At 43.0% G+C, this 144179-nt stretch overlaps 1 protein-coding gene across 2 annotated transcripts; it reads left to right on the forward strand.

Annotated features, from left to right (window-relative positions):
* Window positions 1-42834: 42834 nt before the first annotated feature.
* LOC122924622 (alcohol dehydrogenase 1-like) lies at window positions 42835-118096 on the forward strand. 2 transcript variants are annotated; one of them, XM_044275912.1, is made up of 9 exons: window positions 42835-42864; window positions 49396-49497; window positions 51297-51438; window positions 53386-53473; window positions 80881-81100; window positions 93081-93341; window positions 93513-93648; window positions 116177-116315; window positions 116896-118096. In XM_044275912.1, exons 1-9 carry the CDS (start codon window positions 42847-42849, stop codon window positions 116993-116995), a joined length of 1206 nt encoding a protein of 401 aa, XP_044131847.1. In that variant the 5' UTR covers window positions 42835-42846; the 3' UTR covers window positions 116996-118096. The 2 variants fall into 2 exon arrangements, with proteins under 2 accessions (XP_044131847.1, XP_044131838.1); XM_044275903.1 differs by lacking the exon at window positions 80881-81100 and having other exon boundaries at window positions 53386-53438.
* The last annotated feature ends 26083 nt before the right edge of the window (window positions 118097-144179 follow it).

A 144179-nucleotide genomic window follows, 5' to 3' on the forward strand; every position in this document is an offset into this window, starting at 1 on the left:
TGCTTATAGAGGGGCCCTTACTCCAATCCCAGGGGGAATTGTGCCCAACTATCCCATCTATTATAAGGCGCATATCCTCCTGAGTCAGACATCTCCCTTTACAAGCTCTCTTCAAATAATGAAATGTCCCATATGAAGATGAAGAGGGTTCAGGGCAGTGTTTAACAATCTTATTAATATAATCTACTTCAATAGATTTCTTTAACAAGGTGTCCCCTACAGTCATAAAAGGGAACTATTCCTCAAGGTCACTGTCCACATCAGGATGAGGTATATGTTCAGGTTTGGGAAAAGACTTTTGTGATCTAAGGCGCCTGGGAGATATGACATACCCAGCACCAACAGCACCAGCCGCTGGATCCTGACCACTCTGATCAGGCATAGGTTGGAGCAACTGCGGAGGTGGCTGCGGGAGCTGGGGAGCTGTAGGTGGTTGGATGTTGGTAGCAGTATATCCAGCCAGTAAATCTAAGTCATCTTTTGAAAGGGATGGATATATTTGTGGGATATTTCCTAAATAGGGAGGAGGGGCTTCTGAAGTGAACCCCTTGTCAATTATTTTTCTAACTCATGTTTGTTTTTATATCCCTCCTGGTTCTCTGCCTTCGGTTTCTTAACCTTTTTATTTGGTTTGTCATACCAATATGGTGCATAAGTAAGCCAATTGTCCCCTCCCAACTTCATATACTGCATGTCCCACTGGGGGTCTGGACCATAATATGGGTAAGCTTCAGTGTCACCCAAACATAACCCTTTTACCATGTCCATATGGAAGGTGTCACTAGCCCCTTCCCGAGGGAACAAATTTATACTCTTCATCCCGTCTGTCCATCCTGCCATATTATCCACCCAGAGAGTAACTAAATAATAATCAGTCCCACAAACCCGGGCTACATAATCCTTACATGTTTCTCCTACATACGGAGGGGGTGGAGAGACCTTTTCTTGCTTTGCACCCATTTCTTATAACCTAATTGAGACAGAGGCAAAGCAGAACTCTCCCCAGGACTGGCTGTACTGAACCGTAAAGGCTCCAACAATTCCTGTCAACTGGGTAGAGATGACTTATGTCTATGCTCAACTTCCTTCTTAACTGTGAGTGGTGGGGCGTCTTACGGTTCTCCAGGACACACACAATAAATTTAGTACAGTTTTCACAATTTCATTTGCTGCTTACCTTCAGCATAAAATAAAATTACTTAATGCTTCATAACATCATAACATAAAAGAGGGCATAAAGAAAGTGACAGATAAGAAGCAATAGAAATTGGCTGACAATAGAAACCAGGGTGCAGTCAATATATTCTTCCCAAAATAATTCCTCTTTTAAATCCTTCCCTAAAGAATGTATCTTTTAGACTTGGCCAGTACTCTATTTAAAGTCTATCTTGCCTAAAGATAGCTACTATTCCTTTCAGTGTGTCTGAAGTGGATTTAAGATAGAAACAACATAGTGTTTTCGGAAAGCATCGGAATTTCCCCAGTCCTAAAGGCAGGAAATTTCCGTACTTACCGAATTCCTGTGTGTTCTATCCCGGACACAGCCCCCAGCTGAAAGGGTTCTGCTTCTGTATGCACCCTGATTCCTCCTTCATCCCCAATGACAGGCGCCTGGAGAGCTGTCAATGACACACACACAGACAGTATGGTCTCTGAAACAGCTCTGATTTTATCTGGACAATTACGGCTTCTTATACATACATCAATATAGGAAAAATATGTGGTTCACATTACAATGGTGCTGAGTAGAAACAATTCCTTATATGGAAATAAGGCTAATGTAAATACATGTTCACAGGATGGGGTGGCTCTACCAATCAGTAGGATAGAAAGGTGCTCAATATCTAAGTGTTAACTCCAAAACACCAGAGGGTTAGTAAAATTGTAGTAATAATGTGGGTGTGTATGTGGATCGGATATTGGCCCCCTTTGTCAGAGCGCTGCCGTCCTACACAAGAGACACCAGCGACCTTCTGGGTAGACTAGAGGGAATCGCTTTGGAGGACGACTGCCTCCTAGGTTCTATTGATGTGGAGGTCTTATATTCGTCCATCCCGCATGACCTAGGTATGAGGGCAGTGTCAGAATTTCTGGCTACGAGAGGTTGTCAGTTCACCAAGCATAATGCCTTTGTTATGAAATTGTTGCAGTTCACCTTAACTTGCAACTATTTCATCTTTGATGGGTCCTTTTACCACCAGCTCAGGGGCACCGCGATGGGGAGTCCCTGTGCCCCATTGTATGTGAATCTGTTCCTGGGCTGGTGGGAAAGGGAAATGGTGTTCACCGACCCCCCTAGCCCACTCACCATACCAGTGGTGATGTGGGCCAGATATATTGATGATATCTTTATTATCTGGCGGGGGTCGGTGGGCACCTTCCGAGACCTGGTGGACATTCTCAATGTGAACCAATTGGGACTTCGGTTCACACATGAGATGTCCGCCAGTTCCCTGCCTTTCCTTGACATCCGGATTGATAAGGGACCGGAGGGTGAACTCCTCACACAGACTTATAGAAAACCGACAGCCACAAACTCTTTGTTGGAGTGGGAGAGTTTTCACCCCGGCCCTTTAAAACGAGGAATTCCTACAGGTCAGTACCTGAGGATGAGAAGGAATTGCTCCTCCATCCATCAGTTCAAGGAACAGGCGGGGGACCTCCGCCAAAGATTTCTGGAAAAGGGGTTTCCAGACTATGTCCTGAGAAAAGCTTATCAGAGGGCACTTGCCTCTGATCGTACAGGGCTGTTACATCCACAGAGATCCCGAAGTGAGGAAAGAGTGATACGTCTGATAGGCACTTTTGACATGGGGGCTGAAGAGGTAAAGGAGATTCTGAAGAAAAACTGGGGAACTCTCCTGCTCTATCCAGACATTGAAAAAATGGTGGCCCCGTATGCCCAAGTCACGTATCGAAGGGGGCGTAACATTAAAGATCATGTGGTGCATAGCCATTACTCAGGTGCTGGCACCGCGTCGACTGCATGGCTGAGAGCACCACATGGCTCCTACCACTGCAGTGGGTGCGTTGCCTGCCCCTACATCAAACAGGGGCATAGCTTCACTGGTCGTGTGACAAATCACACATATACCATCAAACAGTCTATAAATTGTCGCAGCAGAGGTGTGATTTATCGTGCACAATGTATATGCGGCCTTGAATATATTGGCAAAACCAAGCGGGACCTACGTCATCATAAGGATACCCCCCTGGCACGCCATGTGACAATGTTCCATGGCGGGGATTACTCACAAGTCCGATTTATGGGTATTGAGGCTGTCCCACCCCCAAATAGGGGAGGCAATTGGGACCAAAAGATCCTACAAAGAGAGACCTGGTGGATCTTCCAATTAAAAACTGTTCACCCACAGGGACTAAATGAACAGCTCTCATTTAGCTGTTTTATCTGATTATATCCCCTACCTCCTGCGCAGCTACATACCCTTGGTTATAATTAGGGTCAGGTATTGCCATAATGTGACCTGTCTGATATAACGTCACACACTTCAGGGACATTGCTGTGAATCATTGCATAGGTGACTGAAGTGCATAGGTGACTAAATCTAAGGATGCATCTCTTGCTGTTTTTTTCCCCTGATCTCTACCGGCCAAAATACCCTAATAGGTGACGCTGCGCCACTTGGTTTGTGGTTGACAGCGGCGCACCATCCAGTTGAATGAATATGGAATTTCATTCATCCTATTACGGTGTGGGGCTCCCTTATCCCTGTAGGGCATCCCCACACAATATCTCCGCTCCCGTCCCATGGGGACTCAATATTGTAGTTACCCCAATGAGACCTCAGTATAGGGGGCTAGCGGCTGTGACTGATATATTGTAAGCACACCCGTTTACCACAATAACCCCCTGTCAACTTCTCCCCATCTTACTATGGTCGCATGACGCCCCACGTGACCATGACGTTGTGGTCATGTGATGGGTCACCTGATGGGGATGATGGGCGGAGCACAGATGACGCAGACGGCTTAAATGGTGCAGCGGTGCCGGCGTCTCTTGCTGTACTGCCACACGCGGGATCCAGCATACAGACTGGGGAGGAACTGGAACCAGTCTGCATCGTAGGAACAGGTCCACTGACCAGTCACTCCTGACGAGCTAAGTAGTATTCCTTCCACCCCCACTTGTGATTGCGGCTTATGTTATACTGCCACACTATGGGAGATGCATGAAGGAGATAAGATACATATCAGCTGTTGTTATGAACCATTGCTGAGTACAGTTTAGTTGTAATCTGGTGACCTGTCCCAACCAGAGGGCAGGCCGTCGCCACTGTTGCTGATATCCATTCCTTTGGGCCCCTGACGAACTGTAACATAACAGAGAAACGCGTTGGGCCATCCTATGGATACTGAGCATTTCAGCACAATTATTGTATAAGTGTGGGGTGATCAACCCTTGACACCCACACACACCATTCTCTCAGGACACTGATCCTTCACAGGTCTAGTGTACCAATTACAGTCGCTACCAGGGATCTGGGAGCGGATCTGTAGGTGGTGTACCTCAATTGCTTCTAGGGAATCCCTCCCCCCCTCACCTGTCCTCCCTTCAGGTCGAAGCTGGGCAGTCAGACCACTGTTTAGGGACAACTGAGGGCTTCTGTTAGGAGGTTGCGGAGTGCAGGAATAGGGCCCTTTCATCAGGGTAACAATAGGGGCTGAGACCCAGCACCCCCTTTCCTCCCTCCCTCCCTAGAGATATTGTACATTAACCACGAGTAGGGTGATTCCCTGCCCTTCTCTTTTGTTTCTCTGCACCTTATCTTAGGGCAACTATTTTATTATAAATATTATTAAAAGTTAATTATTAAAGGTGACCATTATTCCAAATTTTGCTTTACTTAATCACTAGGTACCTCATACCCCAACGGCTCATTAAATTGTCTAGTCTAGTCCGTTAATAAAGATATGGCACTCATATATCTGGAGGGCTGCTCAAAACAAATTCCTTTATTTAAATTCTACTGTTGCAGTTCTCAATATTAAAATAATCACAATATTAAAATGTCATACAAGATACGCAAATTGTACAGAAATTAAAAAACAAAAGGATAAAACATCACAAATGACGGTAAGGTAAAAAAATCACTCGAGGTATAGATTATCATATAAGTCAGACAGCATATAGGTGCTTAATTGATTCCTGATAGATTCACCACAGAAAGATCTGATTATCGATAATTTACCACAGGAAAATCTGGTTATCGATAATTCACTGAAGTTCTCGGTTAAATAGTCACCAAATCTTCGGTTAATATAATCGTCGATTCTTGGTACTATAATGCACTTATACACTTTTCGATTTGATTATGAATTCTTGGTTCGAATTATTGAAAGGGTCACATTAGTTCTTATGTAACAGTTCATAGACTTATTGAAATTTTGAAATTCGGGAGTTATTAGCTCTAGGTGGCGTACCTCCAACCTCTGAATGCGGCTTGTTCGTTTGATCGCCGTTCCTTCAGCGTCCCACGTGCTCGACTTCTCACTAGCTCCGATCAAGCTGAAAATGGAACTGTGTTGCTCCAGGAAGTTTGCGAGCATAGATTCTTGTATAGGATGAGTCAGTCACTTAAGAGGTTGTTAATAAGGAGGTAAAATTGCAGATGCTTTTGCGTACGCCAAAGTAGTGGTAGTGTGGGGTCCAGATTCCTCCCAAATACATTCACCCTCTAGTATGATGTCACCCAACATCCTGTCATTCATACAGATCATATAGCTTATTCTATTTAACCCTTCAGCAACCAAACAGAACAGAATGCATTCTGGTGCATTCTGTTCTGTTCAGTTACATTTTGTCCCCATTGACAATGAATGGGGACAAAATGGAAGCATTTTTCTCTGGTATTGAGACCCTATGATGGATTTCAATACCGTAAAATAGAAATGCTAGTGTGAAAGGAGCGTTAGCTAGGAGAAAAGGGAGTAAGACTTGTTTAGCTGGGATCAGTTAAGGTAAATCTTCAAAGTTTTTGGGAACTTGTCAAACAGTTTGTCTGTAAAAGATTAACTCAAAATCGGAAAGGATGCCTACATTTATTTAGTCTTGCTCAAGGCAAACATGTGAAAAGATAAAAACACTGATAAACGAATACACTTAGCTGCTAAAAGCCAATTCATTTTCCATACTGAATGTTCTATTATACAGTCTGCTAGGAAATGTGTAAAGGGACAATCTGCCAGAGTGGGAACACCTTTTCGGTGCAGAGCAGCACTAGTACATAGAAAGGGGTCATGAGAAGACACTGGGGAGAGTTATCAGTGTACAGCGTTTTACAAGACACATGCCTCGGACTCGTCATAAATTAGGTGCATCCTCCAGGAATTCATGTGCCAGAATAAAATCTAGAATCTAGATTTCTGCCTTCATTTGCACCTGAAAGACGGCTTAAATGAAAATAAATATAGCGGACCAGCTGGCCTACGCCCATGCGCCCATACTACACCTTCTTTTCAGAAAGCGATGAGGGTGGTGCAGAAATGTCCCTTGCGACATAATTTGTCACAAGTAACATTTAACCGCTTTAAGTCCGCCCATAGGATATAAACGTCCTATGGGTGGACCTCTATTTCTGAAAGCACGTTTTAAAACGTCCTTTCAGAAATAGCAGCTGCACGCTAATCGTGCAGCTGCTGATCGGGTTGCCCGCTGTCAGTGACAGCAGGGCAACCCAGAGATAAGGCAGGGACAGTTCCCAGGTGTCCCTGCCTTCCGGATCGCTGCAGACACAGCGCTCACCGAGCGCTGTGTCTGCAAAGCAGGAAGCGCTGTGCGCTTCCTGTTCCGGCCCGGCGGTCATGTGACCGCCGGGACCGGAGAGAGCAGGAGCTGTGTGAGGTCTTACAGAGACCTCGATCAGCCCTGCTCTGAGGCTGTACAGCGCAGAATCACGCTGTACAGCCTCTCTGGGGGGTGCATTTCTTCTGTAACTGGGGCTACTATGTCAGCCCCAGTTACAGGAGAAATCAACAGTGAAAAAAAAAAAGAAAAAGTGAAGCAAATGTCCCCCAGAGGTCTTGTATGACCTTATGGGGGACGAAAAGTGTAAAATAAAATAAAAAAAAATAAAGGGTTGAAAAAAATAAAATAAAATAAACTTTCACATGTAAAAAAAAAAAAGGTCCCCAAGTAAGGAATAAAAAAAAAAAATTAAAAATAGAAAAAAATAAAATAAAATAGACATATTTGGTATTGCCACGTCTGTAAAAACCAGCTCTATAAAAATATCACATGAGCTAACCCCTCGGGTGAACACCGTAAAAAAAAAACCAAAAAAAGGTGTCAAAACAAGCAATTTTTGTCACCTTGCATCACAAAAGGTGCAACACCAAGTGATCAAAAATGCGTATGTCCCACAAAATGGTACCAATAAAACTGTCACCTCATCCCGCAAAAAATGAGCCCCTACATAAGAAAATCTCTTAAAAAATAAAAAAACTATAGCTCTTAGAACATGGAGACACTAAAACATCATTTTTTGGTTTCAAAAATGCTATTATTGTGTTAAAGTGAAACAAATAAAAAAAAGTATACATATTAGGTATTGCCGCGTCCGTAAAAACCAGCTCTATAACAATATCACATGACTGAACCCCTCAGGTGAACGCTGTAAAAATAAATAAATAGAAACTGTGCTAAAACAACCAATTTTTTGGTCACCTTGCCCCATAAAGTGTTATAATGAATAATCAAAAAATCATATGTACCCAAAAATAGTACTAATAAAACTGGCACCTTATCCCCTAATTTCCAAAATGGGGTCACTTCTTGGGAGTTTCTACTGTAAGGGTGCATCAGGGGGCTTCAAATGGGACATGGCATCTAAAAACCATGTGGAGTTCCTTTTCTTCTGCGCCCTACCGTGTGCCCATACAGCAGTTTATGACCACATGTGGGGTGTTTCTGTAAACCGCAGAATCTGGGTAATAAATATTGAGTTTTGTTTGGCTGTTAACCATCGATGTGTTAAAGAAAAAATTGGATTAAAATGGAAAATCTGCCCAAAAAGTGAAATTTAAAAATTTGATCTCCATTTTCCTTTAATTCTTGTGGAACGCATAAAGGGTTAACAAAGTTTGTAAAATCAGTTTTGAGTAACTTGAGGGGTGTAGTTTCTACAATGGGGTCATTTATGGGGGTATCCACTATGTAGGCCCCACAAAGTGACTTCAGACCTGAACTGGTCCTTATAAAGTGGGTTTTGGCAATTTTCTTAAAAATTTGAAGAATTTCTTCTAAACTTCTAAGCCTTCTAACGTCCTAAAAAATAAAATGACATTTCCAAAATGATGCCAACATAAAGTAGACATATGGGGAATGTTAAATAATAAATATTTTATGAGGTATCACTTTCTGTTTTAAAAGCAGAGAAATTAAAATTTAGAAAATTGCGAATTTTTTAAATTTTTGGGTAAATTTGGGATGTTTTCATAAATAAAGGTGAAATATTTTGACTCAAATTTATGACTATCATGAAGTACAATGTGTCACGAGAAAACAATCTCTGAATTACTTGGATAAATAAAGGCGTTCCAAAGTTATTACCACATGAAGTGAGATATGTCAGTTTTGCAAAATTAGGCCTGGTCAGGAAGGGGGCAAATGGCCCAGATGGGAAGTGGTTAACATGTTGTGAACAAATTGGCACTTTTTTTTCACCAAAAAGAGGGATGGGGAGATAATAAATCCCCCTCACCCAAAATGTCTTGATATCGAATATAGGCAGGGCTTCAAGTTGAGAGACAACCTATTTTGGTATTTGTTGTGCTGGTATATGTCACATACCTTTTTAAAACTACATAGAAATGGGGTTAATACGCCGGCATCAGTGTCTTCACTAATGCCGGCGTATGCAGCAGGGGCTCAACTGTCAGTGACTGCCGGGTCCGTGCTGCTGATTTGGCAGGTGCAGCTCCTGCACCCACCCGATCATCCTGCTGTACATGTACGGGGCTGGTCTTTAACCCCTTAGGGATGCATGAGGTACCGGTACGGGGGTTAATCAGAACAGGTTGCCTGCTGAAATCATTCAGCAGGCATCCTGTCACAATGCCGGGGGGTCATATAACCCCCCCGTATCAGCGATCTCAGCGCTTTCTGCAGTTTCTGATCCGAAACTTTAAAATGGCCAAAATAAAGATTTTCACCCCCCCCCCCTGCACCCCTGAATGATTTTATGCTGGCGGGTGGTGCAGGGGGGGTGTTGCTCCTCTTGAATATTCATTAGTGTTATACCAGAGTGTCAGCACATTACGTTACGGACCGCTGTATGGAAAGGGTTAACAGTCAGGGAGCTTCCTCTCCCATCGGGGGGCTACTGTGCCTTTGCAGCCCCCAGACAGGATGGATCTTCATGAAACAAGTGGGTCTGGGTCAAAAAAATGTAAAAAAAAAGTGAAAAAAGTAAAGATTAAAAAAAAAACATTTATCACTGAATAAAAATAAAAAATAAAATGCACTACACATATTAGGTATCGCCGGGTCCGTAACGACCTGATATATAAAAGGGTCATGTTACTTTCCCCGCACGGTGAACGCCATAAAAAAATAAAAAACTATTAGGAAATTGAAATTTTGCCCACCTTACTTCCCAAAAAAGGTAATAAAAGTGATAAAAAAGTCGCATGTACGCCAAAATAGTACCAATCAAACTGTCATCTCATCCCGCAAAAATCATACCCTACCCAAGATAATCGCCCGAAAACTGAAAAAACTATGGCTCTTAGACTATGGAAACACTAAAACAAGATTTTTTTTGTTTCAAAAATGAAATCATTGATTAAAACTTACATAAATAAAAAAAAGTAATCATATTGGGTATTTCCGCATCCGTATCGACCGGCTCTATAAAAATATCACATGACCTAACCCTTCAGGTGAACACCGCAAAAAATATAAAAATTCAAACGGTGTAAAAAAAGCAATTTTTTGTCATCTTACGTCACAAAAAGTGTAATAGCAAGCGATAAAAAAGTCATATGCACCCCAAAATAGTGCGAATCAAACCGTCATCTCATCCCACAAAAAATGAGACCCTACCTAAGATAATCGCCCAAAAACTGAAAAAACTATGGCTCTCAGACTATGGAGACACTAAAACATGATTGAAATCATTGTGTAAAACTTACATAAATAAAAAAAAGATATACATATTAGGTATCGCCGCGTCCGTGACAACCTGCTCTATAAAAATACCACATGATCTAACCTGTCAGATGAATTTTGTAAATAACAAAAAAAAGGTGCCAAAAAAGCTATTTCTTGTTACCTTGCCTCACAAAAAGTGTAATATAGAGCAACCAAAAATCATATTTACCCTAAACTAGTACCAACAATACAGCCACCCTATCCCATAGTTTCTAAAATGGGGCCACTTTTTTGGAGTTTCTACTCTAGGGGTGCATCAGGGGGGCTTCAAATGGGACATGGTGTCCAAAAAAACTGTCTAGCAAAATCTGCCTTCCAAAAACCATATGGCATTCCTTTCCTTCTGCGCCCTGCCGTGTGCCCGTACAGCAGTTTACGACCACAAATGGGGTGTTTCTGTAAACTACAGAATCAGGGCCATAAATAATGAGTTTTGTTTGGCTGTTAACCCTTGCTTTGTAACTGGAAAAAAAATATTAAAATGGAAAATCTGCCCAAAAAGTGAAATTTTGAAATTGTATCTCTATTTTCCATTAAATCTTGTGCAACACATAAAGGATTAACAACGTTTCTAAAATCAGTTTTGAATACCTTGAGGGTCGGGGAAATACATTTAGCATTTTGTTTGGCTGTTAACCCTTGCTTTGTTACTGGAAAAAAATGATTAAAATGGAAAATTTGCCAAAAAATTGAAATTCTCTAATTTCATCTCCATTTGCCAATAACTTTTGTGCAACACCTAAATGGTTAACAAAGTTAGCAACATCAGGGGGGCTTCAAATGGGACATGGTGTAAATAAACCAGTCCAGCAAAATCTGCCTTCCAAAAACTATATGGCTCACCTTTCCCTCTACACCCTACTGTGTGCATGTACAGTAGTTTACGGCCACATATGGGGTGTTTCTGCAAACTACAGAATCGAGGCAATAAATATAGCATTTTGTTTGGCTGTTAACCCTTGCTTTGTTACTGGAAAAAAATTATTAAAATTGAAAATTTGCCATTAACTTTTGTGGAACACCTAAAGGGTTAACAACGTTTGTAAAATCAGTTTTGAATACCTTGAGGGGTGTAGTTTCAATACATTTTTGGGTGGTTTCTATTATGCTAGCCTCACAAAGTGACTTCAGACCTGAACTGGTCCCTAAAAAGTGGGTTTTTGAAAATGTCTGAAAAATTTCAAGATTTTCTTCTAAACTTCTAAGCCTTGTAACATCCCCCAAAAATAAAATATCATTCCCAAATTGATCCAAACATGAAGTAGACATATGGAGAATGTAAAGTAATAACTATTTTTGTAGGTATTACTATGTATTAAAGAAGTAAAAAATAAAAAATAATTTTTTTGACTTCATTTTACCAGTGTCATGAAGTACAATATGTGATGAAAAAACAGTCTCAGAATGGCCTGGATAAGTCAAAGCGTTTTAAAGTTATCAGCACTTAAATTGACACTGGTCAGATTTGCAAAATATGGCCAAGTCCTTAAGGTGAAATAGGGCTGAGTCCTTAAGGGGTTAAGTCACGTCCACCAGCACCGTACATGTACAGCGCGGGTCCTTAAGGGCTTAAACTACCATACAAACTTGTTTAGGCTACTTTCACACTAGCGTTTTTGCTGGAGCCGGCAGGGCTCAGCAAAAACGCTCCCGTTACTGATAATACAAACGTCTGCATCTGTTATGAACAAATCTGGTTGTATTATCTTTAACATAGCAATGACGGATCCATCATAAACACCATTGAAAGTCAATGGGGGACGGATCTGTTTTCTATTGTGTCAGATAGTGTCAGAGTTAAAACGGATCTGTCCCCATTGACTTGCATTGTGGGTCATGACGAATCCGTCTTGCTCCGCATCCCATGACGGAAAGAAAACCGCAGCATGTTGTGGTTTGCTCTCCGGTATGGGAACGCAACCAAAACTGAATGGAATGCATTTTGGCGCATTCTGTTCTGTTCAGTTACGTTTTGTCCATGACGGATCTCAATACTGGAAAATAGAAATGCTAGTGTGAAAGGAGCCTTAGCTAGGAGAAAATGGAATAAGACTTGCTTAGCTGGGATCAGTTAAGGTAAATCTTCAAAGTTTTATGGAACCTGTCAGAACAGTTTGTCTGTAAAATGTTAACTCAAAGTTGGAAAGGCTGCCTACATTTATTTAGTCTTGCTCAAGGCAAACATGTGAAAAGATAAAAACACTGATAAAGGAATACACTTTGGCCTCTTTCATACTTGCGTTGTCCGGATCCGTCGTGTACTCCATTTGCCGGAATTACACGCCGGATCCGGAAAAACGCAAGTGAAATGAAAGCATTTGAAGACGGATCCGTCTTCAAAATGCGTTCAGTGTTACTATGGCAGCCAGGACGCTATTAAAGTCCTGGTTGCCATAGTAGTAGTGGGGAGCGGGGGAGCAGTATACTTACCGTCCGTGCAGCTCCCGAGGCGCTCCAGAATGACGTCAGAGCGCCCCATGCGCATGGATCACGTGTCCATGCGATCACGTCATCCATGCGCATGGGGCGCCCTGACGTCACTCTGGAGCGCCCGGGGAGCCGCACGGACGGTAAGTATACTGCTCCCCCGCTCCCCATTACACTTTACCATGGCTGCCAGGACTTTAGCGTCCTGGCAGCCATGGTAACCATTCAGAAAAAGCTAAACGTTGGATCCGGCAATGCGCCGAAACGACGTTTAGCTTAAGGACGGATCCGGATTAATGCCTTTCAATGGGCATTAATTCCGGATCCGGCCTTGCGGCAAGTGTTCAGGATTTTTGGCCGGAGCAAAAAGCGCAGCATGCTGCGGTATTTTCTCAGGCCAAAAAACGTTCCGGTCCTGAACTGAAGACATCCTGATGCATCCTGAACAGATTTCTCTCCATTCAGAATGCATGGGGATATTCCTGATCAGGATTCTTCCGGCATAGAGCCCCGACGACGGAACTCTATGCCGGAACAAAAGAACGCAAGTGTGAAAGAGCCCTTAGTTGCCAAAAGCCATTTTCCATACTGAATGTTCTTTTATACAGTCTGCTAGGAAATGTGTAAAGGGACAATCTGCCAGAGTGGGAACCCCTTTTCGGTGGAGGGCAGCACTGGTACATAGAAAGGGGTCCTGAGAAGACACTGGGGAGAGTTATCAGTGTGCAGTGTTTTATAAGACACATGCCTCGTCATAAATTAGGTGCATCCTCCAGGAATTCATGTACCAGAATAAAATCTAGAATCTAGATTTCTGCCTTCATTTGCACCTGAAAGAAGGCATAAATAAAAATAAATTTTGCGGACCAACTGGCCTACGCCCATACTACACCTCCTTTTCAGAAAGTGATGGGGGTGGTGCAGAAATGCCCCTTGCGACATAATTTGTCACAAGTGACATTTAAAAAGTTGTGAACATATTTGCAACTTTTTTTCACCCAAAAAAAGGACGGGGAGATAATAAATCCACTCCCCCTATATATCTTGATATTGAATATTGACAGGGTTTCAAGTTGAGAGGCATCCTATTTTGGCATTTGTTGTGCTGGTATATGTCACATACCTTTTTAAAACTACATAGAAATGGGGCTGTGGCTAGCTAATGTCAGAGTAATCAGCGTGGTTTGAGCTCCCGTCTGCCGCAGCATTTAACAGCAGATACAGACAACTCTGATTTGGCATTAACCAATTCCCAACCGTCCATTGACTATAAAAGTCCTGAGAGGTCAGGCTTATCTCTGAATAGACGTTTTAGAATGTTGACTCTGAGATTGCAGCTGAATGCTAACCGTGCAGCTGCTGTGCTGGGGACCCATTGTCAGTGACAGCAGGCACCCCATAGATCACTGCACAGAGCTGAACGAGCTCTGTGTATACAGCTAAGGAAGTGATGTCCACTTCCTGTCCCGGCCCGGTGGTCATGTCAGTGCAGATGCTGTCAGGTCTTCCATAGACCTCGATCAGCCCTGCAGTGAGGCTGTACAGTGCGGTATAGTGCTATACAGGCTCTATGGCAGCTGTATTTCCCTGTAACTGGGGCTACTATGTGAGCCCAGTTACAGGAAAAATCTATAGTAAAAAAATAAAAAAATAAAAAATTTAAGTGAAATGTCCCCCAGAGATCTTGTAGCAATGGGGGACAGAAAGTGTAAAATTTAAAAATAAATAAATGAAAAAGTGTTACAAAAATAAATAAAAGTTTCACATGTAATTAAACTCTTTTCCCCAATGAAGTAATTTCAAAATAGAAAAAAATAGACATATTTGGTATCGCCGAGTCCATAATGACCAGCTTTATAAAAATATCATATAATCTACCCCATCAGGTGAACACCATAAAAAACTAAAAATTATGCCAAACCAGCTTTTTTTAGTCATCTCACCTCTCAAAAAACATAATATCAATCAATCAAAAAGTTGTATGTACCCCTAAATGGTAGCAATAAAAATGTCACCTCATCCCGCATAAAAACGAGCCCTCAAGACCATTGCCAGAAAAACCCAAGTATGATTTTTTTTAAATGCTCTTACTGTGTAAAACTTAAAAAATATAAACAAATTGACATATTTGGTATTGCCGTGTCCGTAACGTCCGGATCTATAAAAATATCACATGATCTACCCCATCAAGTGAACGGCTTAAAAAGAAAAATACGCCAAACAGCAATAAAAAGCAATCAGAAAGCCAACTATACCCCAAAATGGTGCTAATAAAAACTAGAGCTTGTCCCACACAAAAATAAGCCCTCACACAGCTCTGTCAACAAAAATAATTAAAAAGTTATTGCTCTTAAAAAACATTTAAGCTAATTCCATATTAGAAAATTCTTCACATCTGAGCCCTGGTGTATAGCAGTTTATGACCACAATTGGAGTGTAACTGTATTCAGAAAAAAATGTGTAGCAAATTGTGGGGAGATAGTCTCCTGTCATCCTTTGTGAAAAAGAAAGTTTGGGCCTAAAGCACCATTTTCTTGTAAAAAATATAAATGTAATTTTTCATTTTCACAACCAAGTGTTATAAATTCTATGAAATGCCTGATGGATGAAAGTGCTCACTACATCTCTTAAAAATTTCTTAGGTGTTGTAGTTTCCAAAATGTGGTCACTTTTTGTGGTTTTCCACTGTAGGGGTACCTCAAGGTCTCTTCAAATTTAACACGATTTCCAGTAACCTTTCCAGGAAAATGTACCATCCAAAAACCATATGTTGCTCCATGCCTTCTGAGCCCTGCCGTGTACTTATACAGCAGTTTAAGACCATGTATTGAGTGTTTCTGCAAAATGCAGAATCAGGGTAAAAAAAAAAACATTGTGGCTTGTTTTGTTGTTAACCCTTGATGTGTTACAGGAAAAAATTTATTAAAATGGAAAATCTGGAAAAAAAAATGAAATTTGAAATTTCACCTTCATTTTGCTTTAGTTCCTGTGGAATACTTAAAGGGTTGGCAGCATTTCTAAAACCATTTTTGAATAATTTGAACTGAATTTGGAAATTTGTTTGAAAAATTCTAAACCTTCCAACATCCTGAAAAAATAAAATTATATTACCAAAATTATGCTAACATAAGGTAGACATATGGTGAATGTTAATTAATAACTATTTTATGAGGTATCACTATCTGTCTTGTAAGCAGAGAGATTAAAATGTTTAAAATAGTGAATTTACTATCTACTGTACTGTACAGAGTCCCAAGGCTAATGTCTGCGATCAGTCATAAAGTTGATCTGAGACATATCAAATGTGACCACCACGGCATGAGATGGGGAAGCCATTATATGCCAGTGATAGCCCGAACCCTCAAGCAGGCTCCGATACCTATCACTGGTATATTCCAACACAGGCTTGCAGTTGGCAGCAACGTATTGGAATACAGTGAATGGTGTGTTCTGAGATGGATAAATATGCATCCCAGTAATACAATTGGCAATCTAAAGATTGCTGATTATAGTCACCTAGGGTGATTTAAAAAAAAACAAAGTAAAAAAAAAGTTTTAAAAAATATGGGAAAAAAAGCTGTAATCACCACCTTTTCCATAAATTAAAATAAATAATAAAAAATGTCATAGGCATCGCCATGTCCGAAAATGGCTGTATAATTAAAAAATAACTATATTTGTCCCATACAGGGAATGATGTAATGGAAAAAAATCAAATAAAATGGGACTCATATCTCTCTTCTGTATCATTTATTCTTCTCAACCTCACAAATTGTCCATATGGGACAGATCTATAACTTAAAAAAGGGATATCCAGAGACAGTTGTAGATGAAGCCATGAAAAAAATTCAGGCTTCATCCAGGAGGATCTACTGGGTGTCGGACCCCCACTGATCAGATGCTGATGATCTATCCAGAGGATAGATCATCAGTTTAAAAAAAGCTGCAGAATCCCTTTAAATATATAAACATTATAAGGGGTTAGAATATGGCAATAAAAAGTGCATTTTTTGCACACTTTTTTTCAATATTAAAACACAAGAAAAAGTATACAAGTGTGGTATTGTTGTAATTTGACTGAATGAAGGTAACAGGCCAATTTTATAATATATATTTTAATGCGTTTTTTTTTTTTCAATTTTACCCCATTTGGAAACGTGAATAGAAAAATAAAAAAGTTATGGCTCTGGGAAGGCTGGGAGTAAAAAATTGCAGGGTCCTTAAGGGTTAAACTTCTTTAAAAGATTATTCCAGTTCCAATAGGTAAAAGAGCACTTATCTACCTAGTCATAAATCACATTCAAAAAAATTTACAAACCCAGGGAGCATCTTTACAAACCCAGGGAGTATATTGGCTTAGAGGAATAGCTACAGCTAAAATGGTGATACTTCCTGAAATGTGTAAATGTTTCTATTCCATTTATATGGCGCAAGATAAAACCTAAGATTGGAGCCGATATGCTACACTCACCTATTTCAGTACAAGGCCTTAAAGGGATTCTGTCGCCTCGTTTTAGTTTATAGAGATTAGTGATGAGCGGCAGGGGTCATATTCGAATTCGCAATATTTCGCGAATATTTTGTAGAATATTTGCTGAATTTTAGCGAATTCGAAAATTCGTTACATTCTACGATTTTTTTACTCGAAAAATAGACAAGGGAATGATCATGTAATATGCGAATTTTCGCAATGCAGATTTTTATCGCAAATTTTTAAATTGCCGAGCAAAAACATGATTCCTCCCTGCTTCTTGCTTGTGGGCCAATGAGTCATAGCACTATATCGAATATATTAGTTTTTTCAAATATTCGTAATATTCTAAAACAAGAATATATAGCAATATAGCGAATAAAAAATAAACTAATATAGAGAAATTTAGCTAATATAGTGCCATAATCTTTTTTTTCAATAGTTGAAATTTTTTTCCAATCTGAACTTAAGATGAGAAAAAAATTACGATTATTAGACAAAGAAGTTTATAGCACTATATTAGCTAAATTGCACTGTATTCGTTTTTTTTTTTAATATTCGCTAAATTGCTATATATTCTTGTTTTCGAATATTACGAATATTCGAAAAAATTTATATATTCGATATAGTGCTATATATTAGTTAGAATACTCATCATTTGTCCCATTTAAAGTCATGATTCCTCCCTGCTTCTTGCTTGTGGGCCAATGAGTCATTGGCCCACAAGCAAGAAGCAGGGAGGAATCATGTTTTTACTCGGCAATTGAAAAATTTGCTATAAAAATTTGCATTATGAAAATTCGCATTATGAAGATTTGCAATAGAAAAATCTTGAATATTCGAAATTACGAATATATATCACTATATTCTAAATATTCGCAAATTTTCGAAGTACCTATATTCGCGATAGGGGGGCTCAGGGAAGGAACTGCGCATGCGAGAGCTCACGCATCGCGAGATTACGGCGATCTAACTGCGAGCTAGGAGGAGATTTGGAGGACGCAGGCAGTGCTAGGCTCCTTCACAGGGGGGCGTAGCTGGGCTCCAAGAAAGTTAGTACAGCCCCTTGGGCTCCTTACCAGGGTCATTTACATATCTATAAAATCATTTTTTAAACACAATAAAAGTACACAGCCCTATAGGACAGGTATATTGCGGACATGCTAGTGGCGATCTAGCTGTGCATGTCCACATCTCTATAAGCTAAAATGAGGTGACAGAATGCCTTTAACTGTCATTCCTCACTCCTTCCAATAATTGAGGTAAGTCATCTTGTTTTAGCTAAAATCTCTTTGGATTGCTGATACATCTAAAGACATGGGTAAAATAGAAAATTCTTACTTCATAAACCACAGTATCCAACAATATTTATACTCTTTTTCCTTTTTCTCTAAGAGCTTTAATTAATACTCCCCCTATTACAAACCGGATTCCCAAAAAGTTGGGACACTATACAAATCGTGAATAAAAACTGAATGCAATGATGTAGAGGTGCCAACTTCTAATATTTTATTCAGAATAGAACATAAATCACGGAACAAAAGTTTAAACTGAGAAAATGTACCATTTTAAGGGAAAAATATGTTGAATCAGAATTTCATGGTGTCAACAAATCCCCAAAAAGTTGGGACAAGGCCATTTTCACCACTGTGTGGCATCTCCCCTTCTTCTTACAACACTCAACAGGCGTCTGGGGACCGAGGAGACCAGTTTCTCAAGTTTAGAAATAGGAATGCTCTCCCATTCTTGTCTAATACAGGCCTCTAACTGTTCAATCGTCTTGGGCCTTCTTTGTTGCACCTTCCTCTTTATGATGCGCCAAATGTTCTCTATAGGTTAAAGATCTGGACTGCAGACTGGCCATTTCAGTACCCGGATCCTTCTCCTACGCAGCCATGATGTTGTGATTGATGCAGAATGTGGTCTGGCATTATCTTGTTGAAAAATGCAGGGTCTTCCCTGAAAGAGATGATGTCTGGATGGGAGCATATGTTGTTCTAGAACCTGAATATATTTTTCTGCATTGATGGTGCCTTTCCAGACATGCAAGCTGCCCATGCCACACGCACTCATGCAACCCCATACCATCAGAGATGCAGGCTTCTGAACTGAGTGTTGATAACAACTTGGGTTGTCCTTGTCCTCTTTGGTCCGGATGACATAGCGTCCCAGATTTCCAAAAAGAACTTTGAATCGTGACTCGTCTGACCACAGAACAGTCTTCCATTTTGCCACACTCCATGTTGTTGTGTATTAGTGGCAAAAAAAGATATATTATTTGCTATTCAGCGGTGCAGTTATATGTTCTAAAGCTTTTTGTGGTGTGTATAAGTGGCAAAAAATATAAATTATTTGCCATTCTGCGGTGCAGTTTTATGTTCTAAAGCCTTTTGCGGCATGTATAAGTGGAAAAAAGTAACGGCCTATTTGCCGCTCAGTGGTGCAGTTATATGTTCTAAATCCCTTTTTGGCATGTATTAGTGGCTAAAAATATATATTTGGCGTTCAGCAGTGCAGTTATATGTTCTAAAGCCCTTTTTGGCATATAGTAGTGGCACAAAAAAAAAGTGTTTGCCGTTGTGTGGTGAAGTAAGAAAATTACAGCCCTTTTTTGCATGTATTAGTGGCAAAAAATATATATTATTTGCGTTGCAGTTATATGTTCAAAAGCCTTTTGTGGCGTGTATAAGTGGAAAAAAGTAAGGGCCTATTTGTCGATCTGCGGTGCAGGTATATGTTCTAATGCCCTTTTTGGCGTGTATTAGTGGCACAAAAAAATATTTGCCTTTGTGTGGTGAAGTGAGAAAATTACAGCCCTTTTTGGTGTAAATATTTGCCGTTCAGCGGTGCAGTTATATGTTCTAAAGTATTTGAATGATAAGCAAATTTAAAAAAAAATTGATTCAGCCGGTTCGCTGAATTTTTTGGTTCAATCCAAAGTTATTTGCGGCAAATCGTGTTAAAAAGCGGCTATTTCCTGGCTGCAGAGAGACTTTATAGTGTTATAGAACACTGTGCCTTGCAGTAACATGCATAGGGAGTCAGCTGTGGTAGTGAAATAATACTGTGAGTCAGTATGACATCCAGATGACAGGCGTCGCTCTTAGAATCACTGCACATTTCATTTATTTGGGTAGTCACAGGACCAAAATTGACCAAATAACTCAAGTATGAACTCAGCCTTACAGGTCGATGTTAGCGCCAAGAAGAAGCGCACTTCTTTTACACCATCGTCAGCTGATTCCACATAGATGTCTGCAGAACCTGTTATATTAAACACTTATACAAGTAGAGCACCCCGACAGAATGGAGAGGGTGTCAGTAGCAAGTTTGTGTTGAGGTCACTGATTATTTTGTCATTCCTCTGATCCGTCAGAACAATAACCCCCCCCCCCCCCCCAAAAAAAAAACGGATCCTGTCTGTGGAGCATGTCTTCTGTGTTTTGTACCCTCTCCTACTTTTGGCTAACAAATCACAAGCATATTCTGATGGGACCATACAGGCTTAACAGCTGCTACTCTGACAGGATCCGTTGTGCGTCTCATTTTTCCTTCCTTCTGACAGATCAGAAGAAGGGTCAAATAAATGATGGTGTCAGCCAGGCCGAAAAGCAAAAAAGTGGCCCAGTCATGAAGTAAGGAGGATGTGAACAGCATAAGAAGTCCACAGAGTAGTCCTATGACATAGTGGTGAGGTGGAAGCAGCATGAGGAGACCATAGAGTGGCCCAAAGACATAGTCTGGAGGTGTCGGCAGCATCAGGAGGAGGACACAGAGTGGCACAATGACAGTGTCGAGGTGGCGGCAGTATCATGAGGCCACAGAGTGGCACAATGACAGAGTGTGGAGGTGGCGGCAGCATCAGCAGGCCACAGAGTGGAACAATGACAGAGTGTGGTGGTGGTGGCAGCATCAGGAGGCCACAGAGTGGCACAATGACAGAGTGTGGAGGTGGCGGCAGCAGCAGCATCAGCAGAAGGCCCCAGAGTGGCACAATGATAGTGTGGAGGTGGCAGCAGCAGGATCAGGAGACCACAGAGGGGCAAGGTGACATAGTGTGGAGGTAACAGCAGCATCAGGAGGCCACAGAGTGTCCCAGTGACAGAGTGGGGAGGTGGCAGCAGCATCAGGAGACCACAGATTGGTAAGGTCACATAGTCTGGAGGTGGCAGCAGCATCAGGAGACCACAGAGTGTCAAGTAAGCATAGAGTGGAGGTGGCAGCAGAATCAGGAGATCACAGAGTGACCCGGTGACAGCAGCATCAGGAGACCACAGATTGGTAAGGGCACATAGTCTGGAGGTGGCAGCAGCATCAGGAGACCACAGAGTGTCAAGGTAGCATAGTGTGGAGGTGGCAGCAGAATCAGGAGATCACAGAGTGACCCGGTGACAGAGTGGGGAGGTGACAGCAGCATCAGGAGACCACAGAGTGGCAAGGAGACATAGTAAGGAGGTGGCAGCAGCATCAGGAGACCACAGAGTGACCCGGTGACAGTGTGTGGAGGTGGGTGGCAATACGAGTACCAGCTGAAGATGGTGGGTGAAAGAAGGAGCACTTGGCATCAGATCTGTGGCATCAGGTGGGTGGCAGCATCAGAATAGTAGCTGAGGAAGGTAGCCAGAAGAAACCGGTCTCTTGCATCATACATTGGTGGGTGGAAATCATGGCTGATCGACGCTTGATTCATGTTGACAAAGGTCAGTCTCTCCACATTTTGGATGGACAGGCGAGTTCTTCTTGAGGTAATTATTGCCCCCGCCGCACTAAACATCCGCTCTGATGCCACACTACTGGCCGGGCAGGACAGCTTTTCCAGGGCAAACTTTGCCAGTTGCGGCCACAAATCCAGTTTGGCTGCCCATTAGTCCAGCAGATCTTCAATGTGGGGTGGCAGGGTGCTGTCCAAGTACCTGCTGGTACACATCCTGCTCCAGGTATAGCTGCTGCTGCTGGTGAGTAGTTTCTCCACTAGGCGGGTGAAGAAAGCTGCTCATCAACGATTCTAGACTCAAGTTGCTGCTGATGGAGCTGGAACTGCTCCTACCCCCCACCCTGTCACAGCAGCCATGGCAGAGGAACGTGAGCACAGAGGGCCCCCCCCCCCCCCGGTCAAACCTGCGAGAGAATGGACGATGGTGCAGTTAGGCAGCGGGTGTCTCTATAGCAGTTCAGTTTGTCCTCCCTCACAGCGGGTGTAAAAAAAGCCCACATGTTGGACTGGTAGTGAGGGTCCAACAAGGTGGAGAGCCAGAAGTCATACCTCTGCCGAATGGTGACAATTCAGCTGTCACTACCCAAGCAAGTGAGCATGCATCTGGCCATTTGTGCAGGTGACTCGGAGGGACTCCATCTCCACTGCATACTGCCATTGTGTGTCTGGGTCCTCTGCATCGTCTTCCTCATCACCCTGTAGCTCCTCCTGATGTTCTGCCCCAACAGGGCTCATGTGGCTGTGAGATCTAGGCTTCAAGTCTCCAGTCCCCTTACCAGCCAGATTTACCAGCATCTGTTCCAAGACATGTAGCAGGGGAATGACATTGTTCATCCCGTAGTCCTAGTGACTAACAAATAACGTGGACTCCTCAAAGGACCTGAACAAATGGCAGGTGTCTCGCATGAGCTGCCACTGGCTGACATCGAAGTTACACAAGGGGGTACTCCTGTCTGCTTGGATCATCAACAAATCGTTTATGGCCTTTCTCTGTTTGTATAGTTGGTCCAACATATGGAGGGTGGAATTCTAACAGGTGGAAACGTTGCATATCAGCTTATGTTGGGGGATGCCATTCTGCCACTGCAGCTCAAAGAGGGTTTGCTTTGCGGTGTACGAGTGGCTGATTTGCAGATGGGTGGAAGACTTTAGGAACCACTTGATCAACAGATTGAACATGTGTGCTCTGCAGGGCGCATGGCTCAGCTCTCCTTGACGCAGCACCGACACAATGTTCTTCCCGTTGTCGATCACCATGCTTCTGATTTTGAGTTGTCGCAAGGAAATCCAGAATTTGATTTCTTGATAAAGGACATGGAGAAGTTCCTCCCCTGTGTGACTCCGTTCGCCCAGGCAAATGAGGTGCAGAACAGTGTGACACCACCGTGCCCTGCACGTGTGGTATGCTGGAGGGGCACTGTGAATTGTCCCTGCAGTGGAGGATGAGGACACGGTGGAGGATGAGGAGGCGGACATTGTCGCAGGACCAATGCCGTGACAATGTGGAGGCGGAAGCGGCGTGACCTAGCCAAGTTGCTGGTGTGCTGTGCAGAAACCACATTCACCCAGTGGGACTAAAGGATATGTATTGTCCGTGACTGTAGTTATAGCTCCACACTTTGGCGCTGCGGTGCACTTTGGCAGACACTGACAGGCTCAAGAACTGGCCCACCTTATGTTCTACATGTGTGTGCAGTGCAGGAACTGCCTTTTTGGCAAAGAAATGATGGCTTGGGACTTTCCACCTCGGCTCGGCACAAGCCATCAGTTCTCTGAAAGGTGCAAAGTCCACCACTTAGAAAAGGGATGGACTGCAGCACCAGCAACTTGGACAGGAGCACATTCGTGCCATTGGATGAATGCACGCATACTGTTGTCTCTTGGCAATCACTTTGGGGATCGATTGCTGATGGAATGACTGATGAGGAGGAGGAGGAGCAGGAGCATCAGGACCAGCAGATGATGGGAAGGACAGACAGCTCCCTTCGGCTGAGGTTGTGGAGCCTAGACTGCATGAAATTGGGTGCATGCCACTGGGTGATGCAGCGGTTGCTGCGGCAGGCTGGACCACCACATCGGAGCGACGGTTCTTCCAGGCCACTTTATGGTAACGCTGCATATGTTAACTCAGGGCTCTGGTGCCAACATTGGCAGCCTGGCCACTCTTTACCTTCTGCCCACAGATTCAAACATATGGCCACGTTCACCTCCTCCGGCGGCTTAACAAAAAACTGAACCCGTGCACCACTACTTTCTGGGCAGTTAGGCTTCTGTGAAGCGGGTGGTCTACTCCGGGCGCATTTGGCTACCGACCTCCCACTGCTGCCACCCTGCTGACTCCTGGCCATGCTAGCGACTTGCTGGCTTCGCCGCTGCCTCATGGGCAAGCTGCCATCCTCTTTTTTCGATGTTGATGAAGCCCCTAATTCACCCAGCTCCCAAGTGTGATCAGCTACATCATCATCATTGAGTACTGTCTGAACGTCACTGATGTCCTCCTCAACGGTCTCTGGGTCAGGACACACAACACCAGCACCACTTACAACACCAATCACAACACCAGCTCCCACACCACTCTCCTCATCATTACTTGCCCGCCTAGCGGAGGAAGCGGCGGATGTCTCCTCCACATCTTCGCTAGCCAGTAGCTGCTGACTGTTCCCTAGTAGCTTGTCCTTGCTGTATAGTGGTGCTGAGCCCACAGCATATAATACTTCTCTGGCTGAGGGAACAGAAAAGGACAGAGGCAGGTTGAGGACAGTTGAGGGCACAGGGCCTGCTCCGGACCATGACAACTAAGGGTTGTGTCTGACGAACCCACTGACTCTTGGCTGGGGGTGTCTGATTTCACTTGGGATGAAATGAATGACTGAGTCAACCATTCAAGAACCACTGGGTTTCTGGTCCAGACACGACCGCTAGATGACACAGGGAGCTGAGGCCTCTTTCTGCAACTCCTGCTGCCACACCCCCTTACTGTGCTGCGACCTGTGCCTGCGGCAGAAATATTTAGGCCTCTGCCACTCCCCTGTGCAGGGCCTGGCACTTCTCTGTCTGCCATACTGTTAGATCAAATTAATGAAAAGGAAATTAAAACACCCTAAAAAAGTCTATAATTTTCTCACTTCACCACACGGCTAATAAGCCCCTTTTTTCCCACTAATACACGCCAAAAAGGGCTGTAATTTTCTCACTTCACCACACAACGGCAAATACTTTTTTTGTGCCACTAATACGCCCAAAAAAGGGCTTTAAAAAATATAACTGCAATGCTGGACGGCAAATATATTTTTCTTTTTTCCACTTATACACTCCACAAAAAGGCTTTAGAACATATAACTGCACCGCTGAACAGCTGAAGAGGGGATTTTTGCTTCTTGGGAAATGGAGATTTATGTATATCTCCTATTCCTAGCAGGTTGCCCGTGTTTCCCATACAACCCGAATATCCTGTGTATAATTACACCTCCTCCAGTCCTTCATATACCCCAAGAGCAACACACAACCCTCGCAGATACTTATATATACTGTAAAAATAGTTTACTGATAACATAGAGTTGACAAAGCAATGGACATTATACATAAAGATACAGATAACACAATACATAGAGGACACCACCACACACAGCCACCTCCGTTCCTGTGCACCCTGGATGCTACGCAAATGTGGCTAATAATGTGTATGTATATACAGTATATCCAGAGTCCACCAATATACAGTCTACTGGATCTACTCTTCTAACCAACTCACATCCAGTACCTGACCATTAGTATATGTACATATAGAGAGTCCTGCATAAACAGATCGCCGACTACAAATATCTATATGTACACATATAAAGTCTACTGGGATATTATACTTATATACATACCCACATATGCACACATATAACTTAGCTTGCTCCTGAAGTGCTTATGTTCCAGTGGGTGGCAGGAAGAGAGCCCCAGCCTGACTCCCAACTTTCACCTATATCTTGCTGTGTCCCAGCCCCCCACCATAGACTCCACCCTGTGACCACCCAAATATCTTCCCCCATCTCTTGGTTAAGAGGATGATGTTCAACTGCCTTAGATATGCTAACAAGGGGCACAATGCGACTGGCCATACTGAATGGGTGAATACCACTGGGTCCAATTATTAGGCATATTTGTGTGGTCATCAGGATGAGGTTCTGGCTGGAAGCCATATTTCCATTAACAACAGCAAAAATATTTTTATTTACCCACTAATACATGACAAAAAGGGCTTTAGAACATATAACTGCACTGCTGAACGGCAAATATATTTTTCTTTTGCCACTAATACACAACAAAAAGGGCTTTAGAACACATAACTGCACCGCTGAATGGCAAATAAACATTTTTTTTGTGCCACTAATGCACACCAAAAAGGGCTGTAATTTTTGCACTTCACCACACAACGTCTAATAAGCCCTTTTTTTCCTACTAATCCAAGCCAAGAAAAGCTTTAGAACATATAACTGCACCGCACAAGGGCAAATAAGACTTAGAAATATTTCCTTGTAATAAACCCTGTTAATGGATGTATCAAACAGCACTTGCACCCTAATAACAAGTACGGTTTGCTGGAATTACAGAGCTGTATAATGGCAATTTGGATCCCCAGTCAGTGCAGCAAGGTGTAATAGGATTGTTCCTATTACCTAGGCTGTAACCTCCTGTACTGAACCCTATTCTACATAAATGCTGTGGAATGATTCCTCCTTATCCTTTCCCTACACCTTGAATAATCTTTCCCTGAACTTGTAATTTTTTTTTTAACACAATTAAGTCTTTCTTAGCACTGTCCCTAGCGCCTGCTAACATATCTCCCTGCATTAAGTACACTGGAAAATGACAGCATTCAAGATGGCTGAGGCTATTTATAGGGCTGTGCCATCACAGGGCTGGCTGGATACTGATTGGCTGCATGCATGGCATTATGGGTGATCCTGGAATCCCAGAGTTCCTTGCTCCATGTCCTCTCACATGCAGCAGCCATTTTAGGAAAAAATGTGATTCGTTACCACGAAGTGTGAGGAAATTCAGATTTGGTGCGAATCAAATTTTTCCTGAAAGTCGGATCAAATTCCACTTCGTCAACATCGATTCGCTCAACTCTACCAGTCACCAACCTGATAGCTCCTGCCTTAATACCCAGGTTCAGGCCTAACTGCACACTGGCCAGTCTCTAGTGCATACCCTGTTCCCTGATCCCATGGATTTCTGGGCAGGCAGACTGATACAGTGGCTCGAACTGGCACAACACACTCTCTTCTTTGTCTCCAGTGTCATCTCAGAGAGGGTTTTTAGCACTGCAGGGGAGTGGTGACAACCAAACAGACCAAGCTGTCCCCCGCCAGTGTCCAAAATATCACTTTTGTAAAAATGAACCAAGCCTGGAATGAAGAGGATCTTCACACTCTTCCATCTAAGGCCGATGATCTGGCCTTTCTGACAGTGCCTCATCTTGCCACTTTTGCTGTCTGCCCTTCTGCCTACATCATGACTTTGCCGCCATCATGTCCCTTCTGCTGCCTGCCAATTATCATGTTCTATGCACTACCCATATCTGTGGATTTTTAATAATTGTTTTAATATTTCTATGATTGTTCTTTCTAAGGAAACCTATTAATTTACTTTTATTTCTCTGGGACGTCCTATAGCAATTCGTTTTGTAGCCTACGACTGCATGGGATATTTTTTGATGCTCTGTTATTTATTTTAACTAGTCTATATAACACAGTCAAAATTATCAGTTATGCTATTACTCTCAATTACTTCTCAAAATGTGCTATTTTCTACTGTTGAGGTACGGTATTTATTTAGTATTTTAAAAGATTTTTGCATATAGACTAGGGATGTTGTTTAATTAGCAAACGTTCTTCATAGTCGCAGATAGTCGCAGGGGGCGTGCACGGCATGACGTAGTGACGTAGACGTGCCGTGGTCTCCTCCCTTCTCCTCACCTACCTCGCTCCGGCCTCCGGGTATGGCTGGCCTGTCCCCCCCGCTTGTGAGTGAGTCCGGGTTGCCGGCTGCCCGCTGTCTCCCGTCCGATGGAGGCGGGACTCTGGGGTGTTGGAAGCTGAGGCCGAGGAGGGCCCTGGATTACCTGCAGCTAAAGCCTGTGAGTCGATTGCAAGTGAGTCGATCTAGACCTTAATGGTGGCACCGGACGGGCAGATGTGTGTGGATATGACCCGGCATATGAAATTGCTCTATCTGCGCTTTCAATAGCGCTGGGTATATGTGGCTATAGATGACCCGATCTGCTTCCCTGAAACTCTCACTTTCACTCACGTGTGCGGCGCTGCAGCGTCCTTCTTGTGGTTGGTCTGAGCCTGTGTGGGGGATCCCTTGGTTGGGGTCTGGTTTGAGATGGACAGGTTCCCCTCCTACTGTTGGCTAAATGACTGCACGGAGTCCTGTCTGTCAATATAGTTAATTACAACTAACTATTGATTTAACCAATATACCACCAGATGTAAATGCTCCCACTGAAAACCTGTGGAGTTTGTTGGGGCCTTGGATGGATGCTCTCACAAGCCGGAAAAATTACAGGAATTCATCTCGTCAAGATGCATGAAGCACCGTGAGTAATCAACACCAGTTTATCCGGACACTAGAACATTAACTCCTTAAACTCTACCATCTACTAACCCTGTTAACTACTATTCTAACAATACCCATGAATCCATATGTTTGGAATCCTTCGTTGGAACTATAATGCATGAAGCATCGTGAGTAATCAATACCCTGTTATCTGGACACTAGAGCATTAATTCCTTAAACTTTACCATCTTTTGATCATCTACTAACTCTGTTAACTACTATTCTAACAATATTCATGAGTTTATATGTTTGGATTTCTTCTTGGAACTGTAATGTGAGGGGCTTTTTTACTGATATTGCTATTTGGGTCCTACTTTCAGACTCGCATAAAACAGCTAAGCATACCGGTGGATAGAAAGAACGTTTGTCTCTAAAATAAATTGTGCAGTTGCTTAAGAAGACACGACGGAGCAACTTTGGAAAGACAGGACAGCGATATTAAAAAAATAAAATTCACTGCCCGGATTAGTCTATTGTATGGAACTTACTCTCCCTAGCAGGAGAATATGAGATTAGCTCCTGTGGTCTTCTTTTATCCAGGGATCTGTTGCTGGTTTTGATATAATCAGCTTTCCTTTTCCTCTTTTTTTTTTTTTTTCTTCTCTTCCCATTTGGGGGAGGGAGAAGGGGGAAAGGGGGAAAAATTTTAAATACCTTACTAATATTAACTCTACTAATTGTAACTAATATCTGATGAAGTGGCATCCTAATAACTAACTTTGTTCTTAGTATTTATAGTAAGCACGATTTCTTCCTCTATCCTCCCTATCTTCTTTTAGAGGAGGAGGAGGTGGAATATTGCGACTAAGACTGTTATTTGTGTTATACATCTTAATTGTGATAAGTTTTGAATTTTTGACATTCTTAAGGGAAAAATGCGTCCTAAGTCTGTTAATAGGAAATCTATTGGGTTGTCATTTCCCAAAAGCTCGGGCCCGAGTAGTCCCTCAGCAAAAATAGATAGATTTCTAAAAAAATCTTCCCCGCCCAAGACAAGACAGGCCCAGAAAACACAGTTACCTCAGGAAACTTCTGATATTTCTGATAAAACAGAGTTGGTGAGTGAAACTGTGGGGACTACGGGGGGAGAAAATAGGATGGAATTGATTGATAATAAACTAGCTGATATATTGGCCGCGGTTCATCTATCCAATCAATCACTGAAGGAGCTTTCTTCAAAGGTGGCCTCTGTACAATCTGATATTTCCCTTATAAAAGATGAAATGAATAAGATACGTGATAAAGTTAAGGAACTGCAGGGATTTACCAAGGAAATGAAAATAGAGTTGGACGTAACCTCTGGGAAAGCCAAGACTCTAGAATATGAGAATAATTTATTAAAAGACAAACTGGCTTCCCTGGAGGATACGTCCAGAAGATTTAACTTGAGGTTGATAGGATTTCCAGAGGGGGTTGAGGGTGATGCAGTAGAAGAGTTTGTGCAAAGCTGGATGGTAAACAATATTGGGATAGAATCCCTTTTGCCTTCTTTTAGTGTGGAAAGGGCGCATAGGATCCCAGCTAAAAAAAAAAATCTGGGTGCCCCCCCAAGGACAATGTTACTTAGACTGCTGTCCCATAAAGATAGGGTAAGATCCTGAGGGAAAAGCGGGATATTAAAGATCTATTGTTTAATGACAGCAGGATTGAGATGTATCCGGATTTTTCTAAAAATACCCAAGATAAACGCAGGGAATTTTGAGAGGTCAAAAAGAAGCTTGCGTCCGTAAAAATTAAATATTCCATGATGTATCCAGCAACCCTTAGACTAATATATGAAGGGAAGACTTTATTCTTCCCCAAATTGGAAGGATTAATATCGTGGATGGAGCTGGAGGGTATTGATAATTAAAAATTATGGAGCGGGCATGGGTGGCGAGGGCTGGGAGGGGGGAATGCAAATAGGAAGAGGCTATCAGGGAGGGATGCCACTCTCTGGTGACCAGGAAGGGGGGTTAGGGGGGTGGATAGGGGGAGGGTACTCGCGGTCTCGGGGTAGATAGGTTCTGGAGGTTTGGGCCTCCAATGGTTGACCTAGACACAGGATAGTCATAATCTAATGACAGAAAGACTTTTTGTATGGAATGTCCGTGGTTTGGCTAATAGAACTAAAAGAGTGATTGTTTTTGATATAATTAGTAAACACCTTCCCGCGATAGTGAGCTTAGTTGAAACTCACCTGACCCCCGAGAAAGTCTCCTGCATGAAACACAAGTGGAGTATCACTCTTGTTTTTCTTCTTATTCTCGGGGGGTCAGTGTGTATATTCATAATAAAGTACAGTATGAACCCATTGGACAAAGAATAGATAAAGAGGGCAGGTTTGTGTTTCTTCACTGTAAGTGGTTTCAGACAATTTGTATACTGGTGTTTGTTTACATCCCTCCCCCTTTTTCTCTGAACGTTATTTCTCAGCTCTTTGACTTTGTAAGCCAAAGAGATGAATGCCCAATTATATTGCTGGGAGATTTTAATGATGTCATGGACCGTGAATTGGACAGGATCTCTTGGGGATGCCAGAGCAGTCCGGGAACAGGAGGAATTTTGTTATTATCCAATATATGCCAAGAAATGGCGCTAATAGATATTTGGATGGCAATATAAAAGTATACTCCTGCTATAGCCGTTCCTGTACTGCCCTATCTTGCCTTTACAACGGCTAATTTTATTAAGAGGATTGTTCGTATGAAATATGAGCCCCATACGATCTCGGACCACTCTCCAATTCTCCTAGCAATAAAAAAAATGGGAAGATGTTAAGAGATCTCGCATTTTTAGACTTAACCCTTTTTGGCTTAATATAATTCAAGAGCAGGGAGAAATAAGGAGTGAGCTTGAAGAATTTTGGAAACATAACTCTAATTCTGCTCATATACATTATATTTGGGATGCTTTAAAAGCCTTTACTCAAGGCATTCTCTACTCCAGAATTCAAAAAGCTAAAGCTTAGTATGCTGAAAAGGAGACTACTCTGGAACATCGAGTCCATTCTTTGCAGGGGACAATAGCTGCGGACCAAAGTGTAAACATACAACAGAGCCTACTCAAAGCTAGGGAGGAATATAATTGTTACCTTCAAGATAAATGCCAACAAAAGGTTTTCTTTTCAGGTCAAAAACTGTTCTGTGAGGCAGGAAAGCCAGGGAGATTACTAGCCTCCCTGATTCAAAATCAGCAAACTACTGCAACACGCCAGACCTGCAGGGCATAGCGACAGCGAGGTCACGGTATGGGCAATCAAGGGTTACTCACTTTCTGGAGGACCCTGGGCAGGCATGTAGCAGTGAATGAGAGGTAGACACGGTTCCTCTGGGGCACACTCTGTATGTAGGGACCAGGCCTGATGGTGGATGAGGTGCCCTGGATGTTACGGGTATTTTGAGTGCCTGGGGCAAGGTCCCTTTAAGGTTCGTGACGCCAGTGCCTGTGACGGTGGCACACCGGTTTATAGTTGGAATAAGTGAGGTACACAGGTGGTATAGTGAACCAAACGTTGCTTTACTTAACAGTCCAACTTTGTACATACAGATAGTAACACAGTCTTTTAGATCACAGCTTTACAAGCAGGCTTATTTCCACAAGATGGCAGGTATTGATTATGCAAGATACTCAGAGGGTAAATCCACAATGCACTCAGAATCAGGTTGTACCTTTCCTCAGAAATAGTGTACACTGTTCTTTCTAGAACTCCTGTCTGGCTTTCTATCCCAAGGCCCGGATGCCTAAATGGTGGCTTAAATCCTTGGTATATCTATATATCTTCCTCTGGTATTAGATCCTTGCTTTACTTCCTAAAGCATCTGCCCATCAGTGTTACTTATCTTTACTTGTGATATCCTGACTTGTCTGGTGAATGACCGTGGGTTTCTCCCAGGAGGTTCTGTCCTGCTACTGGGGTGACTTCAGAGCTAACTAAGGCTCTCTTGGCTTCAGGCAGGCTAGATCTTCTCACTAGCCTCCTGGTCATAGCTAGCAGCCGGGGCTATCAAGCTGCATGTCAGGAGGAGGCCCTCTAACCTCTGTCTTCTCAGACTCCTGACTCTGCACACCCTCTCCCTGTCTGAACCTGGACATTTATACTAGGGGCTCCCTATCTCCCTCTAGTGTCTGGGATGTCTAACTACACCCAACTAGGCCTGCTATTGCATCATACAGGGGAACATTGCATATAAAAACACATTAGAAAATACATTGAATGCACAATTAAATATACACTACCACTATAATTAAAAGTATCAGGTCTCCTAAGGGAAAGATACGTACAGATATGGCAGATATTGAACAAGAATTTGTCAGTTATTTCGCTACTTTATACAGATCGGATCTAAATGGGCGACATGTTAATAATAAACTATACCTGGATAAAATCAATCTCCCCTCTCTCTCTCAGGAAGATAGAACTGCGCTAGAGATTCCTATCCAACTCTTGGAATTGGAAGAAGCACTGAGATCAACTAGAGGTAATTCTGCCCCTGGGGCTGATGGTCTCCCTTTTGAACTATATCGACGGTATAGTAATGTGCTCTTACCTCACTTACTGCAGTTATTAAAGGTATCCTGGAAGAGGGTCGTTTACCTCAATCAATGTCTGAAGCTTATATCACCTTGGTTTAAAAAAAGGGAAAGAATGAACTGGATATGGGGTCATATAGACCCATCTCCTTACTCAACACTGATTATAAAATTGGTGCAAAAGTGCTTGCTAATAGACTCAAGAGGATAATAGCTAAGATAATCCATCCTGACCAAACGGGATTCATACCAAGGCGTTCAGCCCAGACTAATATTCGTAGAACATTAATGAATATCTATCTGGGAGAGAGAGAAGACCGCTCCATCCTGTCACTAGATGCCGCAAACACCTTTGACAGGGTGGAGTGGGACATTTTATGGGAAGTTATGAATAGGATGAATTTTGGCCCTAACTTTGTTCAGTGGATTAAGTTATTATATAAATCTCCTAAATGTGAATGGCTCCTTATCGGACTCATTTGAACTGCAGCGGGATACTAGACAGGGCTGTCCCTAATCCCCTCTCTTATTTGCTATTTTTCTAGACCCCCTGGCATGTCGACTTAGACAGGATATTCATATTCTTGGTTTTGGAAGCCAGGATTTGCAGGATAAAATCAGTCTTTATGCAGACGATGTTCTTATATATTTAAGGGATGGATATTCAGCCCTGCCTCATGTTATAATGATAATAAACAAATTAGTTTTTTTCTCTGGATATGAAGTGAACTGGCAGAAATCTGCCTTATTACCGCTAAATAGGGTCCCCCGAGTCACAGCGGCCGTTGTTAGATGTCTAATGTTAACTGACTGTCACGAGGGTGTCAAGAGCCACGTCTGACTCCGTTATACCCGGGGTCAGGAAGTCGCATCGGGTGGCTGCGCGCTCTATGTCTAAAGATCACGGTGTTTCTTAGTGTTTGTTTTCTGTGTTTGCCTTGCTATCCTTTTTGTCTCACTCAGGGATCCGTAGCTTCTCCTCCTCAGCTGTTTCTTGTCTGCCACTCCCAAACTCCTTATATTCTCCTCTCACACTTCTCTTGTTGCCAGTTTTAGAGCTTCCTGCCTGGACATCTATGCTGACCCACTGGAGCTGAGAATCTAGTTGTTGTTCCAGAGTGCTACCCTCCGGATCCCTGTTGGGCTTTTGTTGTCTCCTGTTGTTGCCCAACTGGGATTATATGTTTAGTTTGTATTGTCTGTCCTCCCCTTGGTGTTTTCCTTTAGAGCTAGTGGTGCGGACTAGTGTTCCCACCGCCCTGTTCACTATCTAGGGCTCATCCTAGGGAAAGCCAGGGTTTTAGGCACGTGATCGGCATACGGGTGAGGAACCCGTCTAGGGACGTCAGGGCAGCCAGGTGCCAGCCGCAAGGTGAGTCAGGGGTCACCACCTTCCCTCTCACTAGGGCAGGGCCTCCCTCTTTTCCTCCCTCCGTGTCACGTATGTGACAGTTACGCCGATCGTGATATTATAACTGGCCCTTATTTTTTTTTGAGAAAAAAAAAAAATATATATAATTTTTTATTTTTTTCTCTACTTAGAATCCAATATGGATCCTATTGCTGCTTTGGCAAAACAGCTTCAAGGCCTGTCTTTGGAGGTGGCAGGATTGAAGGCGTCTGTCCTCCAACAGCAGCAGCAAATGCAGCAGACCGTAAGCCCAGCGGTTGCTATGGGTAACCAGGTTGTTACAGAACCCAAGGTTGTTCTTCCTGACAGATTTTCTGGGGGAAGGGACAAATTTGTGTTGTTCCGTGAGGCCTGCAAATTATATTTTAAGCTGCGCCCTTACTCCTCAGGTAATGAAGAACAGCGGGTGGGGATTGTTATTTCCCTGCTTCAGGGGGACCCGCAATCCTGGGCGTTCTCGTTACCCCCTGGTTCCCAGGCTCTCCGGTCAGTGGAGGGATTTTTTGGGGCTTTGGGTCTCATATATGATGACCCTGACCGTGTCGCCCTGGCTGAGTCGAAGTTACGGAGACTCCTACAGGGAGATCGGCCAGCAGAGGAATATTGCTCAGAGTTCCGCAGGTGGGCTACGGATACTCAGTGGAACGACCCGGCTCTCAGGAGTCAGTTCTGCTCTGGGTTATCTGAAAGGGTTAAGGATGCGCTGGCGCTGTATGAGACCCCCCTTTCCCTTGATGCTGTTATGTCCCTCTCTATCAGGATAGATAGACGTCTTAGGGAGAGATCGAAAATTCCTGAGCAATCGGTAACCTCTCCCAAGCAGCAGTTAGTCTGTACTGACTTGGATGAGCCTATGCAGCTAGGAGGAACTTCTCGTCAGGTCCGTCCTCCTGAGGTTCGCCGTAGGTGGGGGGCTTGTTTTTTCTGTGGGGGGAAGGGTCATTTCATTAATGTCTGTCCCTCCTTTCCCAAAAACAAAAGACCGTCGGAAAACTACTAACCCCAGGCTGTGCGGAGGATGTCAGCCGGGGGGTATACGTTTCCTCCATACGAACATCTCAATTTGTGTTGCCAGCGGTTATTGTTTTTGGTGTTAAGACGGAGTCTATTTCTTTTTTTCTAGACAGTGGTGCAGGGGTAAATTTGATAGATGCCCATTTTGCCCGCACTATGGGTTTGTCTCTCTGTACGCTGCAGAGACCAATTCCCATATTCGCTATTGACTCTGCTCCTCTGTCTCAGAGAAACCTCACTCACGTTGTCCATAACTTACATCTTCGGGTAGGGGACCACCATAAGGAGCGTCTTTCATGTTACGTTCTGGAGGGCCTTCCCTCTCCTGTGGTATTGGGTCTTCCCTGGTTGGTAGCGCACAATCCAGTGGTGGATTGGCAGGCCAGGGAGATATTAGAGTGGAGTGAGCATTGCAGAGAGAATTGCTTAAATAACAATTGCTTAATCGCCTCCATAGCTTCCCTACCTACATTTATTTCGGACTTTGAGGACGTTTTTTCTGAAAAGGGTTGTCAGAAGCTACCACCTCATCGTCCTTATGATTGCCCGGTTAACCTGATTCCCGGTGCAAAATTACCCAAGTCCAGGTTGTATAATCTTTCGGGTCCCGAGAGACAAGCCATGAAAGATTATATCTCCGAGAGTCTGGCCAAGGGACACATCAGACCCTCTTCTTCACCCGTGGCTGCAGGGTTTTTCTTTGTTAAAAAGAAAGATGGGGGCCTGCGTCCGTGCCTAGATTTCCGTGAGCTAAACCGGATAACCGTCCGAGACCCATACCCTCTTCCTCTCATTCCTGACCTTTTTAATCAGATTGCGGGTGCTAGGTGGTTCTCCAAACTTGATCTTAGGGGGGCCTACAATCTGATTCGTATCAAGGAAGGGGATGAGTGGAAGACAGCTTTTAACACCCCTGAGGGGCATTACGAAAATTTAGTCATGCCTTTCGGTCTGACCAATGCCCCTGCTGTCTTCCAACACTTCGTTAATGATATTTTTAGTCATCTCATCGGCAGGTTTGTAGTCATATACCTAGATGATATCTTAATTTATTCGGCTGATCTGAAAACACATGAAGTACATGTCAGGCAAGTACTGCAGGTCCTACGGACGAATAAATTATATGCGAAAATTGAAAAATGTGTCTTCGCCGTTCAGGAAATACAATTCCTGGGATATCTATTATCTGCTTCAGGTTTCCGTATGGATCCTGGGAAGGTCCAGGCAATTTTAGATTGGGATCTTCCTGAGACCCTTAAAGCTCTACAACGGTTTTTGGGTTTCGCAAATTTCTACAGAAAGTTTATTAAAAATTATTCAGTGATCGTTAAACCCCTTACTGACATGACTAGGAAGGGGACTGATTTTTCTAAATGGTCTGACGCCGCTAAAATTGCATTTTCCTCTCTAAAAGAGAGATTTACCTCGGCACCTGTTCTAATTCAACCTGATGTCTCCCAGCCTTTTATTGTTGAAGTTGATGCGTCGGAGGTGGGAGTGGGGGCTGTATTGTCTCAGGGTCCGTCTCCTGGCAAATGGCGTCCTTGCGCTTTCTTTTCCAAAAAATTATCTGCAGCAGAAAAGAACTATGATATTGGAAATAGGGAACTGTTGGCGATTAAACTGGCGTTTGAAGAGTGGCGTCACTTCTTAGAGGGAGCAATCCACCCCGTCACGGTAATTACGGATCACAAAAACCTTCTGTACCTAGAATCGGCTAAGCGTCTCACCCCTAGACAAGCTAGGTGGTCGCTATTCTTTACCAGATTTAACTTTGTAATCACCTATCGTCCTGGGGCAAAAAATACCAAGGCAGACGCATTGTCTCGTAGTTTCCCTGGAGGGGGTAATGTTAGTGATCCGGTACCTATTTTAAGAGGAGTGGTTGTCTCTGCTGTACACTCTGTTCTAGAGGGAAAGGTGTTAGAGGCCCAGGGGGACGCCCCGGCCTCTTGCCCCTCAGAGAAATTGTTTGTACCGTTAAACCTGCGTCTTGAGTTATTGAAGGAACATCATAATTTGGCACTTGCTGGGCACCCGGGTAGTAAAGCAACCTTGGAGCTATTGTCTCGTCGTTTTTGGTGGCCAAGGTTGCGTCAGGATGTAATAGATTTCATGTCTACTTGTTCTACTTGTGCACGCGCGAAAGTCTCTCATACACGTCCAGCAGGGTCTTTATTGCCACTTTTTATCCCCAATAGACCATGGACACATCTATCAATGGATTTCATCACTGACTTACCTTTGTCTGCGGGTAAAACAGTTATCTTGGTAGTAGTAGACAGGTTTAGCAAAATGGTACACTTTATTGCGCTACCCGCACTTCCTAATGCTAAGACTCTTGCTCAGGTGTTTATCAGTGAAATCGTGAAGCTTCACGGGGTCCCTTCTGTTGTGGTTTCGGATCGGGGAACCCAGTTTATTTCTAAGTTTTGGAAAGCTTTTTGTACCCGTTTAGGGGTACACTTATCCTTTTCCTCAGCTTTCCATCCTCAGTCGAATGGACAGACTGAGCGTACCAACCAAAACCTAGAAACATATTTAAGGTGTTTTGCGTCCGAAAACCAAGAGGTGTGGTCATCATATTTACCGTTAGCCGAGTTTGCCATAAATAATCGCCGTCAGGAATCCACTGGCAAGTCACCATTTCTTGGTGCATACGGTTTTCATCCCCAATTTTGTACTTTCAAAGAGGGGGGTCTTCTGGGGTTCCCGAAGAGGAACGGTTTTCTTCATCTCTTTCATCGGTATGGCAGAAGGTGCAAGCTAACTTGAAAAATATGAGTGGTAAATACAAATGCATGGCCGATAAGAAACGGTCGCCAGGTCCGGACCTAGGAGTGAATGACTATGTGTGGTTGTCTACTAGGAATATTAAGTTGAAGGTTCCCTCTTGGAAACTGGGTCCTAGGTTCATTGGTCCTTATAAAATTGTAGCCGTCATTAACCCTGTGGCTTTTCGCCTGGAGCTACCTCAGACTTTTAAGATCCATAACGTCTTCCATAAGTCGTTGCTCAAGAAGTATGTTCCACCTCTAGAACCATCACCGCTGCCACCTCCTCCTGTTGTTGTGGATGGTAATCTGGAGTTTCAAATATCCAGAATTGTTGATTCTCGTCGGGTCCGCCGCTCTCTTCAGTATCTGGTGCATTGGAGGGGTTACGGTCCCGAGGAAAGAATGTGGGTTCCAGCGTCAGAGGTAAACGCCAACAGGTTGATTCAGGCTTTCCATGTCTCTCATCCGGAGAGACCTGGTCCTGAGTGTCCGGAGGCCCCTCGTGAAAGGGGGGGTACTGTCACGAGGGTGTCAAGAGCCACGTCTGACTCCGTTATACCCGGGGTCAGGAAGTCGCAGCGGGTGGCTGCGCGCTCTATGTCTAAAGATCACGGTGTTTCTTAGTGTTTGTTTTCTGTGTTTGCCTTGCTATCCTTTTTGTCTCACTCAGGGATCCGTAGCTTCTCCTCCTCAGCTGTTTCTTGTCTGCCACTCCCAAACTCCTTATATTCTCCTCTCACACTTCTCTTGTTGCCAGTTTTAGAGCTTCCTGCCTGGACATCTATGCTGACCCACTGGAGCTGAGAATCTGGTTGTTGTTCCAGAGTGCTACCCTCCGGATCCCTGTTGGGCTTTTGTTGTCTCCTGTTGTTGCCCACCTGGGATTATATGTTTAGTTTGTATTGTCTGTCCTCCCCTTGGTGTTTTCCTTTAGAGCTAGTGGTGCGGACTAGTGTTCCCACCGCCCTGTTCACTATCTAGGGCTCATCCTAGGGAAAGCCAGGGTTTTAGGCACGTGATCGGCGTACGGGTGAGGAACCCGTCTAGGGACGTCAGGGCAGCCAGGTGCCAGCCGCAAGGTGAGTCAGGGGTCACCACCTTCCCTCTCACTAGGGCAGGGCCTCCCTCTTTTCCTCCCTCCGTGTCACGTATGTGACAGTTACGCCGATCGTGATACTGACTCACTGGAATATCTGGGGGTTCGGATTGGTCCCTTGGTGAGAGATTTTACTAAATTGAATAGCATTCCACTAATAGACAAAATAAAAAATAAAGTACGTGTATGGCAAAAGTTAACGATGGGTCAGGCAGATAGGATTGCTTTAATTAAAATGGTGCTTCTCCCACAAATGTTATACCAACTGGCTCCTTGCCCAATATGGATTGAAGATGCGCATTTTAAAGTTCTGGAGAGATTGCTTAATGAACTAATCTGGGGCAGAAAAAGAGTACTTATTAAACAGAAACATTTATGGTTAGCAGAGGAGAACAGGGGTTTATCCCTCCCCTATTTGCGGGGCTACTACCTGGCTTCTCAAATACAATGGTATCTTTCTGCTCCCTTTAATATATACCCCCAACTTATCAGAGATTATAAAGGATTGCAGCGGGATATATTTAGTATTCTAGAAACTGGATATATGGGAGAAAGGGGGAAAATGTTTTATATCACACTCTATGCAGCTTGTCTGGAACTCACTTAAAGTATAACTGTCATATTTTTTTTTTTGGAGTATGGAATTGTGGTGATTAATATCTCCTTGGTGGCCCTATTTCAACTTTTCACTGTGTATTCAATTACCCCTTAATTCCACAGTTTTGTTCCCTGTACTGCCTACTTTTACCTGTGCTTAAAATAAGGTTGCTAGGCATGGTCCGTCTATGTGTTGAAGGACGGAGGACGAAGAAGCACGCAGCCTGCAAGGTCATATTACTGACAGCCAGGGACTGTAAGTAAATGATTAAAGCCAAGTCCTCCCCAGCAGCTGATAACAGTGCCTGGGCTGTGTGCACTTCTCCCTGTCCCTACGCTTGGCAGACACTCCCTCACTCAGCAGAGCTGGAGAATGCAGAGTTGGAGCAGCGCAGACCAGGGAAGGGAGATCTGCTGTCTGCTCAGTGTATAAATGAAAGCAACATGTGGTAAGAGGACCCCTTTGTGCTGCAGGAAATTAACCCTTTAGGGGGGAGGGCTCTGGTTACTGACACTTTTGGGGGGCTATTGTTACTGGCTAGTGAGGGCCGGCGGGATTAGCCTCAGGGTGAGGGCAGTGGCGGCCATCTTAACTGAATAGTGAGATTGCAGTTTTATGCAGACTGGTTGCTAAGGGCTGAATCTTATTAAATATGGGGTAAGTCAGTCTAATAGTAACTGATTCTGGAATATCATGTTATGAGTAACTACATATATGAAAATTTTTATTAGGGTCTAAGTGTGACAGTTATCCTTTAAAGTAATTTTGGGAATCACTCATGCATTTAATTTTACCCCGTGCATAATGTGCACTTCAGTGAACTAAATAAGATTGATGATATTGAATTTTGGGAAAGGAAGGGGATAATTAGGGTTGAGCAAATGATACACAATGGTGACATCAGGAGTGAATATATTTGGGCATATAGATGTTAATATGTTAGATAAGTATAAATATTTGCAGGTTAAACATGCTCTTATGTGCACTAAAGATAAAGAGGTTTTCCCGATCAAATCACATGACTTTATAGATTGGTGTTTTAATTCATATCAGAATAGTATGTCTATTTCACTAATTTATAGTAAATTGAGAGTGGAAATGGGTAAAATGAATAAGTTTAGAAGTGAAGTGAAATGGGTTCAAGAAATAGGGAATAATAAAACATTAAAATGGGATGCAATATATAGAAATATTGGGAAACTCTCTATATCTGGGAATCATAGGTTAATTCAGTTTAGGATTCTACACCGTTTATATTATACACCCTTCTCTCTTTTCCGGTTCTATAATAATGTCTCAGATAGATGTCGTAGATGCCAGGCTCAACGAGCGGATTTTATACATCTTTTCTGGTTATGTCCGGTGATTCAGGGTTTCTGGACCAATGTCTTTTCTGAGCTTTGTAGATGCTCCTCACTTAATTATGACGCAGATATAACTACTGCTGTTTTAGGTGCCCCCCTACTTGATGGGCAGGGACGAGAAAATATGCTTTGGATGAAGTTGCTGATGCAGGCCAGGGTTGTAATTGCCAGGAACTGGGGCTCAAATAACCCTTTGGCTGTATCTTTATGGCACCAACTGGTTGATAAAGTGAAGAAATACGAGAAACTCGCTATTCATAATAAGAGTCAGAGAATTAGATGGGATAGAACTTGGTCAGCATGTCCATAAGGTCCTGTTCACCTTGGATGTGCTCTGAGACAATAAGGGCGGGTGGTGGGGTGGGTGAGTAGGATTAAATAGTATTTATTTTTATTTTTTATATGAATGTATATTCATGATGGATAAGTTGAGTAAATTTGTGGATATTTATTGTATTTGTATACCATCATGTTATCTAAATTGTTATGTTTTGGATATAAAATAAAGTTAATTAGCAAACGTTCTTCATCTGTAATGTCTATCCCTACAGGTGCCTGTTGATTGACAGAGCTGGACATATCACCAGCTGTCGCAATCTGGCTTTTGCGCCACTGCTCCAAGTAGCATGGAAGGTGTGGAGCAGGCATCCTCAAACTGCGGCCCTCCAGCTGTTGCAAAATTATAACTCCCAGCATGCCCGAACAGCCTACAGGTATCAGCCTACAGCAGGGCATTGTGGGAGTTGTAGTTTTACAACAGCTGGAGGGCCGCAGTTTGAGGATGCCTGGTGTAGAGGCTCTGTTCCACTACTAGAACAACAACTGTTCATTTGCTGCTACCCAAAGAGGTGAAGAATTTTTGCTAATCAGATTAATCGATTCATTAATCGCATAAAGATTAGGTTCTGTAGTATTAGTGAGTGAACCTGTATGTTATTTTGAACCTTATGCATATTTTGAGCACATGCCTACTATTTTATTATACCTTATTGAGGACCTTTAAAATTGGATACATCCAAAGATACCGTAGCTGCATGATTCGGTTAGAATTTTCAAACACATATGATTCATATCTGGTCCAATATTTCAGCATCACCTTCAATTCGTGTATAAATCAAGTCTATCTGAATGTCTTTGCCTAAAAAAGTTTATTTTTCTCTTTCTACCTTTTTCTTTCCTTCTCCCTCTTTCTCTCCCTCTCCTTGATTTTCTTGAATAGAATCACCTAAAATTCAGACTCAAATTTCAAGTTTTTAGAATCATTTAGCTCATCTCTACTTAATAGTCAGTCATCAAACATGAGACGTTGCATGGCTTTTATGCCTTATTCACACAGTGTTCGGTCAGTGATTTTCATCATTGGTTGCCAGCCAAAACCAGGAACAGGTCTGAACACAGAATAGGTGTAGAGCTTCCCATTATACCTGATCTGTGTAGTCTCCACTCTTTGAAATCATTTACCAACTTATCATTGTCCTATCACCTCTACACAAATAAACAAAATTATTCTACAACTACATGTAAGTCTATAAATGCTGCTTTCAGGCATGCGTCCTAGGCACTTAGCCATGTAGAAGGGGAGGGAATGGGAGGTGTAATGTGGATCTTTTAGTAAATGAAAAGTGTGAAAATGATTCACATTATTCTCAGGAAAGGTTTGTGGAAGGAAGTGTAATATGGCTACTGCTGGAAAAGTAAGTCGGAGTACTTATGTGTTTAGATTTTCCTAATTTATAAGTTATGACAAGACACTAACTGCTCGCCTTTATATATTTGTATCTATGTTTTTTCAATTCATACATAAAGTGAAATTATTTTTACGTTACATTGCTCAATGTTTTACATGTAAAATGTTCTTGGTTAATACACTTGCTTCTCTAAGTCTACGTCCAGTTAAATGTATTGCATGGATTTGCAAAACTAAACAGCACTTTTCCCATTAGCAGTCACTACAGAAGACTAGGACTTTGCCATTTCTGCAAATTCTGGAAAAAACGGACAACAGAACATGTTATGCATTTCTATTAAATGCTTTGTAGATAACATTGTGAAATTGTAACCAGGGATTTAAGAAGTCATGCTGTTCAGCAGAGGGTTTGAACCCCAGCCAAAGATTTCTTTTTCTCAAAATTTCAAAAACAGATAATTTGCTATTTATGGTATGGCTACATGACTACAATGTCACTTGACAATAAGTCATGCGATAAAAAGTGTACAACCTCGTACACTACTATATGTGTCGTGCAGCATTTTTTGTAATATCAGTCTATGGTGTGGTGCTGCAACGTTTGACATGCTGCCACTGAGACGCAACAGTATAAAAAAAATTGTACTTGGATTTTTGTGAAAGATTCAGATTGCAGTCACAACGTCACATGTGACAGTGTGACACCATAGACTATTATTGCGCAACATTACTGTGACAAATAATTGTGTGATAAATGTCGTTGTGTAACCCTGGCCCTAACCATTACAGCTGATCTTTGGATTGTAAGTGTGTGGAGCTTTCAACTCATGGAACCGATCTAGGAACATATCACAATTGAGAATATGTATTCTTTAAAAACATTTCTTACATATACAGCTCCTATGCACAACTATGTGTCTCCTTGGTGTCAGATTATAAACAATCCCAGTGTGAGGTTTTATCCTTCAGCCATACATTACTTCATTCTGCCTCCCTACTTCATATGTTAGAAAAAGAGTTTTTAAGATTGTACATGAGAAAGATGGAGCGTCATGTCTGTGTTTAAAATACCCATATATTTCACAATCCAGCTCAAACACTGTAGGCATTACCAAGTTCTTCTTTCAGACTTTAATTATTTTTTATCCCAGAATTGTAGCTAGGATTTCCTCCCTAGTTCCTACAGGGCAGATTTACTTAGATACACTAACCTACACTAATCAAATACCCTAGCCAAGGCAAAATTTCCTTGAGTTTAGGCCTTATGAATCTTTTTAAAATGTAAAGGCTATGTACACATTCAGAGGCAATTTTTGTTTACTATTGCATTTTACTAATTTTTGGCTAGAAATCATATTTTCAATTAGTCTTTATTAAAAATATTGAGCCATTCTGTCCCAGAGGGTTAACTGTTTCTCTAACTGTGTGACTAGTACTTACACTTTGTGCCGGTCATCCAATAACCCTCTTCTCTAAACTACTAAGAGGTCATAACCACTTATTTAGGCCACATTCTTATCAGTAAAATAAGAACTGAGCTATAATCAGTGTTTAAAGAATTCACAGTTCTGACAAATTCCCGTCAGGGGATCCAAATAATAATAGTGGTGAAAAGCAATCTAATTATTCACAGACCGCCACCATTAAGACTTTTCCTTTATTAGATACATTAAACCATACCATAAATTGCCTTGTAAAATAGGGGTCAGAGTATAGAGAAGAGGGAAAGAAATCTGAACCCTGATGTTTTCCTAATCTTTATACCCTGCCTACAAACGTAATGGCCGCCCGATAGAGGCGATCCTGTATCAGGAGCCTCCTATATACCCTAAGAATGCCCTGACATCAGGATAGAACCCACCACCGTTTATACAGGTGAATATGTGATTATTAAAATTATAAATAAAAAAACTGGTGAATATGTGATAAAAAAAAAAAACGGACCCGAACTATCTAGGAGACACTCGTTCCACCGGCTTCGGAGGCTCCTCTACCTGTTTTCCTTCCACTCTGTTACAGGACAATGCCGTGGACTGAGCTGAGTAAAATGTTTGGGGCACGCAAGAACCATGTTATTTAGGATGTACCCCTCTGTATTGAATATCTATTGGGGATCATGTACAACTATCTACAGTTAATTGGAGGGCTATTACCAATACTGGTGATGTGATTATGGCCTACATTAAGCATCTATAGGTGTCAATTTGTATATGATAAGGGCTTAAGAGGTATGGTGTGAGTAGGTTAAGGTTAATATATTGGTACGCCTATTTAGCATTGATCCATGTAAAATCATAATAGTCCCCTGATGAGCCATTAGAGATGTTGAAGGTGAAACGCGTTGAGACTACATCACATGAGGTTAATTGTTGACATCTAAGGTAACCACCTGGGACAGACTAAACTATTGACTAAGTGGATCAATTTTCATTCTGTGTGTCTTTACGCTCTCTGACATATAGATTTTTTTGGGTATTGGCAAATTGTGGGACTTTGTCTCCTTTTTTAATATTTTTTGTAATCACATATTCACCTAATTAAGCAGTGTTGGGTTCTATCCTGATGTCAGGGCCCCCCCCTGTAAGGCTGGCTCCATTCAGAGGTCCGTATGTGTTTTTCGGATCCTCAAAACACATACGGATGCCTGAATGGAGCCTTACAGGGGGGTGATCACCCCATATAGACTCCCTGATCACCCCCATGTCATTGATCACCCCCCTGTAAAGCTGGCTCTATTCAGAAGTCCATATGTGTTTTGCAGATCCACGTATCCATGGATGGGATCCGCAAAACACATACGGACGTCTGAATGGAGCCTTACAGGGGGGTGATCAATGACAGGGGGGTGATCACCCGATATAGACTCCCTGATCACCCCCCCTGTCATTAATAACCCCCCTGTAAGGCTCCATTCAGAGGTCCGTATGTGTTTTGCGGATCCACGGATTGGATCCGCAAAACACATACGGACGTCTGAATGGAGCCTTACAGGGGGGTGATCAATGACAGGGGGGTGATCAGGGGGTCTATATGGGGTGATCACCCCCCTGTAAGGCTCCATTCAGATGTCCGTATGTGTTTTGCAGATCCGATCCGTGGGTCCGCAAAACACATACGGACCTCTGAATGGAGCCTTACAGGGGGGTGATCAATGACAGGGGGGTTATCAATGACAGGGTGGTGATCACTCCATATAGACTCCCTGATCACCCCCCTGTCATTGATCACCCCCATAAGGCTCCATTCAGACATTTTTTTGGCACAAGTTAGCCGAAAATGTTGTTTTTTTTTTGTATTTTCTTACAAAGTCTCAAATTCCACTAACTTGTGACAAAAATAAATAAAAAATCTCACATAAACTCACCATACCCCTCACGGAATCCAAATGCGTAAAATTTTTTAGACACTTATATTCCAGACTTCTTCTCACTCTTTAGGGCCCCTAAAATGCCAGGGCAGTATAAATACCCCACATGTGACCCCATTTTGGAAAGAAGACACCCCAAGGTATTTTGTGAGGGGCATGGCGAGTTCATGTAAAATTTTATTTTTTGTCACAAGTTAGCGGAAAGGGAGACTTTGTGAAAAAAAACAAAAAAATATCAATTTGCGCTAACTTGTGCCAAAAAAAAAAAACTTCTATGAACTCGCCATGCCCCTCACGGAATACCTTGGGGTGTCTTCTTTCCAAAATGGGGTCACATGTCGGGTATTTATACTGCCCTGGCATTTTAGGGGCCCTAAAGTGTGAGAAGTAGTCTGGAATCCAAATGCCCTCCTAAAAGATACTCATTGGAATTTGGGCCCCTTTGCGCACCTAGGCTGCAAAAAAGTGTCACACATGTGGTATCGCCGTACTCAGGAGAAGTTGGGCAATGTGTTTTGGGGTGTATTTTTACATATACCCATGCTGGGTGAGAGAAATATCTCTCTATAATGACAACTTTACATAAAAAAATGGGAAAAGTTTACTTTTAGAGAGATATTTCTCTCATCCAGCATGGGTATATGTAAAAATACACCCCAAAACACATTGCCCTACCTCTCCTGAGTACGGCGATACTACATGTGTGACACTTTTTTGCAGCCTAGGTGGGCAAAGGGGCCCAAATTCCAATGAGTACTTTTAGGATTTTACAGGGCATTTTTTACACATTTGGATTCCAGACTACTTCTCACGCATTAGGGCCCCTAAAATGCCAAGGCAGTATAACTACCCCACAAGTGACCCCATTTTAGAAAGAAGACACCCCAAGGTATTTCGTGATGGGCATAGTGGGCATAGTGAGTTCATGGAAGTTTTTATTTTTTGTCACAAGTTAGTGGAATATGAGACTTTGTAAGGAAAAAATAAATTAATCATCATTTTCCGCTAACTTGTGACAAAAATAAAAAGTTCTATGAACTCACTATGCCCATCAGTGAATACCTTAGGGTGTCTACTTTCCGAAATGGGGTCATTTGTGGGGGTTTTCTACTGTCTGGGCATTGTAGAACCTCAGGAAACATGACAGGTGCTCAGAAAGTCAGAGCTGCTTCAAAATGCGGAAATTCTAATTTTTGTACCATAGTTTTACCCAAACCCTTTTTTTTTTTTACCCAAACTTTTTTTTTATCAAAGACATGTAGAACAATAAATTTAGAGAAAAATGTATATAGAAATCTTTTTTTTTTATTTACAACTGAAAGTGAAAAAATGACATTTTTTGCAAAAATTTAGGTAAATTTCGATTAATAACAAAAAAAGTTAAAATGTCAGCAGCAATGAAATACCACCAAATGAAAGCTCTATTAATGAGAAGAAAAGGAGGTAAAATTCATTTGGGTGGTAAGTTGTATGACCGAAAGAACTGTATGTATTTAAAAAAAATATATGTTTTCAACATTTGGGAGAAATACCAAAAGTAGAGACTGACTAAAGAGTGTAAATCTGTACTGTAACACATTAATCTGGTGCCACCTGCCGACAACTTATTGAACAGTAATTTCTTTATTATGGGCAAATAATAAAAAATATCTCAATATATACAGTATATTTACTATGGAAAATGATATTTCAGAGATCCGCTCACTCCTACTCCCTCAAGGCAGGTGCACCCCTCAAAATTGAAGAGAAATCCTTCTGCTTCTTCTTTATAGTGCACTTTTGTCCATGGAGAATAGGGTATTTTTCCAAATGTTCACCACAATGTTCACCACTGGTGAACATTTGGAAAAATACCCTATTCTCCATGGACAAAAGTGCACTATAAAGAAGAAGCAGAAGGATTTCTCTACCTTAGAAAGACCTCAAAACACGTCATCAACCTGTGCCTGAAGTTCGTGACTCTCATATTGAGTCAGCCCTCGGAAGCAACTGCGGAACACACGTGGGACGCGACGAACTCCACAGCCGGGACGCCGGCACTTAACACGGAGTAAAAGTCGATTTACTAGTTCCAGCAAACGTGAGAGCCAGGCAAAGGTAAGCCCACGTAGTGGGTAAAAATTTCTGAGGCAATACATCAAGCTAATAAGACTGAGAAATTAATGCGCCCAGCTATGCACTAAGAATATTTCCAGCCATTTAACAGAGTTGAATGAATCACAACATTGTTCTGCTGACATCGCAGAGACTGGATACATTCTATAAGAACTATTAGCTGGATAGGAGAAGTCACCTCCTTGGAGCATTTCATACATATTATACTAAGCCAGAACAAATTGTGGCAATCCAGTACTCATGTGTGTTTTCCAATTGGATATGGGACTGAACTATATTGTTTAATGCGCTTTTAGTGAAGTGGTGATACATATCTTCTTATTTGAAATGTATTCATAGAAGTTATATTGCCTATTAAGCGAAGGCTGCTTATACAATATATCCTCCCCCCTCTCATTTTATTGGGGATCATTACAGTGAGGATTCTTGGATTTGTGACCTCTGTCCAAACGGCATCCATTTTTTCATATATATCTGACCACTATATTTTATTGCTGTTTTGTATTTTATGGTTGTTTTATTTGATATTTTAATAAATTTGTCCCATATTTTCCGTATATGAGTGCCCATTCACATTTTCTCTTTATATATTTACTAGTTACAATTTAAGCTCATCATATTTGTGGTGTCCAGTGTACACCCCAGGAAAATCTTCCTATTCATGCCCAAAATTGCTCATTCACTTTTAATGCATGGTCATACAATATATTATTAGGTGTGTGAACTCTACAGGAATGCATCAGACTAATATAAATCTATTACCATATTTGCCATATTGGCCATGAACATTTCCTGGTATATAGACCATTAGAAAAATGGCTCAAAATAGAGCTAATTGTGTGTACCGGATAAAAAAAAAACAAAAAAAAAACTGTAGACTGGCAGTAATGTTTTTAGTTTTCCACTTATTTGTTCTTGCACAAAATATATGATTTATCTTACAACTCTAAATTATACTGAAAATGGGGTGACCAATGTGAATAAAAAGGGGAAGTGGATACTATTCTCAACTTCTGCAGCTGAAGAAGTTCAGTCTTATTATTATTTCACATTCAGGTAATCAAATGTAAAGCTGCGGTGTGCTGGGCACCTAATCAACCGCTCAGCATAGAAGAGATTGAAGTTGCACCACCAAAGGCTCATGAAGTTCGCATAAAGGTGATATTTCTACTTGAAAACAACTTTATTTTATTTATAAGATTTATTTTAACAATTTAGTTAAAAGATATTCCAAATCTGTAAGGAATGTGCAGAGGTTCTAATATTGCAATATCAGCAAAGAATGTTCTAAGTATAGCCTTAGGGCACATGCACACAAAATTTTTGGTCCGCAACCAATCTGCATTTTTTTAATTAAATAGGGCTGTAAAAGATGTGGACAGCACTCAGTGTGCTATCTGCTTCCACACATCCGTTCTGTGCCGTCTGCAAAATTATAGAACATGTCCTATTCTTGTCTGCATTATAGACAAGGATAGCACTGTTTATTAGGGCCAGTCGTACCGTAAAATGAGAAATGCACACAAACGATATGCATGCAATTTGCAAAGCGCAAAACAGCCAAAGGTCTTGTGCATGAGCCCCTAAAGTGGTTGTGCAGGCCATACATGTTAATGACCTATCATCAGAATAGGTCATCAATATCTGATCAGCGGGGTCCGACACCCAGCACCCCCCATGATCACCTGTTTAAAGAGGAGACGGCACTCAATGCGAGCACTGCTTCCTCTTCATTATTCTAAGCATCATCTCCCTTGTAGTGGCGTCATAGTGTAATTACAAGTACTCACTCCATTTAGGTGAATAGCTGATAGCATATTGCTAGTATATACCGTCATTTTATGTTTTGGTGGATTCCAACCTCAGTGTTATAATGGTAGCTCATGTCTGTCACTGCCCCACTATTTCGATTTGCCACAAATCAGAATTACCTAGCGATTCATGGTAACAAATAATTTTTTCCTGAAATGGTGATAAAAAACTAAAACAAAAAACACACTCACCTCATCCATTTGAGTGTGAAGAGGCTGTCGTGGCCATCTTCATTGAAGAAAATGCACCAATTCTCACATCACACGTCATTACGGGGAAGAATTGGCACGTTTTGCCCAGGATGGCCTCTCCTCGACCAAATGAATGAGGTGAGTGTATATATTTTTTATATAGTTTTAACCCCTGATTAACCCCTCTGATTGCTGAATGTGACTCTCAGATGCCACAATCAGCATTAAAGGTGGCAACAGAGGGTTTAAATGCCAAGAGGTGGCACAATCGCCGTTCCTAGACATTGCACCTGCTCCATACAATGGAATATGATTTGTTACAAAGTAATTCGGAACAGATCCAATTTCTTGAGGAAGTTTGGCAAAGAAGCCAAATAAAATTTTTGAAAACTTTGCTCATCTGTAATCACCAGGATAATGTCCTTAGGATTAGACCAAACGCAAACGGTTAGTTGGTATAGTGGGTCAATAACTCCATACCCACTTCCCGTTACATTTTGATTTGGTGGGATTCAAAGAGGTCAGTCACCCACTCCCCCTCGATTATAAAGGTATTGCATGTTCTTGGGCTATGCTATCACTTTAGCAGATGGGTATACCACTTTATAGGGGTACAAAATTTTGGAAAAAAAAGTATGCTTTCTTCCTCAATCAGCACTTCACCTGTACCAGGAGCTTCACTTATAGATAGGCCTTTGCTGAAAATTTAGATTACATGTGAATTTTGATGTGGATTTTGTTGCAGATTTCATTCTTTGCATTGCAACATATCCACAATGTGTGGATGTACCCTTAGGGTGTTATTACACATTGCACAAGTGATTGTAACACCAAGTGGTTTATCTTTTACCTGTACTGCACCCGTGCTTCATGTGAAACCACATCAAGGAGAAGCATGACAATTAGTGGTGATCCACTCGTGGTTAAAATGTAAAATCTTTTGTGTTCCTACAGATTGTGGCAACTGGAATTTGTCGTACAGATGATCATATTTTAAAAGGGGAACTAAGTGGCATAAAATACCCTCTCATACCTGGCCATGAAGGTGCTGGGATTGTAGAGAGTGTTGGTGAAGGAGTAACAGATCTGAAACCTGGTAAGGTTTATAATAAAAAGAAATATAAGCATAATGGTAAAAAGTTGATATGGTTTGTCAAGGAAAGCTTTAAAAAAAAGTACACCTTTATGACAGATTTATATTATTGCTTAAAGTTACAGTAATTAAATCTTTGATTAAAGATTTTGTTTATTAGTAGATGGTTTGGGAGCACTGTGCTATACCCTATACAGAGATGTGGATATCACTGCAGGGGAGCCACTAGGCCAATACCTCGTGAAATGCCCACATGGGTCAGAGAAACAAATGCAATGCATTGAGGGATCAGGCTATACTTAAATTCTTTAACAGGCAGAGTTCAGGGCAGGCAAAGTTCATGTGAATCTGTGAAACTATTCCATGAAGGGCAGGAAGCAAAGGCTCAATATGATAAACATGCACAGGTCAGGTAAGGCAGCAGAAGGTCAGAATCGGTAAACAAGCAGAGGTAGTTACACAGGGAGATGAACAGAATAGGAAATTTTCACAGTTAACTAGCAAACTAGACCTTGCCAAGTTAACTAACAAACCCTATCAACAGACCTGAAAGGCCTGGCAGGAAAGCTCAGGCCACAGCTTGCAGCAGTGAGAAACATGGGAGATGCTGGTGGTTGGATCAGCTACTGGTGGGTAGAGAAGGGAAAGTGAGCCTGGATCGTGGGGACTTTAAAGGGACCAGATGTGTTAGTAAGTTGTGGCCTATGCCCACTTGGTGGAGCAGGACAGCGGCAGGCACATTAAATATGTGTTGTCTAAAGGGCACTTTTCCTCATTATGGAGAACACTTAGTATTCTGATTATATAATTATACTCGCTTCTGCACACCAAGTGGGTAAACAGTAAAGAGAACACAGCAGCAATTTTCATTATTTCCACACAGCAGATTGGCAGAGATGCCTTCCTTCCTTTTCAACATGCTTATGTAGCAAAGCTGGAAAAATACCTTATTCAGTCTCAATTCTGCAACTAGTTCTTTCAGGACAAAAGCGCTTTAGAAAAGCAGATGAGAACAACATTTCTATTTGCAAAGCCTTAGGGGGAACCTCTGGGTGGGTACTATTTCTATTTTGGAGTCCAGTTGATATACAAGATATCTGTTGTAGGCTAGACAATGCTCCTCTGGGTTTCTGGATAAACTATATGCAAATTATCATGTCTAACATCTGCCAGCATCAGATAGGTTTAGGGAAGCTAAATTGAATATGTTTTCCAGGCATACTATATGTTTGCCTGGCATACTATACTGTGTGCACATACTCGGCATACTGGGGGCATCGCCTGGCATACAATACTACGCATATGCACTAATGGTTCTCCATAAAGAGAAAGAGTACCCTTTAGACAATGCATATATTGTTGAGAAAAACACTTTTGTACACTAGTCTCTGTCTCTCTCTCTCTCTCTCTCTCCCTGTCTCTCTCCCTGTCTCTCTCTCTCACCCTGTCTCTCTCTCACCTTCCCAAAGCCATAATTATTTTATTTTTTTGTTCACAATCTCTGAATAAGAGCTTGTTTTTTTTGGCAAAACATGCTGTACTTTCTAATAGTACTAGAAGTTTATTACTAAATCAGATTCCACCTTTAATTTTCCTAAGGAGCTCATAAAAATAAAAGATACAATCTCATTGGTTGCTATGGACAACTAAGCCAGTTTTATTTTACATCAGTTTTGGAAAAAAAAATCATTTTGTGTACTAAACTGTAAATGTAAGGGGCTGTGCCAAGTTTAGAAGTTATCCATTACCCACAGAATAGGGGACAACTATTTGCTGGGGGTCCGACGCCTAGAACCCATACTGATCCTGATAAGAGGCATCTGATGAAGAGGTAGGTGGAGCATATGACTTTTCGCTCCATTCATTCTCTATGAAAGCATCACTCTCAGGATTGATGGGGGACTCCTTTAACAATATATAGTAGTCATTCTTCTATCCCCTTTCTTACAGGAGACAAAGTCATCCCATTGTTTATGACTCAGTGTGGAAAATGCAAATGTTGTGTAAGTTCTGACACAAATCTTTGCAGCAAAAATGAGTGTTTACTTCAGAATATATTAAATATTTTTAATATGGTTATTCTCATAATATATGTACAGTATGTCATATATATATCTTTGTGTGAGGAAGTTATGTGGTTATTATGACGTTAGCATAGTTTTGTAGTTATTGCCAGTGGCATAGCCATAGGGGTTGCAGAGCTAACAATTGACACCAGGACCTGGTGCCTGATAGAGTTCAGAGGTGTAGGAGCATAAAAGGGGCATTTTGGTTGTTTGAAGTTATCCCATAGCCACAGAGCCATTACATCGCATCAATATCTACCGTAATTTGGAGATTACCAATGGTATAAATTAAAGAATTCCTATGGGAATTCCTTTAGAAATGAATGGAGCGCTAAATGCATGTTCATCAGGCCTTTCCGTTCATCTTAGGGGGCTGCAGGGGTTGCGGGGCCCCCATTTGGATCCCCATCAATCTACAGTAATAGGGGATGAGAGGGCAGGCAAAAAAAAAGACCTGCTTGTGATATAAACTCCTATAATACTAAATCTGCATGTTGGTCATGTGGATAACCCTGAGCCTAATAATTTAACCACGTTGAGGGAAAGCCGCCAGAACCAACACTATATATATACAGTTGCAAGAAAAAGTATGTGAACCCTTTGGAATGATATGGATTTCTGCACAAATTGGTCATAAAATGTGATCTGATCTTCATCTAAGTCACAACAATAGACAATCACAGTCTGCTTAAAATAATAACACACAAAGAATTGAATGTTACCATGTTTTTATTGAACACACCATGTAAACATTCACAGTGCAGGTCGAAAAAGTATGTGAACCCTTGGATTTAAAGGGCTTCTGTCACCCCACAACAGTCATTTTTTTGGGGGGCTAGTTACATTCATTATAGTGCGATATATGAGAATATAATGTTGTCACTTACTTTCATGCGGCCGTTTCTTGAGAAAACGAAGTTTTATAATATGCAAATCCGGTCTCTACCAGCAAGTAGGGCGTCTACTTGCTGGTAGCCGCCGCAGAAAACCGCCCCCTCGTCGTGTTGATTGACAGGGCCAGCCGCGATCTCCTCCTCCGGCCGGCCCTGTCAGTATTTCAAAAATCGCGCGCCTCTGTTCATTCGGCGCAGGCGCTCTGAGATGAGGAGGCTCGTCTCCTCAGAACTCCCTCAGTGCGCCTGCGCCGATGACATCACCGAAAGAGAATACGTCATCGGCGCAGGCGCACTGAGGGAGTTCTGAGGAGACGAGCCCCCTCATCTCAGAGTGCCTGCGCCGAATGAACAGAGGCGCGTAATTTTTAAAAATACTGACAGGGCCGGCCGGAGGAGGAGATCGCGGCTGGCCTTGTCAATCAACACGACGAGGGGGCGGTTTTCTGCGGCGGCTACCAGCAAGTAGACGCCCTACTTGCTGGTAGAGACCGGATTTGCATATTATAAAACTTCGTTTTCTCAAGAAACGGCCGCATGAAAGTAAGTGACAACATTATATTCTCATATATCGCGCTATAATGAATGTAACTAGCCCCCAAATAAAAAAAATGACTGTTGTGGGGTGACAGAAGCCCTTTAATAACTGGTTGAACCTCCTTTGGCAGCAATAACTTCAACCAAACGTTTCCTTTGGTTGCAGATCAGATGTGCACAACGGTCAGGAGTAATTCTTGACCATTCCTCTTCATAGAACTGTTTCAGTTCAGCAATATTCTTGGGATGTCTGGTATGAATCACTTTCTTGAGGTCATGCCACAGCATCTCAATTCTGGTTGAGGTCAGGACTCTGACTGGGCCACTCCAGAAGGAGTATTTTCTTCTGTTTAAGCCATTCTGTTGTTGATTTACTTCTATGCTTTGAGTTGTTGTCTTGTTGCAACACCCATCTTCTGTTGAGCTTCAGCTGGTGGACAGATGGCCTTAAGTTCTCCTGCAAAATGTCTTGATAAACTTGGGAATTGATTTTTCCTTCGATGATAGCAATCCCTCCAGGCCCTGACGCAGCAAGCAGCCCCAAATTATGATGCCCCCACCACCATACTTTACAGTTGGGATTAGGTTTTAATGTTGGTGTGCTGTGCCTCTTTTTCCCCACACATAGTGTTGTGTGTTTCTTTCAAACAACTCAACTTTGGATTCATCTGTCCACAGAATATTTTGCCAGTACTGCTGTGGAACATCCAGATGCTCTTGTGGAAACTGTAAACATGCAGCAATGTTTTTTTTGGACAGCAGTGGCTTCCTCTGTGGTATCCTCCTATAAAATACATTCTTGTTTAGTGTTTTACGTATTGTAGATTCGCTAACAGGGATGTTAGCATATGCCAGAAACTTTGTAAGTCTTTAGCTGACACTCTAGGATTCTTCTTCACCTCATTGAGCAGTCTGCGCTGTGTTCTTGCAGTCATCTTTACAGGACAGCCACTCCTAGGGAGAGTAGCAGCAGTGCGGAACTTTCTTCATTTATAGACAATTTGTCTTACCGTGGACTGATGAACAGCAAGGCTTTTGGAGGTACTCCTATAACCCTTTCCAGCTTTATGCAAGTCAACAATTCTTAATCGTAGGTCTTCTGAGAGCTCTTTTGTGCAAGGCATCATTCACATCAGGCAATGCTTCTTGTGAAAAGCAAACCCAGAACTGGTGTGTGTTTTTTATAGGGCAGGGCAGCTGTAACCAACACCTCCAATCTCATCTCATTGATTGGACTCCAGTTGGCTGACACCTCACTCCAATTAGCTCTTGGAGATGTCATTAGTCTAGGGGTTTACATACCTTTCCACCTGCACTGTGAATGTTTACATGGTGTGTTCAATAAAAACATGGTAGCCTTTAATTATTTGTGTGTTATTAGTTTAAGCAGACTGTGATTGTCTATTGTTGTGACTTAGATGAAGATCAGATCACATGTTATTACCAATTTCTGCAGAAATCCATATCATTCCAAAGGGTTCACATACTTTTTCTTGCAACTGTATATTGTAGGGATTCGCTCTGGTAGGCAGATTAGCGGACGCAGTAAAGAGGCAAAAACAAAGTCTTTGACTTAAACAATGCAGTGTTTATTCACACATAAACAAAAATGGCTGTTCATACACCATGGCAAGTCCACAGAACAAATAGCATTCACCTTGTCAGCGTTTTTTGGCAGTAGCAGTAGCAGTCCCCAACAGGCTTTAGGGCCTGCTTCCCAGCAATGCGGCTCTTAGCCCTTTAGCGCGACACACCTCATGCAGATCCCAAAACCACAGAGTCTCCACAGCTTCACTGTAAAATGGAGGATAATCTACACACCCGAGACTGCTGGCTGGGCTTTATATCCCTACCCAAAACCTGGCCTGGAACATGGGGAACAGCCACCCACCCTGCACTTTGGCTGCTCCCAGTAAGAGCCGGCCCAGATCGGCTTTACAGCCACACTAAATAACCAATAGTGTCAGTCAGCACTAGCTGCCGCTGACACATAATATTACCGGCTATTACCTCACCGAGGCTAGGAACCTCGGTGACACATATCTTCTGTCAATGACGGCCCCTTGTGCTTTCATACATACCTCCCCCCTTTGTTCAACCCTGAGGGGTGAACACCCACCAGACAGTGTACCCGGGACAGGGCATATGCATTTCCCTGTAACCTGCCTGCCCTATGTTCCACGGAAAACTTAAAGTTCTGTAGAGACAGAAACCACCTGGTAACCCGAGCATTCCTCTCTTTGGCTTGGCTCATCCACTTGACAGGGGAGTGGTCGGTTACCAGACTGAACTTTTTCCCTAACAGATAATAGCGGAGAGACTTAAGTGCCCACTTGATGGCCAGGCACTCTCTCTCCACTATACTGTACCTAGTCTTGGCTGGGGTAAGTTTGCGGCTCAGGAAAACAATGGGATGCTCCTCCCCATTGATGTCCTGAGAGAGGACAGCTCCGAGGCCCACTTCAGAGGAATCTGTCTGTACCACAAACTACCTCTTGAAGTCGGGCGTAACCAACACCTGGGAAACCACACAGGGCCGACTTCAGAGCAGAGAAAGACTTTTCCGCCTTCTCATTCCACTGGACCGTCACTGACTTGCGTCCCTTTAAAAGGCCTGTCAAAGGTGCAGCGACTGTAGCAAATTGGGGGACAAACCTCATATAGTATCACACCATTCCCAGGAACGACTTTACTTGACGAGTAGTGACCGGTCGTGGCCAATTCTGAATTGCCTCAATTTTGTTTATCTGAGGATTAATAATTCCGCACCCAATTACATACCCCAGGTACTTGGTCTCTTCTAACCCTATCGTGCACGTTTTTGGGTTAGCGGTTAAGCCAGCCTTCCTAAGGGAGTCCACTACAGCCTGTACTTTAGGTAAGCGACTTTCCCAGTTGGTTGTGTGGATAATGATATCGTCCAAGTATGCTGAAGCGTACCGAACGGAGTACAATGTCCATTAGCCTTTGAAACGTGGCGGGAGCGTCATGTAGACCAAAGGGTAATACCTTGTACTAATACAGCCCCTCTGGTGTGATGAAAGCCGTTTTTTCCTTGACAGCCTCCATAAAGGGTATCTGCCAGTTCTCTTTGGTGAGGTCCAACACAGAAAAATACCGGGCTTGGCCCAACTTCTCAATAAGCTCATCTACTCGGGGCATGGGATATGCATCAAACTTGGACACCTCATTCAGTTTGCAGAAGTCGTTACAGAAGTGCAATGTCCCATCCGGATTGGGTATTAAGACTATCGGACTGGCCCATTCACTTTTTGACTCTTCGATGACACCTAGCTGTAGCATTAGCTGCACTTCCTCTGCGATGGCTTGTCGCCGAGCCTCGGGTAGCCGGTATGGTTTTAACCGGACTTTTGTCTGAGGCTCAGTGATAGTGTCATGTCGGATTATGGAAGTGCGTCCAGGAAGGTCCGAGAACACATCCGTGTTCCGACTAATGAACTCCCTGGCTTCCTGAGCCTGTTTAGAGGAGAGGCTGTCAGCAATTTTCACTGTGGCAGCTGCTTCTCCTGCTTCAGATAGAGCGACCGAATCCGCTTCCCCTAGAAACACTGGACGTGAGATGTCTTCCGTACAGGTTTCCCTATCTTTCCAGGGATTGAGCAGATTCACATGGTACACCTGCTCTGGCTTTCGCCTCGGCTAATGTACCTTGTAATCTACCTCTCCAATTTTTTCAAGTACATTGTAGGGTCCACCTAGCTAGGAACTTACTGTCTATCGTTGGTACCAGCACCAATACCCGATCACCCGGTTAAAGTTCCGGACCCAAGCATGTTGATTATAAAGCCTACTTTGGGCTTGCTGCACTGCCTCCATATGCTCCCTAACCAGAAGTAACACTGTTTCCATCCATCCTTGCATCTGGGTGACATACTCAACAACACTTTTGTACGGTGTGGGTCGTTGTTCCCACGCCTCTTTGGCCACGTCCAACAGACCGCAAGCGTGCCTGCCGTATAGCAGTTCAAAGGGGCAGAACCAAGTAGAGGCCTGGGGCACCTCTCGCACTGCGAACATAAGATAGGGCAGAAGAAAATCCCAGTCCCTCCCATCCTTAGACATTACTCTTTTTAACATATTTTTTTATGTTTGATTAAACCTCTCCACCAGGCCGTCTGTTTGCGGGTGATAGACGGACGTCAGCAACTGTTTTATGTGGAGCACCTTACAGAGTTCCCTCATGACCTTGGACATAAAAGGGGTTCCTTGGTAAGTCAGAACCTCTTTAGGCCTCTTTCACACTTGCGTTGTCCGGATCCGGCGTGTACTCCACTTGCCGGAATTACACGCCGGATCGGGAAAAACGCAAGTGAACTGAAAGCATTTGAAGACGGATCCGTCTTCAAAATGCGTTCAGTGTTACTATTGCACCCAGGACGCTATTAAAGTCCTGGTTGCCATAGTAGTAGTGGGGAGCGGTGGAGCGGTATACTTACAGTCCGTGCGGCTCCCGGGGCGCTCCAGAATGACGTCAGAGCCACGTGATCCATGCGCGTGGGGCGCCCTGACGTCACTCTGGAGCGCCCGGGGAGCCGCACGGACGGTAAGTATACTGCTCCCCACTACACTTTACCATGGCTGCCAGGACTTTAGCGTCCCGGCAGCCATGGTAACCATTCAGAAAAAGCTAAACGTCGGATCCGGCAATGCGCTGAAACGACGTTTAGCTTAAGGCCGGATCCGGATCAATGCCTTTCAATGGGCATTAATTCCGGATCCGGCCTTGCGGCAAGTGTTCAGGATTTTTGGCCGGAGCAAAAAGCGCAGCATGCTGCGATATTTTATCGGGCCAAAAAACTTTCCGGTCCGGAACTGAAGACATTCTGATGCATCCTGAACGGATTTCTCTCCATTCAGAATGCATTAGGATAAAACTGATCAGGATTCTTCCGGCATAGAGCCCTGACGACGGAACTCTATGCCGGAAGAAAAGAACGCAGGTGTGAAAGAGCCCTTAGGCAGACCCACTCGGGAAAACATCTCCATGAACTCCTTAGCTATGAGTTTGGCTGATGTATGACGCAGTGGCACCCCCTCCGGGTACCGAGTGGCATAGTCGAGGATGACCAAGATGTGTTGGTGCCCTCTGGGGACTTCGGTACTGGGTCTATGAGATCCATATCGATCCACTTGAATCAAACCTCAATAATCGGGAGAGGGACCAGGGGACTATGGAAATGTGGCTGGGGGCTGGTTATCTGGTATGTTGGGTAAGACTTACAATACTCTTCCACCTCTCTGAACACACTGGGCCAGTAGAACCACTGTAGAATCCTGTCCTGTGTTTTCTGCTGGCCCAGGTGTCCCCCAAGAACATGTTGATGGGCTAACTCCAACATGAGCTTGCGATATGCCTTGGGCACCACCAGCTGTTCAATATGTTCACTCCGTAGTTGATTTATCCGGTACAGCATCTTCTGTTGAACCACAAAATGGGACAACTTAGACACGGCTCCCGGTTGTTGCGATTCACCCTCAACTATTACCACATTTTCCCAGGCTTGAGACAGAGTCGGGTCCTGGTGCTGTGCTGTACCAAAATTATCCCCAGAGACATTGAGATATGCCAGCTCAGGACCCGGCGGCAAGTCCTCCACGTCTCCCACCATAACACTTAGTGTGGTTATCTCCCCCTCTTTCACCGAAGTGTTGGTCACCCCTACTGCTGGCCTTTCTGACTCAGGTTCACAGGGTTCTGGCCTCCCCCCTGAGACAGGCCACTCTGCTAGGGTTACATCTGTCTCCCAGGTATGGGTAACTATTGTATCCGGCCATAGTTCTGGGAAACCGGGGAAGTCTCTCCCAATTATTAGCTCACATGGTAACTTTGTTGTTACGGTCACCTCATGCGTCCACCTGCCGGCCACCGTTGATAGAGAGACCATGGCAGTGGGATAGTCCTTTAAGTCCCTATGAATGCAGACAACGCCGACTTTTTGGCCAGTATACTCAGTGGACCGCACCAGGGCAGCTCTCACCAGGGACACCAGGCTCCCTGAATCTAGCAGTGCCACTACCAGAGTGTCCCCCACTTCCACCTGGCACAGGTGACTATTGTCTACAGTCTCAGAGGTACCTGTGGCGCACAGCTTCCTGGCATACAATGAGTGGCGGCAGCCATAGTTGGTATCCATGGGTTCAACCCGATGGGGACAGTCGACTCTTATATGTCCATACTTGTAACAACGCCAGCAGACCACCAGGGCTGGGGCTGAAGGGAGTTCATCCCGGGTGGGTTTGGCTGGCACCAGCCGCCGGGTTTGGAGTGGAGTTTTTCGGGGTTTAGCTGGCCCCCTCCCAAAATAAGCCCCCTGCACATTTCTGGTGGCCTCGTAGCGCTCCACCAGGTCGACCATCTCCAAGGCATTATCTGGAGACACCTGGCCGATCCAGTGCTGGAGAGGGTATGGCAGAACCCTCCAAAACACAGCCTCCAACAGCCGATCCAACATAGCAGTGGGAGTCAATATTTCAGGCTGCAGCCATTTTTGCAATTGGTACAGCAGATCATAATATTGTCGTCTGGCGGGTTCAGCCGGGTTAAATTCACACGGATGCAACCCCTGGGCCCAGACCAATACATTCAACCCGAGTCTCACCAGGATCTCACCTTTTACTGTCGGGTAGTCAACCGCTTGATTATCAGGGAGCTCAAAAAACACTTGATGAGGACCAGACACCAGGAACGGAGCGACAACCTCAGCCCACTGGTCTCGGCGTAACTTTTCCCTTACAACCACCTTTTCGAAGGCAGATAGGTCTTGACGTCATCCGAGGGAGTCATCTTAGGAATTGCCACGAGGGCAGCTTTTCAGGCATAGTGGATGTTCTGGGATGCTCCTGCCGCCTATACATGTTGCAATATCAGCTGGTTAGTTTCTTGTTGCTGCTTGTTAGGCTTTCACGACCGCCTCAATTTTATCAGGGACACGGGTCATAACCTTGCCGACTCAATGTAGGACATGCACTTGTGTCGGGGAAAATCAAAAAAAATTTGGCCTTCAGGCCTGCCTCACTACGTTTGCCCGCATCCAACACCAATTGTGGGGTTTCGCTCTGGTAGGCAGATTAGCGGATGCAGTACAGAGGCAAAAACAAAGTCTTTGACTTAACCCCTTAAACCCTGGGCCTGTTTTCACCTTCCTGCCCAGGAAAAATGCAAAATGACCAGATGACCAGTGTCACTTTATGTGGTGATAACTTTAAAACGCTTTTACTTATACAGGTCATTCTGGGATTGTTTTCTTGTCACATATTGTACTTTGTGACAGTGGTAAAATTGAGTTAAAAACAATAATTTTAATTTGTCCAAAAATTCCACATTTACCAAAAATTCTGAAAAATTAGCAAATTTCCAAATTTCAATTTCTCTACTTTTAGAATAGATAGTAATACCGCCAAAAATAGCAATTACTTTACATTCCCCATATGTCTACTTCATGTTTGGATCATTTTGAAAATTACATTTTATTTTTTGGGGACGTTAGAAGGCTTAGAAGTTTGGAAGCAAATCTTGAAATTTTGGGGAAAATTTCACAAACCCACTTTTTAAGGACCAGTTCAGGTCTGAAGTCACTTTGTGAGGCTTACATAATAGAAACCACGAAAAAATTACCCCATTTTAGAAACTACACCCCTCAAGGTATAGAAAACTGATTTTACAAACTTTGTTAACCCTTTAGGTGTTCCACAAGAATTAATGGAAAATGGAGATGAAATTTCCAAATTTCACTTTTTTGGCAGATTTTACATTTTAATCCATTTTTTCCAGTAGCGAAGCAAGGGTTAACAGCCAAATAAAACTCAATATTTATTACCCTGATTCTGAAGTTTGCAGAAACACCCCACATGTGATCGTAAACTGCTGTACGGGCACAGGGAATTGCGCAGAAGGAAAGGAACTCCATATGGTTTTTGGAAGGCAAATTTAGCTGAACTGGTTTTTAGATGCCATGTCCCATTTGAAGCCCCCCTGATGCACCCCTACAGTAGAAACTCAAAAAAGTACCACATTTTGGAAACTACGGGATAAGTTGCCAGTTTTATTGGTACTATTTTGGGGTACATATGATTTTTTATTGCTCTATATTACATTTTTTGTGAGGCAAGGTAACCAAAAAATTTATGTTTTGCCAGTTTTTTTTTTTTACAGCGTTTACCTGAGGGATTAGGTCATGTGACTTTTTTTTATAGAGCAGATTGTTACGCACGTGGAAATACCTGATATGTCTACTTTTTATTATTTAAGTTTTACACAATAATAGCATTTTTGAAACCAAAATAATTATATTTTTGCGTCTCCATAGTCTGAGAGCCATAGCTTTTTTTATTTTTTGACCGATTCTCTTAGGTAGGGTCTCATGTTTTGCGGGATGAGGTGACGTTCTGGTTTTATTTTGGGGGCATACGCCTTTTTGATCACTTGCTGTTGCAATTTTTGGGATGTAATGTGACAAAAATTGCTTTTTTTTTATAAAAAAAAAAATGTTTACGGTGTTCACCTGAGGGGTTAGATCATGTGATATTTTTATAGAGCTGGTTGTTACGGACGTGGCGATACCTAATATGTATTTTTTTTTATGTAATTCACTTTAGCACAATAATAGCAGTTTTGAAACAAAAACAAATATGTTTTAGTGTCTCTGTGTTCTGAGAGCTATAGTTTCTTTATTTTTTGGTGATTGTCTTAGGTAGGGGCTCATTATTTGTGGGATGAGGTGATGGTTTTATTGATACCATTTTGTGGGGCATACGCCTTTTTGATCGCTTGGTGTTGCACTTTTTGTGACGTAAGGTGACAAAAATAGCTTCTTTTTTACACCTTTTTTTTTAATATCAGACAGGGTGTATTATGTGATATATTAATAGAGCCGGTCATTACGGACGCGGCGATACCTAATATGTCTGGGTTTTTCTTAGTTTTTTATTATAAAATAAGGGGAAAGGGGCTTTTTTTTCTTTTTTACTTTATTCGTTTTATTACGGTACTTTATTAATTTTATTAAAAACACTTATTTTTTACTTTTTTTCTTTACTTTATTTCTGATGTTCCCTTTTGGAGGTCTGATCCCCTCCGCAATGCATTACAATACATCTATATTGTAATACATTGCCTGTTAGTGTATGACTCAGTCTCATACACTAACAGGTTGCCTAGGAGACCCTAGGAGGCTGGATCTCCTCCGCACCCTTAGAAGGCAGTTACCGATGCCATGCAAGGCATTGGGCAGCCTCGGCATGGCATCGGGCTGCCTCTTGTCCCGGGGACTTGATGCGATCGCTCACCTGACACAAACCTCTTCTATGTCACGGTCAGCGTGGACTGCAGCATAGAAGGGGTTAATTTGCCGGCATCGGCTTTTACAGCGATGCCGGCGGATACATCAGGGGCCCTGCTACCACGGACTGCCAGGCCCCTGCAGTGATAGCGTGTGTGCGCACCGCTCCAGTGCCCGTGCAATCACTATGACGTACTACTACGTCAAATTGCGGAAATGCAGTGGTTCCCATGACGTAGTAGTACATCATAGGTCGGGAAGGGGTTAAACAATGCAGTGTTTATTCACACATAAACAAAAATGACAGTTCGTTGTCTTGGTGTTCATTTCACACCATGGCAATTCCACAGAACAAAAAGCATTCACCTTGTCAGCGTTTTTTGGCAGTAGCAGTCCCCAAAAGGCTTTAGGGAAGGCTTCCCAGGAATGCGGCTCTGAGCCGTTTAGCGTGGCACACCTCATGCAGATCCCAAAACCACAGAGTCTCCACAGCTTCACTGTAAAATGGAGGATAATCCACACACCTGAGACTACTGGCTGGGCTTTATATTCCTACCCGAAACTCGACCTGGAACGTGAGGAACAGCCACCCACACTGCACTTTGGCTGTTCCCAGTAAGAGCCGGCCGGGATCGGCTTTACAGCCATACTAAATAACCAATAGTGTCAGTCAGCACGAGCTGCCGCTGACACCTAAAATTACCGGCTATTACCTCACCGAGGCCAGGAACCTCGGTGACACATATCTTCCGTCAATACGGCCCCTTGCGCTTTCCAACAACATATATATATATATATACTTTCCAAAAAAGAGGTAGCACTTCCAGATTTCGGTGAAAGGGTGAAGACCCCAAAATTTATTCCCCAGCAATGTTTCGGCCTGCCTAATGAGGTCTTTGTCAAGCGTGCAAAACACAACAGTGCAAAACACAGGGTATATATACCCACAAGCCAGTGCAGTCACATAGTGTAATTAGTGAATTCACATGTTATCAATCACATAGTATCAGTCACATGATATCCATCAGTGCTCTGTCACATGACACTCCATAACACATCCATATTATCAATAGATATTATAAATAATATTACAGTGATTATACAAAGATTAATATAAGGTGCAAAGTGTAAATCCTATACGTATATCTATACCCCTTCTCATCCTACATATCAGAACCAAGGGCCTGTATAGATTGTAATACAAGAGTGCTAAGTGCATCTATCAGGGCTTAAAAATATCTAATATCAATAAAAGGATACAGCTGCATCCTATAAGGTGTTAAAATAGTAGCGCCTACCATTAACGGTTCAACATGGCTGAGAGTGTTGGCGTCCCCATCCTTGCTGTGCGCATGCGTCGGGTCAGACAGTCCTCCCCATCCTCCCAACCCACGCTACGTACCCACGCTCTCACGCTCCCTGGAACACAGCGTCATACCGTGGAGCGCATCGTCCGAGTCGTAGAGGAAGGAGGATAGGGCAGACAATGTGACACGGCCACATCCACATAGCTTCAGGGAGGTGTGCCTGTGCTGTTTCTTTCAAATTTAATTCATGCACTGTATTATTATATCTTCTTTCACTATGTTGTACCAATGTATTGTTCTCTGCCGCCATCTGCTGGCTGGAATTCGTATGCTGCACGCCTTGTTCCTTGTCTATAAAGTTTTTCTCTGCTGGGCGTGGTTTTAGCAGCCTTGGTCCTTGTCACTTCCTGTAGCCATTTTCAGTGCTGCACTCCTTGTGACTAGAGACTCACACCTTGGCTTGTGAAGGCATCAGTTTTTGACCAGCAGTTGCCTCAGCAGTTAGCCTCAGGAAAGACATCCACATCACAGCATCTACTCTGTTACTGCATTCTGTATTGCATCACCGTATGTCGCTGCTCTGGCTCAAATAAACCCACATTTGATTGCATCCTCATGTCTACGTCTGGGTCCATCTAACCTGAGCATCTGCCGGTCTGCTCCACTGCTTGGATACGAAGGTAGGACAGTCACAAGGTCATTATCAGTTACATCTTCATTCGCCTTCATGTGGGGACAGAACAGTCAAAAACTGCCTTAAAGCCTTATACCCCAGTCAATACCCGTCTCAAGTCCAATGCCCGGCAACAGATTTCCTCAGAGCCCAGTGCCACACTCAGGAACCTCCCCTGCCACAGGCCCACTCGCAGCAAATCTGCCCGGCAACAGTGCACGTCCCATAAGCCTAAGGGTAAGCACAGCGTGTCCGCAGTAGATATACTCTCGCCTGGAAGTCCTCCACTACTCGCCAAGCCATTTTCTACATCCTATGTTAACCCTTGCCCGCATGATATAAGAACTGTTCATGCACGCGGGGCCTCCCTCAAACCAAAATCCCGCAATTTACTCAAAACACTTAAGGAACCTTATCGGGGTGCCTCATTCGAGCCGCACTGCAATTTTCAGCCCCCAATTCAAAAGTTCATTTTCTTAAAGAGACAGCGCACCTTAAATCAAAATGGCCGAAAATGACCTCGTACAGTTCCCCAGTGATGAAACAAAGCAAATGCAACCTGATACTGATCATTATGAAGAGCTGGAGGTAGAACCCACACTTCCAGCAGACCAAGTCACGCGACCAAGGCGCTCTCTCAAACCAACTATAAAGATCACGGAAAACTATCACACCAGGAAAGATGAGCTATGTGACAACCTGGAAGAGCTATGGGAATGAGTTTTCTCCCTCATATCAGGACTTAAGTCCTCATCAGGCGATGCCACCAGTTTACAAGTTGCCGTCGGGTGGCTGAACGCAACCCATGAAAGATACAAGAGACTGTCCGCAAGGTATATAACCTTTCTAAAAGACTGTAATATTGAAGAAGCCCCATCAGAATTGTGCAAGGCAGAATCAATAGACAGACAAAGAGATGCCATGGTGCTGGATGCTAAAGATAAAGTGGAACTCTGCATCTCTCATTTGCAAGAAACTAGATCACACAGATCGCATTCATCCAAACATTATTTGCGGTCCTACAGATCGTCATGCTCTAGAAGCTTCGCCCTGAACGACAAATTACTAGAGGCCCGTATAAATGCAGAGCAATCCAAAGTGAGGCGTTCCTTCACCGAAAAAGAAGTCCTTGCGAGGGCAGAAGCACAGACAGCGGCCAAGAGGGCCCAAGCAGAGGCAGCGGCCAAGAGGGCTGAAGCAGAGGCGGCGCCCAAGAGGGCCGAAGCGGAAGCAGAGGCCAAAAGGGCAGAAACTGAGGCAGAAGCCAAGAGGGCAGAAGTGGAGGCAGAAGCCATGAGGGCAGTAGCAGAGGCTCGAATAAAGATCCTTGAATCAGAGAGGGAAGAGGAAATTGCATTAGCAAAAGTAAGACTACTTGAGCAAGCATTGAGCCAATGCCTTGATTCAGTCTGTTTACCACCAGAGGAGATAAACGATCCAGTTGATCGCACCAGCGACTATGTACTGAAACAGTTATCTGCACCACCCCCAGTGTGCAGTACTGTCCAAGCCAATAACACTGAAACCTCAAAGCCAGCTATACCCGCAGTGCCAGTGACTCCCACAGCACCCGAGGAATCTAATAACAGTTGCCCAGATGCGCCCTCTCAAGGACAGCAGGAGCTCGACCTCTTGATCAACTGGCTGGGCCCAGGCTCCACAAATCGCATCAAGAGCCTTAGAACTGTCTATGTGGGACAATCAGAGGCAGGTCTCGCTGCAGCCTGGCAGAGACTCGAACGCACCTTTGGCAGTGCAGAAGCAATAGAGAAGGCACTATTCAGGAGACTGCAGAACGTTCCCAAGATCAGTCTCAAGGATGTCCACAAGCTTCAGGATTTAAGTGATTTGCTCATAGAACTGGAGCTCGCCAAAAGAGATCCTCGTCTGTCCGGGCTGTGCTACCTGGATACAGCCCATGGGGTGAACCCAATTGTCGTGAAGCTACCATACAGCCTGCAAGAGAAGTGGGCGGCATCAGTCTCAGGCCTCTTTCACACTACAGTATGTCCATTTCAGTGTTTTGCGGTCCGTTTTTCACGGATCCGTTGTTCCGTTTTTTTGCTTCCGTTGTGGTTCTGTTTCCGTTCCGTTTTTCCGTATGGCATATACAGTATACAGTAATTACATAGAAAAAATTGGGCTGGGCATAACATTTTCAATAGATGGTTCAGAAAAAACGGAACGGAAACGGAAGACATACGGATGCATTTCCGTATGTGTTCCGTTTTTTTTGCGGACCCATTGACTTGAATGGAGCCACGGACCGTGATTTGCGGGCAATAATAGGACATGTTCTATCTTTCAACGGAACGGAAAAACGGAAATACGGAAACGGAATGCATACGGAACACATTCAGTTTTTTTTGCGGAACCATTGAAATGAATGGTTCCGTATACGGACCGTATACGGAACGCAAAAAACGGACCGCAAAACAGAAAAAAAAAACGGTAGTGTGAAAGAGGCCTTAAGGTACAAAAGAGTGCATGACGTCACTTTTCCGCCATTTATTCATTTCTGTAGGTTTATCGACGAACAGTCCCAGATGAGGAATGACCCCAGCCTCGACTTCCTGGAGTTCAATACTACAGCCTCAGTGACACCATCATCAAGGTATAAAGGCATTGTGCATAAACACAGAGACTTTAAGAGCAGCGTGAATGTTAGAAAGACTAACCTACCATCATCTGCAGTACCCACTGGTAAACAGTACACCACCTCATCAGGAGACAAGGCCTTCAATCGTGAATGTCCCATTCATGAAAAAACCACACTCACTGAACAAATGCAGAGGATTTAGATCCAAAACCATACAGGAGCGCAAGAAAGTCCTCACCGAGCTTGGGGTATGTTTCAGGTCCTGCGCTTCACTGGAGCACATGGCTAAGGACTGTAAATCCATTATCAAGTGTGAGGAGTGTCATAGTGAAAGACATGCTTCAGCTATGCACCCAACTCCACTCACAAGGGATTCACCGGCTGTTGTCACCACCAGTCCTGCTCCAAGTCATGGCAGGGAGCCCCAGAATCACGCTAACGCAGGCACTGCTGTTTCCTGCTCGTGCTTGGACGTATGTGGGGAGGGCCAGAGTGAGAATTGTTTTGCCTGCATATGCCTAATCAAGGTCTACCCGGAGGGGCTACCAGAAAAGTATACTATCATTGACAACCAAAGCAATCGCTCCCTAGCAGGACCTACATTTTTTGAAGCTTTTGGAATAAAGGGACCATTAGAACCCTACATCTTAAACACCTGCTCGGGTCGCATAGAGACTAGCGGCAGGAGGGCACAAGGATTCATCGCTTGTTCCATCAGTGGGAATACTGAGATACCTCTACCGACGCTGATCGAATGCGATCAAATACCCAACCATAGGGATGAAATTCGTACCCCGGAAGCTGCATTTCACCAACCACACCTAAGGCACCTAGCCAACGTTATCCCACCTATGGACAACAATGCCAAGATTCTACTCCTGCTTGGCAGAGACAATCTTGGGAAGATTAGTCTTTCACACAAGCAAGGACGATGATAAAGTAGCTTTGTCAGTAGAAGACAGATAATTTATCAAGATAATGGACAATGAGTTCCTTAAAGACGAAACCAATCACTGGGTTTCTCCATTACCCTTCCGAGCTACCAGGGTGAGACTCCCGAACAATAGAGAACAAGCTTTGTCTAGATTTAACTCTCTTCAGCGTACCATGAACAGTAAGCCTGAGATGAGAGAACACATTGTTGCCTTTATCGACAAAATATTCCGCAACAACCATGCAGAACCAGCTCCATCCTTAGGGAAGAACGACGAGTGCTGGTACTTGCCTTCATTTGGAGTGTATCACCCACGGAAACCTAATCAAATTAGGGTTGTTTTCGACTCAAGCGCCAAACATCGAGGTGTATCTCTTAGGCCCCTTTCACACGAGCGAGTTTTCCGCGCGGGTGCAATGCGTGACGTGAACGCATAGCACCCGCACTGAATCCTGACCCATTCATTTCAATGGGTCTGTGTACATGAGCGTTGTTTTTCATGCATAAGTTCTGTGTTGCGTGAAAATCGCAGCATGTTCTATATTCAGCGTTTTTCACGCAGCCCTGGCCCCATAGAAGTCAATGGGGCTGCGTGAAAAACGCATTGCATCCGCAAGCAAGTGCGGGTGCGATGCGTTTTTCACTGATGGTTGCTAAGAGATGTTGTTTGTAAACCTTCAGTTTTTTATCACGCGCGTGAAAAACGCATCAAAACGCATTGCACCCGCGCGGAAAAAACTGAACAACTGAACGCAATCACAGACAAAACTGCCTGAACTTGCTTGCAAAATAGTGCGAGTTTCACTGAACGCATCCGGACCTAATCCGTCACGCTCGTGTGCAAGAGGCCTTAATGATGTACTTCTCACAGGTCCTAATCTGACGAATAACCTAGTTGGAGTGCTGATGAGGTTCAGAAAAGAGCTCGTTTCCATCACCACCGACATTGAACAGATGTTCCACTGTTTCGTAGTCAGAGAGGACCACTTGAATTTCCTCAGGTTTCTGTGGTACAAGAATAATGTACACCGACGCAGAGATGGCAGAATATCGAATGACTGTACACGTATTTGGAAACAGCCCTTCACTTGCCGTGGCAACTTACAGCCTTCGGCACACTGCATTAGAGGGAGAATACGAGTATGGTAAAGACGCCAGAGACTTTGTAGAAAAGGACTTCTACGTAGACGATGGACTCAAATCACTACCGACTGAAGAAGCGGCTACTGATCTGCTCAAAAGGACTCAAGGTATGTTGTACCAAGCTAAACTTAGACTACACAAAATTGCTTTGAACAGCCTGGCCGTTATGAGGGCCTTCAAATCAGGCGATCATGCACCAGGATTCAAGGACATTAACTTGGGACTGGACCTTGGGCCTCAGATGGGATCTCTCGGCTGACTCCTTCGGTTTTCAGATAAGTTGTGCAGACAAACCATTCACAAAACAAGGCGTCCTATCAGTGGTAAACAACCTATTTTATCCGCTGGTATTTGCAGCGCCCATCACCATACAAGGTAAATCTCTACTGAGACAGTTTTCTGAAACAGTCAAGGATTGGCTTTCCCTCCGAGAAAGAGCAAAAATGGGAAGCCTGGAAGCGATCCTTGTGTGCCTTGAATGAGATACACATCCCGAGATGCTATATTAAAACCTCACTTTCCTCTAGCATAAGGAACGAACTCCACGTGTTCTCAGACGCCTCCATCGAGGCCATCGCAGCGGTTGCCTATCTGAAAGTGACAGAACCCAACAACCAAAATCACGTTGGATTCGTCTTTGGTAAGGCTTTGGTAAAGTTAGCCTCTAAGCTCGATCATACTATTCCCAGACTGGAACTTTTTGGGACTGTGTTGGCAGTGGAGATTGTGGATTTCATACAACAAGAACTCGGTGTTGACATAGCTGAAGTCCAGTATTACACCGACAGTAAGGTCGTTTTAGGTTACATCCACTATCGGACCAAGCAATTTTATGTGTACGTTATTAACCGCATAGAGAGAATCAGGAGATCCTCTAAACCTGAACAATGGCACTATGTACCATCCGAACTTAATCCAGCAGATCACGCCACTAGGCCTATGTCTATAGTTTCCTTTACTAACTCTACTTGGCCTACAGGTCCAGATTTTCTGCTTGGAGAGGCGGACGAATGTGTACAGGAAGCTTTCAGCATCCAGGATCCGGATAATGATCCAGAAATCCGCGCTGAAGTTAGTGCATTAGTCACTGCAACAAAGCAAACCGCCAGCTTCGGTTGTCAGCGCTTTGAGCGTTTCTCCAGTTGGATGAGACTCGTCAGAACTATTGCAGGGTTAGTGCACATTGCAAGATGTTATCATAATACGCACCAAGATAAAGATTGTCATGGTTGGCATGCCTGCCATAAACCCTTCTCTGCTGAGAACATCTCTCATAGTGAGTACCTCATAATACGTCACGTCCAGCAGGAAAATTTCAACATAGAATGGAAGTGCTTGTACAACAAACAGCAGAGTCCTCTCGCCAACTTAAATCCAGTTATCGACAGTTTTGGCTTGCTGAGAGTTGGTGGTCGTTTGAATCAAGCCCACCTGGGAATTGCAGAACAAAATCCTCTCATCATTCCCAGCAAACATCATATCACCGTCTTGCTAATCCGACACTACCACGAAAGGGCCGAACACCAAGGCAGGCAAATTACTGAGGGCAAATTACGGCCTTCAGGCCTTTGGATTATAGGTATGAAAAAATGTGTAGCCCAAGTACTGCATTAGTGTGTGCACTGTCGTAAAGCAAGAGGAAAACAACTACACCAACAAATGGCCGACTTGCCTGCGGATAGACTATGTACAGAGCCGCCTTTTACCTATGTTGGCCTAGATGTCTTTGGGTCATGGATGGTGTCCGCACGCAGGACCCGCGGCGGTCACGCAAACAGTAAGCGTTGGGCTGTACTATTTACTTGCATGAGTGTGCGAGCAGTTCACAAAGAGGTGATAGAATCTATGGACACATCCAGCCTTATTAATGCCTTAAGACGGTTCTTCGCAATCAGAGGACCAGTAAAACAATTGAGTTCTGACCAGGGAAGCAACTTCATCGGAGTCTGTAGAGAACTTAACATCGACACCAAGTCCATTCAAGATCAGTTGGCGGAAAAAGGTTGCACCTGGATTTTCAACCCTCCTCATAGTTCCCACATGGGGGGCTCCTGGGAGAGAATGATCGGCATCTCACGCAACATCTTAAATTCTATGTTGATGGATGTAAACTCGTCTAGACTCACACATGAGACTCTAGTCACCCTTCTCGCTGAAGTTTCGGCCATTATCAATTCAAGACCCCTTGTGCCAATGTCTATGGATCCTGAAACACCAGCCATACTGACTCCGGCTATTCTACTTACCCAAAAAACTGAGAGTGCGCTAATACCTAGTGGAGAATTCACTCATGCTAACATCTATCAAAAACACTGGAAACGCGTACTTAGCAGATTACTTCTGGAACAGGTGGCGAAAGGAGTACCTCAGTTTTCTTCAAGGAAGAAGAAAATGGCAACACCACAAACCAAACTTGAAGGAAGGAGACCTTGTATTGATGAAATATCAACAAACCGAAAGGATTAACTGGCCTATCGGACTCATTTCAAAGGTTTTCCCTAGCAAGGATGGCAAGGTCCGAAAGGTGGAGTTGAAGATCTTCAGGAAAGGCGAGCTTAAAATGTTTAAGACCAATCAACAAACTCATCTTAATATTACCCAACGAGAACGTCCCTGCTGGGTGAACAGGACTGTATCTAGCTTCGCAGATCTTCTCCATTCCAAGTTGGAAAACAGGACTAATCTATGTTTTGCATTCTAACATGTTCTTTTTACAGGTTGTTTTATATTTTATGGACATTTGTCATAGTGAAATCCCCGAAGTGAATTTCAGACGGGGAGTGTGCTGTTTCTTTCAAATTTAATTCATGCACTGTATTAATATATCAAATTTCACTATGTTGTTACCAATGTATTGTTCTCTGCCGCCATCTGCTGGCCAGAATTCGTATGCTGCACGCCTTGCTCTTGTTAAATAAAGTTTTTCTCTGCTGGGCGTGGTTTTAGCAGCCTTGGTCCTTGTCACTTCCTGTAGCCATTTTTCAGTGCTGCATTCCTTTGTGGCTGCTCTGGATCAAATAAACCCACGTTTGATTGCATCCTCATGTCTACGTCTGGATCCATCTAACCTGAGCATCTGCCGGTCCGGTCTGCTCCACTGCTTGGATACGAAGGTAGGACAGTCACAAAGTCATTATCAGTTACACCTTCATTCGCCTTCATGTGGGGACAGAACAGTGCCAATGTTCATGGTAACCTGGAATGTTTACATCCCGGCTAGAACATCAGTGGGGATACACGGGCAATCGCATTAGCGAAGATGCACACAAACACACCACAAATGCCTCCGTGGATGTCAGGGAGGGCCAAGGGATTGCACTATGCTGTCAGTGACGACCACAATAGTCTCACTGCTCAGCACATAGATCACATGGCTGTCCCCTGGTTTCCCAGCTGACACACAAAGGGTCTGTAGTGCCACCCTCAACCTCCCCCCATCCACCCACTCTCTCACTAGTAAGTAGCTTCAGTGGGATTTAACCCTTCCTATTTGCATACAGTGTATCATGGTGTGAACTATTCATGCTAACTGGCACAGCGTTGCTATAACTAGTTTCTCCGCACTTCCATCACCACCACTGTAGAAATCATCATTACTTATCTACTTCCAAATTAACATCATGCCATTTACAGCACACTCAGGTTACACCCACTGATGTCCACCTCTTCTTTATGCAGTAAAAGCAGCCACACTCGCGGACACCCAGAATCCAATAACAGCATTGCCCACTAACAGTAGACAAAGGGCCATCTAAAAAATAGAAAAAATTCCAAATCAGTTCCATCAAAATTAGCACTGTTGTATATTCCCCATACCAGACCAGGCAGATTAGATCCCTCACGTCAAGTAAACAAACTACACATCCTATCCACACAAATCCCATCTGCATTCTGTGTTCAGGCCATCAGGCTTGAGTGTACATAGCCGGTGAATCCACATTATTTCACACTGTTTCAATATTCGCTCCCTATTACCTCCTCTTTTCAGAGGAGGGATATGGTCAATCACCCTAAATTTAAGGTCCCTCTCCCTGTGTCCAACCTCCGTAAAGTGCTTGGGCACAGGGAGATCCCTCCATTTTTGACTAATCGAATATCTATGGTAGTTCAACCTTGTTTTTACATCACAAGTGGTCTCTCCAATGTAGAGGAGGTCACAAGGGCAAGATAGTAGATAAATAACAAATGAGCTATTACATGTAAGGAAGTGTCGTATCTCAAACTGAGTTTTCAGTACTGGATGCATACATTTTTCCCCTTTTAGCATATAGCTGCAGTTCACGCAGCTCAGACACGGGTAGCATCCAAATCTTTTGTGACCTATATAGGTTTGAATAGATGTTATCTCTCCTACTACCTCCGCTCTAACCAATTTGTCGTGTAAATTACTAGATCTTCTATAAGACATGAGAGGGGGCACAGCAAATTCTTTGAGACCACCAAAATTGCTTTTTAATATAGACCAGTGTTTTTTAATAACCCCTGTAATCTGATAGCTACCTTCCGTATATGTGGAGATAAATGGTACACTATTTGTGACTTGCTTAGTAGCTACCTCAGAGCGACCGGATACCATTGCGTCCAGATGTTTCTGGACCAATTTTTTAGGGTAACCTCTGTAGATAAATTTATCAGACATTTCTGACAGTCTCAAGTCACATAGTTGCGGATCCTTCACAATTCGCTGGACACGGAGAAACTGACTCCGTGGGAGTGATTTCACCATAGAGCGCGGGTGGCAGCTTTCAAATTTCAGCAGTTTATTGCAGTCTGTCGGTTTAATGAACAAATCTGTCATCAATACCGTCCCTTGTATCTTTACCATTGGGTCTAAAAATTGAAACTGCTCGGTGGAGTGTGTAAGGGTGAACTGGATCTCAGGGTCCATTTGGTTCAGAAAATTATGGAACTCAGCCAATTCACTCTCAGTGCCATCCCAGACAACAAACACATCGTCTATGTATCTCCACTACCCCAGCACATGGCCAGCTCTGCCTCAAGGCCTGACATGAAGATGTTGGCATAAGTCGGCGCCATATTCGAACCCATTCGGGTTCCTCGCAATTGGAGAAAGTAGCCATCTTGGAAAGCAAAATAGTTGTACCTCAACACTACACCGAGCAGGTCAATGATAAACTCTTTACATTCGTCAGTGTATGGTGTGTTCCTCAAACACTTTCTGACTGCCTCCACACCGCTATCATGATTGATAGAGGTGTAGAGGCTGACCACATCAAATCATGCCAATATAGTATTCAGAGTCACCACCACTTGATCAATTTTATCAAAAAAATTGCCTGTGTCTCATATGTACGATTTGGCTGCAATAGCAAACTGACGGAGGATCCTGTCCAGGAAAATGGCTATGCTAGAAAACACTGACTCCCTCCCGGACACTATGGGCCTCCCTGGGGGGTTACTGAGGCACTTATGAATCTTAGGCTACTTTCACACCTGCGTTTTATCTGCACAGACCGATCCACACCTATAATGCAAACGCTTAGATCCGTTCAGAACGGATCCGTTTGCATTACCATGAACAAAAAAATAAATATAAAAATATTTTTTTTTGTTCAGAATAATGCAAACGGATCCGTTTTGACTTACATTGAAAGTCAATGGGGGACGGATCCGTTTGAAAATTGAACCATATTGTGTCAACTTCAAACAGATCCGTCCCCATTGACTTCCATTGTAAGTCTGGACGGATCCGCTTGCCTCCGCCTGCTGAGCGGAGCGGAGGACAAACGGTGCCAGACTGATGCATTCTGAGCGGATCCGCATCCACTCAAAATGCATTAGGGCAGTACGGATGCGTTCGGGGCCGCTTGTGAGAGCCTTCAAACGGAACTCACAAGCGAAGCCTCGAACGCTAGTGTGAAAGTAGCCTTAGGTGACACGCATATTAATGGTGTCTTAGGATGTGTCACTAATAGGCAAGTGTACAAGGGTCCATCAATCAGACCTCCCATTTTGGCTCTATCAAGCACCCTAGTGATGGTTCTAATCACATCAAACTTGGGGTCATGATTGAGACGCCTGTACACAACAACATCCCCAAGCTGTCTCTGAATCTCAGAGATATACGATTTTGTATCCATGACAACAACGGCTCCCCCCTTGTCAGCGGGTTTGACTGTGAGGGAACCATTGTTGCACAGCTCATCAAGAGCCTGTATCTCTCCTGATGTCATATTCGGATGTCTTAAACCACTCTCCTGCATAGGACCCTTCAGGTTGTTAATATCTGCCCTTACTGCGTTAATATACGTGTCAATGGCTGGACAATTCAATTGAGGAGTGAAGTCACTCTTCGCGTGTAATCCAACACCGCGAAGAGAGAGTTCACAGCTGTTAACACTTTCACTATTAGACAAATGCTTACTTTCATCTGAGAACCACACTTTAAGTTTAATGTTTCTGAAAAACCGCTGTAGGTCAACTTCAAGTTGAAACCAGTCTACACCCACTGAGGGGCAATAAGACAAGCCCTTTGATAAGAGTTCAATCTGTGTATCAGTCAATACATGGGAAGATATATTTACCACTACTGATTTCATTTCCTCACAGGCCGACTTCTTGCTGTGCGATGTTCCTTTTCTCCATCTGTGTTGTCTTTGTCCACCATGTCTGGTCCTTTTGAGTCTAAAACCGCGCCTAAAAAACAATCATCCTGCTGCTCAACTTGTGTGGATCCCGTTGCTGTAGAGGGTGCCATTTTATTTCGGGAATTGCCGACGTATTTCCTTGTGTTATTATTATTACCACCATAATTAGGTTGGCGTCTCTGGCCTCTCTGCTCATGCCAGGTGTAGACGTTGCCTCGTCTGTAATCCTCCTCATCTCGTAGCCATTTGCGCCTTTTAATCACTTCTTGCTCCTTTCTGAACTTGTCCATATATGCAGAACAACTCGTCAGGTATACCTCATAATCCTGTACTGGGAGGACATCCTTCAACTTGTTGTCCGCCTTTTCAAGCTGATCCCGTGTAACTCCCAGTTCATATTGGAGGAACTCCAAATTCAATAGTATAACATCCAAAGCATATTTATTGGAGATTTGCGTGAATTTCTGTGCAAACTTAGTATCTGCTGGAAACAAATTGGGCTTCAGCTGGGAGCGCATCCCCCTTGGGATTCTGTGAGAGTCGCCAAGTGTAACTCCATAGAGGCTAAACGTTTGCCATCAGCCTCATAGCCTTTCTTTAATTCTGTAACAGATGGAGTGGACAGAAATGTGCAGTCGCTGACCAAACCATGGAGAATCCTCTCTTCGTCCAGCCTGGTATATGAGAATACATCGGAGGGGGGGGGGGGGGGTCTGTTTCAGATAAATTCGGCATCTTCGATGTACTCAGTGCTAAGCTGCGAAGTCCTTAAATATATAATAGCAAATACCGCAGCAGCACAGTCAGACAGTGTGCACTAGGTGCAATTCCTCCTAGAGGCCGGCTTCTCCTCCACGATGTATACTTTCCAAAAAACGAGGCAGCACTTCCAGATTTCGGTGAAAGGGTGAAGGGTGAACCCAAACTTTATTCCCCAGCAACGTTTCGGCCTGCTCAATGAGGCCTTTGTCAAGCTATACAACAGTGCAAAACACAGGGTATATATACCCACAAGCCAGTGCAACACATAGTGTAATTAGTGAATTCACATGTTATCAATCACATAGTATCAGTCACATGAAATCCATCAGTGACAGAGCACTGATGATATTCCGTATTTACAGGCTTTACTGCTGGAATGTAAAGAGATACTGGTGTTGTGCAGGTTTTCAAGTTATCCTCTCCACACCATAGGGCATAAATATATGAATAGTGGTGTCCACATTGCTTCCTTTGCTGGCTGGATTCATTTTTCCATCACATTATACGCTGCTTGTTTCCATGGTTACAACCACCCTGCAATCCATCATGCTTGCACCGTATAGGATAAAGCACTAGCCTATGTGTGCTCCCATGGTCCCGGCCACCAGAAAGGTTGACGCTTTTGCCTATAGTGTGCAAGCATGACCACCACTGCTGGATTACAGGGTGGTCTGTAACCATGGAATCGAGCAGTGTATAATGTGATGGAAAAAATTAATCCAGCCAGCAAAGGAAGCAATATGGATATTAACAGTATTAGTAAGTTGCTCATATTGACTTTCTCTACATGATAAATGCCACTTACTGAAGTGAGACAACCGCTTGTGTACATAGATTGGTGGTAATGTAATTGAATGTCTCAGGACCCCTTTTTTCATGATCAGTTGGTGTTCCAGCAGTCAGACCCCAGCAATCTGATATTTATCAACTATCCTGTAGATAGGCGATAGGTCATTATGGTAGGATAACCCTTTTAAATATACTGTAGATCAGGCATGCTTGCGGCCCTCCAGCTGTTGCAAAACTACAACTCCCATCATTCTTGCACAGCCTACAGCAGGGCATGGTGGGAGTTGTAGTTTTACAACAGCTGGAGGGCCACAGGTTGAGCATCCCTGCTGTAGATTATGTGCAATCTGAGGAGGTTAAGATTTGATAAATTTCATTGCAGACATTTATGCTTAAAGGGGTTGTCTCACTTCAGTGAATGGCATTTATTATAGGAACTGCATGTGTCTAGTTTCTGACTGACTTAAGAGCAGGATATCCATATATGTGAAAGGGCTCATGCACACGACCATATGCCCTCCGAGACATATGGTCCATGAGCGGGCCATATGTCCCGGAGCGGCATACATCGTGCACACGAGAGTGCACAGCATCATAGGTTACTATCATACTGTGCGCATCGGGCCGCCCGTGGGACTATTGTCCCGCGCTCATATGATCTTATGCATGCAAGACAAAAGCCCCGCGGGCGGCCCGATGTGCACAGTATCATAGTAACCTATGATGCTGTGTGCTCCTGTGCGCACAATGTATGCCGCTCCGGGACATATGGCCCGCTCAAGGACTGTATGTCTCGGAGGGCATACGGTCGTGTGCATGAGCCCTAAGGCTACTTTCACACTTGCAGTAGAACAGCCTGCCAGATCCGTACTTATGCTAGCCCACCGTGCCGCCGGAGTTCCGCTCCGGCCCTATTTACTATAATGGGGGTGGGCCGGAGGTCTGGCCGCAGCACGGCAAACATGCCGAGAGGCGGCTGGAAAAAAACTACAGTGGACTTCTGGCAGCTTGGTGGTCTAGTGTTAGCACGGATGCGGCAGGCTGTTCCCCCGCCCGAGCATCCTACCCTGTTACTGCAAGTGTGAAAGTAGCCTAAATTCTGCCACATGTATGTTTGCATTTTGCTGTGAGTGTCTACCATCATACTTTATATTTAATATTTCTGTTATCACTGTAAGTGCTCATGAACACGACCGTTGGATGTTTTGCAGTCTGCAAGTTGCGGATCCGCAAAACATGGAAGCCGGGTGTGTGCATTCCACATTATGCGGAACAGAATAGCCGGCCTCTAATAGAACAGTCCTATCCTTGTCTGTAATGCAGACAATAATAGGACATGTTCTATCATTTTGTGTAACGGCCATGCGGACATACAGAAACGGAATGCACATGGAGTCATTTCTGTCTTTTGCAGACCCATTGAAGTGAATGGTTTCACATGCAGGCCACAAAAAAAAATAAAAAATAAGTTTGTGTGCAGGAGCCCTAAGGTGGGCCCTCTGTAAGCCAGTCCGACACTGCGTTTCACTTTGATTCACTCAACACTAATGTTATTGCATATATTTTTTGTTCCTGGACTCTCAGGATGGAAAAAGCGTAGTATACTACTCTTTTGCATCCCTGTTTTTTTAAAACTATATGTTACACCTAGGGCAAAAAGTTTATGTGAACGCACTCTGACATGTAGTAAGAACAACGTAGAAACTCAATATTTTTTGGGTTACAGTAATTTACTTACCAAATTTTCTTATTCTGGACAATTAATAGTGACAAGCACAATACAGCAGATAATGGCTTCAAGACAACTACTGTATTTCCTTCCATTTTTTAAACAGCATTGGGAAATATAGTGGAGTGCTATTGGACGACACCAGCAGATTTACCTGTAAGGGGAAACCTGTTCATCACTTCATCACTACCAGCACTTTTACCGAGTACACAGTGGTTGATGACATTGCTGTTGCTAAGATACACCTGGATGCACCGCTGGATAAGGTCTGCCTTATTGGCTGTGGATTCTCCACCGGATATGGCTCTGCTGTGAATACTGCTAAGGCAAGTGCTAGATTTAGCTTTGTCAATCTTCACTGTACAGTGGCAGGCAAAAGTTTAGGCACACCTGGTCAAAATGACTGTTTCTTTGAACAGTTAAAGGGGTTGTGCAGTGATTTATATTGATGACCTGTTCTCAGGACAGTTCATTAAAGTGTAACTGCTGTTTCATTTTTTATTCCCTAATAGTATAGTACACCCTGCTGTATAAGTGCCTTTGTGCTTTAAAATTTGATCATTTTCAGTTTTACCTGCTAATACAGTCCTGATCAAAAGTTTAAGACCACTTGAAAAATGGCAAAACATTATATTTAGCATGGCTGGATCTTAACAAGGTTCCAAGTAGAGCTTCAACATGCAACAAGAAGAAATTGGAGTGAGACTAAACATTTTTTGAGCATTCAATTTAATGAAAACAACAAATAAACTGAAACAGGCTGTTTTTCAGCTGATCAAAAGTTTAGGACCACACCTCCAAAAAAAAACTAAACCCCTCCCCAAAACAGAAATCCAACTTCCAAACATGAACTCAGTAATGAGTAGCTCCGCTGTTATTGTTTATCACTTCAAAAATTTGTTTCGGCATGCTTGATGCAAGCGTTTCCATGAGGTGAGTGGAAACATTTCTCCAAGTGGTGAAGACGGCCACACGAAGGCCATCTACTGTCTGGAACTGTTGTCCATTTTTGTAAACTTCCATTGCCATCCATCCCCAAAGGTTCTCAATTGGATTTAGATCAGGGGAAGACGCAGAATGGGCCAAAAGAGTGATGTTATTCTCCTGGAAGAAGTCCCTTGTCCTGCGGGCATTGTGTACTGTAGCGTTGTCCTGTTGAAAAACCCAGTCGTTACCACACAGACGAGGGCCCTCAGTCATGAGGAATGCTCTCTGCAACATCTGGACATAGCCAGCAGCCGTTTGACGCCCCTGCACTTCCTGAAGCTCCATTGTTCCATTGAAAGAAAAAGCAACCCAGACCATTAGGGCACCCCCTCCACTGTGGCGCATAGAAAACATCTCAGGTGGGATATGCTTGTCATGCCAGTAACGTTGGAAACTATCAGGACCATCAAGGTTAAATTTTTCTCATCAGAGAATAAAACTTTCTTCCACCTTTGAATGTCCCATGTTTGGTGCTCTCTTGCAAAGTCCAAACGAGCAGTTCTGTGGCGTTCAAGGAGACGAGGTCTTTGAAGACTTTTTTTTTTTGTTTTTGAAGCCATTCAGTCTCAGATGCCGTCTGATGGTTATGGGGCTGCATCTTTGCACAGATTTGGCCTTTTAAAGGCATGTGGTCCTAAAATTTTGATCAGCTGAAAAACAGCCTGTTTCAGTTTATTCGTTGTTTTTATTAAATTGAATGCTCAAAAAATGTTTAGTCTCACTCCCATTTCTGCTTGTTGCATGTTGAAGCTCTACTTGGAACCTTGTTACGATCCAGCCATGCTGAATAGGATTTTTTGCCATTTTTCAAGTGGTCTTAAACTTTTGATCAGGACTGTAACTCCCATAAATGCATGCTACTTTCCTATTCAGCAGCTCTCATCTCACAGCGTTCCCATGTGCAGTCCGTCTTCTTAGTCAGTATTATAGCAAGAGACGGATGAGCTCTGGGAGGAGGAGATCAGCCCTGTCAGCCTGGAGCTGGGCTGAGGCAGAAAGTGGAGGGGGGAGGGCTGCTCTAGATGGTGATATTTTCTCAATAGTAGCAGTTAGAAATATGCAACTGTTCTTGTTTGAAAGTCGAGGCTTTCATACAAGACCAGAATGACAGCTCTAGCCCAAGCAACAGAGGAGAAATCACTGTTAGAAATAGAGTCTGGAATAATTGCCGGTAAAATCTGCTTTTACTTTCACTTTCAGCTTCATTCACAGCATCCTGATTTCTATCATTGATATATTCCCCTTTACTGAACAGATTTATGTCATTCTGGACTAAAATCTTGGAATGTCAGCTTTCAGAAAATACAAAGCCCATATTTCTATCTGGTACAAAACCAGAGATATAAGCAGCCAAGATAGCCCCCCGCCCCCTGTTAGTCTGGAAGAGAATGAGCGACAGTTGACTATTAAGAAGTTAAAAGAAATGCTTACTGATTTAATGTAATTGCAGGGCTTGTCTCTGATTAGCTGTATGAGGATACACACTGCTCTGGGTACTGTGGGAAGTTATCTGCATTCTGATTGGTCCTGCTAGTTCATGTGAGGAGAGCAAGGGCTTATGGGAAGTGAGGGAAATATAGGATGGCCTCAAGGAAGGGCAAAGATCAACACAGGAAGAGCAGCAGAGGCCATCTTAGGAAGTTGCTGAAATAGAGTCACAGAGAAATATAGTTGCTAAGGGATGAATACAGACATCAGAAAGCTAAAATTAGCTGTAAAATGCAGCTTCACGAATATCTTCCCTTCAGCATCACATATGTTAGGAATTTCATTTTTGGTAGTGAAATAGCAGTTACACTTTAATATCTGGTTGGTAGGGGACTGACACCAGGTACTCCCGCCTTATCAGCTATTTGAAGATCTGGCTGCCCTCCATGTCAGCACTGCCTCCTGTTTATTACACTACCTGTCGTCTTGGAAGTGCAGTGTAATTACAAGTACTCCCTCCATTCACTTGAATGGAAAAAGTGCTTGTAATTACACTACGACGCCCCTTAGGAGACAACATGTAATGTAAAGACTAGGAAGTTGCACTCACATGGAGTGCTGCCTCCTTGTCAAACAACCGATTGGTGAGGTGTCGGAAGTCGGACCCCCACCGATTAGATATTGATGACTTATCCTAATCACTGCACAACCCCTTTAAGCAAGTTGAAGATGAAATGATCTCCAAAAGGCGTGAATTTAAAGATGAAACTTACTTCTTAACATTTTAAGCAATATCAGTTAATTATTTTGGTTTTCTACAATTTATAGTAAAAAAAGGAAAGTGAGCCTTGCAAAAGTATGGGAACTCAAGAAGATTTGTGCACTCAGATAACTTTGATCAAGGTCTCAAACCTTGTATTACACTGCCCGATTTTTCACATATGTTCACTAATGAGTTGTAGTCATCTCGTTGTGTAATACTGCCGCAGATTGCCGGATGCACAAGTAAATGCTCAATCATCAGGCAATCCAAATCTTTTGACGTTAAATGATTGTCTTTTGCAGGCGGCAGATCGCGGTGTCTAATAACGATCTGCCGCCAGCAAACCACTATATGCAGTACGCAGCCCTGCAGGGTGAGCGATGGTGAGGTCACAGGGGTAGTTACTAACCGAGGGTGGTTTTGGTACTCACAGTTTTATATACCCTGGGCAGGCGTACAGCAGTGATGGAGAGGCTTGCACATGGATCCTCTGGGGCACTCTCTATGTATAGGGACCAGGCCAGGTGGTAGGTGAGGTGCCCTGGGTGTTGCAGGTTTAATGTGCAGGTGGCAAGATTCCTTTAAGTTCGTGACGCCAGTGCCAGTAATGGTGGCACACCGATTTAATGTAGTAATAATTGAGGAACACAAGTTGCAGTGAACCAAAACTTACTTTTACTGAATAGTTTAACTATTTACAGTCTTTAGTCAGTTCCACATGTAAAAGATTGTAACAGGCAGGCTTTATATAAACGGCAGGCAAAGTCCTTGCAAGATACTCAGAGGGAATAATACTTACAGATCAGGCAGTACTTTCCTCAGTTTCTGTCTGGCTTTCTCCAAGGCCCCGTATGCGCTATTGCTGGCTTTATCTTTGGGTAGGGAAACCTTCCTCTGGTATATGTCTCCTTGCTGTAAAATATCCTACTGCCCTTCAGCTCTCTGTTTGGCTGGAATAAACTTGGGTCTAGACTGTACTTTTATAGGAACTTGGTTTCTCAGGAGGCAGCTTATTCCCCTGGATGCAAACTAGGAGCCTGGGCTATCTAGCTGCATGTTGGAACTGAACTTCAGATCCTCTCTAGCTAAAGTGCTATCTTCACTCCCCTTCTGGACTGACTGACCATTTCCTGTCCTGAACCTGACAATATATACTAGGGGTTCCCTAGCTCCATCTACTGTCTAGGAGGAGGAACTACCCCTAACAGGCCTGGTACAGGAGATAACAGGAAAAATACACATAAAAACATCATATAAAATACCATGACCCTGTTCTACAAAAGGTGGGGAACAACGTGGCCAAATTGACCCTTGTGTAGTGCCCACATTTACCTAGTGGTACACTACATATACAGCATGGGCACAAGCGATGGCATAGCGATCGCTCCTAACCATGCTGTGAAGAGAGGAGATCGCTGCATGTAATAACAGCGGTCTCTTCCAATAGCAAGAAGCCGATTGCCAGGAGGAAAGCCTTCCCTTCGACAATCGTCTGCCACATCGGGTTGTGTAATGCCGCCTTCAGACCTTAAATAGCCTGCTAGGGTTAAGGTTTGTTCAAAATCATCATTAGGAAAGGCCAGGTGATACAATTTTCTAAGCTTTTGAAATACCCAGACTGTAACTTTGTTCCAAATACAGCAGCCCTGGGTTCTTCTAAGTAGCTGCCTAACACTCTGAGAATGGTTGAGGCCCACAAAGCAGAAGAAGGCTATAAGAAGATAGCAAATCGTTTTCAGGTTGCCATTTTATCAGTTTGAAATTTAATTAAGAAATGGCAGTTAACAGAAATAGTGGAGGTCAAGAAAAGATCTGGAAGACCAAGAAAAATTTCAGAGACAGCTACTCGTAGGGTTGCTAGAAAGGCACGAATTTCAGAAAATTCTGGAAGCAAAAACAGCACAGATTATAAAAAAGCTGAAGTTGAAAAGACAATGGCTAAGGAAGAAGATATTTGTCAAAGGGTGTGCTAATAGGTACTAAAAATTAAGGGTGCCTTCGGGCCCTTTTCCTTTTTTGTTATTTAGAAAATGTAAAAGATGAAAATAAAAAAACAATGTTTTTGCTTAAAATATAAAGAGAATGTGTCATGTTTTGCTTTATGCCTTTTGGAGATAATTAAATCTGTAACTTGCTTAACTGTTTACAGTAACAGTAATTTTGACCAGGGATGCCCAAACGTTTGCATGCCACTGTAGCTAAAGGTGCTAGAGCTAATAAAAAAATTGTTGGCAATGTAGTCATGGGGACTTTAACCACCTCCCGACCGCCGTACGCGTATATGCGTCTGGGAGGTGGTTGTTTTACTCCTCCTGGACGCATATACGCGTCCTCTCGCGAGACGCGAGATTTCCTGTGAACACGCGCGCACAGGCGCGCGCGCTCACAGGAACAGAAGGTAAGCGAGTGGATCTCCAGCCTGCCAGCGGCGATCGCTCGATGGCAGGCTGGAGATCCGAATTTTTTAACCCCTAACAGGTATATTAGACGCTGTTTTCATAACAGCGTCTAATATACCTCCTACCTGGTCCTCTGGTGGTCCCTTTTGTTAGGATCGACCACCAGAGGACTCAGGTAGGTCAGTACAGTCCCACCAAACACTACACTACACTACACTACACCCCCCCCCCGGTCACTTATTAACCCCTTATAAACCCCTGATCACCCCATATAAACTCCCTGATCACCCCCCTGTCATTGATCACCGCCCTGTCATTGATCACCCCCCTGTCAGGCTCCGTTCAGACGTCCGCATGATTTTTACGGATCCGATCCATGTATCCATGGATCTGTAAAAATCATGCGGAAGTCTGAATGGAGCCTTACAGGGGGGTGATCAATGACAGGCGGGTGATCACCCATATACACTCCCTGATCACCCCCTGTCATTGATCACCGCCCTGTCAGGCTCCATTCAGACGTCCGCATGATTTTTACGGATCCGATCCATGTATCCATGGATCCGTAAAAATCATGCGGACGTCTGAATGGAGCCTTACAGGGGGGTGATCAATGACAGGCGGGTGATCACCCATATACACTCCCTGATCACCCCCTGTCATTGATCACCGCCCTGTCAGGCTCCATTCAGACGTCCGCATGATTTTTACGGATCCGATCCATGTATCCATGGATCCGTAAAAATCATGCGGACGTCTGAATGGAGCCTTACAGGGGGGTGATAAATGACAGGCGGGTGATCACCCATATACACTCCCTGATCACCCCCTGTCATTGATCACCCCCCTGTCATTGATCACCCCCCTGTCAGGCTCCATTCAGACGTCCGCATGATTTTTACGGATCCGATCCATGTATCCATGTATCCGTAAAAATCATGCGGACGTCTGAATGGAGCCTTACAGGGGGGGTGATCAGTGACAGGGGGGTGATCACCCTGATTACCCTGATCACCCCCTGTCATTGATAACCCCCCTGTAAGGCTCCATTCAGACGTCCGCATGTGTTCTGTGGATCCGATCCATGTATCCATGGATCCGTAAAAAATCATGCGGATGTCTGAATGGAGCCTTACAGGGGGGGTGATCAGTGACAGGGGGGTGATCACCCTGATTACCCTGATCACCCCCTGTCATTGATAACCCCCCTGTAAGGCTCCATTCAGACGTCCGCATGCGTTCTGTGGATCCGATCCATGTATCCATGGATCCGTAAAAAATCATGCGGATGTCTGAATGGAGCCTTACAGGGGGGGTGATCAGTGACAGGGGGGTGATCACCCTGATTACCCTGATCACCCCCTGTCATTGATAACCCCCCTGTAAGGCTCCATTCAGACGTCCGCATGCGTTCTGTGGATCCGATCCATGTATCCATGGATCCGTAAAAAATCATGCGGATGTCTGAATGGAGCCTTACAGGGGGGGTGATCAGTGACAGGGGGGTGATTACCCTGATCACCCTGATCACCCCCTGTCATTGATAACCCCCCTGTAAGGCTCCATTCAGACGTCCGCATGCGTATTGTGGATCCGATCCATGTATCCATGGATCCGTAAAAAATCATGCGGATGTCTGAATGGAGCCTTACAGGGGGGTGATCACCCTGATTACCCTGATCACCCCCTGTCATTGATAACCCCCCTGTAAGGCTCCATTCAGACGTCCGCATGCGTTCTGTGGATCTGATCCATGTATCCATGGATCCATAAAAATCATGCGGACTTGTGAATGGAGCCTTACAGGGGGGGTGATCAGTGACAGGGGGGTGATCACCCTGATTACCCTGATCACCCCCTGTCATTGATAACCCCCCTGTAAGGCTCCATTCAGACGTCCGCATGCGTTCTGTGGATCCGATCCATGTATCCATGGATCCGTAAAAATCATGCGGACGTCTGAATGAAGCCTTACCAGGGGGGTGATCAATGACAGGGGGGTGATCCGGGAGTCTATATGGGTGATTACCCCCCTGTCATTGATCACCCCCCTGTCATTGATCACCCCCCCCTGGTAAGGCTCCATTCAGCCATTTTTTTTGGCACAAGTTAGCGGACATTTTTTGTTTGTTTTTGTTTTTGTTTTTTCTTACAAAGTCTCATATTCTACTAACTTGTGTCAAAAAATAAAATCTCACATGGACGCACCATACCCCTCACGGAATCCAAATGCGTAAACATTTTTAGACATTTATATTCCAGACTTCTTCTCACGCTTTCGGGCCCCTAAAAAGCCAGGGCAGTATAAATACCCCACATGTGACCCCATTTCGGAAAGAAGACACCCCAAGGTATTCCGTGAGGGGCATATTGAGTCCATGAAAGATTGAAATTTTTGTCCTAAGTTAGCGGAAAGTGAGACTTTGTGAGAAAAAAAACAAAAAAAATCAATATCCGCTAACTTATGCAAAAAAAATAAAAAATTCTAGGAACTCGCCATGCCCCTCATTGAATACCTTGGGGTGTCTTCTTTCCAAAGTGGGGTCACATGTGGGGTATTTATACTGCCCTGGCTTTTTAGGGGCCCGAAAGTGTGAGAAGAAGTCTGGGATCCAAATGTCTAAAAATGCCCTCCTAAAAGGAATTTGGGCCCCTTTGCGCATCTAGGCTGCAAAAAAGTGTCACACATGTGGTATCGCCGTACTCAGGAGAAGTTGGGCAATGTGTTTTGGGGGGTCATTTTACATATACCCATGCTGGGTGAGAAAAATATCTTGGTCAAATGCCAACTTTGTATATAAAAATGGGAAAAGTTGTCTTTTGCCAAGATATTTCTCTCACCCAGCATGGGTATATGTAAAATGACCCCCCAAAACACATTGCCCAACTTCTCCTGAGTACGGCGATACTAGATGTGTGACACTTTTTTGCAGCCAAGGTGGGCAAAGGGGCACCTTTCGGATTTCGCAGGCCATTTTTTACACATTTTGATTTCAAGGTACTTCTTACACATTTGGGCCCCTAAATTGCCAGGGCAGTATAACTACGCCACAAGTGACCCCATTTTGGAAAGAAGACACCCCAAGGTATTCCGTGGGGGGCACGGAGATGTTCCTAGAATTTTTTATTTTTTGTCACAATTTAGCGGAAAATGATGATTTTTCTTTTTTTTTCTTTTTTCCTTACAAAGTTTCATATTCCACTAACTTGCGACAAAAAATAAAAAATTCTAGGAACTCGCCATGCCCCTCACGGAATACCTTGGGGTGTCTTCTTTCCAAAATGGGGTCACTTGTGGGGTAGTTATACTGCCCTGGCAATTTAGGGGCCCAAATGTGTGAGAAGAACTTTGCAATCAAAATGTGTAAAAAATGCCCTGCAAAATCCGAAAGGTGCACTTTGGAATATGTGCCCCTTTGCCCACCTTGGCAGCAAAAAAGTGTGACACACCTGGTATCGCCGTACTCAGGAGAAGTTGGGCAATGTGTTTTGGGGTGTCATTTTACATATACCCATGCTGGGTGAGAAAAATATCTTGGTCAAATGCCAATTTTGTATAAAAAAATTGGAAAAGTTGTCTTTTGCCAAGATATTTCTCTCACCCAGCATGGGTATATGTAAAATGACAGCCCAAAACACATTCCCCAACTTCTCCTGAGTACGGCGATACCAGATGTGTGACGCTTTTTTGATGCCAAGGTGGGCAAAGGGGCACATATTCCAAAGTGCACCTTTCGGATTTTGCAGGGCATTTTTTACAGATTTTGATTGCAAAGTTCTTCTCACACATTTGGGCCCCTAAATTGCCAGGGCAGTATAACTACGCCACAAGTGACCCCATTTTGGAAAGAAGACACCCCAAGGTATTCCGTGAGGGGCATGGCGAGTTCCTAGAATTTTTTATTTTTTGTCGCAAGTTAGTGGAATATGAGACTTTGTAAGGAAAAAAGAGAAAAAAAAAAAATCATCATTTTCCGCTAACTTGTGACAAAAAATAAAAAGTTCTATGAACTCACTATGCCCATCAGCGAATACCTTAGGGTGTCTACTTTCCGAAATGGGGTCATTTGTGGGGGTTTTCTACTGTCTGGGCATTGTAGAACCTCAGGAAACATGACAGGTGCTCAGAAAATCAGAGCCGTTTCAAAAAGCGGAAATTCACATTTTTGTACCATAGTTTGTAAATGCTATAACTTTTTTTTTTGCCCAAACATTTTTTTTTTATCAAAGACATGTAGAACTATAAATTTAGCGAAAAATTTATATATGGATGTCGTTTTTTTTGCAAAATTTCACAGCTGAAAGTGAAAAATGTCATTTGTTTGCAAAAAAATCGTTACATTTTGATTAATAACAAAAAAAGTAAAAATGTCAGCAGCAATAAAATACCACCAAATGAAAGCTCTATTAGTGAGAAGAAAAGGAGGTAAAATTCATTTGGGTGGTAAGTTGCATGACCGAGCGATAAACGGTGAAAGTAGTGTAGTGCAGAAGTGTAAAAAGTGGCCTGGTCATGAAGGGGGTTTCACCTAGCGGGGCTGAAGTGGTTAAACATAAAATAAGTGGCGCTCACCTCCATTGATCCAATATTTTTATAGCAGAGAATTACTAGCTGCCTTTATGTGATGTCCCTATTCATTGCATACCCTAACATTCATTGATACCGAAAGGTCACCGAAAATTCTAAGATATGGCAATCACAATGTCATGACTGGTGAAAAACAAAGTCTTGTGTATTAATTATTGCCTATATAGAAACATAGAAACACATAGAATGTGTCGGCAGATAAGAACCATTTGGCCCATCTAGTCCGCCCAATATACTGAATACTATGAATAGCCCTTGGGCCTATCTTATATGAAGGATGGCCTTATGCATGCTTAAACTCCTTCACTGTATTTGGAGCTACCACTTCTGCAGGAAATCTATTCCATGCATCCACTACTCTCTCTGTAAAGTAATACTTCCTGGTATTACTTTTAAACCATTACCCCTCTAATTTAAAATTATGTCCTCTTTAGCAGTTTTTCTTCTTTTAAATATTATCTCCTCTTTTAACTTGTTGATTCCCTTTATGTATTTAAAAGTTTATATCATATCCCCTCTGTCTCATCTTTCTTCCAAGCTATATATGTTAAGGTCCTTTAATCTTTCCTGGTAAGTTTTATCCTGCAATCCATGTACTAGTTTAGTATATCTTCTCTGAACGCTCTCTAAAGTATCAATATCCTTCTAGAGATATGGTCTCCAGTACTGAGCACAATACTCCAAATGAGGTCTCACTAGTGCTCTGTAGAGCTGCATGAGCACCTCCCTCTTTCTACTGGTAATGCCTCTCCCTATACACCCAAGCATTCTGCTAGCATTTCCTGCTGCTCTATGACATTGTCTGCCTACCTTTAAGTCTTCTGAAATAAATCCCTTTCCTCAGATACTGAGGTTAGGACTGTATCCTGATTTTATATTCTGTTCTTTGGTTTTTATGCCCCAGGTGCATTATCTTGCACTTATCAACATTAAATTTTAGTTGCCAGATTTTTGACCATTCCTCTAGTTTTCCTAAATCCTTTTCCATTTGGTATATCCCTCCAGGAACATCAACCCTGTTACAAATCTTTGTGTCATCAGCAAAAAGACACACCTTACCATCAAGGCCTTCTGCAATTTCGCTGATAAAGCTATTAAACAATATGGGTCCCAGAACAGATCCCTGAGGTACCCCACTGGTAACAAGACCATGGTCTGAATATACTCCATTGACTACAACCTTCTGTTGTCTGTCGCTCAGCCACTGCCTAATCCATTCAACAATATGGAAGTCCAAGCCCAAAGACTCTAAATTATTGATTAGTCTATGTGGGACAGTATCAAAAGCCCTACTAAAGTCTAGATAAGCGATGTCTAATGCACCTTCGCCATCTATTATTTTAGTCACCCAATCAAAAAAATCTATAAGATTAGTTTGACATGATCTCCCTGAAGTAAACCCATGCTGTTTTTCATCTTTCAATCCATGGAATTTTAGTGCCACTTTTAAGTGGTTCCATTTCTCCTGGACTCCATTGAAACTGCTACAATCTGATGGGGACTCGTATACCACTAATCTAATTTTAGAATATTCCGTTTTTCGAAAATCTAAAACTTTTGTTTTTGTGTGGTGTGACTCAGTCACTGTACTTATAGTAAACCACACTGACTGGTGATCACTAGATCCTAAGCTTTCCCCTACAGTAATATCAGATACCAAATTATCATTTGTGAATACTAAATCTAAAATGGCCTCCTTCCGGTCGGCTCCTCAACTACTTTCTGTAGAGATAATCCCAGTAGGGAATTTAGAATATCTGTACTCCTGGCAGAACTAGCTCTTTTGGTTTTCCAGTTTACATCAGGAGGATTAAAGTCTCCCATAATGATAACTTCCCCTTTCAATGTCATTTTAGCTATTTCCTCAACGTAGTAGATCATCTAATTCTTTAACTTGGCTAGGTGGTCTATATATCACATCTACACGAGTTACCTTATGATTATCAAGCTGCAAGGTAACCCAATCTGACTCTAAATTGGTATTGCTAACTTGTATTCAATTAGATATAGTGTGTTCTTGGGGATTATGAAGCAGTTTTCTGAGACAGCTAAAAGTGAAGAGAAATAGAAGAAGGTAATGTATAGAATTCTCTCCTTATACCAATAGTTGTAGCAGTGATTCTACTGTTTATTTATTGCAGGTTAAACCCGTCTCTACCTGTGCAGTATTTGGCCTGGGAGGAGTGGGTTTGTCAGTGATTATTGGATGTAAAGTAGCTGGTGCTTCCAGGATTATCGCAGTTGATTTAAACAGTGACAAATTTGCAAAAGCTAAAGAGTTTGGAGCCACTGATTTTATCAACCCTAAAGACTATGACCGTCCTATCGATGAAGTGCTGACAGAGATGACAGAGGATGGAGTGGACTATGCCTTTGAGTTCATTGGAAACACTGGAGTCATGGTACGTTGATGACAAAAACATTTAGAAATAATTGCATAATTATAAAATATTACAGTACATTTCAGCCATCTTTCTCGAAAAATGTGGGTCTTGAACCAATATTGTCTGCACTGTAACCATATTGTCATATTTCTCAATGATGATCTGCATTTTATTGTGTCTTTCCATTAGACATCTGCTCTCAAATCCACTCACTTTCGCTATGGAAAAACTGTGATTGTAGGTGCTGCTCCTTCCACCGCTACCATGACATTTGATCCAATGCTAATTCTAACTGGACGTGTTGTGACTGGAGCTTGTTTCGGAGGTATAATATTCAGTTCTGGAGAACATGTACTATATAACCTGTGTTTAAAGACTTTTAAAGATATTTATTTGTACTGTATTATGCAGCAGATCTTCAATCTATGGTGGCCATAGTGTGGTGTAACAGCATGTGTCACTCTGATTGCCAATTCAGTGGGCAACAGTGAAGCAGGCCACTAAATCATTCAAATTATTGGGGTACACACCTGTAAGTTGGCACAAATAACTGAAATTGACCAAATATTTAAAGCATAAGAGCAGATTTTTCACAGATATCTGCTTTCAGTTTGCACCTGCCATGAACTTTGTGTTACAAAAGTTACCAGCAATTTGCAGGAAATTGTCTAAATCTGCATTTTCAGCTATCTGAAATCTCTGGTGTATTATAAAATGAACCTTAAACTACCAATATATAAGTAAGCTATCCCACCTTTTTACATTTATTGTACAGATTAGAGATGAGCGAATATTAAAAAAATTAGATTCGGCTGGTTCGAATTTTCTCAAAACATTTGGTTCGATCCGAATCTATTTGCGGCGAATCACGTTAAAAACTGCTATTTCCTGGCTGCAGAGAGCCTTTATAGCAGTATAAAACACTGTGCCATGCAGTAACACGCATATGGATTCTGCTGTAGTAGTGAAATAATACTGTGAGTCAGTATGACATGCAGATGACAGGCGTCGCTCTTAGAATCACTGCAAACTTCACTTATTAGGGCAGTCACGGGGCCAAAACTGACCAAATAACTCAAGTATGAACTCAGCCTCACAGGTCGATGTTAGCGTCAAGAAGAAGCGCACTCCTTTTATACCGTCATCAGCTGATTCCACATAGATGTCTACAGAACCTGTTCAATTAAACGCTTATACAAGTAGAATCCCCCGACAGAGTGGAGTGGGTGTCATCAGTAAGTTTGTGTTGACGTCACTGATTATTTTGCCCTTCCTCTGATCCATCAGAGCAATAACCTCAAAAAACGGATCCTGTCTGTTGAGCATTCGCTTTCACTCGGTCAGCATTTAGTCAGTAATCCATCAGTATTGCTAATGCCCAAATAAAACAGTAGTGGATCCAAAACAGAGATGACACGTGCATGTCTTCTGTGTTTTGTACCCACTCCTGCTTTTGGCTACCAAATCACAAGCCAATTCTGATGGGACCATACAGGCCTTTCTACACAGACAGGATTCATTGTGTGTCTCATTTTTACTTCCTTCTGACAGATCAGAAGAAGATTCAAATAAATGATAAGGTCAGCCAGGCCGAAAGGCAAAATAGTGGCCCAGTCATGAAGTGGAGAGGTGGAAACAGCATGAGGAGGCCACAGAGTGGAAAGGTGACATAGTGTGGAGGTGGCAGCAGCATGAGGAGACCACAGAGTGGCAAGGTGACATAGTGTGGAGGTGGCAGCAGCATCAGGAGGCCACAGAGTGGCAAGGTGATATAGTATGGAGGAAGCAGCAGCATGAGGAGACCACAGAGTGGCAAGGTGACATAGTGTGGAGGTGGCAGCAACATCAGGGGACCAAAGAGTAACCCGATGACAGAGGGGGGAGGTGGGTGGAAATAAATGTACCCGCTGATGATGGTGAGTGTAAGAAGGAGCACTTGGCATCAGATGTGTGGCATCAGGCGGGTGGCAGCATCAGAATAGTAGCCAGGTAGCCAAAGAAGGTCTCTTTTGTCAAAGTGTTGGTGTGGCACCATGGATGATCTAGTCTGACGCATCAGGCATTGGTGGGTGGAAATCCTGGCTGATCCACGCCTGATTAATCTTGAAAAAGGTCAGTCTCTTCACATTTTGGGAGGACAGGCGAGTTCTTCTTGGGGTATGGCCCCCGCTGCACTAAAAACCCGCTCTAATGCTACACTACTGGCCGGGCAGGACAGCTTTTCCATGGCAAACTCTGCCAGTTGTGGTCACAAATCCAGTTTGGCTGCCCAATAGTCCAGCAGATCTTCAATGTGGGGTGGCAGGGTGCTGTCCAAGTATGCCATCACCTGCTGGTATAGGTCCTGCTCTATGTCTAGCTGCTGGTGAGTAGTTTCTTCACTATGCGGATGAGGAAAGCTTCTCATCAGCGACTCTAGACTCAGGCTGCTGCTGATGGAGCTGGTTCTGCTCCTGCCATCCCGCCTCTCCCCAGCAGCCCTGGCAGTGGAACATGAGCGCAGAGGACCCCCCCCCCCCCCACGGTCAGACCTGCAAGACGATGGACGATGGCGCAGATTGGCAGCGGATGTCCCTATGGTCCCTTTCAGTGGGTGTAAAAAAGGCCCCCATTTTGGACCGGTAGCAAGGGTACAACAATGTGGAGAGCCAGAAGTCATTCCTCTGCCGAACGGTGACAAATCTGCTGTCACTACGCAAGCAAGTGAGCATGCATCGGGCCATTTGTGCAAGTGACTCGGAGGGACTCCCTGCCTCCATCTCCATTGCATACTGCCACTGTGTGTCTGGGTCCTCTGCCCCGTATTCTTCATCGTCCTGTAGCTCCTCTAACTGCTCCTCCTCTCCTGTCACCTGTGTAGAAAAAAACACCCATTTTGCTACACATTGCTTGCGCTCCAATGTCCTCCTCCTCCAGTTCAGCCTCTACAGGGCTTATGTGGCTGTAAGATCTAGGCGCCACGTCTCCAGTCCCCTGACCAACCATATTTACCAGCATCTGTTCCAGGACATGAAGCAGTGTAACATAGTCCTGGCGACAAATAATGTGGCCTTCTCAAAGGGCCTGAGCAAACGACAGATGTCACGCATGAGCTGCTACTGGCTGACATTGAAGTTACACAGGGGAGTACTCCTGTCCGCTTGGATCATCAGGAAATTGTTTATGGCCTTTCTCTATTTGTACAGTCGGTCCAACATATGGAGGGTGGAATTCCAACAGGTGGAAACGTCGCATATCGGCCTATGTTGGGGGATGCCGTTCTGCCGCTGCAGCTCAAGGAGGGTGTGCTTTGCGGTGTACGAGTGGCTGAAGTGCATGCAAAGTTTCCTGGCCATTTTTAGGATGTCTTGCAGATGGGTGGAAGACTTCAGAAAACGCTTGACAACCAGATTGAACACGTGTGTCATGCAGGGCGCATGATTCAGCCCTCCTTAACGCAGCGCCGACACCGTGTTCTTACCGTTGTCGGTCACCATGGTCTCCGATTTTTTTTTTTGTCGCAGTTGGCTTTAGAACATATAACTGCACTGCCAAATGGCAAATATATTTGACTTTTGCCAGTAATACACGCCACAAAAGGCTTTAGAACATATAACTACCCCACTAAACGGCAAATATATTTTTCTTTTGCCACTAATACATGCCACAAAAGGCTTTAGAACATATAACTGCACCGCTGAACGGCAAATATATTTTACTTTTGCCAGTAATATATAGAGATGGCCTTGCGGTTTGCGGCGAACTTTGCGCGTTCGCGATTCGCCGAACATGCGAACATATGGAGATATTCACGCCAGCCATATTCTTTTACATTGTGAAGAACTTTGACCCATGACACATCCATCAGGTGGTATAGGACAGCTAATTGAAAAGTTTCAGCCCATGGACTTACCCCCTACCTTATAAATAGACCCGATCTGGCCGCCATTTTACATTTAGTCTTTTGTGAGTGTAGGGAAAGGTTGCTGTGTGGAGCAGGGACAGACTGTTAGGGACACAAATTGCTAGATAATAGGGCCACAAAAGTCCTTTTAAGGACTGGTATAGGTGTGCTATTGATAGGTGTGATATACTGGGGTGTAATATACTTCTAATATACTTTCTAACATAGAAAGCATATTATAGTGCAATTGTATAGTGCAGCAGTTGTGTGCAGTTCTGTTGTGATACTGCAGCCACACAGAGTGCCAAACACTATTGGTACAAATAATTTCGACTTGTGTGATTTACCAGTTGCCCCCCAAAAAAACTGATTAAAGTGTTATATACCAATACTATACATTCTATATAGTGCATTTAGTTAGTGCAGTATTTGTCTGCGATTTTGCTGCATTACCGCATCTACACAGAGTGAAAAACACTATTTGCAGAAATAATTTCTACTGATGTGATTTACCAGTTGCCCCCCCCCCAAAAAAATGATCGAAGCAGGGGTGTTATATACCAATAATATACGTTCTATATAGTGCATTTAGGTAGTGCATTATTTGTCTGCGATTTTGCTGCATTACAGCATCTACACAGAGTGAAAAACACTATTTGCAGAAATAATTTCTGAGTAGAAATAGAGGGATAGCACTCAAAACATTTGTGTTGTATGGGTTAATACATTTATTAAGGGATGGCTTGGTGTGCCTGGTCAAGTAAAAGCTGGGTAAAAACTAAGTACAATATCATAAAACAAATCACTGATAAATATGAGTATCAAATGTAAAAAAACTGTTGGTATTATCAGTGTATAGTTGACATCTTGGTGGTAAAATGGTATATTGAATGTTAATTTGATAAAATCCTGTTGGGAAAAGGAAGCAGGTTTTATAGGCCTGTTGGAAAAAAACGTGTTGAAAGGAAATCCAGTATCATGTTATAATGTCCAGTAGGAAAAAATGAACAATGTCCTGATATATCATATAATCAATGTCAGTTTGTATACAATCCTACTGCAAAAAAGACGTCTTTGTAGATTTTTAAGGAGTAATATGTGGGGTAAATATCTCCTTAAGACAGGAATAATCGTATTCAATTGAGTATGGATAATTCCTCACAGATCCAACATCAATGGGCTGTGTAATAAACCGACTGCTGCTATGTAAGCAGGTACATTACCCTCCTGGTGGGATGGTGAACGGCTCTTGCCTGCAGGACGGCTTCCACGTGCGATGTTCCCGCCCGCTATGTGCTCCGGCCGTTGGTTACTGCTGCTGTCGTCACTTCCGGTGACGTCACATACGTCTGAGAGAGGTTTCCCGCTCGATTCCGTATCGGCTTGCCACGTGGAGGCTTGTGGTCAAGAGTTTTTTTCTTGGTGTTTGGTAAATTGTGTCATGGATATTCAGAGGCAAAATTGGGATAGATAACATATCTCAATAGATGTATATATTATATTGTTATGTCTGTCACATTGTTGTAATAGATATCTTAAAACAATGGGTTGAAAATAAAAATACAATAAAAATATATAAAAATATATATAAAAAATATATATATATACAGTGCAGACCAAAAGTTTGGACACGCCTTCTCATTCAAAGAGTTTTCTTTATTTTCATGACTATGAAAATTGTATATTCACACTGAAGGCATCAAAACTATGAATTAACACATGTGGAATTATATGCATAACAAAAAAGTGTGAAACAACTGAAAATATGTCATATTCTAGGTTCTTCACAGTGGCCACCTTGGCATTCCCTTGATGAGCTTCAAGAGGTAGTCACCTGAAATGGTCTTCCAACAGTCTTAAAGGAGTTCCCAGAGATGCTTAGCACTTGTTGGCCCTTTTGCCTTCACTCTGCGGTCCAGCTCACCCCAAACCATCTCGATTGGGTTCCGGTCAGGTGACTGTGGAGGCCAGGTCATCTGGCGCAGCACCCCATCACTCTCCTTCATGGTCAAATAGCCTTTACACAGCCTGGAGGTGTGTTTGGGGTCATTGTCCTGTTGAAAAATAAATGATGGTCCAACTAAACGCAAACCGGATGGAATAGCATGCTGCTGCAAGATGCTGTGGTAGTCATGCTGGTTCAGTATGCCTTCAATTTTGAATAAATACCCAACAGTGTCACCAGCAAATCACCACCACACCTCCTCCTCCATGCTTCACGGTGGGAACCAGGCATGTAGAGTCCACCTGTTCACCTTTTCTGCATCACACAAAGACACAGTGGTTGGAACCAAAGATCTCAAATTTGGACTCATCAGACCAAAGCACAGATTTCCACTGGTCTAATGTCCATTCCTTGTGTTCTTTAGCCCAAACAAGTCTCTTCTGCTTGTTGCCTGTCCTTAGCAGTGGTTTCCTAGCAGATATTCTACCATGAAGGCCTGATTCACACAGTCTCCTCTTAACAGTTGTTCTAGAGATGTGTCTGCTGCTAGAACTCTGTGTGGCATTGACCTGGTCTCTAATCTGAGCTGCTGTTAACCTGTGATTTCTGAGGCTGGTGACTCAGATTAACTTATCCTCCGCAGCAGAGGTGACTCTTGGTCTTCCTTTCCTGGGGCGGTCCACATGTGAGCCAGTTTCTTTGTAGCGCTTGATGGTTTTTGTGACTGCACTTGGGGACACTTTCAAAGTTTTCCCAATTTTTCGGACTGACTGTCCTTAATTTCTTAAAGTAATGATGGCCACTCATTTTTCTTTACTTAGCTGCTTTTTTCTTGCCATAATACAAATTCTAACAGTCTATTCAGTAGGACTATCAGCTGTGTATCCACCTGACTTCTCCACAACACAACTGATGGTCCCTATCCCATTTATAAGGCAAGAAATCCCACTTATTAAACCTGACAGGGCACACCTGTGAAGTGAAAAAACATTTCAGATGACTACCTCTTGAAGCTCATTGAGAGAATGCCAAGAGTGTGCAAAGCAGTAATCAAAGCAAAAGGTGGCTACTTTGAAGAACCTAGAATATGACATATTTTCAGTTGTTTCACACTTTTTTGTTATGTATATAATTCCACATGTGTTAATTCATAGTTTTGATGCCTTCAGTGTGAATCTACAATTTTCATAGTCATGAAAATAAAGAAAACTCTTTGAATGAGAAGGTGTGTCCAAACTTTTGGCCTGTACTGTATAAAAAAAATAATAATAATATATATACCTATTAGTCTCAACCTAGAATGATGTGCATTAGACATGTGTAAATTAGGAATACATAGATTAGATAGATAGGTATAATAGATCGATATACATATGGTTTATATGATATATTGAATGGTCTGAGAATAGATGGGAATAGGGTATAATGCTATAGTGTTCTCCTCTCTGTAGTTATCAATTATGTGTCAAAAAGTGATGTATCAGTCTGATTGCGTCCTAGTATTTTCCAAATATGGTTTAGATTAGAGATGGAGTGATTGATAGTGTGTCACGGCCACGGTTATGGTCGTGACTCCTTGGGAGCCGCATACAGTTGCCCGCGGTTGTGGTTGTTGTGTCAACCGCAGCTGAGGCATTATGTAGTAGGCCTCAGTGCGGTTGCCGCGGACAACAGCCTTGTGTGCGGTTCCCGGGGAGTTGTGTGTGTATGCACTTTGTTTGTATGTCTGTTGTGCACTGTAGTTTGTTTGGTGCGCACGGACATCGTCCTTTCACTGTGGCTGCCCGTGGCAACGTTTGGTTTTATGTACATGTGGTGGCAGTGTCTCGGCCTTCGGGCTGTCTCCCAGGACGGCTGCCACCCATGTCGTTGTCAGCGGCAACAGCCACAGGGTGATCTTTGTTTGGTCACTTCCCCTGTATGTTTGGAGTTTCCCTTCTGTGGTGTTTGTAGGGTTAACTCCCTTCCCAGTGTGTGTGTGTGTGTGATGTCACTGGGTGTGTCCTTCCGTTGGGTGTGGCCACTTGGGCCTATATAACCTCTCTCTGTGGCAGGGCTCAGTAGGTTGCTGCAGCCTTGCTAGCTGGAGCAGCCTCCTGTGTTTTTCCATCTGCCTGTGAGAGCCACCACTGGGGTCATAAGATTTAAGTTAAGATTTTATGTATGCTAGTTCTATGTGATGGTAATATGTTTTGTTGCTATCTGTATGTCATCTGTGTGTTGTTGGTGGATGTTGTCTGTTGGGACTTTCATATGTGTTTGTGCAGCATACGGTTCTGGATCCTTGTCTGTTTAGGGATCCAGTCAGCAGGGCTGTGGCAGGTTGGTGAACTTCTGTTCGCCAGCCATTTCCGTGTTGCTGTTTCTGTCCCCCTTTTCCCAACAGCTTGGCCATTGAGGCTCCTGCTCCTCCGTGTCAAGGAGGAGTAGGTTGCCTTACCCAGCTCCTAGCTCAGGGATCTGCGGAGGGTAAGATAGGGCTCCGAGGTTCCTGCGCATGGGCCCTCCTACCCTAAAGGTCGGCCCATGCAGGTTAGGAGTTAGGGTCAGGGTAGGGATGCTATAGGAGGTGACCTGCTCCCTATCCTGTGGCCTCATGGCCGAGTAGCCACTATAACACCTGGCATCTCACGGCTGAGGGTTTCCCCCATCCTCAGCCGTGACATAGTGGAGATGGAGAGGGGCCCACCTGGGAGGAGGGGTCGGAGTGCTGATAGACAGCCTGACTACGACCCAAATTCCCAAGGTGGGCACCCCACCACGGTCTAACAAGATGGATGAACTCCATTTCGTCTCTTTTATAGGAAGCCAAAGATTTCCATCTCTGCATTGAGACCTCTTGGAATCATTGTATTAAATTCAAATATTTTCCTGGATTCGGACCTAGACATGGCGGCTATATGATTGCCGCCTTTCCATTGGCGTGGGATTCTCTCTATAGCTGTATAAGTGAGTGATGACGGATCGCAGTTGTCGTGTTCCTTATAATGTTTGGAGACTGAGTGTAACTCATAGCCCTTTTTGATATTTGATATATGTTCGGATATCCTCGTTTTGAGTAGTCTCTGTGCGCCCTACATATTGTTTAAGACATGGGCATTGTAGGACGTATATTACATTATTGGAATGGCAGGAGAGGTGTTCACGGATCTCATGCTTGTATGGACTGTTAGTTGAATTGACTCGTTTTTTGTTGTTGAAAATTTGTGATTTTGCAGTTGTTGCATTCACCGCACCTGAAGAAACCCTGTAGTGATAGCCAACTCTGGTTGGGTTGAGTCTTATTTCTTTTGGTTGTTGGTGCTAGCCGTAAGCCAAGATTGGGGGCTGGTGATCAGTGGTTTATCTGGTAATAATTGGCCTATGATTATATCGCTTAGAATGGGATGCCAGTGTTTGTGAATGCTCGTTTCAAGTTTTTTATAATGTGCATTGTATGGCAAGATTATTCAGGGGGCTTCTTTCTTTTTGACCATAGTAATAGTGGTTTCATTGCCATTGTCGAAAAACTTAGTTCTGTCCATTGATCTTACCTTCTCTAGAGATCTATCTATTACTGACATCGGGTAATCTTTTGCTAAAAATTGTTTCTTCAGGTTTTCTGCTTCTATTTCGAACTGACTGTCAAGTGTGTAATTTATTTTTAAACGTCTGAACTGGCTAGTCGGGATATTTAATAGCCAGCTAGGTAGGTGGCAGCTGGAGTGTAAAATAAAGTTATTTTTCATCACTGGCTTTTGATACGTACTGCATTGTAGTTTATTTTCTGTTGTTTTGATTAGTAGGTCAAGGAATTCCACTTGTGTTTGGCTTATATTGGCTGTGAGCATTATATTTCTATCATTTGTATTAATGTTCTCCAAAAATATGTCCAGTTTCTCCCTCGTGTCGCTCCAAATAAAGATAATATCATCTATGAATCTCCGCCATAGTACCAGGCTCATCCCCAGTAGTGGGGTGATGAAATCGTGTTCCCACTGAGCCATGAATATGTTGGCATAACTGGGGGCGAACCTGGTACCCATGGCGGTCCCGCGCTGTTGCAGATAAAATGTTGAGTCGAACATAAAATAGTTGGGGGTCATAATAAAAATAACTCCATCTATTAAAAAATCTATTTGGTCGGTGTGTAGGGTCTGGTAATGGTTTAATTGTTCTCTCAGGGCAGCAGTACCATGGTTGTGATTAATGATGGTGTAAAGCGAGTTAACGTACATCATGCATAGTAGCCAGTGGTTTTCGTATTCTATCTGTTTAATTGTCTTTACAATGTCTGTGGTGTCTTTTATGTATGATGGTATTAGTTTGACTGTGGGCTGCAATAGTCTGTCTATGTACTGGGAAAGGTTGGAAGTGAGGGATCCAATTCCTGAAATAATTGGTTTGCCTGGTGGGTGGGTTCGATTTTTGTGAATCTTTGGTAAACAGTAAAATACAGGAATTCTATTTTGTGGGCTGGTGATGAATGTATATTCTTGTTCATTCAGAATTCCTTTTTCTCTACCATTTTGTGACAAAGTCATTAATTCTCTAAAAAGTCTTCAGTGGGATCTTTTTTAAGGGTGGTATATGTTTTTTGAGTCTGATAATTGTCTTCTACATTCTGACATGTAGTCCTCTGTGTTTTGTAGGACAATTGCTTCACCTTTATCCGCTGGTCGTATGGCTAGATTTAAGGTTGATTGTATCTGTTTGATTGCATGTATCTCTCTTCTGGTTATGTTGTAGTGTGTCTTGTTTAGGTTCATTCTCCTAATATCAGACTCTATACATTTACGGAATGTGGCTATATTGTCTCCCATTTCTTGTTTTGGGTATTTTGTCAATTTAGTTTTCAGATCTGTATGGTTATAGATGGAAGGTCGTGGATTATTTCTGGATATTGGGTTCTTAATGAAATATTTTTTCAGGCAGAATTTCCTCACAAATTTCTCTATTCCTACATAGGCATTGAACTTATCCATTTTAGTAGTAGGTAAAAAATTTCAGTCCCTTACTGAGTCGTTTCTTTTGTGTCTCATTTAGGCTCGTGTTGCTCAGGTTAACGATAATATTAGTTGGGTTGTCTAGGTCCTGTGATATCTGTTCTGTCTTTTTTCTTGTGTCTACTCCTTCTTGTCCTATGTGATCCCGTGTCCTGGGTGGATTTTCTCTTTGTGGGTCTATCATTGTCTGGTGGTTCGTGTAGTGGTGTTGGTGATAGGGGGTGTTCATTGGTGTCTCTTCTCGGTGTTCCCTGAAGTGTTGGGGGGTGTTCCTCTGTGTCCTTTCTCGGTGTGGTCTGGGTGGGTTGTCTTTGTGTGTTTCGTTTCTGTGTCTTAAGTTGTATTTGTGTGTCGGGGTCCATGTTCTCACGGAACACCCCCCAACACTTTAGGAAACACCGAGAAGAGACACCAATGAGCACCCCCTATCACCAACACCACTACACGAACCACCAGACAACGACAGACCCACAAAGAGAAAATCCACCCAGGACACGGTATCACATAGGACAAGAAGGAGTAGACACAAGAAGAGAGAACAGATATCACAGGACCTAGACAACCCAACTAATATTACCGTTAACCTGAGCAACATGGGTACCAGGTTCGCCCCCAGTTATGCCAACATATTCATGGCTCAGTGGGAACACAATTTCATCACCCCACTACTGGGGACGAGCCTGGTACTATGGCGGAGATACATAGATGATATTATCTTTATTTGGAGCGACACAAGGGAGAAACTGGACATATTTTTGGAGAACATTAATACAAATGATAGAAATATAATGCTCACAGCCAATATAAGCCAAACACAAGTGGAATTCCTTGACCTACTAATCAAAACAACAGAAAATAAACTACAATGCAGTACGTATCAAAAGCCAGTGATGAAAAATAACTTTATTTTACACTCCAGCTGCCACCTACCTAGCTGGCTATTAAATATCCCGACTAGCCAGTTCAGACGTTTAAAAATAAATTACACACTTGACAGTCAGTTCGAAATAGAAGCAGAAAACCTGAAGAAACAATTTTTAGCAAAAGATTACCCGATGTCAGTAATAGATAGATCTCTAGAGAAGGTAAGATCAATGGACAGAACTAAGTTTTTCGACAATGGCAATGAAACCACTATTACTATGGTCAAAAAGAAAGAAGCCCCCCGAATAATCTTGCCATACAATGCACATTATAAAAAACTTGAAACGAGCATTCACAAACACTGGCATCCCATTCTAAGCGATATAATCATAGTCCAATTATTACCAGATAAACCACTGATCACCAGCCCCCAATCTTGGCTTACGGCTAGCACCAACAACCAAAAGAAATAAGACTCAACCCAACCAGAGTTGGCTATCACTACAGGGTTTCTTCAGGTGCGGTGAATGCAACAACTGCAAAATCACAAATTTTCAACAAAAAAAATGAGTCAATTCAACTAACAGTCCATACAAGCATGAGATCCGTGAACACCTCTCCTGCCATTCCAATAATGTAATATACGTCCTACAATGCCCATGTCTTAAACAATATGTAGGGCGCACAAAGAGACTACTCAAAACGAGGATATCCGAACATATATCAAATATCAAAAAGGGCTACGAGTTACACTCAGTCAGTCGCTCACTCAGTCTCCAAACATTATAAGGAACACCACAACTGCGATCCGTCATCACTCACTTATACAGCTATAGAGAGAATCCCACGCCAATGGAGAGGCGGCAATCATATAGCCGCCATGTCTAGGTCCGAATCCAGGAAAATATTTGAATTTAATACAATGATTCCAAGAGGTCTCAATGCAGAGATGGAAATCTTTGGCTTCATATAAAAGAGACGAAATGGAGTACATCCATCTTGTTAGACCGTGGTAGGGTGCCCACCTTGGGAATTGGGGTCGTAGTCAGGCTGTCTATCAGCACTCCGACCCCTCCTCCCAGGTGGGCCCCTCTTCATCTCCACTATCAATCACTCCATCTCTAATCTAAACCATATTTGGAAAATACTAGGACGCAATCAGACTGATACATCACTTTTTGACACATAATTGATAACTACAGAGAGGAGAACACTATAGCATTATACCCTATTCCCATCTATTCTCAGACCATTCAATATATCATATAAACCATATGTATATCGATCTATTATACCTATCTATCTAATCTATGTATTCCTAATTTACACATGTCTAATGCACATCATTCTAGGTTGAGACTAATAGGTATATTTTTTATATATATATTTTTTTTATATATTTTTATTGTATTTTTATTTTCATCCCATTGTTTTAAGATATCTATTACAACAATGTGACAGACATAACAATATAATATATACATCCATTGAGATATGCTATCTATCCCAATTTTGCCTCTGAAGATCCAGGACACAAGTTACCAAACACCAAGAAAAAAACTCTTGACCACTCCCACAACCACTAATTGGATCTAATTAGACCCATATAAATTCCCAACAAGTAATAGGCAACTCATTCCCACTGAAGAAGGAGCAGCAAGCTCCGAAACACGTATGGGGCATTGAGTCAGCCTATTCAAAGTAGCTAGCACCAAACAAAAGGATCCTACAACTAAACAGAAGCTCCGGAGCTATTTTCTTCCCTCCTGTAGAACTGCAGCGTCTTTTCCCGCCACAAGCCTCCACGTGGTGAGCCGATACGGAATCGAGCGGGAAATCTCTCTCAGGCGCGTGTGACGTCACCGGAAGTGACGACAGCAGCAGTAACAAACGGCCGGAGCACACAGCGGGCGGAAACATTGCACGTGGACGCCGTCCTGCAGGCAAGAGCCGTTCACCATCCCACCAGGAGGGTAATGTACCTGCTTACATAGCAGCAGTCGGTTTATTACACAGCCCATTGATGTTGGATCTGTGAGGAATTATCCATACTCTATTGAATACGATTATTCCTGTCTTAGGGAGATATTTACCCCACATATTACTCCTTAAAAATCTACAAGACGTCGTTTTTGCAGCAGGATTGTATACAAACTGACATTGATTATATGATATATCAGGACATTGTTCATTTTTTCCTACTGGACATTATAACATGATACTGGATTTTCTTTCAACACATTTTTTTCCAACAGGCCTATAAAACCTGCTTCCTTTTCCCAACAGGATTTTATCAAATTAACATTCAATATACCATTTTACCACCAAGATGTCAACTATACACTGATAATACCAACTGTTTTTTTACATTTGATACTCATATTTATCAGTGATTTGTTTTATGATATTTGTTTTATGATATTGTACTTAGTTTTTACCCAGCTTTTACTCGACCAGGCACACCGAGCCATCCCTTAATAAATTTATTCATCCATTCAACACAAATGTTTTGAGTGCCATCCCTCTATTTCTACTCACTTTTCCCCACTACAAGCGTTGGGTACGCTTTGTCTGGATTGAGCACCTTATTCCATCTTTTTGAGTTATAGAGAGCCGCCACACTCTTGTACTACAGAAATAATTTCTACTGGTGTGATTAACCAGTTGCCCCCCCAAAAAACTGATTGAAGCAGGGGTGTTATATACAAATAATATACGTTCTATATAGTGCATTTAGGTAGTTCAGCATTTGTCTGCGATTTTGCTGCATTACAGCATCTACACAGTGAAAAACACTATTTGCAGAAATAATTTCTGCTGGTGTGATTTACCAGTTGCCCCCCAAAAAATCTGAATGAAGCAGGGATTATATAGATCAATAATATACGTTCTATATAGTGCATTTAGGTAGTTCAGCATTTGTCTGCGATTTTGCTGCATTACAGCATCTACACAGTGAAAAACACTATTTGAAGAAATAATTTCTACTGATGTGATTTACCAGTTGCCCCCCCAAAAAACTGATTGAAGCAGGGGTGTTATATACCAATAATATACGTTCTATATAGTGCATTTAGTTAGTGCAGTATTTGTCTGCGATTTTGCTGCGTTACCGCATCTACACAGAGTGAAAATTACTATTTGAAGAAATAATTTCTACTGATGTTATTTACCAGTTGCCCCCCCAAAAAAACAGATTGAAGCAGGGGTGTTATATACCAATAATATATGTTCTATATAGTGCATTTAGGTAGTGCAGCATTTGCCTGCGGTTTTGCTGCGTTACTGCATCTACACAGTGAAAAAAACTATTTGAAGAAATAATTTCTACTGGTGTGATTTACCAGTTGCCCCCCAAAAAAACTGATTGAAGCAGGGGTGTTATATACCAATAATATACGTTCTATATAGTGCATTTAGGTAGTGCAGCATTTGTCTGCAGCTTTGCTGCTTTTTACCACATCACAGAGTGACAAACACTATTTGAAGAAATAATTTCTACTGGTGTGATTTACCAGTTGCCCCCCCCCCCCCCCAAAAAAAAAAACTGATTGAAGCAGGCATTTTATATACCAATAATATACGTTCTATATAGTGCATTTAGGTAGTGCAGCATTTGTCTGAGGTTTTGCTGCATTACCGCATCTACACAGAGTGAATTTTTGGGGCCTGTACTGGCCGACAGTTACATATTTATCCTGTGACCGCCTAATGTACCTCCAATCACAGAATCCAAAGTTCTTTGCTGTCAGGTAATGACTATTGGCTAATCTTTGGGGCCTGCACTGGCCGACAGTTACATTTTTATCCTGTGACCGCCTAATGTACCTCCAGCCACAGAATCCTACAAAGTTCTTTGCTGTCAGGTGAATGCCTATTGGCTAATTTTTGGGGCCTGTACTGGAGTGGCAAGTTCTCACAACAATACTTAGTGCATCAATCACTAATATCTCATGAGATCTTATAAAATGTGAAGTTGTGTGTACCGCGAAAAAATAAATCGCATCATTAGGGATTTTTACAATGGCGCTTTTTATAAACACTCGAACTGCATATACAATGATTCTTATAACATGCATGTGAAATGTAATCAAATACACTGCTTTAATGTCAAATTACTTACAGTGATCAGAAATTCTTCCTCAACGTCGCAAAAATTGTTGCCAACCATCTTTTCTGATCGCATCCAACTTCGGTTTGGTGGAAAGCCAGTTGCTGTAATAGGTCGCACATATTTTGCGCATGCGCATAGGCGAAAAATTACAATGCTGATAGTTTGCATTGAAAAAAATAATGAATGGAGATGGCTAATTCGAATACTACATCTGGTATTTCACTGTCCATGTTGTGGGACTATTTGTGCACTTCTAGTAATGATTTGGTGGATGTAAATATGACCTGAAGGTATTCCAGGTTCGCCTGGCTTTAACCCCTTAAGGACATAGGACGTACCGGTACGCCCTATTTCCCGAGTCCTTAAGGACCAAGGACGTACCGGTACGTCCTGACTTTAAAATCGGCATTCCGGCGCCGCAGGGGTTAATTTGAACAGGATGCCGGCTGAAATCATTCAGCCGGCATCCTGTTAAAACGCCAGGGGGGGTCATGTGACCCCCCCCCGTGTCGGCGATCGCAGCAAACCGCAGGTCAATTCAGACCTGCGGTTTGCTGCGCTTTTTGCAGTTTCTGATCCCCGCGGTCCCTGACCACGGGGATCAGAAACTTTAGAGTGTCTAAAATCAATATAGTACACCCCCCCCTGCACCCCTGCATGATTTGATGGCAGCGGGTGGTGCAGGGGGGGTGTCGCAGGCGGTGGGGGCGTTGCGGGAGGCGGGCGGTGCGGCAGGCGGGATCGCGATCCCCCGCCCGCCTCCCATTGAATAATCGTTGGTGTACAGTGGGTATACCAGGGTGCCAGCACATTGCTGGCACCCTGGTATAAACGGCTGACATCGTTGATGCGATGTCAGCCGTTTAACCCTTTCCATACAGCGGTCCGTACGGACCGCTGTATGGAAAAGGTTAACAGTAAAAGGGAGCTCCCTCCCTCTCCGATCGGGGGGCTGCTGTGCCTTTGCAGCCCCCCGATGGGAGAGGGAGAGAGCCCCCAGAAGCCCCCCCAGAGCCCCGTCCTTACCCTTCCCCGTCTGCGCAGTTCTGACCATAACTGAGCAGACGGGGAAGGTTCCCATGACAACAGGACGCCTGCTCAGGCGTCCTGCTGTCCATGGTGCTGAACAGATCTATGCTGAAAGCATAGATTTGTTCAGTGTAAGTAAAATACAGTACAGATACCTATATAGGTTCTGTACTGTATTTTACAGACATCAGACCCACTGGATCTTCAAGAACCAAGTGGGTCTGGGTCAAAAAAAAATAATAATAAGTGAAAAAAGTTAAGATATAAAAAAAATATTTTTTTATCACTGAATAAAAATTAAAAAAAATAAAATAAACTACACATATTAGGTATCGCCGCGTCCGTAACGACCTGATCTATAAAACGGTCATGTTACTTTCCCCGCACAGTGAACGCCATAAAAATAAAAAAATAAAAACTATGAGAAAATTGAAATTTTGCCCACCTTACTTCCCAAAAAAGGTAATAAAAGTGATCAAAAAAGTCGCATGTACGCCAAAATAGTACCAATCAAACCGTCATCTCATCCCGCAAAAAATTAGACCCTATGCAAGATAATCGCCCAAAAACTGAAAAAACTATGGCTCTTAGACTATGGAAACACTAAAACATCATTTTTTTTGTTTCAAAAATAAAATCATTGTGTAAAACCTACATAAATAAAAATAAAGTATACATATTAGGTATTGCCGCGTCCGTATCGACCGGCTCTATATAAATATCACATGACCTAACCCCTCAGGTGACCACCATAAAAAATAAAAATAATAAATTGTGCATAAAAAGCAATTTTTTGCCATCTTATGTCACAAAAAGTGTAATAGCAAGCGATCAAAAAGTCATATGCACCCCAAAATAGTGCCAATCAAACTGTCATCTCATCCCACAAAAAATTAGACCCTACTCAAGATAATCGCCCAAAAACTGAAAAAACTATGGCTCTCAGATTATGGAGACACTAAACAATTTTGGGGTTTTAAAAATGAAGTTATTGTATAAAACTTACATAAATAAAAAAAATTGTATACATATTAGGTATCGCTGCGTCCGTGACACCCTGCTCTATAAAATTACCACGTGATCTAACCTGTCAGATGAATGTTGTAAATAACAAAAAAAAAACGTGCCAAAAAAGCTATTTCTTGTTACCTTGCCGCACAAAAAGTGTAATATAGAGCAACCAAAAATCATATCTACCCTGAACTAGTACCAACAATACTGCCACCCTATTCCGTACTTTCTAAAATGGGGTCACTTTTTTGGAGTTTCTACTCTAGGGGTGCATCAGGGGGGCTTCAAATGGGACATGGTGTCAAAAAAACCAGTCCAGCAAAATCTGCCTTCCAAAAACCGTATGGCATTCCTTTCCTTCTGCTCCCTGCCGTGTGCCCGTACAGCGGTCTACAACCACATATGAGGTGTTTCTGTAAACTACAGAATCAGGGCCATAAATAATGAGTTTTGTTTGGCTGTTAACCCTTGCTTTGTAACTGGAAAAAAAATATTAAAATGGAAAATCTGCCAAAAAAGTGAAATTTTGAAATTGTATCTCTATTTTCCATTAAATCTTGTGCAACACCTAAAGGATTAACAAAGTTTGTAAAATCAGTTTGAATACCTTGAGGGGTGTAGTTTCTTAGATGGGGTAACTTTTATGGAGTTTCTACTCTAGGGGTGCATCAGGGGGCTTCAAATGGGACATGGTGTCAAAAAACCAGTCCAGCAAAATCTGCCTTCCAAAAACCGTATGGCATTCCTTTCCTTCTGCGCCCTGCCGTGTGCCCGTACAGCGGTCTACAGCCACATATGAGGTGTTTCTGTAAACTACAGAATCAGGGCCATAAATAATGAGTTTTGTTTGGCTGTTAACCCTTGCTTTGTAACTGGAAAAAAAATATTAAAATGGAAAATCTGCCAAAAAAGTGAAATTTTGAAATTGTATCTCTATTTTCCATTAAATCTTGTGCAACACCTAAAGGGTTAACAAAGTTTGTAAAATCAGTTTTGAATACCTTGAGGGGTGTAGTTTCTTAGATGGGGTCACTTTTATGGAGTTTCTACTCTGGGGGTGCATCAGGGGGCTTCAAATGGGACATGGTGTCAAAAAAACTGTCCAGCAAAATCTGGCTTCCAAAAACCATACAGCGTACCTTTCACTCTACGCCCCGCTGTGTGGCCGTACAGTAGTTTACGGCCACATATGGGGTATTTCTGTAAACGGCAGAGTCAGGGCAATAAAGATACAGTCTTGTTTGGCTGTTAACCCTTGCTTTGTTAGTGGAAAAAATGGGTTAAAATTGAAAATTAGGCAAAAAAATGAAATTCTCAAATTTCATCCCCATTTGCCAATAACTCTTGTGCAACACCTAAAGGGTTAACAAAGTTTGTAAAATCAGTTTTGAATACCTTGAGGGGTGTAGTTTATAGAATGGGGTCATTTTTGGGCGGATTCTATTATGTAAGCCTTGCAAAGTGACTTCAGAGCTGTAGTGGTCCCTAAAAATTGGGTTTTTGTAAATTTCTGAAAAATTTCAAGATTTGCTTCTAAACTTCTAAGCCTTGTAACATCCCCAAAAAATAAAATATCATTCCCAAAATAATTCAAACATGAAGTAGACATATGGGGAATGTTAAGTCATCACAATTTTTGGGGGTATTACTATGTATTACAGAAGTAGAGAAACTGAAACTTTGAAATTTGCTAATTTTTCCAAATTTTTGGTAAATTAGGTATTTTATTATGCAAAAAAATTAATTTTTTTGACTTTATTTTACCAGTGTCATGAAGTACAATATGTGACGAAAAAACAATCTCAGAATGGCCTGTATAAGTAAAAGCGTTTTAAAGTTATCAGCACTTAAAGTGACACTGGTCAGCTTTGCAAAAAATGGCCTGGTCCTTAAGGTGAAAATGAGCCTGGTCCTTAAGGGGTTAAAGTAAATGGTGCCCGCCACAAACTTGCTGTTTGCGAACATTTGATCACGTTTGTGAACCGTCCCGGCCGATGTTTGTCTATCACTAGTAATGCAGGCCACAAAAGGCTTTAGAACATATAACTGCACCGCTGAACGGCAAATATATTTTTCTTTTGCCACTAATACATGCCACAAAAGGCTTTAGAACATATAACTGCACCGCCGAACGGCAAATATATTTTACTTTTGCCAATAATACACGCCACAAAAGGCTTTAGAACATATAACTGCACTGCTGAACGGCAAATATATTTTACTTTTGCCACTGATACACACCACAAAAGGCTTTAGAACTTATAACTGCACCGCTGAACGACAAATATATATATTTTTTGCCACTAATACATGCCACAAAAGGCTTTGGAACATATAAATGCACTGCTGAATGGAATAAATATTTTAATTTTCCCACTGATACATGTCACAATGTCCCAAAAGACTTTAGAACATATAACTGCACTGCTGAATGGCAAATATATTTTAGTTTTGCCACTAATATATGCCAAAAAAAGGCTTTATAACATAAAACTGCACCACTGAACAGCAAATATATTTTACTTTTGCCACCAATAAATGCAGCAAACGGCTTAAGAACATATAACTGCACAGTTGAACGGCAAATATATTTTTATTTTGCCACTAATACACGCCACAAAAGGCTTTAGAACATAAAACTGAATCGCACAAGGGCAAATAAGACGTAGAAATATTTCTTTGTAATAAACCCTGTAAATGGCTTTAACACCCCAATAATAACGGTTTGCTGGAATTACAGAGCTGTACAATGGCAATTTGGATCCCCAATCAGTGCAGCAAGGTGTAATAGGATTGCTCCTATGACCCAGGCTGTAACCTCTCTTACTGAACCCTGTTCAACATTAATGCTGTGGAATGATTCCTCCCTATCCTTTCCCTACGCCTTGAATAATCTTTCCCTGAACTTGTAAATAGTTTTTTTAGCACAGTTAAGTTTTTTCTAGCACTGTCCCTGGCGCCTGCTGACCTCTCTCCCTGCAATAAGTACACTGGAAAATGGCAGAATCTAAGATGGCTGAGGCTATTTATAGGGCTGTGAAATCACAGGGCTGGCTGCTGATTGGCTGCATGCATGTCACTATGGGTGATCCCGCCTTCCCAGAGTTCATTGCTCCATGTCCTCACATGTGCAGCAGCCATTTTAGGAAAAAAATGTGATTCATTACAACGAAGCGTGAGGAAATTCGGATTTGGTGCGAATCAAATTTTTCCTGAATTTCGGATCGAATTCCACTATGTCAACTTCGATTTGCTCATCTCTAGTACAGATCATAAAAAATGATGCTGGCGGACACACGCTCAGTCACTCTCCCCACTGCCAGATCCTCATTCCTTTTCTTGGCATAGAGGTTTTCTGTTTACTGAGGAGCAGGCCATGCAAAGCGCATCTTTACTGCTTGTCAATAAAGTACTGTACCAGAGCCTAGACTTTAACTCAACAGTATACAGCAAAGCTGAGAAGACTGCTTTGAGAGCAAAGAAGTACTACTGGGGACTATATTTACAGCTGTCAGAGGGTGAAGGAGACTAACTAGGAAATTTACTGAGGACTATATTTACAGCTACAAGAGGGGGAATGAAACTGACTGATAGTGATGTAGAGTATAAAGGAGTTCATGCCATGGTTTTGAGAGCTGTAGACAGAAAAGATGTGTCATATAACAATGCTTAGCAGTTATCCACAAAAACACAGATTAGCGGGGGGCTGGGTTGACATAAGTAAGATAAAACATACTCCAGACTGGTCCTAGAAACTTGGCCAAGCACTCCTGAAGAAGAGGGCTTCAGACCCTCAAAACGCGTTGAGCCACGTATTATTAAAATTATTGACCAGAAGCCACTTGTGTAGGCGGTGTTCAATTATTTACATTTCTACATGTGATTCTGTCCGGGGGGATAAGTAGTCACAGGTGTTTTGAATTGATCCTGGTGACTTGTATAGCAGCTGTGCTTGGTATCTCAGCTCAACATTAATTTCAATGGGGCTGAGCTGCGCTTAGGCCATGTGATGAATATGATATCATATGGCCTAGGCAAAGCTGTGAGAAGGCCACTGTGCTATTGCGACCGCCGGTGCCTTCTCAAACAGCTGATCAGTAGAGTCTCGGGTGTCAGCCCCCTATGATCAGATACTGATGACCTACTGTATCCATAGGACAAAAAAATCCTCCCAAAAACCTTTAAAGGTTATGGACACCTTTGGCAGCAATTTTGTTAATTACTGCATTCTATTCATTTTGGGCTAAAAAAATTTTTTAATTGTTCTTTATTAAAATGAGTGAGTTGATAGACCAGCTGTCTGACAGATTCTCTGTGAAGCAGAAAGCAATTGTCTGCCGATGCCCTAAAAGTGAAAGCTATAGAGGAATAACTATTGACATTTTTAATAAGCTAAAAAATAGCTTTAATCTTAGCTATTTCCATTAAACCTCTGGAATTTCTAGATTTACTGTGACCCAGGGTTACCAACCAGTCTTTTTCTTTTTTTCTGGACAACTTATCACAAAATCATGGACGACCAACATTTTTTACGGACCAATAGGAAAACTATAATGAATGATAAAGATTCTAAGTAATATATGTCTATAGCTCAATATACTGACACAAACTCATTACCAGCATTTACAGTGAGCTGTTAAATGAAGATAATTACCACCTAAATAATCTAGTCAAATACCACCAGACAAAAAAATAATAATCATAGACACATCTATTTTTTTTCATCGACACAGGAAAAAAGTTGCCTATTTTATGGACTGTCCAGTAATTTCTGGACGGTTGGCAACCCTGCTGTGACCCCACCTCTTCAGGACTTTCTGTGCACATGGAAAGTATAGTAGATGAGCGGTGAGCCAGTGATATAATGAATGTGATTAGTTTAATATAACTTTTTATATGGACCAGATTTTTTTGACTACCTGTTAATTACTATAATCTCTTTCTCATATTAATACTACTTTAAAACAGAAATCTAATAGTAATAATATTATACTTAATAATAACTTCTGTTATTTGGGGCAGGATGGAAGGGTAAAGATGATGTACCAAAACTTGTGTCTGATTATATGAATAAGAAATTTAACTTTGATGGGCTGATAACACACAGATTACCATTTCTGAAGATCAGTGAAGGATTTGAACTTCTGCATAAAGGAGAGAGGTATGCTTTATGTCTTAAATTAGAAATTATGTAAACATATATTTATTCCCCCCTCCCAATATGTGCCTAGTCTGTAACAAGTAAAAAACAGGTTACAGATGGCAAATGTTGTCTTAAAGAAGATCTCCAGCTAACTCATCATCAATATTCTAGCAGGGTATAACTTGCCTCATCCCAGCTGAATTTTTTCTATACATTTTGACCCTGTTCATTATCGGCATATGTTGCAGTATGACCACCAGTCCTGAGTTTTCTTTCCTGTGTAGACAGGGGGTCAATCTCTCTGTCTAGCTTACTTCCTGTGAAGATGTTTGCTACTGTATGTCTATTTCAGTGAGATGCTACTTCATACTGTTCTTCCCTGACTCCAGCTTGTAAGCGCTTATATAGATTTTCAAGTCTTTAAATATTGATGAACTATCCTCAACATAAGTCATAACTATTAATTTGGTGAGGCTCCGATACCCGTACCACTATCAATCAGCTATTTTCAGCAAGTGCCAGTAACTAAACAGTGGAGAGAGCTGGAAGCAGTAGGCTCCATATACACTAATCTGCTATTGATGTTTTGTCTTGATAGGTCATCGATATTGGGGGACTGGAAACTCCCTTTAAAAAGGCTTAGCCTATCAATAGCACAAAGGCCATGCAGTGTGAAGAAGGCTAGGGCTACTCAGTGACAGCAAATCTCATACAAGACAAATAAAAATTTGGGGGCTTGTCTCTAAAACATCCTGTCAAGTGACTTTTTCTGAGCTGCGATTTGGCTGTAAAACCTGCCAATTCACAAACAGGTCACAAGAAAGTAGCAGCTGCGCATGATTAGCACTGAGGTCTATGAAGGCAAAATTGTGTACAACTTTCATTTAAAAATCAAAGAAAATTGCATTCTTGCGATTGTTGTGGTCATGCCAGGTCAAGAATTGCAACGTCACTCCACTGACATTGCAATCTTAGATAACACCAGAATAAAAGCAGTGTGATGTAAGTAACCCTCGGTCTCTGCGAACCTAAAGGCATAATCGGAAATGTAGGTACCATAAGGGGAACTATATGGCAGACAAATCATAAATGGCACATCAAATTAAACACGTATACAAAAAGCATGTACAACAGGCTCTACATTAATCTTTATAGCCTACAGTATACTGCATTATAGGCAAAAAATAATTGCTGTCTTTTTTTGTTAGTAATAATTATTAGAGATGGGCAAAGTTTAGAAACATTCAATTCGGCAGATTCGGCAAAGTTTAATAAGAAATTTGATTTCTTACGAATCGCTGTGTTAAAACCCCATTCATGCCTATCAATCAATAAATCAATCAATGGGACTTTTTAGAATCAAATTTTTCCTAAAATTCTGACTGTATTCCACTTTGGAAATTTTGCTTCACTCAACACTATTAATTATTAAAAATATAAAAAGTTAAAGCTATGGGAATTTCTTTTTATTATTGTGTTATAATCATTTTGAGCTAAAATACTTTTTTTTTCTATTGGTCCTTATTAAAACTTTGGAACACTTTTCTCTGTACAGCTTTGAGATCCTGTAGTAGCCTGCTGACTGTTTTCGCTCTGTTCCATCACGCAGCTCAGCTGACTGTAATTTATCTCTGATCTTGTAAACACTCATTAGAGCTCATTTATTGTCTTACTGATAAGAATGTGGCTTAAATAAGTGCTTCTAACCTTTTAGTGATTTAGAGTTAGGTCCCTTTCACACGAGCGAGTTTTCCCGCGCGAGTGCAATGCGTGACGTGAACGCATTGCACCTGCACTGAATCCTGACCCATTAAATTAAATTAATTGTGTTCTGCGTTGCGTGAAAATCGCAGCATGTTCTATATTCTGCGTTTTTCACGCAGCCCTGGCCCCATAGAAGTGAATGGGGCTGCGTGAAAAACGCATTGCATCCGCAAGCAAGTGCGGGTGCGATGCGTTTTTCACTGATGGTTGCTAGGAGATGTTGTTTGTAAACCTTCAGTTTTTTATCACGCGCGTGAAAAACGCATCAAAACGCATTGCACCCGCGTGGAAAAAACTGAACAACTGATCGCAATCGCAGACAAAACTGACTGAACTTGCTTGCAAAATAGTGCGAGTTTCACTGAATGCACCCTGAACGCATCCGGACCTAATCCGTCACGCTCGCGTGAAAGGGGCCTTAAGGTTTATTAGATGACCCGCACAAAGTGAAAGTGAAAGTACGATTCACACAGCTAGACAAACTCCTTGTGACAGAACAGCTGAATATTTTTAATAAAGACCGATTCAAAATAAATATATTTTTAGCCCAAAAGGAGTAAAATGCAAGCATAAGAAAATTGCCCCGAAAGTGCACATAGCCTTCAAAGCTTAAAATATTTTATTACCATATTCTTAAAATAATATTTTTTCTTATTTCCCCTGAACAGGTCGAAAATACTTCACAGATTAATGTCTTAATATTGTTTTTAAGCTGACCGCTATAAAGATTTAATAACAAATAATGGATATAGATAGTTTGATAATGTATGTACCGTAGAAGTAAGTAACTAAGGCTGCTTTCACACTAGCGTTCGGTATTCCGTTCGTGAGCTCCGTTTGAAGGAGCTCACGAGCGGACCCGAACGCAGCCGTCCAGCCCTGATGCAGTCTGAATGGAGGCGGATCCGCTCAGACTGCATCAGTCTGGTGGCGTTCAGCCTCCGCTCCGCTCGCCTCCGCACGGACAGGCGGACAGCTGAACGCTGCTTGCAGCGTTCGGGTGTCCGCCTGGCCGTGCGGAGGCGTGCGGATCCGTCCAGACTTACAATGTAAGTCAATGGGGACGGATCAGTTTGAAGATGCCACAATGTGGCTCAATCTTCAAGCGGATCCGTCCCCCATTGACTTTACATTGAAAGTCTGGACGGATCCGTCCCAGGCTATTTCCACACTTAGCTTTTTTTTGCTAAAATAATGCAGACGGATCCGTTCTGAACGGATCCGCCCGAACGCTAGTGTGAAAGTAGCCTAATGCATTTTCTCTTTAGTATCCGTACAGTGCTGTCTCTATGAAGAGCCAAATCCTGATCGTTATCAAAGAAATCCCTAATATCGTCTTCTTGCAAGATACAACATAGATACAAGAAACTTTTATTAATTTTTTGTTATATAACTGAAAGGTCTAATGCTACAGAATTTAATGGGTGTATATTTTATATTGAATATATCATTTTATTTTGATACACATTAGTATTTTTTTTCCTTATTTTACCCTCATCTGCTGTACCTGTGGAATAAACTATACTCATATGCTACCTGCTCTTCCATTTCGACCCCTTGGCTCCCTTCACTGCTCTTCCAGTCACTGTCTGTCAACTTCCAGATACAGATGGCTTACATATGCCACTGCAGCCAATGACTGGCCACAGGGATGCATCTGTACAAGCAGCATGTCACTGCTGGGTCATGTCTCAGGGGCACTTCACTGATGAGATCAATCACTGTCTATAACAGCTCACATGACCTCACCATCCAAAAGCTACAGACAGACACCGAAAGACAAGGGAAAGGAGCCAGGAAGCTGGAATGGAGCAGCAAGGAGCAGGTAAATATGATTTTTCAGGTGCAGCTGGCTGGAGTTAAAATTTGAATGAAAGTAAAAAAACAAAACAAAAAAACAACAACTGAACAACTCCTTTAAATATGTGAAAAAACAAGCCCTCATTCAGCTATGTGAAAGAAAAAAGAAAAAAGTTATGGCTTTGGGAGGTCAGGGAGTAAAAAAAAAAAATGGTAAAAATGGAAAATCATCTGGCTAATCTCTGTCCCTCTATACAAAAAAAATCACAGAAAAAAAATACAAAACATCCTGCACAATATGATAACTACATAATGGAAAATGTACATATGTGTCACTGTCTCTGACTGCATTTGATCCGATTTTGCCTTACCATTACAGAGCTAATTCCCACAGTACACATACCATAATATCTGTAGATATACCCGTAGCTGTAGATTTGTTTCTCATCCCTTTCATTTACTCTATGAGGAGCTGTTTATGACACAAGGATTCACAAGAATACTAAAGAGAAGATGATTGTGTCATGCACCACCCCTTGGAACATGTAATAGGCATAATGCAGTGTATCAGTTTCGCCTAGAGTGTTCCTTTAATTCATTAAACATTGCTGGGAAAACATTGTAAAAAGAGGACAATGTAACTGTTTAATTGTAATAAATGACGACTGGAATTCTTCTGCGCTGGTGCAAGATTTTTCTCTGCAGGAAACAAAGGGGCGGCATGGGAGAGGCAGAGGGGAAGTCTTGGAGAACTAGCGGAGCATTATTCCAGGGAGATGACTCTTGACTCTGCTCCGGCAGAACAATACCACGATGACTCCATGAGGTCATGACGTCAGAGACATTTTCCACATTTTTAACAAGAATACTTTTTAGCATAGACAAAGACAGTTTAGGAATAACAGGAGGATGCAAAGTAAGAATATTTAATCAGCCCTATGACGGAGGCCAAAACTGGTGTAAAACTGGCTTAGTTGCCCATAGCAACCAACCAGATTCCATCTTTCATTTTCCAAAGGAGCTCAAGAAAATAAAAGATGGAATCTGATTGGGCAATTGAGCCAGTCTTCCTTTACACCAGTTTTGATAATTCTCCGCCTATATGTCACCAGCCCCGCTGCTCACAGGAGTATACAGTACATTTATAAACTGTAATCCGTATCCTGCAGTAACTTTAACGTTAAATCAGCGCTCATCTCTTTACTATCTTACACTCAGCTCCAGACAGTAACAGGCAGTGCGGGCAGCAGCGCTCACTTACTGATGTCACGCACCTGCGCCGCCTAGTGGGCGGAGCAGGCGCGTGACGTCAGTGGGTGAGCGCCGCCCGCACTGCCTGTTACCGGAGCTGAGTGTAAGATAGTAAAGAGATGAACGCTGATTTAAAGTTACTGCAAGATACGGATTACAGTATATAAATGTACTGTATACTCCTGTGAGCGCCGGGGCCGGTGTAGAGTAGGGCTCTGCATTCGGGGCACTGGACAAAACATCCGGGGCTCCAGCCCCGAATGTTTTGAGCTAACGACGCCCCTGGTATCCACTAGGGAATTCGTACAGACCCCATATGTGGAAAATACGGTATATGTATGGTATCTGATTTAAATAGCAGATTAAGGGACTACTACTCTATACTAGTAAGGCTGAATACTACTTCATCAGCTCCGCTTCAACTGAATACAGCAGCATGTCCTAGCTCGACGCGTTCCCTCTGACTAAGATTCATCAGGAGCTACATTAACTGCTTGTAAGTATGAAGAGCATCAGCTGTCCCACCAACGTGGAGACAGCATCGGCGCTAGTTCGGCTGTGAAGCGGCGTCCGAATGCGCTTCTTTTTAAGGAAGAGGCCTCTCTCACTGTATGCTGTATGACGCGGAGATCCCATGCAGACGAATGGCGGGCCAGGGGGCAGCACATACCGCCTGTCAGCTCCCGTCACCACGATCAAGCGAATGAAATGAGGGATGCCCACTGTCAGGTATTAGAAAAAGTAATGGAGGCTAAAACATCGACAGAGATAAACTCCAATGTGGGACGGGATAGCTGGAGGCATAATGACAGGGAAAAACAGGCTGGCAGCAGCCAACCTCCCATTAAAACAACTGTATAGAAAGAAAGTGGAGGGGGAACGAACTGCACAATGTCATACATAGCACATAAAGAACAATTCTTATCAGAGTACCAGATATCACCCATGACACATGTACATATACACATGTGTCATATGAGGGATATGTTCAATTGCATGTATTATACGCCACTATTCAAATGGACAATGGCCATGATCATTCGAAAAAAGCTGACGTACGAGATGTGCCACAAGGTGCCCAATTTAAAGGTCCTTTGGGCCTCCTTTTGTAGTACTCGTTGATCCAAGTTGCCCCCACGAGGGGAGGGTCGTACCACCTCATTCCCCTGAAAGCATATTGCCTGTATGTCACCTAGATGGTGGGTATTAACATGACGGGCAACCGGGGTGTCAGCATTTTTACAAATGTCATTAAGATTTTCTCCTATACGATGTCAGAACTCACGTATCGTCTTCCCCACGTATTGAATGCCGCAAGTACACGTAATCAGATATATCAGTCCCGAAGATCTGCAATTAAAAAAGTACGGATGGTATATGATTTTGTCGTAACCGTACTGCAATATGTGGATCCAGATTTTATGGAGTCGCATGCCACTGTATACACCCGCTACAGCGAAATGTCCCTTTTACAGGATTAACCAGTCAAGTAGATAGAGTCAATTTCTGGAAAAAGCTGAGGCACAGGCGATCCTTCAAATTGCGACCCCTCCGATACATGACCGCAGGAGTGGGGCTGACAAGATAACCAACATCGGGATCCATCTGTAAAATCCCCCAATGCCTCCGAAGGATATCCTGAATTGGGCCATTTGCCTCATCAAAAGTAGCAATTAGGCGTACCTGTCCCTGACCATTCTCCCTCTCACGAGGATTAAGGAGTGATTCACGGGCAAAAGAAAGGGTATGCTGGTAAGCAGTAGAGAGGACCCTACAAGGATACCCTCTATTCATGAATTTATTGGTCAGATCAGTATTGGGCCCTATTCTCTTCAATATATTTATTAATGATCTTGTAGAAGGCTTGCATAGTAAAATATAAATTTTCGCAGATGACACTAAACTGTGTAAAGTAATTTACACTGAAGAGGACAGTATACTACTACAGAGAGATCTGGATAGATTGGAGGCTTGGGCAGATAAGTGGCAGATGAGGTTTAACACTGACAAATGTAAAGTTATGCACATGGGAAGGAATAATGCAAGTCACCCGTACTTATTAAATGGTAAAACACTCGGTAACACTGACATGGAAAAAGATCTAGGAATTTTAATAAACAGCAAACTAAGCTGCAAAAAACAGTGTCAGGCAGCTGCTGCCAAGGCCAATAAGATAATGGGTTGCATCAAAAGGGGCATAGATGCCCGTGATGAGAACATAGTCCTATCACTTTACAAATCATTAGTCAGACCACACATGGAGTACTGTGTACAGTTCTGGGCTCCAGTGAACAAAGCAGACATAGCAGAGCTGGAGAGGGTCCAGAGGAGGGCAACTAAAGTAATAACTGGAATGGGGCAACTACAGTACCCTGAAAGATTATCAAAATTAGGGTTATTCACTTTAGAAAAAAGACGACTGAGAGGAGATCTAATTAATATGTATAAATATATCAGGGGTCAGTACAGAGATCTCTCCCATCATCTATTCATTCCCAGGACGGTGACTGTGACGAGGGGACATCCTCTGCGTCTGGAGGAAAGAAGGTTTGTACACAAACATAGAAGAGGATTCTTTACGGTAAGAGCAGTGAGACTATGGAACTCTCTGCCTGAGGAGGTGGTGATGGTGAGTACAATAAAGGAATTCAAGAGGGGCCTGGATGTATTTCTGGAGCGTAATAATATTATAGGCTATAGATACTAGAGAGAGATCGTAGATCCAGGGATTTATTCTGATTGCCTGATTGGAGTCGGGAAGGAATTTTTATTCCCCTAAAGTGAGGAAAATTGGCTTCTACCTCACAGTTTTTTTTTGCCTTCCTCTGGATCAACTTGCAGGATGACAGGCCGGACTGGATGGACAAATGTCTTTTTTCGGCCTTATGTACAATGTTACTATGTTACCAGCCTTGATCTGAAAGTTCCGAAAAGGATTAGCAGTTCCGACGTACCCTTCGGGATTCCCTTTTTCAACAGGTACGGGTGGCAACTCTCCCAATGGAGCAATGTATTTGTCGCCGTGTTTCTGCGATACAAACTTGTGTGTATCCTGCCATCCTCTGCTTTCAAAATGGTTAGGTCAAGAAATGTGATCTTTGTGGGATTGATTTCGGAGGTGAAAAAAAGGCCATATTTATTCACATTCAAGGCTTTCATGAAATCGTTGAACTCCTGTACAGTACCATCCCAGAAGATCAACACATCATCGATGTATCTTCATCGTGATGTGATCTGACCAGACATTCATCTCCTCTCCAAATACTGTCTCCCTTTCCTACCAGCACAGGTATAAGTTTGCATAGGACGGTGCGGAGGGACTGCCCATGGCCACGCCCTTGAGCTGGTGGTAAAAGCGACGATTAAACAGGAAGACACTGTGATGTAAGATGAAGTCTAAAAGGCTGATGACAAATTCATTATGCATGCTGTACTCACTACTGCGTTCCTGTAAAAAATTGCCTGCAACCCTGTATCCTTCTGCGTGAGGTATGGAACTATAGAGGGCCTCCACGTCAAGACTCGCAAGGAAAGTATTATCACCAACGTGGAACCCATCCATTTTATCAACAATTTCCATAGAATCCCTCACATAGGAGGGTAATGCCACTACAAAAGGATGCAAGATGATGTCGAAATAGGTGCTGATTGATTGAGTAAGGCTTTCGGTGCCAGATACAATAGGTCTGCCTTTTAAGGGATGTTGGCCCTTATGAACCTTAGGCAAGCTGTAAAAACAGGCCATCTGAGGGTATCTGGGTACCAGTGCATCAAGCTTGGCCTTGCTGAAAATCCGAGCTTCAAAGGCTGAGCTCAGAATATGTTTAATTTCTTTTAAATACTGCTCAGTTGGGTTAGATGGAAGATGCTATAATAATCCTTATTACTGAGGATGTCCATACACATCTTAACATACTGTTCCTGATCCAATGCAACAATATTGCCCCCTTTGTCAGCAGGATTTATGACGATAGTATCGTCACCCTCCAATGCTAAGAGACCCTCAAGCTCCTGCTTGGTGAGATTATTAATGCCCCATTTATGTCCCTCAAGTTGCATTAATTCATCGATAACCACCCTCATCCAGAGGAGTGGTCTCATTAATGGGGGAATTTGAATGGGAACGTTGTCTCATAGAGTTAAATGGGCCTACACCGAGGCTCCTTTCGCCCTCAGTGAGAAGGTCCACCAGATTGCATACATCCTCTAAATAAGCCAAATCAACAATCAGTGCCTCGCATTGACGTTTGCCATGATGAGCAAATCATTTTTTCCATTTTAAATTCCTTATAAACAGGATTAAATCCTTAACCCAGGAAAAAAGGTCAAAAGAATGAGTGGGACAAATGAAAGGCCTTTTTTAAGAAGGCTTATCTCACCATCAGTTAATGTTCTGTGAGACAAATTAATCACTTGCAACTCATCCACTGTGGACGCACATGAGGGGGGCTTGGGGAGACACATCCTTATTGGTCCCTTCTCTTCCGCAACTGATATGTCGATGGGGGAGGGCCCTGGCCTAAAAAATTACCCCTGGACTGAGCACCAATGTCTCTACATGGTTTCCCTCTATTATAACCCCTTGACGATCTAGAGGGCTGGAGATATGAACTACCAGTCTGTGGACCCTCCGTATCGGTGTTACCTTCAGAGGAAGAGGGCTCAGTCTCAGCTTCCAGGCCCCTAGCTGGTCTTGCCCTAAAGTAAAAAACTAAAGGTAACACCAATACGGAGGGTCCACAGACTGGTAGTTCGTATCTCCAGCCCTCTAGATCCTCAAGGGGTTATAATAGGGGGAAACCATGTAGAGGCATTGGTGCTCAGTCTAGGGGTAATTTTTTAGGCCAGGGCTCTCCCCCATCGACATATCAGTTGCGGGAGAGAAGGGACCAATGAGGATGTGTCTCCCCAAGCCCCCCTCATGTGCGCCCACAGTGGATGAGTTGCAAGTGATTAATTTGTCTCACAGGACATTAACTGATGGTGAGATAAGCCTTCTTAAAAAAGGCCTTTCATTTGTCCCACTCATTCTTTTGACCTTTTTTCCTGGGTTAAGGATTTAAACCTGTTTATAAGGAATTTAAAATGGAAAAAATTATTTGCTCATCAGGACAAACGTCAATGCGAGGCACTGGGTGTCATCAGGGAGATATATTAACCACTTCAACCCCACTAGCTGAAACCCCCTTAATGACCAGGCCACTTTTTACACTTCTGCACTACACTACTTTCACCGTTTATCGCTCGGTCATGCAACTTACCACCCAAATGAATGTTACCTCCTTTTCTTCTCACTAATAGAGCTTTCATTTGGTGGTATTTCATTGCTGCTGACATTTAAACTTTTTTTGTTATTAATCAAAATGTAAAGATTTTTTTGCAAAAAAATGAAATTTTTCACTTTCAGCTGTAAAATTTAGCAAAAAAACAACATCCATATATAACTTTTTCGCTAAATTTATTGTTCTACATGTCTTTGATAAAAAAAAAAATATGTTTGGGCAAAAAAAAAATGGTTTGGGTTAAAGGTTGTAGCGTTTACAAACTATGGTACAAAAATGTGAATTTCCGCTTTTTGAAGCAGCTCTGACTTTCTGAGCACCTGTCATGTTTCCTGAGGTTCTACAATGCCCAAACAGTAGAAAAACCCCACAAATGACCCCATTTCGGAAAGTAGACACCCTAAGGTATTCGCTGATGGGCATAGTGAGTTCATAGAACTTTTTATTTTTTGTCACAAGTTAGCGGAAAATGATGATTTTTTTTTTTCTTACAAAGTCTCATATTCCACTAACTTGCGACAAAAAAAAAAAAAATTCTAGGAACTCGCCATGCCCCTCACGGAATACCTTGGGGTGTCTTCTTTCCAAAATGGGGTCACTTGTGGCGTAGTTATACTGCCCTGGCAATTTAGGGGCCCATATGTGTGAGAAGTAGTTTGCAATCAAAATCTGTAAAAAATGACCGGTGAAATCCGAAAGGTGCTCTTTGGAATGTGGGTCCATTTGCTCACCTAGGCTGCAAAAAAGTGTCACACATCTGGTATCGCCGTACTCAGGAGAAGTTGGGGAATGTGCTTTGGGGTGTCATTTTACATATACCCATGCTGGGTGAGAAAAATATCTTGGCAAAAGACAACTTTTCCAATTTTTTTTATACAAAGTTGGCATTTGACCAAGATATTTTTCTCACCCAGCATGGGTATATGTAAAATGACACCTCAAAACACATTCCCCAACTTCTCCTGAGTACGGCGATACCAGATGTGTGACACTTTTTTGCAGCCAAGGTGGGCAAAGGGGCACATATTTCAAAGTGCACCTTTTGGATTTCGCAGGCCATTTTTTACACATTTTGATTGCAAAGTACTTCTCAAACATTTGGGCCCCTAAATTGCCAGGGCAGTATAACTACGCCACAAGTGACCCCATTTTGGAAAGAAGACACCCCAAGGTATTCCGTCAGGGGCACGGCGAGTTCCTAGAATTTTGTATTTTTTTCACAAGTTAGCGGAAAATGATGATTTATTTTTTATTTATTTTTTCCTTACAAAGTCTCATATTCCACTAACTTGCGACAAAAAATAAAAAATTCTAGGAACTCGCCATGCCCCTCACGGAATACCTTGGGGTGTCTTCTTTCCAAAATGGGGTCACTTGTGGCATAGTTATACTGCCCTGGCAATTTAGGGGCCCAAATGTGTGAGAAGTACTTTGCAATCAAAATGTGTAAAAAATGGCCTGCGAATATATCTTGGTCAAATGCCAACTTTGTATAAAAAATGGGAAAAGTTGTCTTTTGCCAAGATATTTATCTGACCCAGCATGGGTATATGTAAAATGACACCCCAAAACACATTCCCCAACTTCTCCTGAGTACAGCAATACCAGATGTGTGACACTTTTTTGCAGCCTAGGTGGGCAAAGGGGCACACATTCCAAAGAGCATCTTTCGGATTTCGCAGGCCATTTTTTACACATTTTGATTGCAAAGTACTTCTCACACATTTGGGCCCCTAAATTGCCAGGGCAGTATAACTACGCCACAAGTGACCCCATTTTGGATAGAAGACACCCCAAGGTATTCCGTGAGGGGCATGGCGAGTTCCTAGAATTTTTTATTTTTTGTCGCAAGTTAGTGGAATATGAGACTTTGTAAGGAAAAAAAAATAAAATAAAAAAATCATCATTTTCCGCTAACTTGTGACAAAAAATAAAAAATTCTAGAAACTCGCCATGCCCCTCACGGAATACCTTGGGGTGTCTTCTTTCCAAAATGGGGTCACTTGTGGCGTAGTTATACTGCTCTGGCAATTTAGGGGCCCAAATGTGTGAGAAGTACTTTGCAATCAAAATGTGTAAAAAATGGCCTGCGAAATCCGAAAGGTGCTCTTTGGAATGTGTGCCCCTTTGCCCACCTAGGCTGCAAAAAAGTGTGACACATCTGGTATCGCCGTACTCAGGAGAAGTTGGGGAATGTGTTTTGGGGTGTCATTTTACATATACCCATGCTGGGTGAGATAAATATCTTGGTCAAATGCCAACTTTGTATAAAAATTGGAAAAGTTGTCTTTTGCCAAGATATTTCTCTCACCCAGCATGGGTATATGTGAAATGACACCCCAAAACACATTCCCCAACTTCTCCTGAGTACGGCGATACCAGATGTGTGACACTTTATTGCAGCCTAGGTAGGCAAAGGGGCACACATTCCAAAGAGCACCTTTCGGATTTCGCAGGCCATTTTTTACACATTTTGATTGCAAAGTACTTCTCACACATATGGGCCCCTAAATTGCCAGGGCAGTATAACTACGCCACAAGTGACCCCATTTTGGAAAGAAGACACCCAAAGGTATTCCGTGAGGGGCATGGCGAGTTCCTAGAATTTTTTCTTTTTTGTCGCAAGTTAGTGGAATATGAGACTTTGTAAGAAAAAAATAAAAAATAAAAAAATCATCATTTTCTGCTAACTTGTGACAAAAAATAAAAAGTTCTATGAACTCACTATGCCCATCAGCGAATACCTTAGGGTGTCTACTTTCCGAAATGGGGTCATTTGTGGGGTTTTTCTACTGTCTGGGCATTGTAGAACCTCAGGAAACATGACAGGTTCTCAGAAAGTCAGAGCTGCTTCAAAAAGCGGAAATTCACATTTTTGTACCATAGTTTGTAAACGCTATAACTTTTACCCAAACCATTTTTTTTTTGCCCAAACATTTTTTTTTATCAAAGACATGTAGAACAATAAATTTAGCGAAAAATTTATATATGGATGTCTTTTTTTTTGCAAAAAAATCGTTAAATTTCGATTAATAACAAAAAAAGGAAAAATGTCAGCAGCAATAAAATACCACCAAATGAAAGCTCTATTAGTGGGAAGAAAAGGAGGTAAAATTCATTTGGGTGGTAAGTTGCATGACCGAGCAATAAACGGTGAAAGTAGTGTAGTGCAGAAGTGTAAAAAGTGGCCTGGTCATTAAGGGGGTTTTAGCTAGCGGGGTTGAAGTGGTTAAGGGAAAAATATGTTGAATCAGAATTTCATGGTGTCAACAAATCCCCAAAAAGTTGGGACAAGGCCATTTTCACCACTGTGTGGCATCTCCCCTTCTTCTTACAACACTCAACAGACGTCTGGGGACCGAGGAGACCAGTTTCTCAAGTTTAGAAATAGGAATGCTCTCCCATTCTTGTCTAATACAAGCCTCTAACTGTTCAATCGTCTTGGGCCTTCTTTGTTGCACCTTCCTCTTTATGATGGCCAAATGTTCTCTATAGGTGAAAGATCTGGACTGCAGACTGGCCATTTCAGTACCCGGATCCTTCTCCTACGCAGCCATGATGTTGTGATTGATGCAGAATGTGGTCTGGCATTATCTTGTTGAAAAATGCAGGGTCTTCCCTGAAAGAGATGACGTCTGGATGGGAGCATATATTGTTCTAGAACCTGAATATATTTTTCTGCATTGATGGTGCTTTTCCAGACATGCAAGCTGCCCATGCCACACGCACTCATGCAACCCCATACCATCAGAGATGCAGGCTTCTGAACTGAGCGTTGATAACAACTTGGGTTGTCCTTGTCCTCTTTGGTCCGGATGACATGGTGTCCCAGATTTCCAAAAAGAACTTCGAATCGTGACTCGTCCGACCACAGAACAGTCTTCCATTTTGACACACTCCATTTTAAATGATCCCTGGCCCAGTGAAAACGCCTGAGCTTGTGGATCTTGCTTAGAAATGGCTTCTTCTTTGCACTGTAGAGTTTCAGCTGGCAACGGCGGATGGCACGGTGGATTGTGTTCACTGACAATGGTTTCTGGAAGTATTCCTGAGCCCATTCTGTGATTTCCTTTACAGTAGCATTCCTGTTTGTGGTGCAGTGTCATTTAAGAGCCCGGGCATCCAGTATGGTTTTACGGCCTTGACCCTTACGCATAGAGATTGTTCCAGATTCTCAGAATCTTCGGATGATGTTATGCACAGTTGATGATGATAGATGCAAAGTCTTTGCAATTTTTCGCTGGGTAACACCTTTCTGATATTGCTCCACTATCTTTCTGTGCAACATTGTGGGAATTGGTGATCCTCCACCCATCTTGGCTTCTGAGAGACACTGCCACTCTGAGAAGCTCTTTTTATACCCAATCATGTTGCCAATTGACCTAATTAGTGTTAATTGGTCTTCCAGCTCTTCGTTATGCTCAAATTTACTTTTTCCAGCCTCTTATTGCTACTTGTCCCAACTTTTTGGGGATTTGTTGACACAGTGAAAATTTGAATCAACGTATTTTTCCTTTAAAATGATACATTTACTCGGATTAAACGTTTGATCTGTCATCTACGTTCTATTACAAATAAAATATTGACATTTGCCATCTCCACATCATTGCATTCAGTTTTTAGTCACAATTTGTTTAGTGTCCCAACTTTTTTGGAATCCGGTTTGTATTTGGCAGCCTTTGCTGCATATGTCATTGTGAGATACACCCTTTATATATTTGGGTTATATTCAGACATTTGAAATACCGCCATTTGGTGCATAAATCTTTAATTGAGGCTTAGTGTGGGTCAGACTGTGTCAGATACACCCTGTATATACAGGGCTTATATTCTTCTATTAATAAAACACCCTTTTGGGGGCAAAATAGACAATTTTTCAGGCCTTGCAGCATCAGCACGTTTGAAATTCCAGGGTTATATACTGCTGTCATATTCAGTTAATAAACTAACACCCGTTTGTGCAAAAAAAACGCCATTTAGTGCACACATCTTTAATTGAGGCCTAGTCTGTTTCAAGCCGTGTGAGATACACCCTTTAAATACAGGGGTTTGATTCAGGTATTTGAAATACAGCCATTTTGGCAAAACTAAATTAAAAGAAGGCCTAGTCTGGTTCAGGGTGCGTGAGATACACCCTTTAAATACAGGGCTTTGATTCGGGTATTTGAAATACAGCCATTTTGGGCAAACAAATTTAATTGAGGCCTGGTCTGGTTCAGGGCGTGTGAGATACACCCTGTACATACTGTCGTTCTATTCTACTATTAATTAAACACCCATTTAGGGCAAGATCCTAAATTTGAGAAATATGAGGAGAGCGTCAAATAAGGGACTTGGCCCAGGTCGTGGTGCTGCTGGTGGAGCTCCTGTTACAGGGGGAGGACGTGGTCGATCTGTGCCAGCTGCACGCACAAGTGAAAACCCTTCCTTAGGTGCGAGTAGGCGACAGAACCTGCAGTGGTATTTGGTCGGGCCTAATGCGGCTCTATGAATGGTGAGGCCTGAACAGGTGTGATATATAGACCACCTGATCAAGTTAAAGAACTAGATGATCTACTAGTTGAAGAAATAGCTAAAATGACAATGAAAGGAGAAGTTATCATTATGGGAGATTTCAATCTTCCAGATATAAACTGGAAAACCAAAATAGCAAGTTCTACCAGGAGTACAGATATTCTAAATTCCCTACTGGGGTTATCCCTACAACAAATGGTTGAGGAGCCAACCCGGAGGGAGGCCATTTTGGATTTGATATTCACAAATGGGGATTTGGTATATGATGTCATTGTCGGCGAAACCTTGGGATCTAGTGATCACCAGTCAGTGTGGTTTAATATAAGAACTGTGAAAGAGTCCCACCACACAAAAACAAAAGTTTTAGATTTTAGAAAAACAGACTTTTCAAAAATGAAATTAGTCATAAATGAGTCCTTATCAGACTGGAACGGATTACATGGAGTCCAGGAGAAATGGGACTACTTAAAAGGTGCATTATTGAAGGCAACAGAAAATTGCATTAGACTTGTCAGTAAAAGCAAAAAAAGGAAGAGACCACTGTGGTACTCAGCAGAAGTGGCCCAAATCATTAAAAATAAAAAGCTAGCATTTTGTAATTATAAAAAAAACCAGAGCAATGAAGATAAGGAAATCTACAAGATTAGGCAGAAAGAGGCCAAGCAAGTTATAAGAACTTCTAAAGCTCAGGCAGAAGAAAAACTAGCTCAGTCTATGAAAAAAGGGGATAAGACATTCTTCAGATATATAAATGAAAAAAGGAAATTAAAACAAGGAATAACTAAATTAAAAATAAAGGACGGAAGGTATGTAGAAGAGAATAAAGGGCTAGCCGACTGCCTTAATGAATACTTCTGTTCAGTTTTTACAAAAGAAAAAGAAGGAGAAGGACCTCCACTAGAAAGGATGACTATTAAATCGTTTGATGCATGTGTCTTTACAGAGGAAGATGTTCTAAGTTTGCTGTCTAAAGTGAAGACAAATAAGTCACAGGGGCCTGATGAGATACACCCAAAATTATTAAAAGAGCTTAGTGGTGAGCTGGCAAAACCGTTAACAGATTTATTTAACCAATCATTAGTAACAGGAGTCGTCCCGGAAGATTGGAAATTGGCAAATGTCGTGCCCATTCACAAGAAAGGTAGTAAGGAGGAATCGAGCAACTATAGACCAGTGAGTCTGACATCAATAGTAGGCAAATTAACGGAAACCCTATTAAAGGATAGGATTGTGGAACATCTAAAATCCCATGGATTGCAAGATGAAAAACAGCATGGGTTTACTTCAGGGAGATCATGTCAAACAAATCTTATAGATTTTTTTGACTGGGTGACTAAAATAATAGACGGTGGAGGTGCAGTAGACATCGCATATCTAGATTTTAGTAAGGCTTTTGACACTGTCCCACATAGAAGACTTATCAATAAACTGCAGTCATTGAGCATGGACTCCCATATTGTTGAGTGGATTAGGCAGTGGCTGAGTGACAGACAACAGAGGGTTGTAGTCAATGGAGAACATTCAAAACAAGGTCATGTTACCAGTGGGATTCCACAGGGATCTGTACTGGGACCAATTTTGTTTAATATCTTTGTGGCGAAACCAACCTCGCCACTGGGTTTTGGAGAGGGCTGTTTAAAAGCCTCTTGCCTCAGGATTATGGCCCATAGTAACGTTAAAGGAGAAAACAGACCGGCCGCACAGCTTAAATCTGTCTGTAGAATTGTATTTTATGTTATTATGCGTTCGGTTAAATTGTATGTTATGTGAGGGCACCCAGATAGCTAATATTATTGTATTCATGTATTCTGAGTGCCAGTCACCTAATGATATGCACTCAGACTTGAGCTATCTGGGGATATGTTAAATGTCTGTGTTTGCTGTGGGGGTGTGCCATTGTGTGTTTGGGTGGTGATGTCTGTCCTGTTGTCTCCACATGTGTATTGGTGATCTCCCCTTTGTCCTGAGAGATAATTGGATTGTGTTCGGTCGTCTCCGGGACAGAGGGGAGGAAACCATGATGCATTGTGGGGATATGTTGTATCTGTCCTGTATCTGCAACAAACTGTAATAAAAACCAGGCTGGGTGTGCCAGCACTTCAGACCACTGCTAGACCCTCAAGACGGAGCCTTGTCTCGTTATTGGGGGGATTCCCTGTATGCTGTTGGAGACTGATTGCCAGGAGTGTAAGCTGACGGATACGCTTTTCCTGTTCGCCTGACTGACAGCTACTTGCGAGGTTCCAGTTTGGAGTGCTATTTTGTATCCAGTTCGGGAGGTTGGTGTTCTGCAGTAGCTGTGCCTGTCTCTCGGAAAGGGGCATATCGCCTAAACGGATTTTAACCCCTTGTCTGCAGAAACGGTCCGTTACAATCTTCATAAGTGATATTGCAAAAGGCCTCAATGGTAATGTTTGTCTTTTTGCTGATGACACAAAGATATGTAACAGGGTTGATGTTCCTGGAGGGAAACGCCAAATGGAAAAGGATTTAGGAAAACTAGAAGAATGGTCAGAACTCTGGCAACTGAAATTTAATGTGGATAAGTGCAAGATAATGCACCTGGGGCGTAAAAACCCAAGGGCAGAATATAGAATATTTGACACAGTCCTGACCTCAGTATCTGAGGAAAGGGATTTAGGAGTAATTATTTCAGAAGACTTAAAGGTGGGAAGACAATGTAATAAAGCAGCACGAAATGCCAGCAGAATGCTTGGATGTATAGGGAGAGGTATAAGCAGTAGAAAGAGTGAAGTGCTTATGCCGCTGTACAGATCACTGGTGAGACCTCACTTGGAGTATTGTGCGCAGTACTGGAGGCCATATCTCCAGAAGGATATAGATACTCTAGAGAGAGTTCAGAGAAGAGCTACTAAACTGGTCCATGGATTGCAGGATAAAACTTACCAGGAAAGGTTAAAAGACCTTAATATGTATAGCTTGGAAGAAAGAAGAGACCGAGGGGATATGATAGAAACTTTTAAATACATAAAGGGAATCAACTCGGTAAAGGAGGAGAGCATATTCAAAAGAAGAAAAACTACCACAAGAGGACACCGTTTTAAATTAGAGGGGCAAAGGTTTAAAAGTAATATAAGGAAGTATTACTTTACTGAGAGAGTAGTGGATGCATGGAATAGCCTTCCTGCAAAAGTGGTAGCGGCAAATACAGTGAAGGAGTTTAAGCATGCATGGGATAGGCATAAGGCTATCCTTCATATAAGATAGGGCCAGGGACTATTCATAGGATTCAGATATATTGGGCAGACTAGATGGGCCAAATGGTTCTTATCTGCCGACACATTCTATGTTTCTATGTTTCTATGAACAAGTACAGGCGATAGTATATTGGGTTGCTGACAGTGGATCCAGTTCCTTCACACTGTCTCCCACCCAGTCTCCTGTTGAAAGACCACAGTTGGCACCTGCAGCCGATGTCCATCAGTCTTTTACCTCACCCCCTTGCAAATCAGCGAAGCAGTCTGAGCCTCAAGTCATGCAGCAGTCTCTTCTGCTTTTTGATGACTCTGTTAGCAGGGTTTCCCAGGGCTATCCACCTAGCCCTGCCCCAGAAGTGGAAGAGATTGAGTGCACCGATGCCCATCCACTTATCTTTCAATATGAGTACTTTGCAGCACGTCTCGGATGATGACGAAACACAGGTGCCAACTGCTGGGGCTTTCGAAAGTATTCAGACTGACAAGGAAGGCAGGGGTGAAGACTGGGTGGAAGATGATGTGGAGGACGATGAGATCCTCGACCCCACATGGAATCAAGGTCATGCGAGTGACCTATGTAGTTTGGAGGAAAAGGCGGTGGTCGCACAGAGCCACCAGCACAGCAGGAGAGAGAGCAGGGTGCAAAAGTGGAGCGGCCGTCCTCTAGACAGTACGCCTGCTACTGCCCACCGCAGCAAGGGACTGAGCACACCAAAACCATCTCCAAGGAGTTCCCTGGCGTGGCAGTTCTTCAGACAATGTGCTGACGATAAGACACAAGTGGTTTGCACGCTGTGCAATCAGAGCCTGAAGCGAGGCAGAAACATTCTCAACCTGAGCACAACCTGCATAACCAGGCATTTAAGTGCAAAGCACGAGCTGCAGTGGAGTAGACACCTCAAAAACCAAGAATGGTCTCTGGCTCCTCCTGCTTCCTCTTCTGCTGCAGTCTCGGCCTCTTTATCCACCTCTGGAGTGACAGTGACACCTGCCACCCCGCAAACAGAGGATCTGCCAGCAACACCTGGGTCACCAAGCATCTCCACAATGTCCCATGGAAGCGTTCATCTCTCCATACCCCAAACACTGGAGAGGAAGAGGAAGTACCCCCCTACCCACCCGCGATCCCTAGCCCTGAATGCAGCAGCTCTGGGACTAGCCGGTTTGACGCACATCACTTGCCTGGCGCATGTGCTGAATTTGGTGGTGCAGAGGTTCCGTAAAAATTACCCCGATATGTCAGAGCTGCTGCATAAAGTGCGGGTCGTCTGTGCGCGCTTTTGGTGTTCTCACCCTGCTGCTGCTTGCCTGTCAGTGCTGCAGCATAACTTCGGCCTTCCCGCTCACCGCCTCATATGCGATGTGCCCACAAGGTGGAACTCCACCTTGCACATGCTGGCAAGACTGTGCGAGCAGCAGCAGGCGATAGTGGAGTTTCAGCTGCAGCACGCACGGGTGAGTTGCTCGGCGGAACAGCACCACTTCACCACCAATGACTGGGCCTCCATGTGAGACCTGTGTTCCTTGTCGCACTGTTTTGAGTACTCCACCAACATGGCCAGTGCCAATAATGCCGTTCTCAGCGTAACTATCTCACTTTTATGCCTCCTTGAAAAAACTTTGCTGGCAATGATGGAAGAGGATGTGGCACAGGAGGAGGAGGAGGAAGAGGGATCATTTCTTAGGGTTTCCAGCCAGTCATTCCCAAGTGGCTCCGAGGGTGGGTTCCTGCACCAACAAACGCCTGGTACACAATTGTCCAGCCAGGGCACAGTTCTGGAGGATGTCGAGGTGGAGGATGAGGAGGCGGAGATGGAGGAGGAACCTTGTTCACAGCAGGGTGGCACCCAGACCAGCTCATGGCCATCACTGGTGCATGGATGGGGGGGTACAGAGGACACAGACAATACACCTCCCACAGAGGACAGCTTTTCGTTGCCTCTGGGCAGCCTGGCACACATGAGCGATTACATGCTGCAGTGTCTCTGCAACAACCACTGAGTTGCCCACATTCTAACTTGTGCTGATTACTGGGTAGCCAGGCTGCTGGATCCCCATTACAAGGACAACGTACCATCCTTTATTCCCTCACTGGAGCATGATCGTAAGATGCGCGAGTGCAAGCGCACGCTGGTAGACGCGGTGCTGGTGGCATTCCCACCTGACAGCGAGGGCACAGTGGAAGAACAAGGCGAAGGCAGAGGACAAGGAAGAGGTCGCCTCAGAAGGCAGGGTTAGCATGGCCGAAATGTGGAAAAGCTTTGTCAGCACGCCACAACCACCAGCACCACCAGCTGATATGGAACGTCTTAGCAGGATGCAGCATTTCACCAGTGGTGTACCGCCCATAGAGGCAGACCACGCCATTGCTATGGGGCCCGCGGCACTGGGGGGCCCGGAGCGCAGAGAAGGCCCCGCCCACACGTTAGAACGCAGCCGGCCAGCCGCAGCTGAATAACATAAGATTTACAGGGGGGCGGAGCGGAGGCCGGCGACTCGGTGAGAGGAGAGGCCCTGCGTGACGCGCACTGGGCACGTGAAGTGAAGAGGGGCCGGGGGAGCGGCTTCAGTTGAGGTGCACTGCTCACTGTGACCTCCTGCGTCGGATCTCGCGAGATGACGCGATGACGCGGCGCGGGAAGGCACAGTGAGCGATCCTGTACCAGGATGCCACAAGCTGTCCTTAGAGAGGTAAGTATTAATTATTATTTTTTTATGTTCCCTAATCCCTACGTTCTACCCTTATTGCAGAGGCACTGGGGACAAGAGAAGGGGACCACTGACTGTACTCAGTCAGTGGACATCATAGTATTAATAAGAGTGGAGAGACGAGTCGACCATTATATTAATAATAAAGAGGGGGACATTATATTATTGATAAAGAGGGGGCCATTACATTAATAATAAAGACGGGGACATTATATTATTATTAATATAATGGCCCCCCTCTTTGTTATTAATATAATGGCCCCCTCTTTATTAATATAATGGCCCCCTGGGCCCCTCTTTATTATTAATGTAATGGCCCCCTGCTGGGCCCCTCTTTATTATTAATGTAATGGCCCCCTCTTTATTATTAATATAATGGCCCCCTCTTTGTTATTAAAGAGGGGCCCATTATATTAATAATAAAGAGGGGCCCATTATATTAATAATAAAGAGGGGCCCATGTAGGAAGAAAGCACACTGTCCTGAGAATTTTTTTTTGGGGGGGGGGGGCATTAGGGGTTGGGGGGCTCATAGAGGACAGTGTGCTTTCCTCCTACACCTACACCTACTCCTTCCTAACAACCCCCCCCCCCCGGGCATTTTGGAGGGCCTTAGGGGTTGGATATTAACCCCTCTAACTCCTTGCTGCTAATGCTGACTGTGCACATAGCCACCAAATGATATTTCACCAACCAGCCAAACCACCCCCCCCCCCACACACACATACGTGCACACTCAGCAGCAAGGAGTTAAAGGGGTTTGGGGTAAGAGAAGTGATGACAAAATGGCGCAGGTAGCAAAGGGGTTAAGATGTGGGGGATGGCTTACGTCCGGCTTTAGCACAGTGGACAGAGGCAGGAGGACTGATGTGTATGCGCTCCTGCCCTGCACTCACTCAGTTGTGTGGCATACATATCGTGCCCTGTGTCCACTCTGCTAAAGCCTGGCAAGTGACATGCCCATTGTATGAAAATATAAAAAAATAAAAATGTTTATCCCTAACAGTTTCTGTAGGTCATGTATAAATTTATTTTATGTGGGTGTGGCATGGGAGGAGCCAGGTCAGGAAGTGGGAGGGGCCATGGTGGGTAGTGGGCGGGGTTAAGGGGCCCAATTCAGATTTTTGCTATGGGGCCCAGTGATTTCTATGTACGCCCCTGCATTTCACCAATATGGTGGAGCAGTATCTGTGCACACGCCTCCACGTACTGAATGACGAGTCTGCCCCCTTCAACTTCTGGGTCTCCAAATTGGGCACATGGCCTGAGCTTGCTCTTTACACCTTGGAGGTGCTTGCCTGCCCTGCAGCCAGTGTATTATCTGAACGTGTGTTTAGCATGGCAGGGGGCAGCCACAGCCAATGTGGACAAGCTCACGTTCATTAAAATGAACCAGGCATGGATCCCAAAGGACTTGTCCGTACCTTGTGCAGAATAGACATGTATACCGGCACTAAGCAGCCATTGTTATACTGCAGCGCAATTGCTCATTCTTGCATTTTGGATATTTGACACTCTTTTAGAGTGTCCCCTAATTGAAAAAAATAAAATTTAAACCAAAAACCTGTGTTGGCTACCTCGTCCTCCTCCACCGCCGCTTCCACCTACACCGTTACGTCAACCGCCTCCTCAAACTCCTACTCCATATAGAACTCCACCTCATAAATCAATTTTTATTTATTTATTTGTACGTATTTTATGTCACTACTTTGTCATTTACATTTTCCGGTGAAATTCACCAATTTTTGTGTGTATAGTACCACTGCTATACCTAGTAGACCGGTAAAAAAATAAAAATGTCAGTTACATTTTCTGGTGAAATTCAACAATTTTTGGGTGTATAGTACCACTGCTATACCTAGTAGACAGGTAAAAAAAAAAATTGTGTCTGTTACATTTTTTGGTGAAATTCACCAATTTTTGGGTGTAATATCCCTCCTCTACCTAGTTGACAGCTTAATAAATTTCAATAATTTTTCTTTAACATTTTCGGGTGACAATAAACAATTTTTTTCTGTCCATAGACCCATGCTCTACCAAGTAGACAGGTTAATAAATTTCACAAATTTTTCTGTTACATTCTTGGGTTGACATTATACAATTTTAGATGTGAATAAACCCCTGTTCTGCATAGGTGACAGGGAATAAAATTTAATACATTCTTCAGTAATTAATGCGTGCCACATCCTTTTCATTCAATGCTTAAACTTTAAAAAGTTGTCACACTTTTATGCTTTAATAATTTCTCCCATAATTCAACTCTATCATTTTAAATTTGAAAAAAATTATCCTCCCTTGGATGTGGTCTCCCTGATTCCCCGCCACCCGTGATCACCATGGTAGGCACAGAAAAGAACATCGAAAGTTGATAGAGCAAATATCAAATTGGATCGTGAACATCACAGGGACGTGCGACATGGTGGGGCAGTAAGTTTGCACACGCCTACACGAACTGACTGATAGGGGTCAGCCTCTGCAACTTCTGGGTCTCCAAATTGGGCACATGGCCTGAGCTTGCCCTTTACCCCTTGGAGGTCTGTCCTGCAGCCAGTGTATTGTCTGAACGTGTGTTTAGCACGGGGGTTATCACAGGTTATATTTCTTAATGTTTTGGGGTGTACCCTAATTTAAAAAATAAAATTTAAAACCAAAAACCAGTGTAGGCTATCTCCTCCTCCACCACTTCTAACTACACCGCCTCCTCAACCTCCTACTCCAAATGGACCTCGTCCTCCTAGATCAAGATTATTATTTTTTATTTCTACGTATTTTATGTTAAAGTCATTTCCCTATCCACATTTGTTTGAAGAGCACTTGCCATGCTCTTAACCACATTTTGATGCCATTTGCAGCCCTCTAGCCCTTTCCATTACATTTTTACAGCCATTTTAGCGCTCAAAAGTTCGGGTCCCTATTGACTTCAGTTCGGGTCCCGAACTCAAACTTTTTTCTGACGTTCGGCCGAACCATTCGAACACGAACATCCAGGTGTCCGCTCAACTCTAATGACGGCACAACCACACTGTTACATGCATGGGGGGAAGGGGCCACTATTAAGCAGATGGCCACTGTGGAGTTCACTGTTAAATGGGGCGAGCACTGTGGAGGTCACTGTTAAAGGGGCGGGCACTGTGGAAGTAATTGATAAAGGGTGGGTATGGTGGAGGTCACTGTTAATGGGGCAGCCACTATGAAGGTCACTGTTAAAGGGGGGGGACTGTAAATGTCACTGTTAAAGGGGTGGTTGATGTTAAAGGGGTGGGCACTGTGGAGGTCACTATTAAGGGTCTGGAACTGTGGAAGTCACTGTTAAAGGGGCGAGTACTGTGGAGGTCACTGTTAAAGAGGCGGCCACTATGAAGGTCACTGTTAAAGGGGTGTTCAATGTTAAAGGGGCGGGCACTATGGAGGTCTCTTTTAAAGGGGCAGGCACTGTGGAAGTCACTGTTAAAGGGACAGGCACTGTGGAGTAAAGGGGCTGCAACTATAAAAGTCACTGTTAAAGGGGCGGGCACTGTTGAGGTCACTGTTAAAAGAGCAGGTATTGTGTAGGTCACTGTTAAAGGGGCAGACACTGTGGAGGTCACTGTTAAAGGTACGGGCACTGTAGAGGTCACTGTTAAAGGGTCATTCACTATTAAAGGGATGGGCAATGTGGAGGTCACTGTTAAAAGGGCGAGAGCTGTGGAGGTCACTGTTAAAGGGGCAGTCACTGTTAAAGGGGCGGGCACTGTGGATGTCACTATTAAAGGGGCAGGCACTGTGGAGGTCACTAGTAAAGGGGCTGCAACTATGAAGGTCACTGTTAACGGGACGGGCACTGTGGAGGTCACTGTTAAAAGGGCAGGTATTGTGTAGGTCACTGTTAAAGGGGCAGACACTGTGGAGGGCACTGTTAAAGGGTTGTTCACTATTAAAGGGACGGGCAATGTGGAGGTCACTGTTAAAAGGGGGGAAACTGTGGAGGTCACTATTGAAGGGACGGGCACTGTGGAAGTCACTGTTAAAGGGGGCAGGTACTATGGAGGTCTGGGGTCTCAGCTCTCTAGGACTTACTGTTCCTGAGATATTACCAAAAAATTACCTGTATTAGCCAATAGAAGCCAGCAATCCTTTCACTTAAATCCGAACTGCCATTTACACGGTCACATGTCCCTTATTAGCCAATAGAAGATCATAGGTCCTACTCCAGGTTGCCATAACAACTGATCACAGGTTTTAGCAGTTCGCAGGTCCTTAAATATTCAGTCATATGACGTATGATGGCACAACTACATTGCTACATGCATGAGGGCAGGGGCTACTATTAAACGGACGGGCGCTATGAGTTCACTGTTAAAGGGGAAGGCACTGCGGAGGTCACTGTTAAAGGGGCAGGTACTGTGGAGGTCACTGTTAAAGGGCGCCACTATGAAGGTCACTGTTAAAAGGGTGGTCAATGTTAAAAGGACGGGCGCTGTGGAGGTGGCTGTTAAAGGGGCGGGTACTGTTAAGCTCACTGTTAAAGGGGCGGCCAATATAAAGGTCACTGTTAAAGGGATGGTCAATGTTAAAGAGGCGGGCACTGTGGAGGTCAATGTTAAAGTGGTGGTCAATTTTAAAGGGGCGGGCACTGTGGAGGTTACTGTTAAAGGGGCAGGTACTGTGGAGGTCACTGTTAAAGGGGCGGGCACTGTGGAGGTCACTGTTAAAGGGGTGGTCAATTTTAAAGGGGCGGGCACTGTGGAGGTCACTGTTAAAGGGGCAGGTACTGTGGAGTAGACATACAGTCATGTGAAAAAATTAGGACACCCTTTGAAAGCATGTGGTTTTTTGTAACATTTTTAATAAAAGGTTATTTCATCTCCGTTTCAACAATACAGAGAGATTAAAGTAATCCAACTAAACAAAGAAAACTGAAGAAAAGTCTTTTCAAGATCTTCTGTAAATGTCATTCTACAAAAATGCCTATTCTAACTGAGGAAAAAGATAGGACACCCTCACATGTATTCCCTCTTAAATTGGCTCAGATCTCACACAGGTATATCACACCAGGTGCACATAATTAGTAGATCGTTACTCTGCATGTTGAATGAGGCTTGCCCTATTTAAACCTCAGACATTTAGTTTGGTGTGCTCCTGACTGTTGAAGTGAGAGTGAGCACCATGGTGAGAGCAAAAGAGCTGTCAGAGGACTTCAGAAAAAAGATTGTAGCAGCCTATGAGTCTGGGAAGGGATTTAAAAAGATCTCAAAAGATTTTGAAATCAGCCATTCCACTGTCCGGAAGATAGTATACAAGTGGAGGGCTTTCAAAACAACTGCCAACATGCCCAGGACTGGTCGCCCCAGCAAGTTCACCCCAAGAGCAGACCGCAAGATGCTAAAAGAGGTCTCCAAAAACCCTAAAGTGTCATCTCGAGAACTACAGCAGGCTCTGGCTACTGTTGATGTAGAAGTACATGCCTCTACAATCAGAAAGAGACTGTACAAGTTTAACTTGCATGGGAGGTGTGCAAGGAGGAAACCTTTGCTTTCCAAGAGAAACATCGAGGCCAGACTGACATTTGCCAGAGATAAAGTTGACAAAGACCAGGACTTCTGGAATAATGTTCTTTGGACAGATGAGTCCAAAATTGAATTATTTGGACACAACAGCAGAGGACATGTTTGGCGTAAACCAAACACAGCATTCCAAGAAAAGAACCTCATACCAACTGTGAAGCATGGAGGTGGAAGTGTCATGGTTTGGGGCTGCTTTGCTGCAGCAGGACCTGGTCAGCTCACCATCATAGAATCCACGATGAATTCTACTGTGTATCAGAAGGTGCTTGAAGAACATGTGAGACCATCAGTTAGAAAATTAAAGCTGAAGCGGAACTGGACCATGCAACATGACAATGACCCAAAACATACTAGTAAATCAACCAAAGATTGGCTGAAAAAGAAGAAATGGAGAGTCCTGGAATGGCCAAGTCAAAGTCCAGATTTGAATCCCATTGAGATGCTGTGGGGTGACTTGAAAAGGGCTGTACGTGCAAGAAACCCCTCAAACATCTCACAGCTGAAAAAGTTCTGCATTGAGGAGTGGGGTAAAATTTCCTCAGACCGATGTCGAAGACTGGTAGATGGCTACAAGAACCGTCTCACTGCAGTTATTTCAGCCAAAGGAGGTAACACTCGCTATTAGGGGCAAGGGTGTCCTATCTTTTTCCTCAGTTAGAATAGGCATTTTTGTAGAATGACATTTACAGAAGATCTTGAAAAGACTTTTCTTCAGTTTTCTTTGTTTAGTCGGATTACTTTAATCTCTCTGTATTGTTGAAACGGAGATGAAATAACCTTTTATTAAAAATGTTACAAAAAA

The sequence above is a fragment of the Bufo gargarizans genome, chromosome 1 (assembly GCF_014858855.1).
Source record: "Bufo gargarizans isolate SCDJY-AF-19 chromosome 1, ASM1485885v1, whole genome shotgun sequence".
Classification (NCBI taxonomy): Eukaryota; Metazoa; Chordata; class Amphibia; order Anura; family Bufonidae; genus Bufo; species Bufo gargarizans.

What these genes read in the sequence shown, in the direction of transcription:
- LOC122924622 (XM_044275912.1), top strand. An exon ending in CTCATGAAGTTCGCATAAAG is followed by an intron (nt 49,498 to 51,296) that starts GTGATATTTCTA and finishes GTGTTCCTACAG; the next exon opens with ATTGTGGCAACTGGAATTTG. An exon ending in CTGCTGTGAATACTGCTAAG is followed by an intron (nt 81,101 to 93,080) that starts GCAAGTGCTAGA and finishes TATTTATTGCAG; the next exon opens with GTTAAACCCGTCTCTACCTG.